The following is a 137,091-nucleotide window of genomic DNA, read 5'->3' as shown; positions in this document are numbered from 1 at the left end:
CTTGTTTTTTACGATTTGTCTACACCCCAGTGACGGGTAGGTTTAGGTGCAGGGTTAGGTCATTCGTACAAACTTATACGAATTGTGAAACTCATAAAATATGTGCAATTTAGCAAAAATCATATGATCTGTATGAGTGAGGTTGTACGAATTTGTATGAATTAGCCACCTCGTAATATGTGTATAAATTATTGTGAGATAGGTCTGGTAAATCACACATTATCTTGTTGTAGCAGCACTGCAAAGAGACTCTTCGACTCTAATGGCCCAGAGTGTTTTTCTCTTCTGTCTCCCGCAGGGCAATGTTCTTCTGATGATATGAAACTGACATTTTCTTATCAAGCAACAGATACAGTTGCTGGAAATGAGACTCCGCCCCTGAGGTCTGAAAGCAGCTTCATGCAGTTCATTAGGATGTTCCGTCATGTTCAGTTCCACCTGTGAGGCCAAGACAGCTCGAAACAGCTGAATGCTTTCCATAGACTGTCACTCCAACAAGAGCAGCACACAGGTCTGAGCTCAAATGAGACCACCAGACATTTTAAGCACAGAAACATTGACAATGATGGATTTTAAGAACATTCACACTGACCGATTACCCCAAATAGTCCAAAAGTATAGTGCAACTGCAGCTGCAGTTTTGAAATTTGACACGCTGTTATTATTATTATTTTCAACAACAAAAACAATAATAGCATTTTATTTATTTAGAGCATTTCTAAAAACTCAAGGTCAGTTTCAATAATGTCAGTTATCATCACGGAGTATTAATAGTAATAATAATAACAATAATAATAATGTTGATGTTTGTATCATATTATTATTACTATACTACTACTATAAAAATTATATATTATTTTAATTAGTATAAATGATCATGATAATGAAAATGAAAACAAACATATTGTTAATTTGTTAGTGTTATTTATATAGGGCCTTTCTAAACATTTATGGTAAATTAACAAACTATTATTATTATTATTATTATTAACAACAATAACATTTTAACATTATTATTATTATGTAATTCATATTAATTATTATTATTATTATTATTATTATTATTATTATTATTATTATTATTATTATTATTAATACTTCTGCTGTTACTATTACTAACAACAATACTACCACTACTACTACTCCTACTAATAATAATAATTAAAGAAATGTATATATTTACATAGGAACTAAAAATGTATTTAATTCAAATCCACAGAATATATACAGAGGTAAAAAAAACTGTAGAATCATACACATAAACGGAAATGTGAGGACCTTTGTTTTCTGACCGAATATATAGTAGAAATTTCACTCCATGGTCATCAGTGTTGGCGTGAAATGAACTGAAAGTGGCAATGCTAATAACAAGATTTTTCAGCGGCATGACAGTATCTCAGTGGTTCTCTTTCCTGTAACAAGCTAATCAGTTAAACAGCATCACAAATGGCTACTTCTCTATTTTTCCCCACACACTGTATTGCAACTGCAGCTTTACAGACTAAAGAAAACTGAGGTAATAGTCAAGTACATTTCTAGAATGTCCTTTCACCTATTTTGAAGTCCAGTATATTTTAGTGAGTTGGTTCATTAAGGCATATTATAAAAATAAATATTTGCAAAAATATTAAAATGTACGATTAACAAAAACAGTTTATTTCTGCACTTTTTTTTTTTTTTGCAGTGATTACATTACAAGGATACATCATAGGACCATGCTTAAAACCCATGAACTCATGACTCTGCCTACAGGGAAGGCGCAGTCAGCTATCATCAGAGATTAATAAAATAATAGTACTAAATATAGTCTGATCTCCCTGGATTTCTTTATTTCAGGTTTTGAGAACTTTGTACTGAAGAAGGGAGGCTTTGTTATATATACATACATACATACAAAGATTCTCAAATTTCATGGGATTGATGTTTGTGAACATAATCTGGCTTCTGGCATGGGTAAACGATAATAATTGATGAAGGTTTACGTTACCAATAGCACTGAATGGTAAGACAATCCACATCTCTATATAATCTATAGAGTGGACACTACTGCAACGTTTGTGAGCCAAGTATATTGAATGACCTTGAGATACTCACCATGCAAAACACACACACACACAATAATACACCTTATACCATTTATCTGTTGTCTTTTGGTCACCTTTGTTGAACTGGAAGATACATTACATTTGCAGCAATATTCTGTAAATCTCTCAATTGCAAGTCACAATAATATGGCCATGTAACTGTGATTACAGAATCTGACACTCATCTTACAGTATATTAAAAGTAAAGCTTGTTGTAATCCATCTGAATGGTTTTGGTAGCGCTGTGTATTATAGGTCACATAATTATATATACTTAAATTAACTGTGTAAGTAGAACAATGCAAACACAAACAGAGCAAAACAAAAAAAAATGTTTAAATTTTAGAAATGTTTTAAGCTTGCCTCACAGTGCTTTGATCAAATGCCTGCTTTCCCCCTTTACCTCACCTACACACACACACACACACACACACACGAGTCCAGTGGGAGAGAAAAAAGTTCTTCAGTCATTGAGGAACTGCAGCAAGTAGGCTGTCAAGGCCATTTCATTCAATTTAAACTTCAGATGAAGTGATTCTTTTCTCTTTATTACAGAGGATGATGAGTCACTAATACAGTAAATTAGTCACGGCCAAAAAAAAAAACCTGAGTATAACCAATGCATTTTTCTCCATGAGTCCACTGTGTAAGTGATTATAGCGTTGCTTTCTATAGCTTGTTTGGTAGCTTGTTTAATACCAAAGCTTGTTGGATAGTAAGTCACCCACTACAACTAACAAAGCATTACCCTAAACCCGTCCAAGGTTTAAATGAGTTTGTTTTATCACCATAACAGATTTGGAGAAATTTAGCATCACATGACTTGCTCACCAGCAGATCCTCTGCAGTAAATGGGTGCCGTCAGAATGAGAGTCCAAACAGCTGATAAAAACATCACAATAATCTACAAGTAACCTGCACAAATCCAGTCAATCAATTAATGTCTTTTGATGTGAAAAGCTGCGTGTTTGTAAGAAACAAACTCATCAAGATTCTTTAACCTTCAACCTTTGCTTCTGGCCAAAATATGAGTCATTAAACCTTTGTAATGCTTCCTCCAGTGTTAAAAGGGTAGTACTTTATTTTACAGTCCTGTTCCTCATGTACATACTATGTACTTATTATAGTAATTCCAATAACTATGTAATAACTAGGTACCAACCCTGAACCTACCCCTAAACCTAACCCCACCCCATGTAGTTACCTTGTGTTACCAGAACTTTCTTAGATAAATAGACTGTAAGTACACTATAAGTACATGGAAGTACACGTACTGTAAAATAAAGTGCACCCGTAAAAAGTTCATCCCGTTGTCCTCTCACATCAAAATCTACCAACATATTGGTTGCACTTTATTTTACAGTACATGTACTAACATGTACTTATAGTGTACTTACAGTGTATTAATCTAAGAAAGTTCTGGTAATACAAGGTAACTACATGTTTTATTTTTTGTTTTTTGTTTTTTACAATAATTATGGCAGCTGAAAGCAATGGCTTGAAGTTAAAATGTCTTAATCACTTCACATCTTGTCACTTAACAATACATTTATTGATGAACTTGATCTGTGTGGATAACGGTGTCCCCCCCCCCCCCCTCTTTCTGACGGCACCCATTCGCTATTCTAAATTTCTCCAAGTCAGTTCTGATGAAGAAACACAATCTTTGATGACCTGAGGGTAAGTAAATTTTTACAAATTGTCATTTTGGTATTAATGTTTTCATGTAATTTTATATTTAAAAAAAAAAATGGAAATCAGTGGCTTTTGTTTCATGTTTGCATTGAGGTAATCTATGTGCCGGCAGAGGCTGACAAAAAATATAGTCTTTTTCCTGAAACAAAGCAGATAATTTAAAATGAAATACATAATTTAGTGTCTGGACTTAAAGGGATAGTTCACCCAAAAATGAAAATTTGATGTTTATCTGCTTACCCCCAGGGCATCCAAGATGTAAGTCACTTTATTTCTTCAGTAGAACACAAACTGAAATTTTTAAATGAAACCGTTGCAGTAAGTCAGTCTTATAATGTAAGTGATTGGGAATCATGGCCAAAACATACAATAAACAAAAAAGAAAACAAAACATACACAAACAAACCCAAATTAAACTCTGCGGCTCGTGACGATACATGGATGTGTAAAGACACAAAGCGATCGGTCTTTACCTCTTTAGCACTAAAATTCCTGAACCGTCTGAACTGTATGAGCGCCTCTTCAAAACACAGCCAGCACATGAGGTGTCTTCTTCTTCTTCTTGCTTTACAGTGGATTGCAGACTTATAAGTGCATTACTGCCACCTACAGTATCTATCAAGGGGACCATTAACACTTTATCTACAATTTCAATTGATACTGTTCAGTTTTGTGTCTTTACACATCAGTTTACACATCGTCACGAGCCGTAGGATTTAATTTGGTTTTGTTTGTGTATTATTATTCATTTTTTAAGCCGTTATTCCCATGCATTTACATTATAAGACTGGGGGTAAGCAGATAAACATTATGATAGTTCACCCAAACAAATTAAAATTTTTGGGTGAACTATCCCTTTTACAATGATTATTTAGCTTTAAATAATCGCTTATAGTTGCTTTGTAACGATTAGTATTGTAAAAAAAAAAAAAAAAAAAAGCGCTATACAAATAAACTTGAATTAAATAGTAGATGTTCATACCATAATAACTGTTATAAAAACAAAATATTTGTTTAGATATTCCATGGCTGTGCTGCAGGAGCTCTAAGTAATTTGAACACAATTATGTTGCAAATGGCCTGTACCTGTGAGCCATTTAAATAACTATCACATTTTCAGTTTAAAAACCCCACAGCTGAGGGATCATTATTCGGGCTGTGAACGTGAAGGACAACTGTGAAAATGAGGCATAAAGTAGTTGGAGATTAACTACAAATGCATAAATTAAGGAGAGAGTATCCAAGTGCTGAGATGTCCCATTGGGCGTGATTTGTTCAATTATCAGGAACTAGAAGTTACATCAAGGTACACAGATAGTGCCTTGGAAAGGCTTTCACTCCAAACTCTCAGTGGGAACATGAGAGAGAAGCCAGTGATCACTTTGAAGGAGTTACAGAGAGGAGTTTTTGAGAATGGTTTTAAAGGCGCACCACTACCATATTGTGACTGAACAACATGCAAAGCTGGGACATAACAATCCTAAAAGACCTAAAGCTGGCATTACAGCATCTTTATTTATCTAAAGTGCAATTCATGTATGCAATGACTTAAATACACCTAATTTCATGTTTCATGATATAAAACTAACATGAATTTGAACTGTAAATTAACAAGATTAAAAAAAATCCTTGTTTCTTTACCATGGACACGTTCATGTCATTGATCTTTTAAACAGAATTACATTCAATTGTTTGTAAAGAATAAAATTAATTAGCAAAATAAAAAAAATATTCGACAAGGGCCTGAAACCTTTGCAGGGACATTTGTGCATGAATGCAAGTAATCTGCAGTATATCCGAAACATCACACACCTAATTCACTGTTAATTTCCTCTCATCCTCTTACAGATCAAATCAAAAGTGAAATCCGGTGAGCCATAGACGTACACAGCATGATGCCGGCCGTGACTGTGGGTGTCAATGGGTGTGTTGTGAAGCACATATTGATCGGAGCGACTCAGATAGCGATTTATCTCGATTAGCGAGACGCCCCAGGAGCAGCACAGCATCAAGCATCAACAATGAGACACGACCCATTTTTAAATGATCGGGCTCCTCATACTCGGGCTGAATATAACAGTCTAACAGGATTGAGCCAAGCAGAATCGCAGCATGTGCTCGTATTCGAGTATTAACCACCAACACTTGGCTTGTGTACGACTTTGCAAGAGATTTCTCAAGGGGCTGTGTTTGGATTGATGCCAGGGTGCTATCAGTTTGATCTAATTAGAGAAGCTTTTAATCATAGAGCCACAGGAGCTGAATGTTTGCTGAGGTACGATTCAGCAAGCTTGAAGACTTTCAGAGAAGCATTCTGTTGCCATCAAAACCACAAAACAGTTGTTCTAAGCAGCGGATTCATTTTTTGGTGAAATCACCATCTCTAACACTAACTATCTTTACTAGCTGTGTCAAAGTCTCAGCAGACGATGTTGTTCCCAATAATGTAAAGTGAGGGGTTCAAAAATAATTTGACATGCAACACAAATATCAGAAGTAAAGGGATTTACAGTGAACTTGAAACTGAAAGTAGTTTCTTATGATTACCAATGGAGCATTTTACTTGATCAGAAATACAGTAAAATAGTAATATTGTGAAATGTTATTACTATATTTAAAATATCTCTTTTCTATTTTAATACTTCTTGTAATGGCAAAGCTGAATTTTCAGCATCATTCCACCAGTCTTCAGTGTCACACGATCCTGATCCTGATATATATATATATATATATATATATATATATATATATATATATATATATATATATATATATATATATATATATATATATTTATTTATTTATTTATTAAGGCTGTGCAAAGAATCGAATGCGATTTTCATGCGCATCTCATCATTAAAGACGCTCCTGTAATTAGAAGTATATCTCCAGCACGTGTGTTCAGATCAGGGTTGCCAGGTTTTCACAACAAATCCTGCCCAGTTGCTTCTCAAAACTAGTCCAATTGTGTTTCCCTGATAAAAATTGCTTCTCGGGGTTAAAATATACGTTTTTTGGCAGGGTTGCCTTGGTAAAATTTGCATTTTAGGGGCTAACAATTTTGTGTTAGTTGTCGGTAGACTACGGCTCTGTGTAGTAACTGCCGCTCAGTGTTGCCAAGTCTGCGGTTGTTTTTCATGTCCGTGGTTTGAAGCAACCCCAATACCAATAACGTGATATTTAGCCCCATAAAATGCTAATTTTACCAAGGCAACCCTGCCAAAAAAAATTCTATTTTATATATATATACTTCCTGCGTTTTTTTTTTTTTTAACAAATTAAGCTATTTGTATAAACACTTAAACACCGTCTTGTTGTATATTTAAATGTAGAGCAGCAATTTTTTATCAAAAAAACAAGTTTGTTGGAACATATTAAGCATACCAAAAAGCAAAATCTACATTTTTTCTTTGCTTGAATATAATATTTCTTAACCACTCGTGTTTTCAACAATAAATTCTCTTTGAAATGTTTAAAGCTCCCTCAGAAGTGGGTCGGTCAGATCGGGGGATTCTTGAAGATGCACTCATTTATCTTTACTAATAAGCTGTTTCAGTGCTGTAACCTCAGTCCCACCAGGGGCCTTGAACCTGCTCCTCCCACACAAGGGCCACAATGGAGCGAAAGCCTTCGGTGTGTGTGTGTGGATGGAGAGAGAAACCTTGATCAACACTTATAATACATACTGCATGTAAACACCCACAGAGGGAGATCAAGGAACCGCTCTCCCTGTGTCTTTTTTTGGAAATGGGGATCCTTCCTCTAAGAGCTGTAACCGGTTGCTAAGCAACTAACAGGATCTGGTACTGTATGTCAGTGGCATTGTAGCTTTGATTTACAGTAGGACTCCAACAACTATACCAGAGAGTTTCTCATTACAGAACAGAGAGGTGTTGAAATGAGCTAGTAATATGGGTATTCTCTAATTTTTCTCAATAATCTGAAACAAACCAAAGGAATGGTGCATTTTTTTTAAGGAATTAAAAAAATAAATAATAATTATAATAATTAAAAGTAAAAATATGACTTTGAAACCATGTGCTCCAATGGGCAGCATGCTTAAAACAGTAGTAAACTGTACCCAAACCCAGCAAATAGTGTTGACCAAAGAAAATGTGAGATAAAACATGTAATTTTAGCTTCTTTGTACAACTGTTTGAGCTTTTTTTAATCACAAAATGTGTTGCACAGAACTCGTGCCAGAGTGATCGGCATCTTAAATGCAATGTGTACCGGGGGAGCTTACGAGCAAGTTTACTATGTCAGAAGTAATGCATTTTCAGCTGTTTGTGTGCTGCAAACATAAAAATGTATTAGTTTACAAATGATGTACTATGGTAAAGGTGTTCTGAGGTCTCAACATAACGATGTGCAAGGAACTGCATGAAAATAAGCCTTTATTGATCAATAATCTGTTACTATAATCATAATTTGTGTAAAAAGGAAAATAAGTTTTTGCTGTTTATGTACCATAGTGCTAATTTCAGCTGAAAACTCCATTATTTTATGTATAAGCATGTTTTTGAAGTTTAGCAAAAAAAATAAAATTAATGTGGCTCAAGTGGTAGAGCATTGCGTTAGCAGCGCAAGGTTGTGGGTTCGATTCCCAGGGAACACATGTTAGGTAAAAACACTTAGTCTGAATTCACTGTAAGTCGCTTTGGATAAAAGCGTCTGCTGAATGCACAAATTTAATTTAAATAAAATAAAAATGAAAATGTCTAACTTTACAAGAATGTTGAATAGTTTCACCTTGTTTTCTAAATATTGTTTCCTGTTACTACTTTTAAAGAAAACAAGAAATTAAAAACTAAAAGATATTAAAAACGAAAGATAATAAATTAAAAGTATATATTTTTAAATGAAATATAAGAGCTCCAAGTAGTGAAGTAGCTTCAAGTCATATCTAAGGACATTCACACTTGAACAGAAGTGCAGGACTGGAGACCTGTGCCGGCACAGCACAGCTTTATATGCTCTGTGGCTGCACAAGGAAGATATGTGTGTCTACTCAGTGTCTCTCAGTGGTCCTGCTTTCTCTCAGGCCAGCTGCTGGGGAGCACTGAAGACGTTATCATGCCTGTCTGCTCCACACACACACACACCAGTTGGGTTTACCCCCGGATCCCACACTTTGGAATCAGTCTCCAGCACGTTCAAGTTGAGGTTATGTCACACCTTTGCTGCATTTCAGTGGATAGAAGCTTTGTATCACTGGATATTAAGCACAGAATCTATCTGTTAATGTGTGACAAAAGAAGGAGTGTAAAAAGTATAGATTATATTTTTTTTTTATTATTATTATTATTAAATTACAGGAAAAACAGCAATGCTGTGAAATATTTTATTTTAAATAAATTAACCATTATTACAATTTAAACTATTTTAATATATTTTAACATTTATTCCTGTGATGTAATGTTGTATTTTCAGCATCATCTCTCCAGTCTTCAGAGCCTTCAGAAATCATTCTGATTCGCTGCTCAACAAACATATCTTTTTATCACTGTTTAAAACAGTTTTTGCTGTTAATTATTTTTTAATGTTATTTGTGACAAATTAACCTTTTTTTTTTATCTTACCCCAAACATCTGAATTTTATCACATTTTCCACAAAATTATTTTGCAGCACAACTGTATTCAACATTGACAATGCTTAAAATTGCTTAATTATTTCTTGAGCAGCAAATCGGCATATTATAATTATTTCTGAAGAATCATGTAACACTGAAGACTGGAGATATGATGCTGAAAATACAGATTTGAGATGACAAAAATACAATTCATGTCAAAACATGTATCTAAATTTATTTTTACATAAGAGAATTAGCTTAATGAATATCTTAATGAACTTTTTGACTGATACAGTAAGTATAAAAGTAGCTTCAGAAATAATCTTCAGATGGAATCAAGAGACATACTTTAGGAGATTTGCACAAACTTTGCCGAGCAGCCCAGATTTCCAAGATTTCCCAATGTCCTAAATTCTCAGTGACTGTGTACTTTGAACACTCAAATAAATGTCTTTTAAAAGTAAAGTAAACTGGCCCTTTTTTACTTTTATCAGGACAAATAGAGGTGGATGGGAGAAATGGAAAATGGGTTTGGGACATGAGGACCCAGTCCAAAGAAAAACCCCAAACCCTGTGAGCCAGTTCTCATCGAGAACAAGTGCAGTTACTTCCACACCACTGCACAGACACTCCAGCCTTCGCCCATCATATAATGCATTGCTTCAGAACAATAGCTCTGTTTCGGCTGCTGATGTTATGACATCTGTTGTGGTGACTTATTGAAACATTTCTTCAAAAGGATGAACGACCAGACAGAGTTGAAGAAATTCAGCATTACATCACTTGCTCACCTATGGATCCTCTGTAGTGAATGGGTGCCGTCAGAATGAGAGTCCAAACAGCTGATAAAAACATCACAATAATCCAGGCCATACACGTAACATCAATTATTAAAAGTGTAATGTTTGTAATAAACAAAACTATTATTAAGATGTTGCTTCCAGCTAAAATACAAGCCCTGTATCTATAATATTGATTCCTCCAGTAAAAAAAAATAAAAAATAATCTTGTCTAAATCAGAGGAGAAATATGCACGTATCCATCACAGTTTACAAAAATAAAAAATAAAAACACAGAAACCAGTTCTAAACAAATATGATATTGGATATTTATATGAGAGGCAGCAGAAGATTTACTTTTTTACATTAGGAGAAGCGTTATTATGCATTATGAACTGGTATTTTAACCATAAACAATGGTTTATGGATTTATAACAAACAGCTTTCTCATTCTCTGGACTCTCATTCTGACGGCACCCATTCACTGCAGAGGATCCATTTTGTAAGTAATTTTGATCATGTAGACTAAATAACATGGGAATTACAGTACTCTGTGAGTTTCTATACTCGCAAATTGTACAATACATGGTTAGATGTCTGAAACAAGCTAGTTTAATTGTGCTAAACAGTTAAACTTTAATTAAAGGTTAAGTTCAAACAAAAGTGAAAATTAGCCCATGTTTTACTCACCCTCAATCAGGGCATCCTATGTGTATATGACTTTCTTCTTTCAGACGAACCCAGTCGGAGTTACATAAAAAATTGTGGTTGCTCTTTCAAGCTTTAATATGCCACCGGGTGGGTGTTTTTAGTGAAGTGACACTCAGAATCTGTGCTCTGTATTCAACCCGTCCAAGCACACACACAAAGAGACTGTGAGTAGTGTTTTGTTTATTTTCAACAGTCCAAAAGAAGTCAAATAAAGCACATCCATCCATAATTAAATATGTTTCACATGACTCCCGGGGAATAAAGGCATCCTATAGCAAATTGATGCATTTTTGTGAGAAAAATATTCATATTTAAAACATCATAAATACTTTTCTCTTATTTCCGCTATGTGCAAGCCATTCCGGGTGGATGAAGTTAGTCTAGCGAGTTTGTTTACAGGAGCAAAGGAAGCAAAATTTATGTAATATTTATTGCACGTAAATAAATATGTAATATTTATTGCACCTCAACAGACAAGAGTTTTATCCTGCACTTCAAGTATTATCTTTGTAAGAAAAGTGTTTTTGGCCACTAGCTTTGTAGATGCGTGTGTACATTACATTTACACATTAAATGCACGTTCTTGCCTTTGACCACAATGAATTTGAAGTAGTGCTTATATCTCCACCTTGAAAATGCCAACTTTTCATCGGATTGCTCCTGACTCGCCATCTCTGCTGCGAATCTCTGTGTAGCTGTTGTGTGTGTGTGTGTTTTTGGCGCCGCTGGCGCTGCCGCATGTGCCGGCATGTGTGTAAAAACACTGGCTTTGATTGGCTACCATGAAACACATGACTCTGCATTAGTCAATCATAATCGCTTATCTCGTTATTAACCCACCTGCTCACTCGCTGTGTGAGCCAGGGGTGCGTTCGGATTGCATAGTTTATTAAATCAATGCATAGTAATGCACTGCACTTAACGTTCAGTAACGTTAACGGGATTGTAACTACGGGAAAAGTAATTAGTTAGATTACCGCGTTACTGAAAAAATGACATCGTTACCTAATGCCGTTCTTTTAAAAGCCGTTATTCCAAACACTGGTCATCATGAAATGACGTATGACGTCATTACCAATCAAAACGCACGTTTATTTAAATGCAGTGTGTGGACTTTTTACACCAATCTCACAGTAATTCGTACATATTTTACAAGGTGGCTTATTCGTTCGAATGACCACATCTAACCCCACCCCTAAACCTAACCCTCACAGAAATCATGCTAAAATATGATTTATTGAGCATATACATTTTACGTGCACGTCCGTTCCCTGGGATCAAACCCATGATGACACATATCAAGGTGTAATGCAATAATCTACAAACTGTGCTACACGGAACGCAAATCACAAAAATAAAAGAGTACAAGACCTTAATATGAAAACAACCTTTTGTCAATAGGGGCGCAATTGTAGTATACGCTCTGATGGGTCGTATTTCAGGGATTTGGACAAACAACCTATACGAGCCTATTGGTTGGAGGACAGGTTGGCATATACAGTATAAAGTAGACAGTATTATTGCTATAGTTTGCAAGCTTAAGAATCCACCTTGAAACCTTAATTCGTTTTACTATATGATCTAACAAAGATAGAGTTTGACAGTACATATGGACTCTGTTTGTAGTAGGTGTTGTCATTTCAAATGGCTGTATGTATAATGTGCAAAAATTGGCTCCTTTACAATATAGCCAATATTCCCCATGAGCTAGTGTATTTCTACTAGGCAATGAATTGTAGTCCCTCAATAGCCAGAAAACCCCCCGAAACAAGGACTCCTGGGATTCCACCCATGCGAGCGAGGTAATGAAGTTGTCACATTAAGATCGAGAGACTTTGCAGCTCACACTTGAGCGAAACATTGAGCCCTCTAGCAAAGCCCAGTGCTACACGAATTACAGCTTTAGTTATTTTATAAATGTGAAAAATCTTTGTGTTTTTCATCCCTAGAGCCTATAATGTTGCAATAACAGCAGGATTGGTCACTCCAGAAATGTTGGCGAAAGGTCTCTAGTCTCGCAAAATCTCAAGATGACAATATCTGTACTGTCTGAATGAACACAGATAAATATCCTCGAAGAAGCAAAAGGAGTCGAATAAGTGTCTGGCACTGAAGACATTTCTAACTGCTCTTTTGAGGTCAGTGTTATAGGATTCTGGGTACATTCATCTGATAACAGCCAGTTTCAAAACAACTCTTCGTATATCACACAAATCTCACTATTATTATTCTATAGCTTCAGCATCATTAAGCAGAATAATCCTAAACCCAAAGAAAACATCCAAAACATTGTATCCTGTCTTTTATCCCAATCCTTGAACAAGTACTTCAAACTCCATTTCAAATTTACTAAACATGTACAAACAGTATAACAATGATGATATTTAAAAACAAAAGACATGCATATAAATTGTTTGTGTTGAAAGTTAGCACTTTAACTATGTTTTCCAGGTGTGACAGACTCATTTTTAAACAGTGTGGCTTTTCCAGTAACAAACTGTTTTTTTTTCCCCAACAATGAGCAGCTTAGTGTGACATACAGCTATTGCTATTTTTAATGTTACACGGTATTGCACGCACAGCTTTAAACCAAGCAAACAGAAGCAATAATCAAACACGCTCTCTTAGCACACTCTCTGTCAAGCAGCACTGAAAATCTCATTCGGTTTGTTTGGACAGTTCATTTCAAAAGAAAGAAATAAAGAGATAACCTACAATCATCCTAGAATTCATACATTTAGCAGATGCTTTTATCCAAAGCGACTTACAGTGCATTCAGGCTATCAATTTTTACCTATCATGTGTTCCCGGGGAATCGAACCCACAACCTTGCGCTTGATAGAGCAATGCTCTACCAATTGAGCTAGAGGAACATTAGAAATGGCTAATTTATTGATAGTCCTTGTGCAGTGCTGAAAGCCCTTAACCTGATTTGATATTCCTGGTGAAAAATTTCAGTCTTTAAAAAAAATGTGTGTGTGTGTATATATATATATATATATATATATATATATATATATATATATATATATATATATATATATATATATATATATATATATATATATATAAATGAATGACATATTTTTTGGCTAGGTGAAGAAACTATTTTCTGCTCTCGTGAAACTTTTCTGAACCACATTTTTCAGGGGAAAAAGAAAATTCTGGAAAATAAATAAATAAATACAATATGAGACTGATCTTTTCGACGACATGTTTAAAGACTCCAGAGAATCGATAAAATCAATAGTTAAGAGAACGCTGAAAATGTCTCAAGAAAGAGTGAACAAGCTCTACCATCTGCTGCCTGCTTGACATTTGACTGCTCCCAGCCCTGTCCCTCTAACAGTCCTCGCTCGTATGGCTGCTTCCTGGCCGAATCTTGTCTTCCCTCGTGAACGTGACACGCAGCCTATTGAAAGCTGGCAGGACACTTGGCAGAAGAGCGGGAAATGGAGGGGACTCTTCAGTCTGTGGCCAAAGGACAGACAAGCACAGGCCTGTTTTAACCCACATGAAACTGTTTTTCCACTCCACCAATAAAAATTCAAAGCGATTCGAAGATCCAAAAATGGGAGATGAAAAAAAATCTGTCATCATTTTTGCACCATTATTTAAGTCCAAGACTATGTGACTTTCCTTCTTCTGTGAATACAAAGTGAGCCTTTCTTTTCATACAAAAAAATTAAAAAAAACACCATGCAACCATCCTCTAAAGCCATGTTATTTAAATAAAACGTATTTCTGTTCCACAGAAGAAAATGTTTAGGATGAAATGAGGGTGAGTAAATGAAGACAGAATTGACCATTTTTGACTCCATAAAAGCTGCACAACATGTTTCAATATGAAATCAACAAGTCAAACCAATGAAGAGTTTATACATTAAAATACTAACTCCTATATCTGCTCAAACTGCATGTTTGTGTTTAGTTACAGTGTAATAACATTGTTACATGGAAAAAGTGCACAATACACTACTTTTGAATGCATTATTAATTTTGTGCATAACAATGTGATTAATTGCGATTAATCGCAGACAATAATGCAATTAATCGCAATTAAAAAAAAATATTGACTTGCACTAATACACACACACACATACATATACATATACATATACATATATATATATATATATATATATATATATATATTTTTTTTTTTTTTTTTTTTTTTTTTACTTAATAGATTAGTTCACCTTAAAATGAAAATTCAACTGAACTACGTTAATGCAGCAGTGAGCTGGATATTTGTGAGCTAGCAATTAAATGTTTATTTTAAGGGGAATATTATAGGACATTTTCTGATGAGTAAGGGATGTACTGCCATGCACTCATAGTCTTTGCTAAACCCTATTTAGATAGGATTCTGCCTCGACTTTGATCTCAGCCCCCCTAAAAATCAGCAATTAACTCAGTTGTAAGCTAAATCTGTGATTATGTAATCTCTATTCACGTCTGCTGAAAACAGCAGCTGCAGTAACTAACCTCACATCTGAGGTCACTTTATTCTGAAACCTCCCATTAGAAGTTGTGAACAGGTATTTAAGTTCATTGCATGGAGTGTTATCCTTCTCTAAATGGTGGACACAGTCATAGATGACAGGCTGGCAATGATCAGCATGGAGTGCTGCCCTGCTCTATCTCATCTAAACACTTTATTTTCAAGTAAAATAACAATAAAATGCTACCAAATATGTCCCTTTATTAAAACACATGTACTGAGAGAGAGCCAGATTATTTTATTATTATTATTTTTATTATTTCAATTCCAAAGCAAGATTCAGAATTGCACATATAGGGACATTTCACCGAAAAATGAGCTTTGAGTTTTCATGTTTTCCATATTTTTTATAATCATAAATGTTTATATGTGACTAAATACCTTAATTAAATTGTTAATCTTATATATATATATATATATATATATATATAAAGTAAGTAAATGATGACAGAATTTTAATGCGAGCTAATCTATTAAGCAAAAAAAATATTACTTTGAAATACAAAAAAATTCAAAAATAAAAAAAAATAAAAAGGCAAGACACTACAGGCAAAACATTGTTTTTTCATGGACTGTTCAATTTTGAGATTTTGGCATATTCATAGTGTGTTTTTTCAGAGCAGTGGAAGGTAAACATCCAAAATACTCAAAGTATTATTTTTTTGCACTTGTTCTATTTGCATTTGCAGTTTTTATGCATTTCATATCTTTAAAGGGCTAAAAAAAAAAAAAAAACTTCTGTAGCCAGAAATCCCTACAGTACTTCAGTAGCACAAATTGTTTCTATATTCTACGTATAATCTATATTCTGATATTTTTACAGAGGATTTGCATATCTGATTTTATGCATATACATTTATTCATTTAGCAAATGCTTTTTCCCAAAGCGACCCACAATAGAGAAACCAATTTAACAAAAAAAAAAAATGTGACTGAAAATTTATGCCAATATCTAAATATTGATGAATTTATAATAATCAGTAGTCCATTATTTCACTAATTAAACAAAAACATCTCTGTGGAGAGTTCTCATGTCTTATTTTTTTATTAGTTTGTAATTTACAGGAAGCTAGATCAAAGTTTTGTAATGTATTACTGTAGCTCATTATTGCATTATTGTAACTCATTGCATTATTGTAGGTCATTATTGCATTATTGTAACTCATTGCATTATTGTAGGTCATTATTGCATTATTGTAACTCATTGCATTATTGTAGGTCATTATTGCATTATTGTAACTCATTGCATTATTGTAGATCATTATTGCATTATTGTAACTCATTGCATTATTGTAGGTCATTATTGCATTATTGTAACTCATTGCATTATTGTAGGTCATTATTGCATTATTGTAACTCATTGCATTATTGTAGGTCATTATTGCATTATTGTAACTCATTGCATTATTGTAGATCATTATTGCATTATTGTAACTCATTGCATTATTGTAGATCATTATTGCATTATTGTAACTCATTGGGTCGATTCCCTGACAATTATCTGACTAATAATGCATTTAGCAAATACTTTTATCCAAAGCAAGATTGAAGATTTGTATTATTGTAGCTCAAATAGTAGACTGTGACTAGCAATGCTAAGGTCATGGGTTCGATTCCCAGGCAATGACTACATTTATATTTATTCAGAGCAACTTACAATAGAAAACTTACTAAAATGTCTAAAAATACCACAAATGTTTACATGATGCATTTCTTTATTGTTTGATTCACAAAACAATTGTCCATTATAAAGCTTTCTGCTTATTATACAAAAATCATCTCTATGGAGAGCTCTAATGACTCGAATTAGTAATCAGATTTTTATGATTTAGACATTGTAATTTACAGGAAGTTAGATCGAAGTTTTGTATGGCATCATTAAAGCTCAAATTCTAGTGTGTGACACTAGCAATGCTAAGATCATTGGTTCAATTCTCAGGGAATGAACTGACTAATAATGCATTTAGCAAATGCTTTTATGCAAAGCAACTTACAATAGACGATTAAAAGCCATCAAACACAGAAAAATGTGTCTATACCAATATCTAAATATTTACTTGAAGCTTCTTTCTTTTTTAATACAATAATCAATAGTCCATTTATACAACTTTTGACTTACAAAAACAGCTCTCATGTCTTGAATTTGTGATCAGATTTGTGAATGAGACATTGTAGCTTGAAGTTTTGCATTGTTGTGGGTCAAATAGTAGACCGTGACACAAGCGATGCTAAGGCCCTGGGTGCGATTCCCAGGGAATGAACTGACTATATCCATTTAGCAAACGCTTTTGCCCATAGCAACTCACAACAGAGGAACAAAAACAATTCAATACAGAAAAAAGTGACTATACCAATATCTAAATGTTTACAGAAGCATTTCGTTCAATATACAGCTTTCCTCTTATTATACAAAAAACATTTCTTTAGAGAGTTCTCATGTCTACAATTTGTGATCAGATTCATTTAATTAAGTCATTTAGACCTTGCAGCATGAAGCATTTTTATACTTTTGCATTTCAACGTTAAGTTCATGGGTATGATTTCCAAGGAATGGACTCACAATAGAGGAACAAATGCAATTTGTCACTGACTAAAATGTATACCAATATCTAAATGTTGACTTGATGCATTGCTTTCTTCTTAGATATAATAAACAGTAGTCCATTTTATGAATGCCGAAGTTCAGAATATCGAAATATTTCAGATAGATGTGTTATACCACTAAACTGACAATGCCTGCTGGCGGTTGAGGAATCTTTATACTTCTTTTTCAGCTTGATCTGACACGATCGAAGCAGCTACACTGACCCTTCTCGGTAATTCTGTGCTGAGTCATTAAGAAGAGCCGGGGTAAGGGCAGATGTCACGATCTACGGCCCGATGTGTCATCAGGCTTTTGTTAATCTAAATATAAATGCACAGAGTGGAGATTCACAGTATTACAGAGGATTCGAGTGGAGAGGAGCTGGTCACCACCCACTCCTGTTAGCTGCCACCCACCCATCTACACACACACACACACACACACACACACACAATCATAGGCTTAATCATTGGCAGTTGAATGGCAAATGGCAAACAGGCTGCTGAAGAGACTACACACTGCACAAACCTCCACACACACACACACACTCATAGTCCACGATCTTTCCTGAATCCCAGAAACGCCAGAACCATTCCGAGGAATGTGTTGAACGAAACGGGAAACACATGCGCTCACGCACCCTCGCACACGCGCGCACGGTTTCCAAGGAAACAAGCGGGAGAGCGGCCCGTCCCACTCCGTTCTGTGGACCGATAGAGGAGGATGAGAACGAGAGAGGAAGAATGAAAGAGATGCAAAATACAGAGCCAGAACAACGGAGACAGAAATAAAGCAGAGAAACCCAGAAAGAGCTGCAATGCATGAATAAGGCATGAACTCAAGCTCAGTTTCTGTTACTGACAGTATCAGCGGGTGTAGGACTGGTATCCCCGATCAGAACTCAAAGCCAAACCCTGCCTTGACACCCAACAGCTGAAACGCTGGGAAACACTGCACTGCAGCACAGCACTAATGTATACAGCATCCAGGAAACCCCCTCTTGTGTGCACTGAATACTAATAAGCATGATATGATTGGCTAGCACTGATGTACGACCCGTGTTCTCAAGCTAAGCCAGGCCGTATACATAAATATATGGCTTGAATGCTCTTATGAAGTTTCCTAGAAAGGAAAATCCAGCAGCCTCTTGTACAGTGAAAGAGTAGAGAGGAGGTACCACGGTACAGAAGGTATTACCATGATATTGTAATATTTTATATGGTACTGTATGATCACTTTATTAATATAAAATAGTATTTGCAAAGCACACCAATCTATGTCAAAGAATACCATGGAATTAGTTTAAAAAAAAAAGCATTGTACTCATTACTTTTGCATTATGAATATGTAAAGTGAAATATATGCAAAATATCCAAAGCGACTTACATTGCTCTATGGTTCTCGTAATTAAAAACACAAAGTATTGTTGAGTTACTTTTAAAACAAAACAGAAAAGTTTACATGACGATCTACTAACCAAAATTAGTTAATATAAATCAACTATATAATATATGATTTGATAAACACTTTTATAGAAATTGAATATAAAACTTAAATATATAATAATAATATATCATTCTAAATGTTTATATAATAATGGTATAATTAATAAATATTATTGAATAAATATATCATTAATAAATTATTTAAAATGAATCATAAATAAAGTGTACACACAAACACACACATACATACATATATATATATATATATATATATATTATAGTTGAATCAATCAATCAAATTAATAAATTATTAAATCAATCAATTAATTTTAAACCATATTAATTACACATACCAAACGGACAAACTTATTTTCACATGCAATTGACACACATTACGTGATAATCAAAGAGTGATGTAGGTTGTAAATCATTTGGTCACACTACTCACTGGAAAATGTAGTTGTTTCTGAAAACTGGGGATGTACTAAAATAATACTAAAATTATAGCAGCTTTTGCTGACCTGTTTTTTTGCACATGCTCTGTGGAAAGCTTTCAAATCTCAAATCTTAATTGTAGATAAAAAAAAAAGGTTGGTGAATTATACCTTGCAATTTACAATGAAGCTAAATCAAAGTTTAGCATTTCCCCAGTATTGCAGCACCAATAAAGCCTGACACTATCAACACTAAGGTCATGGGTTCGATTCCCAGGGAATGTACCGACAACTTTTATGCTTAAGCATCTAGCAGACACTTTTATCCAAAATGAGTCACAATAGAAGAACTAAAGCAATTTGTAACAGAATGTGACTGAAATTATATATTTAAAGAGTTACTTGAGTATTTTTGTCCATGCAATGAAAGTCAATAAGCTCTAGTGCTATCTGGACCCATCAGGTTTTAAAGAACATGAGGGTCAGTCATTGATGAAGAATTGTTATTTTAGGAGAACTACACCTTTAAGTAGCAGTTGCTAATTTTAGTTAGTGAAGCCCAACACAGCAATAGTATGCAGTACATTTACTACATATACTACGGTAAATGTAAAAAAAACCTGACTGTACCATGGTATATGTTAAAAAAATAAATAAATGCAAGTATATTGCACTACCATGGTGCATGTCCAATACAAACATGGTATTATATTGTACATTCCAAAAGGAGAGAAAAAAATACATTATTACTGTATATAAAAAATTAAATAAAAACCTTGGTAATATGCATTACTTTTTGTTCTTGGCAGCCTACTTAATTTTTGTGCAGTTTTTCAAGTTTCATTGTGTGCGTAACATGCACATATTTTTGTATATATTGCGTGTATGACTTTTCATTTTTGGTTTAATTTTCATTTCCTGCATCACACACTATGATCCATGCAGGTGAGAACATTGTGTTTCCGGCTGGTCTGAGTCGTGATGGAGTGTGTGCTTGAGATTCTGAGCACTATCTGTTAGAAAAGCACAACACACACACAGAGTCTTCAATCTACAAAGGCTTCTCCTGCGAGTCACACAATAACAGAGGTAGAGCGGCAATATTTACACAGTCTTGCTCACTTGGACACATAATCTCATTCACACTATCACACACAGTCTAACACACACACACACACATGCAAGTGTGTGAGAGGTGCTGACGGCTGTCAAGATGCTCGGCCCCTGCAGTGTGGAGAGTTTCGAGTGAGCTGCAGACGCGGCAGACGTTTAGCTCAGTGTATAACAGAGCGGTCAAGGGAGAATGACAGAGCGAGAAACCGTGAATCTTCATCTGTGAACCCCAGCGACAGCGTCCCACACTGATCCACATACTGGTGGCAAGCCGGGACCGTAGACAACCTCAATTCTGCCTCCTACCGTGCCACATGCAAACACACGGGTACTCAATGTGCTCCGTGTGGCTTCTGGCATGTCCTCGCGTGAAGGATGCCCCACCGTCAGGCAGCAGAGCATGAAACCACATCTCTCCACATGGAGAAGGTTACAATATTGCTAGGCAACGTTCCTGGCCCCTCCGGTTTGAAAACAGAGGTACAACCTGTGCCCGCCACACTTGAGCAGATGTTAATGTCTCCATTGATTTAGAAGATCATATCACGGACACCTGTACCTAAATCCTGCATGCACAGAAACGCACACACGAGATACATACCCACAGCAGTTTACACGTCAAACTGAAAAACAACATTCTAGATGAGTCCCACGCACACAACACCAACTCCTCAGGACATGTTCGTTCATTTCTCAGAGCAACTGGTTCTTCACGGATCCCGACTTGTTTGGATTGGACTTACCTCTGTGCAGGAAGCATCACATACAAGGCTTCTTCAAACCATCCCAGAAAACAGTTTTGAGAGAGAGAGAGTCAGGAAAATTCACACTGGGATGATAGTCCAAGCAGCCTGGTAAAAAACAAAAAAAAAAAAAAAAACAGCTACTCTCTGTCTTTTCCCGTTTTTCCGTTGTTCCCCCCTCTCTCTCTCTCTCTCTCTGTCTCTCTTTCCCGTCGCCTCCCCAAGAGCAGAGGAGTGGAGAGGAGAGGAGCCGATCTCCCCAGCGCTGGTGTTAAGCTGTGCGTTTAGAGCTCCTCTGCAGCGATCTCGGCATCTTCCACCGACTCCTCTGGCACACGGCAAAACATGGAGCCAGATACCGGATTCGGGATTCTTGATTGCCACTGGCCCCTGCTCACTCTTGAATACTAATCTGTAGTCCTCTTATCTCATCTTTCATCCTATTCTGCTCTCACTGTAAATGTCAAAACCATGCCTCATATCCAATCGAGAGGAGAAACCGATCCTGGTAAAAAAGGAATCCTCTTTCTCGTATGATCAGTGATGATGATGGTGATGATGTCACGGTTTCAGGGGTTTTTTTTATTTCTGCATCACTGTCACCACAGATGGAAGAGGACGCAACCTGAGATGGCCAAATTAGGAAGCCCATAATTTCCCTTTGGGAAACACATTAGTGCGCAGGAGAGATGCTAATCACTAGGTTGTTAACAATTACAATGTGCGCTAGAGAGAAAAAAAAAAGAATAGATTGTCTTGACAAGCTTATTGTAGGATCTAATTTTAAAACAGAATTCAGCTGATTACGGCGTCTGCTGCTAATATGAGCGCAGCTTCGCAGCTAACTGTTAGCTTAGCATTGAACTTCTGTACTCTCTTCAGTTGTATGTACTTCCGTTAAAGTACATGTGCTGCTATTTTTGCTTCACAAACTATTTTGGTAGTGCTGGGAAGTATATCTGTAAAAACATGCCTATACAGTTTGTACAAACCTTTTAAATGTTAGTGTTACGTATAGCACTTCATGTATGGACTTTCTAACGCAGTAGGTTTTCTCAGAAGGCCACCGATAAAGCATTGCACTTGCGAGGTGAAGCACTTAAGTACGAATCCTGTGAAACTACGTTTTGACCTGTGTATAAAAAAGTAAAAATAGTACAGTTGCATCAATGATTGTGTTTTCATATCACTTTTGCTTTTTTAAACACTCTCTGGTAGATTTAGGGTTTGGTTTGGTGTAACAGGTTTGCTTTTTTCCAAGACGATAGAGCATTAGCCTTTTAGAGACACTCTGCATACATGTGAATGCCTGTACCAATGGAATAAAAATGTGGCCACATGTTTTAGCGCCACTTACTGAACACTTCATCTTTGGAAAAAGTGCATTGAACAGTATGTGTAAGAGTTTTGCAAAAAATGTAGAAGCACATTTTTCAAGAATATGTTTAGTTTATATAGCATAAAATATGTCCAAAACATTAATTTGCTATTGATTTGTCTATATTTCCATTCATTCCAATGTATGTCTACTATCTTAGCATTGAACTTCTGTACTAACTGTAATTATTCAAATTTGGGCGACCAGAAGTGCAAACACTTGTAGAGAAGCCCTGCGTTGCATAATAATTATTATTTTTTTATTAAGTTTAATAAAACTCTGATACATTATTTGTTTGGTGAGGCATAAACTTGTAGTGTTACAAGAAAGTGAAGTCGTTGGTAAATTTTCACATTTTGGATTCATTATACTAGGTATTTATGATGAAAACATTCAAACCTTATCAAAGACTAAAGTGACAATAGTGAGTAGAGTGAATGGATGAATTCTTTAACACAATTTATGCTTGGATGTGTAAAGTACGATACTGCCTGTGACTCTTTTATTGCCTGATGTACCTCATAAGTTCAGTTCCAAGACAGAATGTCATAAACACTTTTCCTTTCTCCTTTTCCAAACTGACAGCTGCTGAACACCAGTCTCTTGGCATTGTTCTCGGCTTTTGCCATTACGATGACAACCGATGTAGATAAACTAGACGTTGACTGCATTGTCTGAACAAATGGACTTGATTCATCACTTCCGAAATGACAGCGTGGGCAATCAGTCCTGCCAATCAGATTTAAAAAACAAATTGGAATCGGATGCAGTGTAAACAAAGCACTTGGTTTCCTCTTCAAAAGCAAAGCAAAGAAACGTTGATTCTTAGAAGGCAATGACAGACAGAAGGAGACACTTCAAGATTACAAAACATTACAGTGAGCTTCACCAAGACCATTTGGACTTTGGTGGGTGTGAATGCTTAGATGAGTCCTTGACCATTTCACAAGAGTCTGTTGGGATACATCCTTGAACCGAGAGAAATACATAAGAATGAGAAGCAAGTTGTTCATCTCAAAGAAACCTTAAATTAGACAACTGGAACAGTTTTTGATTGACAGTGTAAGGCAAGCTCCTTTCTAAATCACATGAGCATACTACATAAATAAATGTATATCAATAAATCAAACGTTTAGTATGTCCAAATACACAATGCCCAACCGCTGAACTATTTCTGAAGAGATTCCAACGTATGCATCCATTTGACACTTTACCATCCAATGAGGCCATGAGAGAGAGAAATGGTCATATTTGGAAATGGCAGGAAGCATCAACTCTGTGGATGTCTGTTACAGCCCGAGGTGTTTTGTATTTATCCACTAGGTGAAGTTGTTCTATGATCTGGCCTCCTCCACAGCTTGAGTAGAACAGGTGTGGCGTTTTACCTGTAATTGTGTTTGGAATAAAATATGGACATGGACTGTGGGCGTTGATCCTTTCCTCTTCAGGATTGTTTTTTCTTTATAACTTTACTCATATTTTTGTATTATTACTTGATTAATTTCTGATTAAAAGTTTACGTAAACTTTATTCATATTCTTGGCCTCCCTAGTGGTTGTAACAATGTCATACGTCAAATGATATTCCTAAATGTTGATGATGTATCAGAGTTGGTCTTAACATTACAAGATACCAACTTTGTAGGCTCTACCATTTGAGAAATCGCAACAGTCAACTTGGATTGAGTGCCTTGATAACAATTCACATTAGAGCCTTCACGACACTGAATTTCTGTCAGAGCTGGCGACAGTCAATCACTGTTTGTAGAAATTACAGGAATGAATGAGAAGTGCAAAATTGACTTTCACTTATTTTTCGCAAGTTTTTCAGTGTAAAAAATAGGTCAATCCAAAACAAATGTTTAATTTGTTTAATAGCAAACATGTTGAAGATTAGCCAAAAGACCGTCAATTCATTAAACGATAAGCTTGTTTTCCCACAAAAGCAGTTTAGGAAGCACACTAAAGGCTTCTGATTTCGTTCCCTGCATGCCGCAGTGTCAGGGGCCATTCACACAGAAAGACTTTCACATAATTTTCTATTTAAACAAGCACTAGAAGGATTTGTTTTGACCATAGTGCTCACATCTCGCGCATCTTGCAACATCTTGCGAATGAAAGTGATATTAAAAAACAGCGTTTAACACATTTAAAGAAAGTTCAGCTTTAAAAAAAAAACACTTGGTCTTGAGGTCTTATGTTTTTTCCCCATTCCCCTGCCCACGTCTCAGATTTTTCAAAACACCCTTCGGCTATGTTTTTTGTTATTCTTTGTTAACACTGAAGGCTTACCATAAAGCAGCTCTATATTTACGCATTGCATTCATCCAACACGCACCACAGAGAAATACTTCAGTTCACGAACCGAATTTATTTTGGTGACGACAAAATTTACAATTACACTGAGTTCAGCGGCAAGTCAGTTTCATAGCTTTGTCACACACTGTTGAGAGGTGTTTTTGGTTCACTGGATGCTAGGCTACCTCACTGTCATATAAGACAGCATTGGCCTTTTGAATGCCCACTGCAGCCAAACCTTCCTCAACAAAATCGACTGCCTGTCAGTTATCTGTTGCTTGACTAACACTTATAGCATAAACTGACTGTTACAACAACTAGAGTGCTTCACATGTACAAAGTCTGTAGTTTGGTTAAATATAACCTTAGTTCAAGGCTCTGCTGTTTGTTTTCAAGGAACAAAAGCGTGAGTTTAAACCGAGAGACTGTTGCTGAGTACTGTCTCAACACCTAAGGTTCAGACTCATTAGCTCCATTAGCATCAGGGTGTGTTTACACTCCCACCTTGCCAAATATATCATTAACACTCCTTATGAAGATCACATTCACTTTCACAGGCAGCAAAAAGGTGCATTAGAAATGTTAAAATGCCCTTAAGGTGTCACATTTTCTTTAGTTTATGATTTAAAATGAATAAACCGTTTTGACTGGTAGGGTGTGTGTGAGTGTTTGAGACATCTCCTGACAGCCTCCTCTTCAATGTGATTCGCTTCATTTATTCAGAGGGCAGATCTATCGGGTTGCTCATTATTTTGGGCTGCATCCCATTTGAATAAGGTGAATCTTAATCACAGCAGAGGGCAAAAAGAGGGCCTTTCGGGTAACTACTTGCTGTTACCATACACAGCTCAAGGACAAAGCATTATTGGACTGATCATCTAGCTTTAGTGGAATTCCAATGGACTAATTAAAATGATTATTTTGTTTCTCTTTGGAACACTTGACTCTGATTGGTCAGTTACAACATTCAAATATATTAGGGCTGCATGTTTGATCGAAATCAAACCGAATTAGCGATATGGCTTGAGTATCAAATCACTGGACTGAGAACTGTATTTTTCAGACATGTCTGAAATGTGAACTGCCGATGGCTTGAACCAAGCAGTTGAGATAAATGAGAAAAATTTCACGTGATTTATGTAAAGAGTGAGTTAAGTCTAGTTTAATCACTTTATATGCTGTAAACGTAAAACATCCCCATTTAATAACAACATCACGTGACGTCATTGCGTGATTTTTGGTTCTTTGAAACAAACTGTCTGAAATTACCAGTTCATGGAAAAAAAATAAAAATAAACTAAAATCTTTATGGTTTAATTTTTTGAAAATGAAGAAAAAAAAGCTTGCAAAAAATACAGATTTTTGAGAATCACGCTTCAATCTTTTGGTTTACTTTGCTATATATATATATATATATATATATATATATATATTTTTTTTTTTTTTTTTTTTTTTTTTCTAGCAAAGTAAACCAAAAGATTGAAGCGTGATTCTCAAAAATCTGTATTTTTTGCAAGCTTTTTTTTCAAGATATATTCAGATGTCTTTCCAAAAAAGGACACTTCAAACTCCAAAAGGACACCAAAGGAGCCCACATAAGCACTTATGAAAGAAAAAAAATCTGAATTTTATAGGATGTGTACTGTACAGTGCAACAGCATAGAGCTTTTTTACATTTCAGAGAAGTCAAGTTGCCATACCAAACAGGACCACATGGATAAAGCAAAAAAAATAAATAAAAAAATAAACCCCCTGCTGACTGCATATATCTACTACAGTACATGGATCCACTCAGTATAACTAAACACAGCAACATACACATGACACATCAAAACATTATTGTATATGTGTGGTTGGAACAACGTGAATGTATGGAAATGTATGTGCTTGTGCATAAATACAATGTGCAATCAGTGCATCAAGAGCACTCAGAAACACAATATTATAATGGACACACGAGTGCTTACTGTACAACTTCTGTACGCCACTGCAATCATCTTTTACCTTGATAATATTGTGTTGATTTTGATTGCTTACATTGTCCTCATTTGTAAGTCGCTTTGGATAAAAGTGTCTGCTAAGTGATATATATCAATAAATTAAATTATAAATTTATGCATTTAGCAGACACTTTTATCCAAAGCGACTTACAGTGCATTCAGGCTATTTTTACCTTATATGTGTTCCTGGGGAATCGAAACCCCAACCTTGCGCTTGATAATGCAATGATCTACCAATTGAATTAAAATAAATCAAAACGAATATAGCTAAACTATAAAGACATACTTAAAAACAACAAAAACTAGTACAAATTACACAAATATAGCAAAATTGCTAAAACTTAACATTCAAATTAACATGAAATCAAGAAATCTAAAAACAAAATCAAAATCAGAATGTTAACAAAACGTACCAGGTGCTACTGAAATAACACAGGCACAACAAACCTCAAGATTTTTAAAAACGTATTTTAAATCATAACAGCAATATATAAAGTACACACCTTGTGGTTTAATTTCTACAGAAACCAACAGAATTCAACTGGAACTCTACTGAAACCATCATTTTGCTATCTGACATCAAAAAATAAAATGTTGTTTTACACTTTAAATACCTTGTTAAAAAAATATGGAAATCCTAAACATAGAATGGTGTTCTTTATTAAATATTGGTTGAAGCCTGTGATTGGCTGATCTGTGTGATTAAGGCACTTATGTAGAGTGTGTCCAATGAAAGGTACTGCGCATGAAAATGACTTATAAAAGGACTGTGAATTAACATAATGCAAAATGTACGATTTGCCACCCACGGTTTGTTGCAAGCTGGTTCGATGTCGTCCTGAGACTTTTTTGCTGTTTACAAAGACTAGGGAATTTACAGAGACAGATGTGATTTCTCAAGACGCCTATTTCAGTGATAAATGACAGGTAATAGGGACACAAGGCTGATTTCACTCTGGTGCCTTTTAATTAATAGAAACTGAAATAAGAAAAAATTTAAAAAACAATGGAGAGAAGTGTATGTGGAGGGGGGCGGGAAATGTCACAAGCCGAAGGAAATGTCAAAAGACAGGTCATCCACACAAAAATACCTCCACACATGCTGTACCCTGCAAATCAGTTCTGTGACAGGAATCTTGCTCATTTTTCTTGATTTATCTGCTTCCATCAAGTAGATAACGGTGCAAATCATGCAATTGTCCAAATATTTTGGACTACTGTAGGCGATATACAGAAAATAAAAAAAATAAAAAAATATTCTCCATATTTTGTTTCAATATCAAAAATGGCATTAAAGTTGGTAATTTGATTCATTTACATTTTAATGAATCATAATGAATCTGTTTAATTAATTATTTATGTTATCTCAAAATGGTCACAGTCTCCATGTGACATTTTGATATTAAAATGTTTAGAAAAATTAAATATAATATTTAATTGTGTTTACTTAATGAAAAACAAAGAGGGAAAACATGCCGCCTTCATTCTTAACTAGATTTTTTGGACCCACTTTATATTACGTGGCCTTAACTACTATGTACTTACATTTTAATTAATAATTTAGTACAATGTACTTATTGTGTACATACATGTTTTTACATTGTACTTATATAAAAAAAAAACTAAATGTAATTACATCTGTATTTAATTTCTGAAATTACATTTATAATTACACTGTTGACCCATACTTTACACCTTAACCCACCCTTAAACTTACCCATACCACCAACCCTCTCCCTAACCTTACCCCATCCCACCTCAATAGCAGCAAAAGTGTTTTACAATACAATATGAACACAATAAGTACATTGTACTTATTTTATTATGTAAGTACATAGTAGTTAAGGCCACTTAATATAAAGTGGGACCGATTAATATGTTTTAGTTTATGTAATTAAACATTTACTTGGCAACAATGGCTGTTTAATCGAAATGACAGTTCATCTTATTGAAAAAAATTAATCTTAACAAATACACTGAAACACTACTTTCAAAGAGTTTTCACTCTGAAATTGCAAGTAAATTTGGCAAATGATTATAAAGAATTGACAAGCAACACCTTGAATTAAGTAGAAAGACAAAATGATATTTTCGTGTGAACCATACTCCATTAATCTTTTATTTTCAATCTGATGTTTGTTTTATTGAAGAAATTAAAAAAAAGGTTCAATAAATGAAGAGATGCATGGGAAATAGTCAAAAAGCTGGGAAATGGTGTGATTTGGATTTGCTATATTGCCCAGCGTTAGTATGGACAGTATGGAGAGATGCCAAATATCAGCGTGCAGCACCATATGACCATTAGTTAGCCATTAATAGCACCTGACCGACCTCTGGAAGAAAGCCGAGAAATAACATAAGGAGGGACACCAAAACGTGACCACTTTATTTTTATCCCAAAGGAAGAAACACATTCTGCTGTTCATTATTAGCTAGATTCAATTTACTGAAAAAGAAAAAAAAACCTGTTGCAGTTCATATGTCAAATGTTGTGAATTTTACTATTTTCCTGACCCAATGCTGGCTGGAAGTGTCAGATTCTGATTGGTTATGTAGCTCCGCCCCCTTTCAGTACCACCTCAGGAAACTAATTATGAATATACTTTAACATTCATACTGACATTCATGACATCAGCTTCACCCATTACAATGCACACACTAATTTCCGTTAACTCTACAATAAGTAAATTCATTTATCCACAAAACCTTCATCTAATTCATCTTCAACTGAACACTAATGGCTTCACCCAATTCCAGTTTCAAAGACCACGGCATATTTGTCCTCCAAAGGCCACTGACCCGCGGCTCACAGGTATCCCCAGAGGAAGATGACAGCTGCAGGGGTTCAGGAACCCCCTCAAACCAGTCGCCTCACTGTCCCCATGGGAACAGCTGAGAGATCCACTACAGGGGGCTCTTCGTCCCTCAACACATTCAGTCCAGCCAGTTGAAACTCTTGAATTGCCTGACATGAGCCTTTTTAGGCCTGGCATTCACACTGAGCCATTTTATTTGCTCCAGGGGAAGCCCAATGCTTTTCTCTCTGTCTCCCTCTGTATAAGGATATTGTACAAAAAAAATACATAAATAAAAAACAAAAAAAAAGTATTAGTTTTCCTCACATTGTTTAGTTGAAACCTTTTAATATGAATCAAAAAATATTTATTTTCCCCAAAGATTCATATTTATAGTAAAGACCACACACCAGCAATTAATGACTAGCTATTATTGAGTGAAAACTGTTCCATCATCAAATGTTTTCCCTCCATTTGCTTTTAAACAAACATGAAAAAAAACACATAAGCCACAATTTTCTATTAGACCAATAAAAGAAATGCACTTTAAATAAATAACCCCAGTTCGCTTTTTTTCAGCGCAGGATCTGAACCTAAATGTAACGATCTATCTTTTCAAATAAGTGTAATTTCTAGGTTTCTACTTTTCTGTCCGCAAAAGACAAAAAAAAAAAAAAAATACTTTATTCAACAATTTGTCTCTTCCGGTCACTCTCATGCATTTTTGGAGAGTATCCACTGAACGCAAACAGCGTATGTTGTTCTGCGTCAGCTGCGCCACACGGATACATTTTCTACATTGTTTGTGCTTTGATTTGAACGAAAACAATGTTTCCGTGTAACAAAAAAGTATTCTCGTAGCTTCGTAAAATAACAGTTGGACCGAATTAATGACAGAATTTTAATTTTTGGGTGAACTATCCCTTTAACACAATGCCTAAATTTACATATCACATACAGCATTTGCAAATATGGTGTGTAATGACATCCGTTTAAGTTCAGTTATCCAATCACATGGTCTCTTGAGACAAAGTCACGTGACTTTTTGACGCACATCAAGACATTAATTAAATGGGTTTACAGCGTAGTTTATGCACAAGTTTTCTCACTGGACAAAAAAAATCCTCAGAGAGCATGTGCTTTTTATGCATATCTTTTGAATTAATGCACATTTAAGCATTTCCATTAAGCATTTTTTTATGCAATATCCCAAAACTTGATATGCTATATCCCAAAACAACAACAGCAGTTCTACAGAATAGACGAATTGCAGCATATACTGCTGTATGTCTCCCTCTGGTGGCACGATGAAACCTTATTCAGAACAATGCGTCACGTGACATTCACACAAATTCATCCATGTACAAAGTTCAAATGTATTTTGAGAAAGCACTGGGTAGTATTGCCTATTTTGCCTCATGAGCATAATTCACCTGAGTTACTGGAATTTGGGACTCGTTCTGGGAAATTTGACGCAAGTCTGCTCTCCACTGCCCATCATAATTAATTGTGTCCTGGCTAAACGTCCTCCCTGTCCTGTAGTCCCCTCACTGCTGTCCCATCCTGCTTATCTTTCTCTCTGATAAAAGTTTCTTCATCTACAAGAATCCTGTGCTAACTGAGCAACTTCCGTTGAGCTGAATGAGACGACGCTCAACCGAAAACATCTAAAAATGGCGCCATCTAGCGACAATAACAAACTCACAAACTTACCTGATGAAGACTTGCCAGAGAAATGTGAAGAAAATACAAGAATGAAACCAAAACCAGATGAGTTAGCAAAATTATGACAACTCTCTGTACTTTTCTGTATTGCACTGAATTAAAAAATTTTAATAACATGGGTTAATGAGTCAGATGTTGATTTGAAATGTCTTTAGAGATCAACAGCATTAACATGCGCCGTCGGCCCTGACCTCGGGAAAACGCTGAGCCATGATGAATGACTCATTCTGAGATACATTCTCCTCTTCACGAATGAACTAAATATTGAATGCTTTCACAAAGGATTGTTGCTGGATCTGGTTGTTGAATACTGATGGTTTGTATACCGCTGAATACACAATCAGCATCAGATACTGGTTCCAACAAACAGATCGGAGCATGTTCAGGATCACCTCCAATGACATCAGCCTCCCTCGTCTCCATAGAAACAGCAGCAGGGCCCTCTCAATATTCACTGGTACACGGAGGTAAACTATAGCCATGCAGGACATTGTGGGCTGATGCAGTCGGCTGGACAGCTTGCCATCAATCATGTGGGCTCAAGAATTTAGAAAACTGCATACAGTGGTTCATCAGCAACCTTGAGGGTCTTTGAACCCTCACAGAGAGGGGCAAATTAACACAGGACACTAGAGCTGATAGAAGTGCCTTGATTTTCAAAAGAGCTAAATTTCTCTTTCAGATCCAAAAAGCATATACATCCAATAGGCCAGCACTGTTCGAATGCATTAGAAAGTCCAGTCTGAGGTTTCTGATGTAACACAAATCATGCATAAGTTCATAATGGACAAAAGACATTCACTTCACCACACAAGACAATCATCACAGTTGAACTTTAGAATGGAGAATTAGGTAAATGGTACATGGCAAGAACAGGAACACTACAGGAAAAACAAAACGACTTCTCTCGGAGTGATTCCTTGGTGGTTTGGGCTTTTCAAAGTAAGTTTAAACTAACTCAACACAGAATAAATTTAAAGGAAGAGTTCCAATTCTGCAGTCATTCCTTCACCTTCTTGATTTAATAAAGTCTGCAGAAGTTGGTCATGTGACTTTTTCTGTGGAACACAGAAAGCTGTTCAAAAGTTTGATATCTGTACGTTATGTTTTATTATTATTTTTAAACACAAAAAGTGGATTATGCTCAACCAGGATGGATTTATTTGATCAAAAATACAGAAAAATAAACAGTAATATCAGGAAAATATAATTATAATTAGTCCCCCCCCCCCCATTTGAATGATTTGATTTTAATTTAGTGATGCAAAGCTGAATTTTCAGCATCATTACTCCAGTCCTAAATGTCACATGATCCTTCAGAAATCATTCTAATATGCTGATCTGGTACAAAAACAAACAAACCAACAAACAAAAACATAGCCTATTATTACCGATGCTGAAAATGTTGTGCTGTTTAGTGAAAGTTGTAATATTTTTACTGAAACCTTGATACATCTGTTCCAGGATTCCTTGATGAATACAAAATTTAAAGGAACAGCATTTATTTGAAAAATAAATCTTTTGTAAATTTATGACTTCCACTTTTTCTGACTTTTGGATAACAGCTGTGATTTTACTTTACTTTTTTAAAGAAAACCTGTATATACTTTCATGTAACTGTTGAACACTGTATTAACCAGAGATTGTTTAAGCTACTGTTTTTTGTACCAGTTGTATGGAGTGCTTTTGTTTTCATTCTGGAGCTTCACTTTGAGTGTACGAAAAAAAATCATACTTCTTCAGAACCCTTGCTTTTGTGTTCCACATAAGAAAGTATTTCATATAGGTTTAGACCAACGGGTGAGTAAATTCTGAAATAATTTTTGTTGTGAACTGTCCCTTTAAATCCTCAAATCACTGCACATCTCTCTTTTAGTCAGGAGTTAAGACGGAGAAAGGCCCTAAATATCCCACCCGCTCTCTTACCTGGACTCTTGTCAAGGAAAAGGCAGCAATGTGTCTGCAGGATCCATGGTAGCACCTGAGGCAGATGGAGAAATGAAGATGGAAATAGTACAATGGAGTAAAATTCACACAGAGAGACGATCGGTGAAGGAAGAGGATGAAGAGATGAGATAAACCATTTCACAGAGACAGGGGCCATGCTAACTCAAGTTATTGAAGAAAAATATATAAAAATCAAATGCATCTCCAAAACCCACAACTTACTCCTTAATTAACCCTCTGCATACAAATAAATACTATTCCGCACTTATTCTGGTAAAATCACATAAAGCATTGACTTACAATAAGTGAGACGCACATGACGTCATCGCTGTTTAACACTGGCAACAGCAGGTGGGTTTTAAAACGTTCATTAAGACTATTCATGCCATCAGCAGAAACATCTGCAGTCTTTGGAATGACACGTGATTAATTTCCCTGATCTAATGAGTTAAACGGTGTCAGTCGACCGGAGCACTAATACTGATGATTAGAAGACTATTACAACACTGTTTCATTTCCATCAATCATCGCCAGCTGCAATACCTTTTTCAGAGCTGACATTCTCCAGAGGCTCGTGGCATCGCTTCAGTCCTGGATGTGAATGCGGACGGTGTTTGTGAGCACGCAGGACCGTGCAGGTGTGTGTCAGCAGCCCATGGTTTAGTATACAGTACACACGTGTGTGTTGAGCTGCAGTGCGCTCGCATCAGCAGAAACCCCACAGACCCTCCGACAACACACTGCTGCTGCTATTACTGCATAGACTGCCTCATCACAAGCGGGTTCTGCCTCTGATTATAGAAACACAAGTAAGCTTATAAAGACAGAAAGTGGCCATGGTGGAGAGCCATTCAAATAAAGCGTCATTGCGATATATAACTTTTGAGGCGCTGCGTCCACGAGGGGGAGCCATAGATAAATAGACAAAAAGTATTAGGATGAAGTAAAGATCATGCTCTTTGAAGACATTTTGTAAATTTCCTACCGTAAATATATCAATACTTAATTTTTGATTCGTAATGTGCATTATTAAGGACTTAATTTGCATATATTTAGGCGATTTTCTCTATATTTAGATTTCATTGCACCCTCAGATTCCAGATTTTCACATAGTTGCAAAGTCTGATGATGCAAATTATGATTTATTTCCCTTCAAATTTTAAATGTGGCCATGAATTAGACCATGCATTAATTAAGTTTTGGTGGACTTAGACAAAGAAAACTAAAATACAGAGAAAGACTTTTTATTAAAAGCAGTCATTTCGTGATAACAAACACCTTTCCACCAAGGGAAAAAAAAATTACTTTATTGGTTAACAACTGTTTCACTGGTTTTCAAACTGTAATGTTCACAAGAACAATGTCACAGGCTTTCATTTATGATCATATTGACCAAATTAGACTTTAATCAATACAAAATGTATACAAAGCTTTAAAAGCAAACAGAAGGCATCAACAAATTAGTGTTACGCTTGATAAATATGCACATTCAATATGGCAAAATGAATTAGAATACAAAATATAAATTTGTAGCAAGACCATGGTTTGAATCCTAACTTTGCTGACAAAATAAATAGGATTAAGTTCACCAATAACTTGTTTTCTTTTTATTCAGTATCTTTCTGTGGTGCAATTTGTACTTCATCCCAGTTTAAATCACCCTTGAAAGAAAAGTTCAAACTGACTCAAATGGAAAATCCTGAATGTGTTTGCACTAGACAATTTTTACCGGTTTAACCGGTTTTGAACTTTATGAACTGGGAGTTTGTGTGGTTCTATGAGGTCGGGACGCCACCGCCGATAGGAGGAGTGGAGAGCGGCGGCAGGAGGAGACTCTTGAGTTTCACTGACATGGCTGCGATCTCTGGGTCCTGAGTTTCATACATCTTCACCAGCCGGGCGAATCTGAGAACGCCTGAAAGGACAAAGGCAGCAGTTGAAATGACAGCATTTGGTTTGCGTTTACATGTTTGCACATTTGATCTCACCTTCTCCTTCATTGTTGAAGCCGTATGCTTTGATGACTTCCTGTTGGATCTGAGTGGCCACAGGAAGCACAAGCTGCAGCATCTTGCCCATGTCGTTGCAGGCGCTCTCTCTGGCTTCCTCCATGCGGGCTGCGTTCTCAGGCACGGAGAAGGCCTGGATCACCTCAGTAAGAACACCTGTAATGATCGGGAAACAGTCTGGGTGAGTCTAAGTCATGCCATGACCCCTGAGCATATGATTTAAGGACTGACCTCTCACCTCTGGCCTGCTCTACAGTGAGTGTGGGCTGCTGTGCTGGGGCAGAGGCCATGCTGGCTCACTCCACAGGGGAGAGTCACTACCAATTTCTGCAAAAGCATGATTGAGTTCAACTATTTTATTGTATTTTTTTTGTCTGTCCTGTCTCTAGAAATGTCTCTATTTTACAGCATGTTTAAAGCAGCCTGCAAATGCATGCCAAAACAAATTTGACCAACAAAGAGACCCTGTTATTGGTTTCAAAGGTAGTCACGTACTAACTACTGTATGCATGTTAAATTAACGTAATACTATTTGTATGAACTATATAATATTGCACAGGATTTTAAATATTCCCCCAAAAGTTGCGCAAACATCACAAACCACTTATTTTCACACGTTAACTATACCACATGCTGGAAGTACACAGAGATATGAATACAAATATAAATGAAACAATTAGACAATTACATTTGCTGAAAAATCACACACTTTTTGCTGAACAACTGCTTAAAATACGAAATAACAAACCTAATTTAAGAGCGTAATCAATTTCAAAAGCACAATTTTTAAAAAAAGCTGTCAAATCTATATACATATGTTTATGAAAACATAATTTTTTTTTTCTTATTTGTCATATGTTCTCACATTTGTTTTACTTTTGTAATGTGTTTTTGTAAAATCAAGGCATTGTAATAATATGTTAATGTTAATAATATGACAAGATTTCAGTTATGTTATGATATTTAATAAAATTTTCCCGGTTTACATTTAAGAAATCTGATTTAAAAAAACAGCTCATCAACGGTTTGGTTCAGATTATGGGCAAAAAACGCAATACTCAATAAATAATACATAGATATTATGCATTAATACCTGCATAGATTTCTTGCATATATTATTATACATGTAATATTGATATGATATGCTATTGCTGTTGTTGTTATGAGGAATTAAAGCTATGCTGGGTTCAACTGTCATCTATCAATACAACGCTTACCGCAAAATCACTGACTGTTCGTTCTCTCTGAGTCTCAGATGTACATATATTATTATTTTTATACCTAAGTAATATTTTACACATTTTTTTGCACTTACATCGATTATGCCAGGACCTAACCAAAACCTCTCCTGTGACGGGGACGCACGCGCACTTCCGGTGCGTACAGCCATAAAAGTGTCCGTGTGCAACAACAACTAACGTTACCATAGAGATAAAACAGAACTACATTCAAGAATTGGCGAGGCTTTGAGACCGGAAATGTCTAATTTGTGAATCACGATTGGTCTAAACAGTTAACTTATTTAATCTCTTTACTGTGTATTTTTAGTCAAAGTACTGTTAGCTCCTTTGCTGAAATGTGTCACGTGATAACTGTTACTTTTCACAGTGCTTGTCATTCTGGACCAATAACAGTGATGTGCTATTGCAAGAGATCAAGTGCTTATTGATTTTACAGCGATTGTTGTGCTCTTACCGTTTCGTTTATGTTTTGTGTTATCATTTGGAATTAATAAACTTACATTAATATACGTTTTAAATATGATGATGTTTTCACTGAGACAAAAAACGACCGGAAATTGGTTTTTGAGCCACCAAGCGCCCCTTGGAGGAACAAACCTTTTGAACAAACCAAGTGTAAGAGCAAACAAACAGCCAGCAGCATCGAGACATCTGCTGACAAGGGACACTGAAGTCTGGTAAATATTGACACGTGAACGTAATAGCGATTTCAACGCAGATCCATTCATATTTTCCCCTATGTTTTCAGGTATGAGATATGGAGTGTAAGCTGGCTGAGTTCAGAGAACGAAAGAAAGCACAGACTGCAGCCGAGAAACCTGCTGATCGTTTGATCCAGAGAGAAACGAGAGCAAGAAGCGATGGTTCTCCAGATCAGAAGCCAGATACCTGTCCACACATTGAGGTGCGACAACACTGGGCTTACTACTTCAAAAAGACACGGACAGTGACAAAATTACACACAAAACTAACAATTAGCCATGTCATTTTTGTCTAATAAGCCTAATCCATTATTTTCCTGTCATTGTAGGATCCCAGTCATTATTTGTTGAACACTACATGTGTTCGTTGGCTTCAGCGAGTGGCCCTCACCCGTCTGACCCTGCTCAAAGTGCTGCTGTGGCTCGTGCTGCTGGGACTGTTTTCAGAACTTGAGTTCGGCCTGCCCTTTTTTGTTATATCGTTATTCTACTGGCTCTATGAGGGCCTTCGAAGCCCAAAAGCCCGACAACCTGGAGAAATGAGTGCGTACTCCGTGTTTAATCCAGATTGTCAGCCCATCCTGGGAACTTTAACAGCCGAACAGCTGGAAGGAGAGATGGGATACAGGCCAGCGGCCAATGGATGAACATGTGTGACATGAAGCAAACTTTGCAACAAGGAAAACAGTCTAAATCTAGATCTGTAAAGTGCACTTGGAAAACTTGTTTGCATTATATTAATGTATCTTAGTAATGATCAGTTAACCTGTATTCAGATGTAATAAAATTATGTTGTTGATATATGTGTATATATATTGATATACACCTCTTTCTGAGTTTGATTAAATCATTACCAGTTTAATCCCATCCAACAAATGAAGATATATCACATATTGTTAGTCAACACTTTTATCCAAATTAATTAATGGAGCTGAAATGTTTTACTGAGAGACTGGACTTCCTCGAGGAAGGATTCTCGGATTCACTTAGAAAAAGATATACTGTACTAATTTAAGGTCAGAAATAAGACAAAGGTCCTCAGTTAGCTGGACTATCACCCAAAAACTTTGTCAAGGATGACTATAAAATGAACAGGCCTATACTGTAACTATCAACTGAATCTCTCTGTCTGGAAACACTGCATTGAAATGGTTTTCTACTAAAGGATTGATGTTGCACGGGACTACATGATTTCAGATTTTTTTTTTTATTCTCTTTGTTTTAAATCAGTTTAGTATTTTATCAGAAATCACAAATTGGCCTACAATGATAGTCTACATCACTAAAATAACAATAAGGGCCTAATTGTACACACTCTCGGGGACACTAATGGTTTTACTGAAATCTCTATTTAAATAAAATAAAGCACAAAGTCAGATTTTTGTCATACATTACCTTATAATAATACAATGATTATGGTGTTTATATTTGAAATTTAAAGAAAAACCAGTGAAGCTTGTGTAAGAAAATAGTGATTTGTTACCTCACATTTCAAAACTTGTTTTTTTTCTAGCAATTGTGAAGGGAACAAAAAGTCGGAAGAGGGATGAAGTTAAAATTTCCTTTTTGTTGGCAGAAACGCCAATAAATAACTAAAGCTAACTGCTTTTAACTCAGAATTCAGAGATATCGTCAGGACTGCGAGACGAAATGTCAGAGCTCTGAAGTCAGAATAATTCTGATGATTTTATCAGAATTGCAAGAAAACAGTCAGAACTGACAGAAAATCCTGTCATAATTTACATGTAGGCTATCTTTACATAATTTTGGGTGAACACAAACAACGGGCGTTAAGACCCTGCAGGAGCAGAAGCACGACGCGGCGCTACATGACATGCGTCCTGCGACGCGCTGCTGATGTCCGAGAGCAATGCGTGCAGACAACCGCTGGACACACTGCGTTTGAAGTAAGACATCAGCTACAGATCAAACCGATACTCAGTTACTTCTAAATATCCGTCTGCACCTTGACATTGCACGCGATTGCATGATAAATAAACGCTAACGACCATAACATGGTTAAGGTGTTAAAAAGTATTTGTTTTATAAATGTGTCTCTACTGTGGTAATTAGAAGGAGTATGAGAGTTTAGTAGAGCAATGATAATTATGATTATATTATGGGAAATAGTGCCTTGGTTCCGTGCTAAATTTTCTTCAGCAGGTCTCTTTAAACAGTATGACTCCTCTGCCATTTTTCATAATTACTAATAAGCACACAGTTAATGAGTATTGTCATTGAAAACGACCAAACAAAAAAGAACTGTGATTATTGATTATTTTACATTTTTATGCAAAGCGACTTACAAATTAATTGAATTTTTAATAAATTTATATAAATATAAAATTATACATATAATAATAAAAAAAATTAATATAAAAATATATAACAATTAGTGGTGTCAAACGAGTAATTGCATCCAAAATAAAAAATTTTGCTCACATAATGTGTGTGTACTGTGTATATGTATTATGTATATATGAAAGCACACACATACAGTATATATTTAAAAAAAAAAAAAAAAAAAATTATATATATATATATTTGTATTTACATGCATATTTATATTCATATAAATATATATAACAGATAAAATATTCCAAGGTAAATATTCAGGATGATTTGAAAAACAAACAAATAAATAAAATTCCATAAACATCTGTTTTAATCTCTGATCTATATATTCTTTATTATAGATCAGTGGTTTTAATATACATATCCACATGATGTCACATGGTGCATGATAATGTCAGTGTCATTATGCTGATCAAATAACTAAAAAAATCACTGATACCAAGAAGACAGATCAATAGGAACTCATTATTTCAATATTCAATATTCTTTTTGACAAGAATATCATTCCTTGTAATGATCAGATAAGTGACTTGTATAACCGTTGTCTTCTGACTTTTCCCCTGGTTCTTTGCAGAAGGAGTGTTTTTCTGAACTGCAGCGAAGTGCTTTGCTTCAGCCGGTGTGATGGCGAGTGACCTTGCAGTGTTGATGCGGCTGGTGGCTTCAGCCTACACCGTGGCCGAAAAGGCTGGAACTATTGTCCGAAAAGTGGTTCAAAGCGGAGAACTGGGTATCGTTGAAAAGGTACAGCGAGTAGAGACATGTTACCAACAAGGATGATGATCTCACCACACTTGAGAAATCCTAAGCTTTTAACTTCTTGTTTGAACAAATATGTTGAGCTACTGACATGTCCCACATCCTTATGAGAAGATAACATTACTGTCAATGTAGTAATTAATTTAGGTGCTAAAATTAATATTTGTGACCTGTGCTTCTTTTGAGCACAGACAGGAGCCAATGATCTACAGACTCTGGCTGACAGGCTTGTTCAGAAGAGTATATGTGCATACCTGTCGAAGAGCTTTCCTAAAGTCACCATCATCGGGGAGGAGGTGTACATTTTGTAATATGAGGATTAGAGGTCTTCACGGGTCCAAAAATTCGTGCCCGAACCCGACAGAGACCCGTAATGTACTACACCGAACCGACCCCGACCCGTCTATTATTTCAAAAGCTGGACCCGGACCCGTGTAGATCCGAGAAATGCCTACCCGGACCCGACCTGGACCCGTATATTATTTGAAATCTGGACCCGAACCCGCAGGGAAGACACAGACCCGACTGGACCCGACGTTCACATATTCCACCTTAAATTGCTATTACAAGTCAGTAAACATGTTGCGAAGAATACAGCTTTTTGTCTTACCTAATTTAAAGAGCCGTAGTCTCTCTTCCTTGTACCTGACTGCCTGTGATGCATTACAATCCTCCGACAAGAAAGTTATTCATGTTATTCCTCTCGTTATTCCAAGTCCAAACTGAATCCACTCATTATTTCAGCTTCAAAAGTCCACTTGATGTCACGGTGACGGATGACAAATGCTACTGTGCACATGTACAATCTGACTCAAGTTAATTCGCATAATAACTTACACTGTTTGCCTTTTGAACTATAATAACGATCGCTCGTGCAATGCCATGGCCGCTGACGTTATTTATTTACTATTATCATCTGATTTCTGTGCTCTCTGCTCAGCATCGAGTCTGAATCTGAACCACTAAAACTTTAAGATTAAACGATTCATTTATAATATTATAAAAATGGGAGAAAATGTAAACCGCGGTTTGGCGGTCGAAGTGTCCCTCAGTGCTTGCCATAGAAACATGAAATGCACTCGAGACTGCACATGCGTGCTAGCTGTATCAACCTAAAATGCTTTAATGCAATTTGAGCGTCATAGAAAACATTCATGTGACAGTTCACCTCAGATTGTGTTGCTGATTTGAAATATATTAAACATGAGTGTGTCAAGTCTGCAAGCATTAATACGTGCACTTGTATTAACTCTGAGTCTGCGAGCGAGAGAGAGAGAGATCACTTTTTTTGGCTCACTCAGTTACAAAAAACACAAGCAGTCTTTGATCACGACCGGATGTTCTCCGAGTCCGATGACTCCGATCACACGGGTATTACACACAATGTTAAACAGACCCGGGACCCGAGGTAATCGATTCGGACCCGACCCGGACCCGGCTGATGATTTAAAATATAGACCCGAACCCGTACGGGTCCCGGGTCGGGTCCGGGGTCGACGGGTCTCGGGTGCACTGTGAAGACCTCTAATGAGGATGCTAAGCCTTTTTGGGATCCAACCAGTGGAACATTATATTCTGATTGAGGATTTATTCTATTTGTGCAGGAATTACCAGACGAGGATGTTGAAGAGGAGCTTTTAGAGAATGGGTACAACAGCCTGATTCTACAAGAGTCTTGTCCGGATCAATATGCCAGCCTGAAGGAGGAAGAGGTAACAGAATATGGGCATAATACTTGAAAAATGATAACTTTTTAATAAATATAATAAATGTTTTTAAACGAACTTATTCTAAACCAATTTTGAAAGAGTGTCTAATAGAACATAAAAGTAACTGTGTTTTTGTATTTGACTAAAGTTTAATCTTTATTTTTAGCTGGTTGTGTGGGTTGACCCTCTTGATGGCACTAAAGAATATACAGAAGGTGAGCAGATAAATATATTTCAACATTTTGTCAGCACATAAAAAAAAAAAAAAAACATCTCTTCCACTTCCATTCTTTAAAGGGGTCATATGATGCAATTTCAAGATTTTCTTTCTCTTCTGAGTTTTACAAGCTGTTCGTGAATGGATAAGATCCCTAAAGTTGCAAAGACCAACCTTGGTGCACAACAAACAAGCAGATCAAGACCCCTTCAAAAGGTGGGTCTTGGTCCACTTGTTTGGTGTGTGCCAGTACAGGGGTGTCCAAACTTGGTACTATAAAGCCACTGTCTTGCAGAGTTTAGCTCTAAATTGCCTCAAACACATTATACTTTGTATAATGATGATTGTGCCGTTTTATTGCAGGGCTTTTGGATCATGCGACAGTGTTAATAGGCATTGCTTATGGAGGGACAGCCATTGCTGGAGTCATCAATCAACCCTTCTACAACTACCAGGTCAGACCTGTTGGTTGATCACACGTGCTACACTACATTTGGTAGAGGCCGGGATTGGATGAACTGTTTTATTCTCTCTATTCATTCAGATGGGGACAGTTGCTTCTTTGGGCAGAACAATATGGGGAGTATTGGGTTTGGGCGCATTTGGGTTTCAGCTTCAGGAAGTCCCAGATGGTAAAAGAATTATCACTACTACACGGTCCCATAGCAGTAAACTTGTATTTGACGCAGTGCAAGCCATGGAGCCTCATGATGTCATCCGAGTGGGAGGAGCTGGGAATAAGGTGAGTGACTAACCTTTGATTTGAGTCAGAATTGGAGTAGAACTAATTAAATCTCCATTCTTGGCTTGGTAGATCATCCAGCTGGTGGAGGGAAAGGCCTCTGCTTATGTTTTTGCCAGTCCAGGATGTAAAAAGTGGGACACGTGTGCACCTGAAGCCATTTTGCATGCAGTTGGAGGTGAAATTAATTTTTTGCTTGTCCATTCTTGAAAAAGTGCTTGATTTTTTGGCTAAATTTATGTTCTTTTTCATATACAGGCAAACTGACAGACATGCATGGTAATGCATACAGATATGATGCAAATGTGAAGCACATGAACTCTGCTGGAGTGTTGGCAACTCTGAGGAATCATGAGTACTATTCAAGCAGAGTGCCACAGGCTGTCCTACAGGCACTTCCTTCTGACTGAACCATAGCAGGATATGTCATACTACAAGTCATACTTGAAACTGTTGTGCATAAAGCACAAAGCTGTCCTTCTCATACATTTTTGATTCATTCATGGTTTAGTACGGTTTTTATTTTAACTTTATTTCTTAATTTACCGCAACTAAAATTATTAAGATTTCATTATTTACTGAGTACATTCAGAACATGTTTTGATCCATTTCCAGTAGAGGATCAATTAAACCGTTTAGTGTCAGGGTGCGTCTCAATCAGATCCCTTGTTCAGTTGTTAGGGCACTGATCAGACACATCCCACAATGCATTGCAAAAACTATGGAGCATCGGAGTTCTTTGTCCTCCATTACCATAAATAACGTCACATTTCTGAAGTGTAAAACATAAATCACACAAGCCAACTCAATATTATAATGACACGTTATGGAAGATTTAAAAAGACAACCCGTTGTTGTTGTTTTTTCAATATAAATTGTACATTTCAACAAACGCACATTGCTAGATCGGTAATGAAGATCTGTGTACACGATCTACTGATTTGGGGAGCTGATTGAGATGCAATGTAAATGTTTTTCTGCGGTTTTTATTATTCATATTAATAAAACATGGAGGTAATTTAAATCCAAATAATCGTCAACATGTTATACATTTAGATGTCTGTTTAAATGTTTGAAAAAAAATGTCAAATATCTGTGAAATAATGTTCAGTCATCATTCAACATAACAGATACATTTATGTAAAAAATAATCAACATATTATAATTTGTACTGTAAAATATGTAAAAGGAAAATGTTGTCATACTAAATTTAAATTTATTTTAAATTATTGAAAACTTGCTGACAAATGGGTGAAAGAAAGATAGTGGTAAAGATTTAAAATGATAATGAATTGAGTTTTTGGTGGCTGCACTGTGATCCTTAAAGGGTTAGTTCACCCAATAATCAAAATTATGTCATTAATAACTTACCCTCATGTCGATCCAAACCCGTGAGATCTCCGTTTATATTCAGAACAGAGTTTGAGATATTTTAGGTTTAGTCCGAGAGCTCTCAGGGTGTACTCACACTGCCAGTTTGAACCGTGCCCGAGTGCGTTTGACCACCAATGCGCGGTTCGTTTGACTAGTGTGAGTGCTCCGAATCGTGCCCAGGCGCGGCTCGATTAGCCGGCCCTGGCCCGCTTGGAAGAGGTGGGCCAGGGCACGGTTCAGTTGGACTCGGGCGCGGTTCGCATGCAGTGTGAGCGCTAACCGTGCAGGAGCACGGAAAAGGACGCGTTGCGTCACGGTTTTGCGACGCTCCAAAACCAACATGGCAGGGAAAGGGTCGCTTTGGTCTACGGCAGAGGTGCAAAACGCATAAAACTAAAACTAAAAACTGCAAAGTCCTTGCTGCACTTCAGCTGGTATCTTGCAAACATCCTCATATGAGCAGCACGATTACGTGAAAATGTTCGCGCCACTAAGGCGACACATCTGTTTAACAACAGGCTGTGGACCAAACAACACAAAATTATCCACAAAGAAAACAGAGCGATGCACTCCATTGTGTTCATAGAGCGCCGCTCTTCCTGTTTATCCCGAAACCGTCGCACCATAATGACGTAAGCGTGCTCCGGCACGAATGCTGAAACCCTATATGTGAGTGCAGGCCAGAGGGAGATTGGGGAGGGGGGACAATCGTACTCGGGTCCGGTTCATGGCAACCGTGCCTAGTGCGAGTACACCCTCAGTCTCTCCATTGAAGCTGTGTGTACGGTATATTGTCCATGTCCAGAAAGGTAAGAAAAACATCATCAAAGTAGTCCATGTGACATCAGAGGGTCAGTTAGAATTTGTTGAAGCATCGAAAATACATTTTGGTCCAAAAATAGCAAAAACTACGACTTTATTCAACATTGTCTTCTCTTCCGGTTTGTTGTGAGATTTCAAAACACTGATATCTGGTTCGCAAATGAATCATTTGATGTAACCAGATCTTCTTCAAACAGTTCACCGAATCGAACTGAATCGTTTGAAACAGCTTGCATAAGTATTAATCCACAAATGACTTAAACTGTTAAAGGGGGAGTGAAATGCTATTTCATGCATACTGAGTTTTTTACACTGTTAAAGAGTTGGATTCCCATGCTAAACATGGACAAAGTTTCAAAAATTAAGTTGTACGTTTGAAGGAGTATTTTTGTTCCAAAAATACTCCTTCCGGTTTGTCACAAGTTTGGGTCTGTGTGACGTTAGATGGAGCGGAATTTCCTTATATGGGTCCTAAGGGCACTTCTCCTGGAAGAGCGTGTGCTCCCGTAGAGCAGAGCAGAGACATTCACTGATAAGAGCGAGAGACCGAAGTCACAAAAGAAGTTTGTGTTTTTGGTTGCCAGGGCAAGACATCCCTGCACAGATTACCAAAAAAAAAAAAAAAAAACAGCATTAAGGGACCAGTGGATGAAGTTTATTTTTACAGAGCATCAACGGAGTTGTACAAGTGTTTTTGTTTGTTCCCTGCATTTCGAAGATGCTTGTTTTACAAACAAGGCCCAGTTTGACGACAGATTTGCACATCGTTTATTTCTTAAGGATAATGCAGTCCCAACTAAAAGGGTCAAGATCGTTTGTTGGAACTGCATGCAGTGAGTAAAACTGCTTCAAATATCTCTGTGTTGTTAACTTAGCTATCGGCGCGTAAGCACATCAGGTAAACAACATGCGATGTTGTCATCAAACTGCACTTTCCACATGTACAGCTTAAAAAAAAAAAAAAAAAAAAAAACGACAAAGTGGAACTTAGTCATTTTCCAAAACTGCTAAGCAAATATATACAGTTTCAATACATACCACATAGAGAAGTCATTGCTGCTGCTGGTCTTTTTAAATTTCAGCCTCTGGATCTGATTCTGGATCATAAATGTACGCTGGATCTGACTGTTAGCCATGGTTTGTCTTGGATGATGCAACGCAAAAGCCTACTCACGCTCATGATTCTTTAGCTCCGCCCACACGTCACGCCTCCAGGCTGCTCGTGTTTTTCCGGGAAAAAAAACGGTACAGACTAAATAAAACTAAAGACTTTTTGGAGTCTATGAAGGCTGCAATACTACTCTATAGGTACTCAAGATTAACAGGATATTGAGTGAAAACGAGCATTTCACCCCCCCCCCCCCCCCTTTAACTTTTTTAACCCTTATGCGTTGTTGGGGATGTTTTCGTCCACTAGGGGGTAAAGTTGAGTCTTTTTTTGAAAATAAAAATAAAAATGTTTACCTCTTCCCAAAAGGGAAAACCACAAACAATCAAGAATGCATGATTATATGGTGTCATGACTTTGCAATCAAAAAATGCCGTTAAAATGGAAGTCAATGGGGCAAAAACAGCCACCAACAACAAATTAGGGTGGAAAAAAATTAAATCTAATGCTGCACAAAAACTAAAAAATGCATCGAAGCCAATGTTGCTACTAATCTTTGACATGCCCAAGACTGTTATAAAAAGTAAAAAAAAAAAAAAAACAATCCAGCCACAATTACTTTTATATTGAAAATAAGTCATTTTGTGTGTTTTTTCCCCCATATCAGTGACATCATTTAGGAACTTGGTAATTAAAGAGTTAAAATCTTGGATTTTAAAAACATTTGGTAGTTTTGATCAGGACTGAAGTTGATTAACAGATTTATGCAAAAAAAAAAATAATGAATCTGACACATTTTTACAGCAGTTTAATTGAGTGGATGTTTTCATCCCGAACATAACGAAAGGGTAGTGAATTTGAACAATGCACAAGGGCTAATGTGGCTGACATTCCGAGTTCAAACAAACCAATATCCCGGAGTAATTAATGTACACAAACAGTACACTTACTGAACTGCTGTGAAGACCGAACTGAAGATGAACACTGAGCCGAGCCAGATAACAAACAAAAGATTGACTCGTTCACGAGTCAAGAACCGTTTCTGTCAGACACGTCCGATTCGAGAACTGAGGAGCTGATGATACTGCGCATGTGTGATTCAGTGTGAAGCAGACCGACACACAGAGTGTCTGAACCGAACTGTTTTTTTTTGTTTTTTGGTGATTGATTCTGAACTGATTATAAACTCAAGAGGGAGTGTCAGCTACATTAAAAAAGTTAACAGCTTAAGTCATTTGTGGAGTAATGCCTATGCGAACCGTTTCAAATGATTCAGTTCGATTCGGTGGACTGGTTGGGAAAGATCTGGTTACATCAAATGATTCATTTGCGAACCAGATATCACTGCAGTGTTTTTAAAATCTCACAACAGACACGGAAGAGAAGACAATGCTGAATAAAGTCGTAGTTTTTGCTATTTTTGGAACAAAATGTATTTTCGATGCTTCAAAAAATTCTAACTGACCCTCTGATGTCACATGGACTACTTTGATGATGTTTTTCTTACCTTTCTGGACATGGACAGTAGACCGTACACACAGCTTCAATGGAGGGACTGAGAGCTCTCGGACTAAATCTAAAATATCTTAAACTGTGTTCTGAAGATGAACAGAGGTCTCACGGGGTTTGGAACGACACGAGGGTAAGTTATTAATAACATAATTTTGATTATTGGGTGAACTAACCCTTTAAACAGAGTCTTTTAATGTCATCTGATGATTCTAATATGCCTGACAAGATTTTTTTTTTTTTGGTATATGAACTACTGTTACACTGAATGACATTTTAGTGGGTGTCTTCTGTGTGATTACATTTAAAATTATTCTTGTAATCAATGGACATTTTAGAAAGACTGAACTACCGTCACCTGATCACCAACCATAACCAAAACATTACAACTGACACAACAAAGTGTGCTAATAAAACGACACTGTTAAACCAGTTTGATGGAAAACAAGACCACACATTGAATGGGAAATAATCTTTATTTTAAATAATAGATATTTTATTGAAATGTCCAGAAACACTTTAAAATGTGCCATGAAAACAAATGTACTAATCATATTATTAATGCATGGTATGAAAAAGGCTTACCTGAGGTGTTATGCTGTCAGAAGCGTATTCCCATATTTGCTAAGCAGACCCAATGGCAGCTTGCAGGCCATCTGTTCAGCAGTACCAAGACATGGAGACTTAAAAACATAGTTCACTCGAAAAATAATTCTTATTTTCACTGACACCTCATGATTTTCCAAATCCACATGAAACAAAGAATGTTAACATTAAAGAATGTTAACAAATGTACTGGCCAGTGTACTCCACATGAAGAAAATAAATGGAGATCCAGCCAGTCAAGCTCCAAAACGAAGAAAAGATAAGTAAATTAATAATATAAATAATTATATTAAAAACAACTTACCGTAATATGATTTACAATAGCCATGTGTCCAAATTTAAGTCACTATTTAAATAGAATTGAAAGAATATTGTCTAAATATGCCATATTTTAATTTGAATTGATTGTGGAGAGTCAATTAATAAATATAACTCTTCCTCATATGAGTCCAAATGTGCAGCATGAGTCATTTTATGGCAGCATTTTTTTTTAATAATTGACTTTTGTATCAGCCCAGATCCCCATTCACTTTCAATATGTGGAAACGAGAAGCCAGTACATTATTCCAAATTCCTTTTTTAGTGTTGCACATTAAGAAATCAGTCACAAAGGCTAGGAATGATATGAAAAAAAAAAGTAAATCATGTAAATTGTCATATTTAGGTGAACTATCCATTTAAGTTATGCATTAGTCAGGACACTGAGCAACTCATTTGAAAAACTGGGTTCCAATCATGTTATTCATCATCCTTAGAAGAACCAAACAAACAAAAGTATTACTGTATTTATGTACTGCATAACTCTGCATAAATGTTTCCTGTGCATAGAAATCTCTCCTAGGTAATATATTTATGCATGAGGAATGAAGTGGAGTTCCTTTAGTTTGCCTTCATGTCAGAGCTGTTGCCCATGAATTAAATGTTAATTTCTCTACTAGAAGCCATCTATCTCCAAAGGCGTTTCAGATAATTTGGCAGTACATCCAACCGGCCTCACAACCGCAGACCACACCAGCCCAGGACCTCCACATCCAGCATCTTCACCTTCAAGATCATCTGAGAAAGCCAAGCTGCTGAATTTCTGCACAAACTGTCAGAAACCATCTCAGGGAAGCTCATCTGCATGCTCGTCATCCTCATTTGTGGTCTCAACCTGACTGCAGTTCGTCATCGTAACTGACTTGAGTGGGCTAATGCTCACATTTAATGGCGTCTGGCACTTCGGAGATATTCTCTTCACGGATGGATCCCGGTTTTCACTGTGCTGGCCAGATGGCAGACAGCATGTATCGCATCATGTGGGTGAGCGGTTTGCTGATGTCAACGTTGTGGATCGAGTGACCCATGGTGGCGGTGGGGTTAAGGTATGGGCAGGTGTATGTTATGGAAAATTAACAGGTGCATTTTATTGATGGCATTTTGAATGCACAGAGATACCGTGATGAGATCCTAAGGCCCAGTGCCATTCATCCATGAACATCACCTCATGTTGCAAGGATCTGTATACAATTCCTGGAAGCTGAAAACATCCCAGTTCTTGCATGGCTAGCATATACACCAGACATGTCACCCACTGAGCATGTTTGGGATGCTCTTAAGACGGCGTGTTCCAGTTCCTGCCAATATCCAGAAACTTCACACAGCCATTGAAGAGGAGTGGACCAACATTCTACAGGACACAATCAACAACCTGATCAACTGTGCAAAGGAAGGAGATGTGCTGAACTGCGTCAGGGAAATTGTGGTCACACCAGATAATGACTGGTTTTCAGACCCCCCAATACAGTAAAACTGCACATTTTAGAGTAGCCTTTTTTTTTTTTTGCCAGCCTAAGACACACCTATGCAATAATCATGCTGTCTAATCAGCATCTTGATATGCCACACCTGTGAGGTGGACTGATTATCTCAGCAAAGGAGAAGTGCTCACTACATCAGATTTAGACAGATTTGTGAACAATATTTGAGATAAATAGGCCTTTTGTGTACATAGAAAAAGTCTTAGATCTTTGAGTTCAGCTCATTAAAAATGGGGGCAAAAACAAGTGTTGCATTTATAATTTTGTTCAGTGTAGTTAAGAATTTACTTTTTCCTCCCACAAATTTTGTAACATTTATGGCGTAAGAATGCAGCAACATACATTCATTTCAGTGCAGAGTCAAAATTATTTCTCTGAACGTAAATAAAAATAAAGCCACACATTTGCGTTTTGTTTAATAGGACAAAAAGGAACTAATATTCTACTAAGATAAACTACTAAGAAATTGTAGCTTGCCAAGTATTTCAATTTGACACATGCAAACTTCAGTCAAACTAGTTTTTTTTTTTTTTTTTTTTTTTTTTAAATGTACCTTCCTGCAAAGTTAAGCTCCAGCCTTAATCAAATACCCCTGAACCAGCTAATTTTGATTTTAGGAAGCACTTTTACAGGGCTGGAACTGAACTCTGCAGGCAGGCAGATCTCCAGGAACATTAATGATTCAGATTCATGTTACCGAAAACAGCAACGTAACATGCTGTAGCTGGATTTTGTTACAAAACCTATAGTTGAGCTACTGAATACTGAAATCTTTTTTAGTATTGTAGCTAAATTCAATTATTTACTCCCCAACACTGCTGGTATACGCAGAACATATTCACATATACATGGAACAAAATTAGCACAGAAATAACAGCCTTACATGGCTTGATGTTTGGACGTCCAGGACCAATGAAAAGCTGCAGTCCAATAGTCCTTGGTTGTCTTCCATCCGTGAAGACTTTTTGCCCAGTTAGTTGTGGAAATGGGAATGTGGGAGACTGCTTAAACTGAGATGTGAAATACCTGGAGATTCATCCGTTAGCATTTCCACTTCTCTCAAAAAGATGATGCTCAACTGGAGTAGGACCCCTGCAAAGATTGTGATGCGAAAAAAATCTTCATGGTCTTCCCCAAGGTGTAAACTGCCACGTAACTAATAGCTTTGGAGCTGCATGGAAATTACATCATGACGACGCTGATTGGCTGACGAACATCTACAACCCCAGACCTTCACTAGGACCTATTAGAGTCATAATCTGGTGAGGCAGTTGTGTGGGGGGTGGTTGGGGTGGTGGTTATGCTTTAATATTAGCGATTTACCTGTTTGAGAAAGGTGTCAGAATACTTCTAAACAACTGACAATTCAGAATAAATGCAATTGTTCAGCTATGAGCTTCATTTACACTGGATCTGGAGCTGGTAACTGTAACTACGGTGACAACATTAAACGGAAAAAAAATAACAGTTATAAAACCAAGTGATGACTTTGTCAAAGAGCTTTATTATCTGGAAAATAGGACTTAATTTTCTATTTAAGGAAAATCGGGCACTCCAATTTTTGCTGTTAATTGTAATAGACGCTTTCCCCCTAAAAATCATGAATATTCCTGTAGACGAGTTTGACACCAATATTCCAAAATGTGAAAGTTTTTTTTTATAAAATTGGGTTGGCCTGCCTCTTAAATACGGCTTCTGTTGTGGCCATTTCTCTCACCAACGACTCAAATCCCTGTGGAGTTAATAGCTCTGCCATTAGGGCGACAGATTCTTGTGGCAATGGTAGTGACCAATTTGCTTCTTTGATTTCCTGTAGCTCAATTGGTAGAGCATTGCCTTATCAAGCACAAGGTTGGGGGTTCGATTCCCCGGGAACACATGATATGTAAAAACTGATACACTGTAAGTTGCTTTGGATAAAAGCGTCTGCTAAATGCATAAATGTATTTTAAATTTAAATTTATTTAAATTCTGAAAAGCCACTGCCCTGCTCAGATCAGATGCAAAATTGTCCTCACTGATTGTTATCCATGGTGATTGGGCAAACTAATAACTTTAAGAAAGAGACAGCCGTCAACCATTTATGACAGGCCTTCCAATGATGACAGGGAGATTTCAGCGAAAACAGTGACTAGGCTTGAGACTTCCAACCAAAACGAAGTTGACTGGGTTACTAGGAAGACATTAGCCGTGTTTCCACTATCGAGCTAAGACCGGGCGTGCTAGTGCGTGCCAGGGCCATTCGCGTTTCCACTGTCACTTCCAGGGCTTGATCGTGCCTCGCCGGGGCTTCCTCGGGGCCAACGGCCAGGGTTTTTTGGCCCGACGAAAACCTTGGGCCAAAGCGGGTCAGCTGGGGCTAGAGGAGGGGTTACGAACAAAGGCAGAGTTTCTCTGTGTCTAGAGAGCGTCAGCGCGGATAATTTCAGAAAGATAACCGCTTTAACACCAGCATTAAAGACGTTTTAAAATAAGTTGAGCTCAAAACTCACTCTTAGTTAGCAGCAAGTGTTTGAAATAACTTGATCCAATGTGGATTTTAATCACTAAACAAGGCTGAAATATTTATAAGCGATGAAAAAGATATGCAAGCTAAACAATGTCATAGTAAACATGGTAAAATATGACTGCTTGAAGAAATCAGACGTCAACTCCTTATTCTCTATCACAATCGTATATTTATTAAGTAACTTATATTATCTGTCAGAGAGTTTTTCTCACGTTGCCTATCATAAAAGAATATAGCCTAATAATGTTTTTTGTTCGGGAGTTTTTATAAAAATAGAGATATTATGATTCATTCTAAATATGACGGCTACTGTGGCTAATAAACAGAAACAGACTCGACTAATAAGCAGGCTATTTTCATGAGCATTAAAAATAAATAAAATAGAAATAAGTATTTATGTGTGATTAATTTGAGTCCTGATAAATTAAATCAATATGATCAATGTATCACTTATTCTATAGTTAAAACATCGATGCTTTTGAATTTGAATATATAACAAAGCATGCAAACAAACGGCCGCTTTTATCATGTTTGTTTTGTGATCGCACATGTTCCAGTGACTTATTTCTTAGTTTTCTGATAACTTCTCTTTAATGGTGAAATTTTGAGGTTGCATGACATTGTTCTGAGAGGCGTGTAAAGGGCGTGTTTTAGTGACGTGCAGCGGTGCTTCAAGCTCCACTGTGGAAACCCTGCGCTATTTTGGCCTCGGTGCTACTGACCCGGGGCTATGAGCCCCACCCGGCCCGCTTTAAGCCCTGGCTCGCACTGGCCCGACAGTGGAAATGCAGCTATTGTAATGTACTAGATTTGAATAACAGAGGGAATGACTTCCAATAATTTCTATATCTTTCAATAATTTCTCACAATATGTATTGCTTGGCCTTGAAAAGCCTGTATACTTTCCGCATGAGCAATCCAGATGCATACACTGAGAGCGCGGACTACTTATATTTATACTACCAAAAGTGTATACTGATGGTCCACTCTGCAACAAACATGCAAACAAACATTTGCCTAGAATAATTACACATCTGGACGATAATATATAACCAATATATAAAATATATAAACAATATAAAGCATGTCTTTATATTGTTTTATTGACAGATTGTACAGATTCGAGTAGCAATGGTGTTCTTCACAAAGCCTGCACATGTGCAATGGTCTTCCTGGGAAGTTTGTATGCACGAGGTGGAAAGTTGTGCTTACAACGGCATGTGCGTTCAAGTCATTTTCGTTAGAGCAAGATGGCGGAGTACTTTCTTTTAATTAAAAACACAAAAATACACCAATGTTCTTAAACTCTAATGTTCTAAACTCTAAAGTATACTTTGTTTTTTAATTATTTAAATTATTTTATGAAGCCGCTGCCAATTTTGTTACAAGTTGCATAAGTTGTTATATTATAATGCCATCATATTATTCGTCGATTAACTTACTGTGCTGTAAATAGAAAAGCATGACAATATCACAGCTAAATACCTTTAAGTATTGTATATTCCGCCATGTTAATCACTGACACGCCCCCAACTCGAACAGATCAGGGCTTAAAGAAAATCCCGAGCTCCCCACTGGTATTTACGATATTGTGGTGGTGTTCATGTGCATTCAACTCGTAAATACGATCTATACGAGATGACTTCAATGCACCATAAAACCCAAAGAGATATTCAAGCTAAAACTCGTACACGCCCTCCTGAAATGCCTCATTTAAACACGCTTCCATGTCTATGTCACTGTATGGGAAGATTTGCATAACACCGTCCAAATGTTCACACAAAGAAAGAAGGCAGTAACTTATTCTTGCTGTAGTATTGTTACTGCCGCCATGTAGTGGAGATACGGTTTTGTTGTGAAAGTGAACCTACTTTGTACTTCCAAAGGGGGACAAACTAGAACAGTGGTTAAATTGTATTTACAACACTGTTCCGGAACAGTTCAACCCAAATATTCAGATGTGTGTAGCGCATTTTACAGAGGACTGTTTCCTTAACCTGAGAAGGCTGTGCTCAAAGGCTGTTTCTATTAAGGGGCAGTTCCAACTTTGCAAAGACAGTCTGGTTCTTCTGACTCACAGCCTGTAAGTACATTTTCATATTTAAAGAATTTGCCACTGATGATCCAAACGTGAGTTTTGAGCAGTGTAGAGTTGTGCTTGTTTGTAATTTCTCTGATCTCAAATACAGACATGGTTTTATGTGTGCGATACGCAATGCATAACAAGACAGTATAAGTCATTATAATCAGTTATTCTGTCCCCACTGGATGCAACAAATGCCTAATTTGTAATGAGATTTATTGGTTTTGTCTTGTCGCAACGGGACACGACATCGCAATATGTTAAAGGGCGTGACATTTCCTTCACACGCTTGAGGCATTCGGTCAATCACAACACACTGGACAGCTGGCCAATCAGCATACACCTCGCTTTTAAGAAAGATGAGCTTTGTCAAAATGTGTTTTAACCTTAAGCTGCAAACACATTGCATTACACCAAATACATTTTTAGGTATTTAAAAGCACTAAATACAACATGTTAATGGGGGTCTTCAGGTGACGGCAATCAAGCTGTTAACTATATTGTACAGTTTGCACAGCATACCACCTTATGGGATAATACGGCAATGTAATATCTTGAATTAACACCAGTTTAAAATGACCAATTTTTGGTTATGACAGACTACGTGTGTTGCACCTTTTGTCAACATCTGCCTCTGAGAATATGGTTTAATATGCCACAAAACAAGTAAATGCAATGGTGCAATCGGGTTTTTCTTTTGAAATTAATCAAGTTCTCATGTGTATACATTTGTTTTGATGCATTTTATGCAAGTTTTAAAATATGTAAAATCTATTTTGTACATTTTTTATAATAATTATATATTTGTTTCAAGTTTATAGATGCATGTAATCAACAACCACAAGTTTCAAGGACAAATAATGTTAGTAGCAATACACAATTGATGTTAGTGTTCTCTCTCTCTCTCTCTCTCTCTCCATTGCAAAGGTGTTCATTAAGTTGCCAACCAACAAGTCATTTGTTTTGTCTGACTTTCTTTTTCTTTCTCCATATAGTTAATGACTTCAAAACAACTACATTATCAATATTGAACAAGAGAAATATTAGAAGTATATTTATACTCCAGAGGGAGCAGTTGAACTGTGAAATTGTGCATTCAAAGTATAGTTCACCCAAAAATCAGTCACCCACACTTAGCTCCTAAACCATATGGCATTCTGTCTTCTAAAAGCACTATTTTCTTTGAAGTAACAGACAGCAGCCATTAATTATCAAGCTCCAAAGACAACAAAAGTACCACAGAGCCATAGTCCTACAACCCCTGAATTACATTTCAGGTCTAGAAGAAAATTAATACTGTATAACCTTTATTTTAGGTATAGACTTCAGTTAATTTTTCACTAAAACGGTGTTGCAAAGAAGATAGTGTTAAGTCCAACAGAAACAACTAGTGTTTTTTGTTTGTTTGTTTTTTGAGTGAACTATATACTACAATTCATAAGTCCTCAAATTGACAAAATGTCTGTAATAAATCCATTAACTACCAAAAAAAAAAGTAACTGAAATTAAAGCACCCAATTAAATACGGATGAAACACTGATTTAAAATAGATAAATGATAAATTCATAGTTTAAATTTATCATGGATTGCAGATTGCAAGTGTTCACACTTACCTTTAATGGCATCTCATTCATAATTGTGTCTGAATATATAGAATGTTGTTTAATGAGCATTTAATGCACATCACTGTCAGGTGGACAACTTGATAATGCAAGTGCACTGATACCCAGTGTCTATTCATTAAAGAACCCAAATATCACTGCAAAAGCTAAAGCCTTAACAAATGCTTTACATATTCCAACCAATGAGGTTTGTGTCAAAATACATGCAACTGCATATTGAACTCTGCTGTTATTAAAGCTTATTTCTGTCTTAGTATAACAAACATATTGCTTAAAAATAAAAATAAAAAATTCAGACAGGAAGCTAATGTTTAAACTTGAGTATTACATATAAAAAGGTTTTCAGGGTGACTTGTAATTTTACAAAAAATATATAGAAATACAAATGTGAATTGGGAGGTTCATGACACAAAGGATTGGAAAAGCCAAACTCTGTATACGACAAATATATTTTATGCAAAATTCATGGCCATGTTTCCTGGCAACTTATGTGGCAAACTAAATAAGCAGGCCAATAAACTATCCAGTGGAACAGACCTGTCATTCAATACATTGCCTCATGAGAAACCAGTAAACTATTTTGTAAGCAAGCCATGCATCTAGCATCAATCTGAAGAGTTTCTTTCGAATCTTTAATTACAGTTTATCCACCAAACCAAAGTTTCACAATTCAGCTTAACGGCCAGATTTTTAATAGCAACAAAGTGAAAAAAGGATTGCTTTACGAGACTTCTTTTGTAAGCTTTATTGAGTGTGTACATGTGTGTGAACTACAAGAATATTTCAGGCCCAAACGCATTAGATCTATGGAATAAAACTAAAGAAAGTAAGGATATCACCTACAATCATATGGACCACTGACACAAAACCACACACAATGCTTAACCTATTAAAATAAAATTGGGATTAAATTAGACCAGATATTATATGAAGGCCACTGCGTGTACTACAAGATCGACCAACAACTAATCGCCAGTTTCTGAAGAGACGATGCTCTTTCTTCATCAGGCAGTACACTGAAGAAGTTCATGAACTGGTGACCTAGAAAAAGAAGATGACTAGTTAAAAAGAAATGAAGAGAATATAATGTATAATGATAGTGGATCACATTTACTTCTATACAGTTATTGAATAAGGCCCAGTCAATCTAAAAAATGTTAAATGTTTTCCTTCAGAAATAACAGCAAAAGGAATTTGATTTGGAATCTATACCTAAAACATTCTTAAAAGGTTTAAGATGTAAATAAGTAAGCTGATGTTCTAAAACTTAGCAAAACAGGAAATACAATTTGTCCCTCTAGCTTTCTATCTTATCAGTCTTGGCTAATCAAAAGAGCTGAATTATTAGAAACTTACCATAAATGCTGTACAAATGTCATTACAAAATCTCCTAAAAATACTTGGTGCGGTTAAGAGCTCTCTGAGCAAGCTGGCCGCTCTCATCCGTGATTTTCTCCCAGTCTGTCTGACCGACTACAAAACCAATAGCGCGCTTTCTGTCGGCATCCTTCTTCTCTTCAAGATCAGCCCAGCGCACCTGGAAAATCAGCAAGTTTAATGAGCACAAAATGTTTGTTTAAATCATGACCCTCCCCAAACAGAACAAGAAAAGCTATTAAAATTTCTGATTAATTCAGGTCTTGTTCAGACCAACAACAACACCAAAAATACAGACCAACTATTCAAGCCTTTTCAAAAGAGGGGTCTCAATCTGCAATTCTCAAGAACATTCAAAATGAAAACTGAACAACACGTGACTATAAACAGTAATTCAAAGCTAAATTATGAAATATGTGCAGCACATTACCCTCTTTTTGCCAGGTTCAGACATGCGACTGGCATAGTCATCGGGCAGCTGAAGGAAGTCCTCCATGCCAGACACATCAGTTTCTCGTTTTCTCTTGCCTCCACCCGCCAGACCATCCAGTTTGTCTGGAAGGACAAAGCAGCATCTAAAGTCATCATCAACTCTACATCTGATGAACACTTATTTACTAAAACCTGGCAAATGACATACTGATATGATAAAAGCTATTACTGTGATAAGAGCGACAGCTGTCTAGAGACGTACATCATGTGCACAGTTTCAAGAGCTTTTCACACTGCTGGGTTAGTGGGGTTTTTTAATGTTTTTTTTTTTTTTTTTTTTTTTTTAAACCAGTCACACTTCGGACATTTATACTAACTTTCATGAGCTCACAACTTTACTTGCTCACCAATGGATCCTTTGCGATGAATGGGTGCCGTCAGAATCAGAGCCCAAACAGCGGATTAAACCATCATAATAATAAAAGGGCGTCTTCAAGACACTGTTTTTTTAGTAAAAAATGGAAACAGTTGATAATGAAATTGTTAGTGCATGTGTAAACAAAAATAATTAGTGAAAACAGTGACTTGTGGACAGGGATCATTTCGAAAACATTGTTGACTGTACACAAAAAAAAAAAAAAAACTGTTTGTTGTACATTGTTGTCATGTAAAAACAAAAAATGTCCTGGTGAAATGTAATATGCATAGAAGACTCCTATTTTTGCTGAAAGTTAAAACCCAACACACACATCGTTTTGCTTCACAAGACATTAACTGATGGACTGGAGTGATGTGAATTACTTGTAGATTATTGTGATGTTTTTATCAGCTGTTTGGACTCTCATTCGGACGGCACCCATTCACCGCAGTGGATTCATTGGTGAGCAAGTGATGTGAAGCTAAATCTGTTCCAATGAAGAAATGAACTCATCTATATCTTACAAGGCCTGAGGGTGAGAACATTTTCATTCTTTGGGTGAACTATTTCCTTTTACTGCCTGAGAACAAAATGATAATGTGATGGAAAAGCAGTTATTGAAATATCAAAGACCCGGAAACTGAGAAAAAAATAAGACGACACCAAATATTAAAAACAATTATATTAAAGACAACAACAACCATATATAATATCTTAAAGATATAAAACGACATACAGTAGATACATATATTGCTATGAATATTGTTGTGTAAACTACAAATAAATACCCACCAAGCTTTGCTTCTGATGTGTCCATCTCCCATTTGCTTTTCGGAAGGTATCCCTATATTACAGAGAGACACTCCAACGGTTAATCCTCAGGTGATGAGAGACAGAGGGGACAGACAGCGTGACAGAGGGGGGACAGGGAAAGAATAGGGCTGGGAAGCAATGAGGATGCTTTGGATGATGAGAGAATAAGTTTGAAAAAGAGATAATTAATAAGTCACAGAGTCAACAACAACAACTGATAAACAGTCCTTATTCAGGATATGAAAACGTTTACTGAATACAAAAGAACATGCATTTTTTAATGCATTATGATGTGTATATGAACCAGATTCCTACTAAATTGACTGCTTCATACATAAATTTTATAGTAAATCACAAAGCCAAGAAATTGTCAACTATGAGATAAGACAAAAAGCCTACAGCACAATGCACCGGAAATATTCAAGACTGAAATGAAGTCCATTTTTAAATGTTAAATTCTTCTTCTCTGCCAACCTTTCTCAATCCTGCCTTCAGGAAATAATGTTAACACTGGATCTTTGGATAGAGAAACAACTACCTTTTATATAGGGCTGCACGCTTTATCAAATGGACTGTCTTGCACATCTTCATTTTTTTGTTAATAAATAAAAATAAAAAAAATCAGACAAACTGCAGTATTTAAAGTTTTTCAGGGTCAAATGTATTTTTACAAAAATATATACAAATAGAAATGTAAATTGGGAGGTTTGCGAAACATTGACCTTTCATATAGGCCTTGCCGATTAATCAAATGTGATTTTGTAATGCATATCTTATCAGTAAAGCCGGTTCTGTGACTAGTAGTAAATCTATATAACCTGCTTTTTCAGATGGAGCAGCATTTACGACAAACAGCCGTAGTTCTCTGACAAGCTTTGCAATAAAATAAATAAATAAAAAAGCAAAACGATATAATCGTACAATTATGAAATCAAAGAAATAATTTGCGATAATGACAGCTGTTTGCGTAGCTTCTCAAGTGAACTACGGCTCTGTGTAGTAAATGCAGCTTCATCGGAAAGTATGTGAAAATACACAATTTAATAACATGCTTTTACTCCAAACTCACTTCATAACGTCAGTCGAGAGTTTGAAATAAATCCTTCTGTGAGATGATGTGGCTTCTTATACAGAATAAGACACGCAACAATTTTTGAACTGGGAATTTACATTCAACTACAGAGACATGATAGATAAAGTACAAATTCGTAAAACTCACTAAAACTAAATTCAAATTTGTAAATGGAAAACTAAAATCTAACTAAATTAAAATTTAAGGGATTAGTATTACAGTTCACACAAAAACAAAGACAATTATACAAAATTGGGTATAAAGTCATCTACACTGAAGCCACATTAAATGTTTGTTATAGTACAGAAAAAAAGAGATTTTAATGTTACTAATGCACAGATATTAATGAGTTTTGCCAATGCATTCTATATCCTATTGTATATAGAATTATATACAATGTTTACAATATTTCTAAGTAGAATTAAAGATGTCATGAACTGAGAAACCAAAATTTCTGTATTCTTGGTATTTTGACATGTAAGAGGCCACTGCGCTATAAAAAAAACAAGTTTCAGAAAAGTTAGTCCAAAAAATGCTTATGTTAAAACAGCTCGTGCAATGTTCTACTTGATGTAATAGTGTGGATAAGCATCAGCCCCGCAGAAGATGATTAATGCCTGCTTCGATATCACTGCCTGTTTAACCCCACCCAACAATTCACGCATGCAGTGTTTACGAGAGAGACAAACATGGGTCTAAGCAGAAATTAAATGATGAAGATGCTCCGAAGACAAGATGCCCAGTTGTGGAAAAACAGTATTTGCATTGGCTTCCTTCTGATTCCAATGTTAGGAAAAATGGATTAACTATTTTAAATGAAGATCCAGACAGCATCAATAAAAACTAGGTCTTTTGTTCACCTTATTTTACCACGTATTTGTTTTCAAACAAGGCACAATTCTAAGTGGGATATTCAGAAAGACTGAACCTAATAGACGATGCTGTACAATTATATCAGAACGACAGTGATCACAAAACAAGTGTGAGTAACTTTTGATTACGTGATCAATATATAAACAGATTGCATTTAGGCCTTTTTTATTTTTTGAAATCTTGATAACATTAGCAGTGGACCTCAGAGAACAGTACAAAAAAAAAACCAGAGGCAGTTCATGACCCCTTTAAATATTATAAAGCTAATATAATATAAATATAATATAAAGCTTCAACCACAAGTTTTTGAACTATATAAATATTAAAATACACAAAGTTGCAGTCAATTATGACAAAGTTTGAAGCCGTGTATATGCTCTCTTTGATAAGAGTGGTAACACTCAAAACACACTTGGAAATGTCCCAAGTGATGTTTGTGTTATCATAAAAGGTTGTATCAAGTTATAAAAGGGCATAACTGACCAAGTACCATAAACAATTTAAATCACTGAATAAAAAAATATATAGTTAGCATGAATGCTGCATATTTTGTAAGCACATATATCTGTAGACACATACACTGATCACTGATATTGCCAATATTTTGAAAGATCTGAATAAGAGAAGGTTTCAAACTGAACAGCCAGGTTGTTAAGAGATCAAGTGTTTTACCAAGATCTCAACAATTGTCTCTAAGATCCCAGGTGTTTTAAGTTTCAAATACAATCAGTGTTATCAGTGAAAAGTAAGGAGTCCTGACAATAGCACAGAAATAAAAACCTTTTTGAAGGTTTCCATGACTGATACAGACACCTTTAAAGAGGAATGATATGACCATAGGGCCTTTTGCACCACAGGAACCTTTTAATAGTACCAGAACTAATTGTGGAACTACCCACCTTTTGGCGTTTTCGCCAAAGAACTGGGTGCGATTTTAGTACCGGACTCCTTCGAGAAATAAATTATCTCCTACTCCGGAGCAGGGTCTAACAAGCACAACTGGTAAGTAGACATTCATTGGCCAGACACGTTCGAAAACACCCTCACCCGCCACGATTTAAAACGCTGTGTAAACACACTATAACATTGTGTCAACTTGTTTCACAAGTATGGTGAACAGCGATAGTTGGACAAACACTGAAGTGCAGACACTTGTAACAAATGTAGCACTGCCAGTTGTCGTTGGAGATTCTTATTGGAGATTATGAAACCCGCGAGATGCAACAAAAACACAGCTCGGATAACAGCATCCTCCATCCTCTTGTTGTTAACATTATTCTTTTTTTGTGTTGTTGAATGCCATGCACAAATGATGTCGCTGTCAACAGGTTTAAATTACTTCCTAGAACACAGTGTTGGTGCGAATGCAACTTTTTAAATAGTACTGCGAAATAGTTCGTGCAAAACCGTCCCAGTAATTGAGTACTGTACATTTAGTTCTGGAACTATAAGCGGTGCGAAAGGCCCTCATATTGAGACTAAAACAATGATATTTTTATTAAAATAAATTATGAAAACAGTAATGGTAAAATAATTTCTTGTGTTTGGCAGCTGCAATGATAAACACTGTATGCTTTGGGCTTTAATTTCAAAGCCAGGCTTCATTCAGATGCCAAACCAAGCCATATGCTGAAATTCTAGGACTTTCATCTTAGTTTACAAAGTCTGCCAGTTTAATTTTAGCAAGACATCAAAAAACAAAAATAGATGGTAACAAATCTGGATGTTACATTATAATGTTATGTCGGATATTATGGATAAAGAAACTGTTAATTATTTGTCTTCAATGTATAAAAGGATAAACTTTCTAAAAATACTTTGCATGAACTTTTTCAAAACTTAATGTAAATTAAGTAAAAAAAAACATTAATCATACTGTCTAAAACAGACTAAAATAATGTTGTTGTTTTTCATTATTTAGAAGTGCTAAGTGTTTTTCCAATTTGGCCACCATTCAGTTCAGCTATTCTTTAACCCCAGTCTTTATTGCCAAGATAGACCAACATCTGTTAAAGTTCATCTTAATGCCTTATGTAAGCGCTTCCTTGCATTCTTACAATATTCTATGAGTATCCACTGCATTACACAGTCACTACATTTCTACTGTAATTCCAACTCATTAACCCTAGGGAAAACTAGCAATGATCAAAGAATAAACAGAAACAGGCTATGGCAAGACATTTTGCAGCCTTTATAATTTATATTATTCTGATATTTAATGAACAATAGTGGAGTTTATATTTGGTTAAGGTCTTCACTCATTTTGTTTTATTATAAGCCACAAAGATAAGACTCATGTAGAGCTTCCTACAAGACAAAACTGAGAAGCTTTCACGAAGTCTTGCATTCAAATTCAAGTCCCATGATAAAAGTTCCATAATAGGAACTCAACTATAACATCAGCAAGACATATCATTTCGGTGTCCTTCTCGGCTAAATCAAGGGACATTCTTGCATACTGTTAATCTAGAATACAGCAAACTAAAGATGACTTAAATATAATTAAAGCTACATCCCAGTGAAGCCAAACCACTTTTCGAGTCACTAACCTCTGAGTTCCATATGGCTTCTCAAAAGCAAAATTAACAAATATTCAGGAAGACTTTATAATACAGTCTATTTTATAGTTGTTCCTAATCCATAAATTTGACTCTAATGGTTAAACAGTTAGTAAAGACATTAAGTCTCAAATGTACAGCAAGTAAAATATTTTAATTAACTAAACTTTTTAGATCCTTTAATATGAATATTTAGGACAAATGTACAAATATCCTCCATTATATATACAATTACAAAGTATTTAAAGACTTCAGCACTTTCATGCACTTCAATCAAGTCACTGCCTTTAGTGACATTTGCTGTTGCCGATTTATTTGTTGTGAAAGCATTTAATAATCTTTGCATTGCAATTATCCAAATAACCCCGTCACAGATAGTGACTGTGAAAGTCTGTGACATTGATGCATGCTTCGAATACATACCTTGTTTTGTTGAAAAACTGGGTTTCACGTTTAAAGTAACTAAATAATCACAGTTCCAATTGTTAGATGAAAGGAGCATGCATGAAAACAGAAGTCCTACCAGATCAGTCTCGTCATCGTCTTCCTGTTTCACTTCAGATTTTGGTTCTTCTTCAGATGGGTTGAAGTCTTCCATCTCCACCTATCACAAAAGCATTTTTGTGTTAATATGAGAAGGGAACCAGCAAAAAGAAAATCATTTACAATTCCTTTAATTAACATAATGAAGTGTCATCAAACACTTACATCTTCAATCGCAGCATCCTGCAGTAGAGACCTGATGTCTAGTCGTACCATATGTGGTGGTGCAGATTCCCAGCCACTGGCCAGCTGTGTGCAACAAGCATGTTATTAGCCAGGCTTCTGTACAGTTAAATCATATAACTCTGCAGATCAACGGAAAAAAAACAGCAGGCTCAAACTCCAAACACAATCAAATTAAAGAAACTACCTTTGTAATATCCTTTAGTATTCGTCCATGTATGTTTCTCTTTGCACACGTTTGGTGATCAGTGGTGATTTCAGCCAAGTACACCTGAGAATTAAAAAAAAAAAAGTTATAGTACAGTTAGGTATATAAAAAGTTGCTCTACAGATATCTACAGACTAGCCATGTCATCCATTCCAAGCAAACAACTTAGATTTACTTGAAATGCCAAGGAAGCTCACCTCAAAACCCTTTGTTTTAGCAGCACTCCAGAACTGGTCAAAGTACTTCACTTTATCATTGATGGCATCCAGTATTATGAAGGGGAAAAATCCATCATCCAGTGTTTTCTTGAATGTCTTCAGCATGCTGCTTCGATAAGTATCTTCCATTTCTGGTTCATATTCATATTCAAGAACCTGATGAAGATGGTCAGAAAGCTTAGCATGACCAGCTGAGGGAAGTGAGTGGATTTCTCATTTGAAATTAATGACGAGCAGATCAAACCTTGGTTTTGACGCGCTTCCCAGAATCAGGGTCCTTCTCAACTTTTTCTACTTCAGTCATGAAATAGTCATCTAGACCAAGAACTCTGGGTGGCGCACCACCGCATTCGACCTCTTTATCCTTCATCAACAAAAGCAAATTTACTTGGATTCATTTAAATGACAAAGTAAATTGATCAAAAATCTAGTTTTTGGTTATATCCAGTCACTTAAGCTCAGAGCATCTCATCTCAAGCATTTCAAGCTATGCAAGCTATAAAGACAATAAACCAACTCCCTTATCCACCCTCAAGGCTGAGGTTTGTTTCTACAAAAGTAGATGCCAAGTTTACCATCAGGAAAAGCTGAGGCCAACATGTTTGAGGAAAAAACAACATGAACGTTATGCTCAGCAGCAAATATGGAGACAAAACAAAGCATATTACCCTAATAAGCTTTGCAACATGACTTTTGCCACTTCCAGGTAACCCACGCATGATAACCACAATCTGAAAAGAAGAAAACTGTGAGTATGGTATTCAGAAGATGATTATTCAAAAGGAGATCCAGAAGATAATTGTAGCATACCCTGTCAGGCCGAGCTGATCGACCTGGTGGTTTGAGGATGTCTTCAGCATTCTTTGTCTCTGGTTTCTTCTCTACACGAGGAGGCGCAACAGGAGCAGAAGGGGGCAGGGATGTGGGTGGTGGAGGGCGCTCATCTGGATAGCTCCTCCGATCACCTGAGCAAGAAATACAGGCATCTTACACGGTCCTCAACTTTTCAAGCTTAGTAACTCCGTTATTTATGGAAAACTCAATTCACAAATAAATACATTTATGGCAAACACTGCCTTTGGTTGGACATAAAAATATGCAAATATCAAGTCACAACATTAGCTGAGCCAATGTTGCTGTGTTAAGTTGGTCAGGTTGTTCATACAAACAAAGATTGCTGGATTAAGCCATAGTGTAATCAACAGTAGAATTCTTACAGAAGAGTTACATCAAAGATTAAACTATAAAATAGTGGTCAAATGATTACTCGTGAATCCAAAATGTGTGTATTTATATACAGTATACACATAATAAATATACACAGTACACACATATATATATTATGTAAACCAAAACTTTTATTTTGGAGCAGATTTTGGAAGCGATTAATCGCCATTATTCATTTGACATCACTACTTTAAAAATAAAGAGATTGATTCTTTTATTATTCACTTACTACCATAGCTTGAAGATCCATGGTCATAATGCTCAAGACTCCTTTCATAGGAAGACCTGTCATAGCTTGTTCGGTTATAAACCTCACGATCCCTGCTTGAGCGGCTTGGGTGATCTCTTTCTCTGTCCCTGTGTCCGGGACGAGGCCCAAGTGGAGGTCTGAAACAAGACATACAAAAAAAACAACGTATTTAAAGAACATTTCAAATATATGCCACCACACTTTTATCTAGTCCAAATTGTTTTACAGACATTTTAATATAAAGAAATGTTTACCAGTAAATTAAGTAATATGGGCATATGCAACTGTGAAAAAGGAGGCAGCAGTATGGTCTGGAAGTACTTACCGTTCTTCTCGCAAGAAACGGTCCCTTTCATATCTTTCTCTCTCATAATCCAGATGGGGCTTCTCCCTGTATGGATCTCTCTCCCAATCCCGGTCATAATCTCTGGGACCACCATATGGGTCACTTCTTCTGTCATAGTATGGGTCTCTGAGGCCAAGCAATTCTAATTAAGAAAAGAGATTGATAACAGATGTGAATTAAAATAAACCAACACAGTTTTCCTTCGTATACACCAAACAGAACCAACCTTTCTCATAAGATCGCTCCGATGGCGGTGGAGCAGGCCTCAACACAATCCTCTCTCCATAAGAAATCCTTTCCACTGTTGCACCAGGATCTGCTTAATAAAAAACCCAAATGTAGTGTCTAAATACAGTTAAAGTCAAAAAAGTTGAGAGGTAGAACATGTACTGACCACGGCCATGCCCATAGTCCACTGTTTTAGCAATAAATGAGGCTGTGGGGGCAGGAGATGAAGAATGAAGGAAGCCTGTAGATTGATTTGAAGAGGGCAAACCAGCTTCCAAAGACTGATTAGTCTGTCCCGTTTCTGACAATAAATTGGTAGCCTATGAGAAAAAGAAATGGTCAAGTAATCAGTAGTTTTCCACAACATGTTCTTGCAATATTGTTGATTAGTTTCTGAATCAAGGAGTGAAATTTGAAACTCAAGGTTGGAATACCTGCAGAGCACTTTTAACTTCAGGTGGAATTTCTAATCCAAGAATTCCAGCGGGAAGTTCTGAAGGCAACCCGGCTGACTCCGTGTTTGAAGCTTCTCCCAAAACCTTATTGCTTTCCTGGAGTTCTCTATAAGCAATCATGTCACCCAAGTTAATATTTTAACCTCACCCAGTTGGACTACATGAATCAGTGATGTTTAATTAATGGTGCCCTGATGAGAACTCCTTTTACCTTATCAATTTCAACTCCTGGGCAGCTTTGAGAATGATCTCATGCTGCCTTTGAGAAAGAGCAAGTACAGTTTTAGTTGCACTAGGTGAAGATTGCTCAAGTGGAGTATCCTGAGCTTGAGGTGCAGGCAGGCCAGCTAGCAACTCTGTGTTATGTTCATAACGGGGCTCCGTTTCTCCAACTGGATGAGAGTAATCTCTCGCTGGTGGGGGTGGACTTCTATCCCATTCAGAACGAGAGTGATAAGGAGGATCCCTGTCACGTTCCTGATAAGGTGGTCCTCTCCGCTCCTCTCTATACCGATTCTCATCATCATATGGAAATGACCTTTCTCTTCCATCTAGCCAATGCTCCTCTCTAATGTGCTCTGGGGGGCGACGTGGTGGAAAGTCTTGGTCAGGTTGTTCCCTGTCCCATTCCTCACGAGAACTGTAACACTCATCATCTTGTTCGTAATCTTGATACTCACGAGTTGGCCTTCTGTACGTATCATCCTCAGCACCATATGGGTATTCTTCTTCGTAATTTTCTTCTTCATGTGGTGGAGGGACATGCCACCTCTCCCTTGGGATTGGGGGTCTCATGGGAGGTCGTCTTATCTCCATTTCATGGGGAGGCATAGGAGGACGTCTCAGCCCTCTCCCTCGGGGATGAGCCCATCCAGGTTCTCTGTCCATTTCTTCTTCTTTATATCCAAGAGGACCAGCTGGTTCCCTTGCTAAGATTTCATGAGGTGCTGGTGGTCTCATGTCTCGCTCCACCATGTCATGGCGGGGTGGTGGTGGTCCCCATGGGCCTAGACCACGTCTGAAACGTGGTCCCATCATCCCACGTGGGCCCATGTGAGGAGGTCCATGTGGGGGACCAGGAGGAGGGGGGCGCCTTGGTCCATGAAGCATAAATCGAGGATGAAAAGGGGGTCTTCTGGGGCCACCTGGTGGAAAAGGAGGTCTACCATACATAGGAGGTCTTCTCTCTGTCCAGTATGGTTCTTCTTCCTCCCAGTATTCTTGTGGTTCTTCTTCCCAGTTTTCATCTGGATGTGTGGTCTCTGGGTGCTCCCTGTGACCCACTGAAGGTCCTCTCTCTTTAGGCAATTCATAGTACTCTTCAGGAAAGTGTTCCTCCTCTGGATGCCACATCTCATGGGGAGCTTCCTGGTCATCCATCTCTCCAGGACCTTCCAAAGAGGGGTCTTTCCAAGCTGAATCCTGGTCCTCTCCATGCGTTACGTCTTCTGGTTGCTGATGGTCATAGGGATCTTCTGACATAATTTCTCTCTGACAGTTGGGATCAACCATTTGTCCTCCGTATTGTCCTCGGCCACGTGCACGGCCCCTGCCTCTGAGAGGTACTGGCCCTTGGCCCCTTCCCCTTCCTCGGGTTACCTGAGGTGGACCTGTTTGATTCATCACATGTGGCCCCCTAGGAGCCTCCATAGGTGTATCAGTTTTAAACTTATCATGAGGAGGCTTTGCCTGTTGTAGTGGCCTGTTAGTAACATTGTTGGTTTTAGACAATGTTGGTTGTGAGCTTGGCTTCTGAGAGTTTGTGTTGGTGGTGTTTGGACTTTTTGTAGGTAGGGAAGGTTTAGTAGTATCTTCTTTTACCTTATCCTGCTTTGCAGTATCAGCAGTGATACTGTCCGATGTAGTATCCTTAGTTTGAGGAATGGGTCCACTCTGAATAAAAAATCCATCCACTGAGTCCAATATGTCATCTGTCAGTGATGGACCAGTGGAAGCCCCACCTTTTTTGATATTTTGATCTTGACCACTTTTGTTTTTTTCTGGACCTGTTTGAGATTGGGCAACTGGTGGTGCATCAGGTTTTTCTGATGTTTGTTTTGTTTGAACCCCAGGGACAGGACTGGATTGCGCTCCATACCCTGGTTGTTGAGGAGGTACAGGGGGTCTTTCAAATCGTGTAGGTGCATTCGGCCTAGGGGGGTTCTCAGGTCTTGCTGGAGGACCAGGGTGAGGAGGATTACCTCTGGGAGGTCGGTTAAATCGCTGACCACCGTCAAATCTAGGTGGTGCACTAAACCGTTGCTGGAATGGCTGTTCAAACCGTGGGCCTCTAGGACCATCAAACCTGAAAAGGAAAATATATGAAAAATCAGTAATGTAGCTCCAGAAATGTGTTAATAAAGTGTGCAATCGTGATTCTTCTTAAATGCATTACCTTGGGCCATCAAATCTTCCTTGAGGCCCATGAGGCCCAGGAGGCCCATGAGACCCAGGGGGCCCATGAGACCCAGGGGGCCCATGAGACCCAGGGGGGCCATGAGACCCAGGGGGCCCAGGAGGTCGAACTCCTAATCCAGGTGGTCCAGCAGTTTTACTTGTTTCAGAGACAGAATTTGACCCAGGAGATGGGAAAGGTTCTGCAGGTGATGGCCCATGTGGAATAACTGGTCCAGTTGGTGGTGGGACCTGTGGTGAAGACCCCGGCATGGCATCCATTTTAACTGGTGGAGGCATAGATGGAAGCCCTGGGTTAGCTAAATGCATATTTCCATCTGGTCCAGGGAGTCGATGCTGCCCATATGGTCCCATTAAGCCCCCATATGAAGGAGCTGTACCATACTGATGCTGCATAGCTCTTAAAGATGTGACTCGCTCTTGCAGATGAGCTGAAGTTGAATTCATTTGCTCTTGCCATTGTCTCCATTGGGCTTCGTAATCATGTAGCTGGTCTTTGTGTGGGTATGTCTGAAACTGTTCCAACCACAAATTAAAATGCCTGTCCCACTCTTGGTATAAGGGAGCAAATCGCTGTTGCTGCATTTCATAGTGTTGCAATTGCATCTCAAAGGGCATTGTCTGGTGGATAGAATTAAACAACCATATTAAAATGACAGTTATTTTGGTGCATTTTCTCATGTTTTTGCTCTATACCAAAATATTTTCTAAGCTCACCACGCAAATTAAGAGCCACTAATAGAGTAAATAAAACACAAAAATTGCACCTGTAGATGTGCTGGCTGCTGAATAACCTGCTGGTACTGTTGCAGGACATGCTGTAGTTGAGCATGCTCTTGCATCAGTGCCTGGTACTGAATGCTGGCCCTTTGATGCTGTACATGCTGCCAATGGGCAGCTGCCGCCTGCAGCTGCTGAAGACGTGCTGCTTCAGCTGGGTCTCCTGTATCAGTGATCCCACTGGGCTGTAATAAATATCAGTAATCAATTAAATATGAAAAAGGTAAACAAATACATACACACTAGTAAACATTTGAAGTGGATTAAAACCTTTCATCAAAGTTGTCCTAAAACGCATTCTTGTCTTAGGGCAACTTTGTAAATTTTTGATGCACTTCAAATGTTGACTACTGTACATACATGAACAAAACACTACTGTATATATTACTTGGAATAAAAAAAATTACCTTCGATTCCTCTGGTGGTGGGGGAGGAGGAGGTTCCTCTTTGGGAGGTGGGGGTGGTGGGGTGCTCTTTGGGGGTTCAACTGGAGGCGGTGGAGCAGGAGCATTGCTTCCATTAGATGAATTTTGATTCTGCTTAGCCTTCTCGTTTTTCAGCTTCTGCAAATTTTGACGGTGCTGCTGATACCAATATTCCTGCTGCTCCTGTACACAAATACAAATGCTACAAATATTTCTATAATGTTTGAGTAACCATATTGCTTCAAATTAATTAAGATTCACATGATATCTTACAATACGACAGTGATACTTTTGCAGTGTGACTTTTTTAATAATGAACTTGTTACAATAAAATAAAAATTTCAATTTAAAATAATAGTTTATTTGTGAAACACTATTACCTATCCTACAGCTCCGACTTCAAGAGAGAAAATAATTATTTTATGAACCTATCAACATGCTACTGATTTTGTTAGGTATAACTGTAGCATAAAGTAAATTTACTGAAAAGGGTTAGTGTGTATATGAGGACGTTAACTATGGTATGATAACTGGGAGGACAATTTATGGTGAAAGGATTCACATAATTATGCAAAAGTGCAGTTCAAAAGACAATTATGACACAGTAGCGTGTCCCAACACTTGCCTACTCTTCTGCTACAAACTCCAAAGTACTTTTTTTTTTTTTACTTTACACAAGATTGCATACTTTTAAGGAATAGTGAAAGTAAGCAGACTGTGCAGTAAGGGGGCTGCTTGGAAAATATTATCTGCTAGATGATTAGTCTACAATAAGTAAATTTTGTGGCTGTTTAAAATGCAGATAAAAAAAAGTTGTTTCCTTTGAAAACAAACACCTCATGTTACTTCAAAGTATCATGACAAGATAAAAAACAGAGAGGTTTGTATCTTCATCTGAAAAGATTTGCAGAAAGGCAGTATTATATCACTTGCTCACAACTAGCATCTGAGAGGAAGTCACTTTAGATAAAAGCATCTGCCAAATGACTAAATGTAAATGTAGTGAAAGGTTGCCATCAAAGTTTCCAAATAGTTGTTAAAAAATAAAAATAAAAACACACAACTGTCCATCAATTAACATTTTCAAGTGAAAAGCTGCATGTTTTTATTATAGGTGTTTTTACTTAAAAGCATTAATCACATTTTTGCTGAAAACAATGTATTTAATTGATGTGTTTATTTCAGAACAAAAACAGTTTTCACTTCACAAGAAACTAACTGATGGACAGGAGTTGTGTGGATTATTGTGATGTTTTTATCAGCTGTTTGGACATTCTGGCGGCACCCATTCACTGAACATCCATCCGTCAGCAAGTGTATATCCCCCCCAAATCTGTTCAGATTAACAAACTCCTGCATGTTCATTTTGACAAATCAAAGAACAATTGTAGTCAAGATAATATAAAGCCATATAAAAAATTATGCTAGTTAGTGTGATGTTTTAGATGGTGTATGATATATCACAACAGGCACATGACATTCAGTAAATTTAGGAAGTGTCAATTGACGTATTAACATAAATGTTGATAAGAACTAATGTAAACTATGTTGTATAATAGTGATCTATACAAGACGGAGATATAATGTGCTGCATAAGGAGTTACTGTATTAATACAACAACATCAGATTAACAATAAATCATGCCACAAAAGCTTGCCTGCAAAGACATCGACGAAAAGTCGGGCTTTTCATCCGCCACCGATGCACTGGCTTCGCTAACCTGAGGTGCTGGAGCTGGGGTCTTCACTGCAGGTGATAAAGATGAAGGAGGCTCGGGAGCTGGAGGCTGGGGGTCTGGCGGCGGAGGCTGAGGCTGGAGCTGGGGCTGAGGTGGACCGGCTGGACCTCTCAGAGCGGACGGATCTTGAAAGCTGTTGGGGCCTGTCTGCCAGTACGGAGGCCCGCTGCCGCTGCTGGTGTTGCCGGAGTGATGCAGCACCGACTGCAGCTGCTTTTGATGGAGCTGCTGCAGCTGCTGCATTTGTTGTAAATGCTGTTCGTGTAAACTAGAGAAATTTGACGACGCTGGAAGAGATGGAGCCCCATATCCTCCTCCTCCTCCTCCTGCTGCTGCTGCTACTGCTACTGGAGGCTGTGCTCCTCTAAACTGATGAGGCCGCGGGCCGAAGTGTGGAGGAGGCTGGGGTCCACCTCCGTAAGCGCCCCAGGAGGGATGCATGCTTGAACCGAGACACAACGGGCCAGATGAGGCCTAACCGCCTGATCGCATAAAGCCGGTTACTTTGTAATTTTCGCTACTACTGTTTGCAAATATGATCGCACTTATTAGCACCGGCTCCAACTATCGAAAGCTTAAAAATTTGTCTATCTTTACATATGTGCAAAAAACAAGACGTTTGAATTCATAATTATTGTTTGAATGCTGTTTCCTCGACGGGCCCGTCTGCCTGCGCGCGTGCCCAACTGCGCCTACGTCTGATCGTCACAGTGACGCTCACTTTGCGTAATACGTCACCGCATTTCTTCTCATCCGCACGAACGGCAGGCGCATTAGCGCCATCTGTCGATTCAAGTAGGCTTGCCGTACTCTTTTCTCAAGCACAATTTTCTTCCTTAAATTTTAATTAATACATTTTAAAACGTTGTCCTGCAGCATTATCTAACTGTAACCAAACTACAATATTTTAAATACCACACCCAAAATGTAAATGATAATGTAAAACATTTCTGAAATCTTGAAATCTTCTGTACTGATTCCATTAGTGTGTGTGTGTGTCTCTGTGTGTGTGTGTGTCTGTGTGTGTATGTGTGTGTGTGTGTCTGTGTGTGTGTGTGTCCATACATTCACATTTATATGGGGACATATATGTGCAATATATATAATCAAAAAGGATCAACATTTATGAATAGATGATTTTAGAAGTATTTTGTCTTTATTTTTAAATACAGTATATTTGTATGCATTAATATATAGCCATATTGTCAACGCATATATTGCTGTATATTGAGAAATATAAGCCATATAGTTTCACATACAGTGCCCTCCATTAGTATTGGAACAGTAAAGACTATATACAGTAGACAGTAAATATGATTAAAAGATGAATATGAGACAAAACTACAGAATGTCACATTTTATTGTTGAGTTATTCAACACAAAGATGTTTTACCAGCTAAGAAGATCAGCACTTTTAGAGTTTCATCTCCCAATCTGATGTGAGCAGAATTATTGTCAACAGTTGCTCACAGGTTTCTAAGTGTTCAGCTGTGTCCTGTTGCATTAATTCTTCAGATAATAAAAGCAGTGAATGTGTATTATCAAATATATCCATTGCTTCTGCATTCTAAGTCTTGCATTTGATGATGACACACACAAACCAGGAGGAAGACGAGGAAGATGACTCTGAAAGAAAAGCAAGTAATCTGGATGCTAAAAGAAACGAGGAAGACAAAACTATAGGAAAAACAAAGGGCATGGAGAAATCAAGAGTTTGGAAACTACCAGCAACATCAGCAACCAATGATGACTTGATTGGCTGAGAAAAACAACAGTAGTTGATGACATATCAGTTTCTGTGAGGATATATATGCATTCCTACCAGGACTCAACTAAATTACAACAATGACAAACCGTGGTTCACTGCAAAACTCAGACAGCTCCGTCAGGCCAAAGAAGATGCTTACATGAAGCGGGACAATGTCCTGTATAAACAGGCTAAATACACACTGGAAAAAGAGATCAAAGTGGCAAAGAGAAATTCTCCAAAAATAAGGACTCAGTTCCCTTCGAACGACTCTGCGTCAGTGTGGAAAAGTCTAAAGGAAATCACCAATTACAAGACACCACCCCCCAGCACTGTGGAGAATCAACGACTGGCAGACGATCTGAACGAGTTTTACTGCAGGTTTGAAAGAACACCCATCACCTGTCCTGAACGCCTCCCCACACAACCATTCACACCATTCACAACTCCTGCAACCCACCCTGAACACCTCTCCAAACAACCAGCCTCACCATTTACACCTCCTGCATTCCCCCTCTCCCCCACACCTGCAATAGGGCTTGGGCGCCGCATTGCATTCTGGGATGTGGTGGCCATGTTGATGGCCTCGCAAATGTAAACATACAGCAAGACCAACAAGAAGAAGCAGTTGGGAGAAAGAGAAAATATGTTAAAATCGTGAAAAGGTTATTGGATTTAAACGGATACACTAAATAAGGATGCCAGGTACGGGTATGTGGACAAAATCGGCACTATTAATGGTTTGGATCCATATGAAATTCCCATCAAAGAGTGGAGCACAGATGAGGACTTGCTGCCGCACTTTTGCATTACAGATATCCTCGGCTACCTTGTTTGTTTTATGAGCGCCTACACTTCAGAACAGTTCCGAAGCTACAAGTCATTGGAGTCTCATGTGCAGTTCACAAATGGATAGGTTCAGGAGTTGCAGATCATAAAGCCGGCAAACAGTATACAGTATACAGTAATCCAGACAAAGGTAAGCTGCACTACACCTAGCTGCCCTTCCATCGGACCTCTCAGTATCTGCACTGCTGTCCTGTTGCTACACCCTTGCCCTTCCAGCGAACAGATGTTTTCAAAGCATCGTTTTGCTTACTTGAAAGCAACCTTAGCATGATGTTGGTCTTTTTAAGATATCATGGTTGTTGTGAGAGCACGATTTCATGCCAATCTGTAAGCAAAGTCACTGGTCAGACCTAGCTTTAAACTCGCTGAGTTAATGCAGCAGTTTTGTAGTAACATTATGAATTTTTACTGTCAGCAGAGGGAGAGCGACAGAAAGATGAATGTTGAAATTTTCCCGTATTTTAGATTAGTAAGCCGGGAAATTTCCCTTATGTTCAATGTTCCCTGGTCGTGCCTCCAAGCAGGAAAGCGGTGTAAAATTAATCCATTCTCATTTTTTTTCCTCATGGCGATAAACGTTATGTGTTGCGCTATTACACCCCACAATACAGCAATGGTTTACCATGGTTGAAATAGATTTTTAATTACTCAAATTAAGAAACATGGCTGAGAGGGAGTACTCTAAACACTGCGCAGTAGTCCGAGTAGCAGTAAAGGAGGCCATCAACATGGCGGCCACGCCAAGTAATGATGTCACGACGCCAGATAAGCGAGGATGCGGTGCGCCAGGTCTTCCGGAAGCAGAAAAGGAAAAAAGCACCAGGCCAGGCTGTGTTACACCAGCCTGTCTGAAATCCTGTGCTGACCAGCTGGCCCCCATCTTCACACAGATCTTCAACATTTCTCTGGAGTTGTGCGAAGTCCCTTCATGCTTCAAACGCTCCACCATCATCCCCATCCCAAAGAAATCCAAAATTAAAGGACTAAATGACTACAGGCCTGTGGCTCTAATGCCTGTGGTCATGAAGTCATTTGAAAAACTGGTGCTGGCCCACCTGAAGGACATCACTGGACCCTTGCTAGATCCTCTTCAGTTTGCCTACAGAGCAAACAGGTCTGTGGACGCTGCAGTAAACATCAGACTGCATTATGTTTTAGTTTTTTTACTAGATTTTTTTGTTGCGCTATGTAAGAGACTACAAAAACAAAACCAGTCCAAAGCACTGCAACTTTTATGAAATGGTATTAAAATAACGCAATCTGTACACTGGAATAAAAAAATATCATGACAGTATCAAAATAATACATACAAATATATAATACAAAATAATACATTCCCTAACCAAAATTCCTGTGTACATGTGACGGACCTAAAACAAGTGAGTAGTATTTCCATTAAGGAAGTGACAGAAAGAGTAATTTACTTCATAATGAGAATCAAAACCAGGCTATGATGCAGTGATATAAACCACAATACATTATGTTTCCTTTTCCACCTGTATGTCTGATTGTCCTCTTGTAAAGGACACTCTGTATACCCAAAGTCCTTCTCAGGGTACAATCTGAGGTACACCACAGGAGATAAATCCTGATTGCAAAGTACAGCCATGAAAAGTACTTTGAAATTAGTCCAATGCAAGCTCCTCGTCTCAGAATGGAGGCATAGGTATTAGACAAAAAGTTAAAACTCAAAAGAATGCAAACTTAGAGGCAGGCTCCACTGATAAAAAAGCTGATCAAAAAAGCTGAATCAGTTTTCAGAATGTCTAAGTGGTCTAAGGTGCCAGACTCAAGGAATTTCCAAATTTCCAGTACATCAGGTTTATGGAATTGATGGAGATGTGGGTTCAAATTCCAATCTTGACAGTTAGCTTTTAGACTGACTAGATAAGAATGTACATGTATGCAAATGTAAACTTGCATGCGACAGTACAGGGTAAGCTGATAGGACAGATCATCAAATAACCTGCATCAGGTGTCAGGATGGCCAAGAGGTATACCTCTATATAGAAGGTGCCAGACTCAAGGATTTTCAGGCTTTCAGGGCATGAGGTTCCTGGTTTCTGAATGGAGAACTTAGGTGAAATCCCGCTACTGGCAATTTAGATTGACTAGACAAGAATTGAAATCTCAAAGAATTTAAATGCATTAAGTGCTCTCATTGCCATTCCATACTGAAGGCTTCACTGATTGGACTCATCAACATGTTAGGCACCAGACTCAATGTGTTGCAGCCTTCTCAGGTAATAGGCATTCTGGTCTCCGAATGGAGGCATGAGTCAAATCCCACTTGTGATAAAAAGGTTTTCAAGTAATCAAGCAAAATGCAAAACTTTAAAAAAGTAAATTCATTAAGTGCTATAATTTGCATTCTACTAAAAGCAAGTTCTGTCATATAAACAAAATAAAAAAATAATTAATCAAGTTGCATCATTGCTTTACAAATTGCATAAAATGTTGACTTCATCATTTAATATCCAAACTAAGAAAAAACATTTACTTTTTTTTATTTTTATTTTTTTACTTTTTTTACATTTAAATACTTAGATAATACAATTAAATGTGGCTCATGTTTCAAATAAATCAGGTAAAATTTGCCAATGTACAGTAGTTTGACTTTAATAAAAATAAAAAAATAAAACATAGTACCCATACTTTAACTTCATTTCATTGTATTTTTTACTCTCATTTAAGCAACTGAAGCTGTTTCCAACCAATGCAGACACTTTGCTATTCAATATACAGTAAATTACATGTGACAGTCAAGTGCTTTGCCTGAAGAGGGAAAAAAATCCAGTGACTCAGTTATAAGATCAAGTTAATAAATCACCCTCTCTGAGGACGCAATCAGCCACTTTTAAATTATTAGCCCAAATATTTAACCACTGAGTTAACTCATTAACCATAAAATTGAATCCAAATGTGCAGGGTTTTCTTTATGAGCTAGATCCATACTGATATCATGACTGTGCATTTCTTTTATGTTGCTTAAACAGAAGGACACAGTGCTAGTTTTGTCAAGGTCATGAGTTTGATTCCCAGGAATTGCTTGAATTGCTAAAAGATATACTTTGAATTCAATGCATGTTTCATTGGATAAAGTTTCTGCAAAATGCATAAATATAATTTTCACTCTCATTGTTTATACTGGTTACCTATATTATTCAACTGCAGCAAACGCAGCCAAGCTATATGGACAGAGACTGCAGTTCTTCTATGTCTTCTATGTTGCAAAGCGACAAGTTAATTATTTTATTCATGCTAAGAATCAAATGAGCTAGCATGAAGAAAACATAATTTCCCTTTCCTCTACATCTTGCTTTTCCATTATCTTCAACCTTTCATTTTTATCTTATTCAAGTTTTTTTTATCTACTTGGGCCTGCTCTTATACCCAATCCGGCCCCTTGTGCTCTTTGTGTGTTAATTAGATCTCTTTCACATATAATATGTCCTTCAATAAGACATAAATTAATGCAGAACAGCATATTTGGATGGCAGTATAAACCATTAACACGTTCACAAAAATGTTGCAAGATGTGCATAATTCTCTTTGCTCATAGTTTTATGTTTCACACACCACAACATTTACACAAACTCCCTGTCTTACGTATAATGCATCTCAGTCTGAAGCTAAGGTAGTCTAAATCTCTAACAGGCCGTTGAGCAAGAAAATGTCATCTGAGCTGATAATACTGAGCCTTGGAGAATATCCTTGAGTGACATTGACTCCTACACAACTGCGGTAGTGTGGTTGAGCAGATGCTGTTCCCTGATAAACACACACTTAAAAACATACACACACATACATAAACACACCCAAGTGCTCACAGATGCAGGCAAAAGTCTCTGTGTTTAGTCTAAGAATGCTCTGGGCTTTTGCTCATAAACTCCAGCATGGCTTTAATATGGAACATAAACCCAAGCATGACTACATGCTAATTATGGTTAAATATATATATATATATATATATATATATATATATATATATATATATATATATATATATATATATATATATATATATATATATATATGTATATATGTATTTATATATATATATATATATATATGTCAGGTTCAATTAGTCATTACATTGCAGAACATAAGAATTTCTCTTTTAACCCTGCTGGGGGGAAAAAACAGTAAACGACTTGATGATGGTTTGAGATGTTTTATAAATAATACAATAAAAATGTAAGAAAACCTTTTTTTTTTTTTTTTTTTTTTTTATAAAATAATGCTGGCTAAGTTTAATAACAGTAGGACACTGATACAGCATGTGTATATATTATTGTGTATCTTCACATATATATTATATATTTCACTCTTTATTTCCTGATGGAGCGCGTGCCGCTAGTGCGTGGAAACATGACGTAACGCAGTAAGGTAATTCCACATCCATCAAACGCCTGCGCACTGACGCAAATCCCCTTCTTAGGAGACATTCGTCATTGGAATGATTATAATACTAGGCCAGTGAATGCCTGTTGCTGCACTGATTGAAAAGTGCATGGGTGGAACTGGAATATCAACATCTGAACCAGGATAAATCCTTAATTGGCAAACCATTTCATTTCATGGAGATATTTGGTATGAACACAACTGAACGAAACTGCATCTCTGGAGGCGATATCTCCAGTTCAGTCAGGTGAGTAATTATGATTTAGGTCAAAACAATTATCTTTTTAACCATTTATCTAACCATAGCCTACATAGCAAACTATAATGTTAGTGATATATTGAATTCACACAAAAAATATGCAATATGAATGCAATACATAAGACTATGTTTGTGTTCAACTTGCACTGAGATATAGTGCTTGTGACAACTTCCCAGTGTGACAGTCCTCTCCTCTTTCTCTCTCTCTCTTATTATTTGTGTTTCATTATTAGCTCACTCCAGATGAAGAAGAGAAGATAAGACGGAGGAGAGAGCGGAACAAAATAACTTAGTTCATGCTTACCATTATCATTTATTGACCTTCTTCAGGAGGTGAATAATAGGGCGGCACTGCCAGTTTTAGTTTCATATTGTGTTTAGGGTGGTGCACCTTTCTGATACATCTAGTTTGCCCAGTTTTAACTTGAGACTTCTGTAAGTGTACAAAGAGTCTGTTAAGATTGACATATGATGAATGAAGTACTAACAACACATAAATTAACATTTACATATAGTTTCAATTGGGAAATCGAAACAAAAATTCTACTGGACAGTCACACTCGAAAAAAAAAAAAATGTTTTTTGGCATCAGTGTTTCCATGAGCCTTCAAAGGAATAATTCATCCAAAAATGAAAATGAGCATTTACTCACCAGCAGGTCATCCAAGATGTAGATGAGCTTGTTTCTTCACCAGCACAGATGTTTTGGGAAACATAGCATCACTTGCTCAATGATGTTCCCTGTGTAGTGAATGGGTGCCGTCAGAATGAAAGTTCTTTAATGAACCTAAAATGGATCTTCTATGTTATTGCTATGAAAACCAATTTTAAGAATGCAGGACACTCTGCTTAGGGGAATCTGTTACATAATTACCAGCAGCACATGCTAATGGCATCCAGCTGTGAATTCGTTTTCAGGAGACTGAGCGTCTGAGCGTCATGGAGCGGGTCGCGCTGCAGAGGCAGGTGAGCAGACTGCAACAGGAAAAAGAGCAGCTGAAAATACTTTTGGCATCCCATGCATCCATCTGCACACTGGCACAGGACAAACCTCATTCCTTGGACGCATTTATGTCAGGAAAGGCCCTGCCATCCATAGTTTCCCTCACAATAAAACAGGATCCTCTGGATGACGTAAGTGTGTCTGGACATTTGGTGCTTCAGCAGACAGAGAATAATTCTGAATTACACTAAATTCAATGAAGACGATGAAGCATCCTATGAAAAATATTATTAACAAAATAATGCTTCTGTGGCACTCCTGTGAAAGTGTGTACTCTGCAAGAGCAACTAAGTAAACTTTTGGGGATAAATAATAAATAAAAAAATACAAAGCAATTAATTTATTCATTTAAATAAATATATAATCACACTGAAATATTTTCCCCCCAAAATATCTCCTTTTCTGAAGGTTTGGAAAACATTAGTAAATGATGATGCAATGTCCATTTTAGGGTGGAGTATCCCTTTAAGCAGTAAGCTTATTAAGAGTTACATGCAACAAGATACAACATGCCACATAGCATGCAATAAAAGGAGGATATTTTGATATCTGCAATGCTCAGGAATGCACGAAGAGCCCCCCCTTCCCCATCCCGTTACAAAAGGAGGAGGATTTCCACTCCGCTGTTGGCACGAGTTCCTGTTTGGGATTTGGAAATCCGACTTTCAATTCACAGAGGCCTTTGCATTTGCTATTTAAAGGTCACAGGATATTGTAAAATAGCTTTCTTCAGGTGTGAAATAGGAAAAAATTGTGTTAGGTGTCCGGCGTTCACACAGAAGAAACCTTGACACACGTTTCCTTTAAAAAACAGATATCTTGCTCAATCAGTAAGATGGATATCTAACTCTATATGTCACTATGTAAGAAGGAAGAAGAGAACTTCAGTATGAAATGTGTCTTGTAAAGTTTATTGCATTTGTTTTTTCATTGTTTTATTGATTATCTTAGATTTGTAAGATTATTAAATTGAATTTAGAAGCAATATAACAGAAATTATAAAGAAAAAAGCCCTGACTTAAACTACCACACATCTCTGATCCTTTACCTCAACAAGGGATCAAGACAAAAGTTAAAGAAATGTAAAAAATGTAAACACACCGATTCCAATGAAATTGGAGCTTTGCCAAAGTTAGAAATGCAGGAAAGGGATTTCATTAGATAACAAAACAAAAAGCTACATTCATGCATACACACACACACATAGGTCTGGGGGTGGGACCAGTGCATTAAATAAAATTTTTAAACAATATAAATTATATATATTATATTATTAATCACGATTATATTGAATATATATTGCATATACATATATACATACATATGTATATATGTATATGCAATATATATGCAATATAATCGTGATTAAACGGATACAAGATAAAAGTTTTTGTTTGCATAATATATGTGTGTTCTGTGTATATTTATTATATACACACATATACATCCTATTTGAAAACTATATATATATTAATTAATTAATTTTAGGTGTGTACTCTGCAACTGCACATGTGTGAACTTGTGGGGAACCAACGTAATACTTCATTAAAACACCTTAAAGGTAAACACAAAAATATGACTAAGAAGAGTGGGTATAAGTTATGAGAAAAGATCTCGGTCTCCTAATGTTTATAAAAGTGTGTTGCTTCACTGAGTTGTTCCTTCAAAACTAAAAATGCAATATAAAATCTATTAAACCAAAGAAAAGTTGACAAAAATCGTAGCCTCTAGCAAAACCACGCAGTTTAGATCCAGAACCAGCATTCCTCGCGTTCACACCTACAGCCAGGCGTGGCTCCGGATTCCACTTCCTTCTCACGCGCATCATTGAGTTTAACACATCACCAGAAACTTAGGACACTTTAGCAGTGGTTGTTACTTGGTGTAACTGAACACAGAGAAGGATCTACTTCAGTATTATGGCAGATAAAGGATCTTTTCTGACCTCAATCATCATTTTCTACTTGTCCATCGGAGCCGCGATATTTCAGATTCTCGAGGAGCCGCATTTAAAAGCAGCTCTGGACGATTATAAAAACCACACTGAACATTTATTACAGAAATATCCCTGCTTAAAAAAGGATGATTTGGACCTGATAATTGAGGTAGGCTTCCTAATTTGGTGTTAAGAAAATAAGGTAGAATGTTACAGCAGCTCTTGGAAAAAGTTTTCAAATGTTTTCCAAGTGTTTAAAAGTGTTTAGGCTAACTATCAGTTATTAAATAGCCTACATATAAGTTATCAATGCTAGTGTTTCTCACACACAAGCGACTAATAAGAAGTTTTCTTCTGAATTGAATGTACGTTTAGAACATTTTGAACAATTATACCTAGTTTGTTATAGTTTCATGCACTTGCGCGTGAACCAAACAAAGCGAAACCTTGTCCTAAACGAGTCAGATCTCTTGAGGTGACGGGAGTTGGCCAACCTAAAACAAGACTGAGGCGCGATTGTTCCCAGTTTGTGGACTTTTCCCCCGTTGGCAATAAAAGTTGCAAAGTCATTCTTAGGAATGTGCGTTTGATAGTCATAGACTACATTGTGGACTCGTTCAAACGCGACTGTACCACGAGAAAACCGCTCGCACGTGCTTTATGCGTCGAACATGAAAACAAAGCAAGTGGCTGTTCGGTAGGCTACTGTTTTCAAAGCTAAAAGTTCTAGACCTAATCGTAGCACTTTCCCCCCACAAATCACCCAAAAACATGCATTTAAACTATCTCATTCGGATTCATTCGACCCTATTCAATGCAGATAGTTTTAAAGATGAATCAACAAACCAGTTCTTTAAACATGTAACTGCTTCATGATGTATCATCATCTTAACTGAAATAGGTTTTAAGTTTGAAATATTATCTCGTATTGTAACCAAAGATGTTTACTATATACACACACAAAAAGGTGTGTGAGCATTTGTAATTTGTCACTAGAGAACATGATATTGCAAATACTGTAACTCATCTGTCTGAAAATATCAACTATAGCATTAATTCAGTCATTCTTGAAGAACATTTACAATCAGCACCAGTAATGCAGGATACAGTAAATGGCATTGTACTCATTAGTGTCTTTACTTGTTTTACAACTCTTTCAATGTAATTTCCAGTAGGTTATTGATACTGACAGTAGCTATGGTGTCACAGCCTTTAAACGGTAACACTTGGGTTTCATGTTATTGTGTAAACCAGTTTTTTTTATTATTATTATTCCATGTGTTTTCTTTGACACTGTTTGGTATACTAAGATGACAACTGTACTACTGCAACTTTCAAAATCTCTTATAGGCTGATTTGAAACACATGGTATTGTTTCAAACTAAGTTTTTTTTTACCATATTAAAAATACAATATTTTTTCCTTCTAGTGTTAATTATGCCACATTTAACCTGACTGACATGAATTGTAAAAAAAAAAAAAAAAAAAGAACCTGTAAAAGCCCCCATACTTATGTTTACTAAGCATGATGTAAAATCATGTGGCAAAGAAAACCTGTTTCTCTGGTTTTCAAGCAACAACTTAGTGTTGGTGTACGCTAAATACTGATATTTACAGGTGCATCTCAATACATTAGAATGTTGTGGAAAAGTTCATTTATTTCAGTAGGAATTCAACTCAAACTGTGAAGCTTGTGTATTAAATAAATTCAGTGCACACAGACTGAAGTAGTTTAAGTCTTTGGTTCATTGAACTGTGATGATTTTGGCTCATATTTAACAAAAACCCACAAACTCAATGAATTAGAATATGGTGAAATGCCATTCAGCTAATCAAATAAAAACACCTGCAAAGGTTTCCTGAGCCTTCAAAATGATCTCTCAGTTTGGTTCACTAGGCTACACAATCATGGGGAAGACTGCTGATCTGACAGTTGTCCAGAAGACAATCATTGACACCCTTCACAAGGAGGGTAAGCCACAAAAATTCATTGCCAAAGAAGCTGGCTGTTCACAGAGTGCTGTATCCAAGCATGTTAACAGAAAGTTGAGAGGAAGGAAAAAGCGTGGAAGAAAAAGATGCACAACCAACCGAGAGAACCGCATCCTTATGAGGATTATCAAGCAAAATCAATTCAAGAATTTGAGTGAACTTTACAAGGAATGTACTGAGGCTGGGGTCAAGACATCAAGAGCCACCACACATAGAAATGTCAAGGAATTAATGTCAGAGGCGTCTTACCTGGGCTAAGGTGAAGAAGAAATGGACTGTTGCCATTGTATTTCATTTGGAAATAGCTGAAGGTCACTGTCAAAGAAACCTGGGCTTCCACCTCAGCAGTGCCACAAACTGATCGCCTCCATGCCACGCCGAATTGAGGCAGTAATTACAGCAAAAGGAACCACTACCAAGTATTAAGTACATGTACAATAAATGAACATACTTTCCAGAAGCCCAACTATTCACTAAAAATGATTTTTGTATTGGTCTTATGAACTATTCTAATTTGTTGAGATTGGTGGGTTTTTGATAAATGTGAGCAAAAATCATCACAATTAAAAGGACCAAAGACTTAAACTACTTCAGTCTGTGTGCATTGAATTTATTTAATACACAATTTTCACAATTTGAGTTGAATTACTGAAATAAATGAACTTTTCCAAAACATTGTAATTTATTAAGATGCACCTGTACATGAACAAGCAGAAAGATAGGTGTTATTTAAAGACATGTAAAGTACATTTAAAGTAAGTTGTTTCAGAAGTACAGCTGATTTCTCATCAAACACGAAACACTCTTCCTCTTTTCCTGTTTTATGACTCATGTATGGAAGCGTGTTTCCACCTTGGAGTAAAGAAATAAAATGGCTAATCGTGAGATGAGATGAAATGAAGACACATTTATAATATATTTGCTTATTTTAAAGTCTTTCTCAAAGATGTAATTATTTCATCCTTTGTTTACATGCATTGTTTTGCTTCATGCTGTTTAAATGTGCACATTTGGCATTTGTATATATTGTTAAATAACATTTAATAGTCCATATTTTGTTTTATGTTTCAACATCAGATTGTGGCTGCGGCGGCTGGAAAAGGTGTGACTGTAACAGGAGAAAAAAAAATCAACAATTGGAGTTGGGAGAACGCAGTTATTTTTGCTGCCACAGTCATCACTACTATAGGTAGATGGAATGTATTGCTTAGAAATATTTAAAGTTTCTATGTCTTTAATATAAAAATAACCCAGCTGACACACATATTCATAATGTTTGACCTTCAGTGCTGAAATGTGTGCAAAACCGAAATCAACCTTCCATCACGTTTATTGTTTTGTGACCCATGTTAAGAGTACAATAATTCTCAAAAATAACAACTTTAAAGAACAGATCTGGCAGTGGGTTTATGGCTATATATCACCATTTGGACTTTTCAAAATTGAGACTTTACACATTCTTGTCTACTCGATGGTTCAGGTTATGGCAATGTTGCACCGAAGACATCTGGAGGCCGATTATTCTGTATCCTGTATGGGCTCTGTGGCATTCCTCTTTGCCTCACCTGGATAAGTGAATTGGGTACATTTTTTGGTGGCAGGGCAAAGCGCCTGAGTCAGGTGCTCCTCCACAGAAGGTTCACTGTGGTAAGAACATCATTAACAAAAATACCTTCACTTTTCAAAGAGACAAACAATGTTAATAACACCCATATTCATGTTTTTTATTTCCCTACAGAAAAAAGTACAGTTCACCTGCACAGTTGTGTTCCTTTTATGGGGTTTCCTGGTTCACTTGATCTTCCCGGCTTTTGTATTCAGTCACTTTGAGGACTGGACTTACTTAGAAGGCCTGTACTTCTCTTTTACCACCTTGACGACTGTTGGTTTTGGTGACTATGTAGCAGGTAACTGATAGCAAATCGATTTTAACATTTTTGTGCTGAAGAATATGCGAGTAAGGGAGTGCAGGGTTTATACTAAACTGTGGTCCGGGAACCGCAAAGAGATTGTAAAATAAAAGTGCTTTGTGTTCTGAGGAAAATTGTCAAATAAAAAAATAATTTGCTAAATGTATTTTAATGCATTTAACAGCAAGACATGTTTTCATCAGCACTGCCTAACTAATACGACACTTTTTTTATTTTTTATCTATAAAGCTGCATAGGAACAACATTTTTTAATTATTTGAATTATTATTAATTTGTTTATTCTTTTTATTATCAGTGTTAATTACATCTGTTCTAAATTCTTCAGTTTTAGTTATTTTAGTACATTAAGTTCAATGACAACAACCATGTTTCTTTGGAAATGATCTGAAATCTTTATTTATTTATTTTATTTCAGTTAACAATAATTTCAATTAACATTTTTGTAATGGTTTTAGTTAACTATAATACAGCACTTACTATTTTACATAGTACAACATTCTGTGTACTAGAAAATAGCTGAGTGAGTATTCATCAAATTTGGTGGTCCTTGTTATTATATAGTCAAAAGAAAAGAAAACTTACACCTTGAGCACACTGTAGAGATGGCGTACATTGCAAATAGAGAGTTTATCTTGTTGCTAAATCTAGCTTGGTGCATCTTTCTGTCCTCTGTACAAGTGAACCAACTCATGATGCATCATTTCCTGTGATTGTGATTCTGTATAAACACATAATTCTTAAAAACAGCTTCTGTGCCATGTAAAAGTAGCTGTGCCATGTAAAAATCACTTTGTTTTTTCCATATAGGTGTGAACCCAGATAAAGATTACCCAACTCTCTACAAATTCTTAGTGCAGTTATGGATCTGCCTGGGTCTTGCCTGGTTGTCACTTTTCTTCAGCTGGAATGTGCATATGGTGGTCAAGGCTCATAAAGTCCTGAAGAAAAGAAGGCTGAGACGCCACAGGCTGTCCATCGATGATGTACTGGTAAAAAAAGAAGTAAAGAAAGCCCCAAAGCCAACACCTCTCTCTGGCGTCATTGACATCTTTGAGTTCATGTCTGAGAAGGTCGAAGACTACAGCGACATCATCCAAGCCATCGGCACAGGTAAGAGAAGGAAGAAAAAGCAGCAGGAGGAAGAACTGACACGGTCCAAGAGCTGTAGTGACCTATTGCATGGGCTGGTCATCCCACTCGATCACTCTCCTCGTCTGAAACGCCGCTTCAGCGTCAGCGTGAACATGTGCACGGTCATGTCTGGAGAGTCTACAGATGGCCTCGACAACAACCAAGAGGAACAGGCACTTCTGAAAGAGCACCAAGGAGACAGTAAAAATAAGAGAGAAGAGAAGCCTGGACATTGTGCGGGGGACTCCAGAAGATCATACCCATCATTCTTTCACCCCTCACGCCCTACCCTTACCACCAGCAACGGAGGATCAAGATTCTCAGTGTCCAAAGTATCAGAAGACCATTTGTCAAAGAGGAGAAAAAGCATTAGCTGACAAAGTCTGATCTACTAGATCTAAAACCAAAACTGCTTTAAATCGTGATTTTTCAGGACACTATGGCTGAGGTGACACAAGGAGGACCATGTGAAGAACTCTGAAGACATTTCAAGACCAAAGAATGTTGCTCTGATATGCGGATGGGAGCTTTTTCTACCTAAATCAAGCTGCTAAAGTGTACACTGGTTTCCGCAGTATTGAAAGACATGTAGGTATTACACAGGGTTGTGCAGCCAGTCTGTGACCAAGATAAGGATGTGAGGGTTAGCAGAGGAAATGAAACCGATTTCCTTCACAGACATTGGAAAGTTTGAGTGTGTTACTGTGGTTTCAAACAAGGTTGGATTTTTTTTTTTTTTTATTCTCAAAATGACAGCTAGGAGAAATCTTGAGATGTTTGGAATGGAATACTAGCTATGAATGCTGACTGTGCCGTACAAACTGATTAAAGCACTATTTTTAAAGTCGTCTTCTTGGATACATCTTAAGCTCCAGCAAAGGAGTTGGAATAATAATGACTGTTTTCAAAAAGGTTTCCCAAACATTACCCTGGGGTTGATCAGATAACCAGATTGTCCTTCCCTAAACTCACGCTATTGGTTGAGCCGATATCACTGTCACAATGTTGAGCAATGTTTTAATACCATCAGTGTTTTACACCATGTTCAATTTAATATTCAGTTGATAGTGTGTGTACATGTGTCTATATCCATATATAGCTGGAATGCAAGGTAATTTAACATTTAAAATAACATGCATTACCTTTAAGTTGTACTGAGCCTGGAACATCCCTTTGAAAACAAATTGTGTAACAGTATGAAATTATTGCTGTAATGTTGACACATGACCTATTTTATCTAGAAATCAGTGAGTTTTAACCCAGTTGTTTATGAGAATTTTTTTTTTTTTGCCAATTTGGCACAAAAATCAGCTGATTTTGGCAGCTTGACCAAATGACCATTTAGAAAAGAGTTGATAGTTTTTCCAGTTTGTTTCCAGTCAAACTGGAAATTAATGGTTAAGTTGCGGAAAACATTGCATTGTAGGACTCCATGACCTACACACTGCTTTTTGTTCTGAACATTTTGACAAATGTCGAGGGTGCAACATGCCAAGGAGTAATATTGTAGATTAAATTCTGAGCATATCTTCTGTCTTGAATGCTGTAACAGTTCTGTGACTGTTCTTAGGTTAACTTGCACTTGGGAAGCATTTTAAGCATTGTCCTGCTGAGGAAGCACTTACCCAGGCTTCCAGAAAATTGCCTCCTCTTGAAAGATTTGTGGAAGGATGTGTAATGGGACGTAACTTGGTCTCATCACCTGATTGATAGATTTTGCTGAAGAATTTCTCTTTTTTTATCATTTGTATATATATTTTGTACTACGTTTTGTTTTCAATGCCATTTTTGGTAATACTTTTTGTTTTTCTCAGAATGACTCTATCTGCTGTTGCTAAACCACATCCGGTCTGTTGGCAGAAGTGGTGAAATTAAACACGTCTGAGCAAACGAGTCCTTCTTTAGTTCAAATTGAGATTTTGAGATATTTCTAAAAACACACAAATTCTCCATAGTGTATGAAAGCATACATTTAAATAATTATTATTATTATCAATTTTTCCAAGCAACCATAGTGACATAACATTAGTAATAATTGTATAAATGTTTGTAAATTTAGATTTTATTAACTGTATTATCTCCACAGTGTTGGGGGTAGTAACGCATTACAAGTCATGCAAGTTACTTAATCAGATAACTTTTTTCAAGTAACTAGTCAAGTAATGCACTACTTTTACATTTTCAAAAAAGCAACCCTAGTTACTTTGTTTTCCCATTTATTGACTGACAAGTCTCCTGTCCCCATATTGGGAGAAATCGGAAGTACAGAGGCATTGTGTGCACTGTGTGAACATGATTTTAGACTAAATGTGAATGTGCATTAATTCACCCCACTCACATTTTTTTTTTTGTCATACTCAAAATATGATGCAAACTGTAATAATTAAATATGTTAACACACATGTATCTAATCCCATTTTATTAACTAATGTCCTTGCTGCTGACCATTGATGATCCAGTTCAACCATACTAATAAGCAAAATTACTTTAGATAAAGTTACTTTTTTAGGAAGTAACGTGGTATTGTAATGCATTACTTTTAAAAGTAACTGTCCAAAGATTAAAAATGAATCTGAATCGGCATTAACATATGCATAATGCAGCATTTGCTTACACAAGTTAAATACTGAAATTTACATCGGTTACATTAAGACGTGAGCTGTAATAAGTTTCAGTCATGCTTTGGAACAGACTGGTATAGATGGCAGTGCCAATGGCTGTAGATGCGGCCACATTTAACTTTAAAGGGATAGTTCGCCCAAAACTGAAATAAAAATTATTCATTATTCATTAAATCATTATTTACTCACCCTCATGTTGTTCTAAACCTGTAAGACCTTCATTCATCTCCAGAACACAAATTAAGATTACAAGGCCCAGAAAGGTAGTTAATGACATTGTAAAAATAGTCCATGTGACTTTAGTGGTTCAACCGTTATTTTACGAAGCTACAAGAGTAACTATGTGCACAAAGAAATGAAAAATAGCGACTTTATTAAATAATTTCTTCTTTTCTGTCTCAGACTTCGACAAGCATTCATGGCAGTACCACAACACAGGCGTGATGCTGCTGTAGTTTATAAGTAAAAGTTTTTTATTTATTTATTTTTTAGCACAAAAGGTATTCTCATAGGTGGAACCACTTAAGACACATTTAAACAATGAATAATTTAACAGTGTCCTTACTAGGTTTCTTGGTCTTGAATGTGGTAGCTGCATTTCCATTTATAACGGTCTGAAAGCTCTGGTATTTCATCGAAAATATCTTAATTTTTTATTCTGAAGAAACCTGAAAGGTCTTACAGACCTCTTAGGTTTGGAATGACATGAGGGTGAGTAATTAATGACAGAATTAACATTTTTGGGTGAACTATCCCTTTAAGGAGGAATTCCACGGGGCCAAATGCTGTCATCTTAGTAGTAATCAATACGATCGGGAATTTCTGTTGAAAGACACATGGTGTGAAAATTTCCCCAAATTCTTGAAATTTTAAAAGAAAAATTTGCAGCAATGACCAATATAAATCTCCATGTTTCGGAAGTAACTGTTGAGTAAGCGTTGCTTCATGCATCGCTACACTTTTGATGATTAAAAATAGACCTAATTTGCCCAAAACATTTTGCAGAAGTTTTGCAAACATGCACTCACTGTAGAAATAGTTCACTCGAAAATAACTCTCCTGTCATCATTTATTCACCTCTTGTCATTCTAAACCGCCTATGACTTTTCTTTCTTCAATGGAACACAAAACATGAACACTTTTCAATATAAATACTAAATAATATAGTAATATTACACTCGCTGGGACACTGATGTTACAGTTTTATATACACACTGCTCCCCTGAGATTGAACTGCTCTCCGTTAAAGTGCACCCCTTCTACCTCCCGCGGGAGTTTAATTCAATCATTCTTACAGTGGTCTGCATCCCGCCTCAGGTGGACCAAACTAAAGCATTAGACGAACTGTACAGCACCATAAACGGATTAGAAATTGCTCATCCTGACTTTGCTTTTATCGTTGTTGGGGATTTTAACACGGTGAAAATGAGGAAAGTTCTTCCTATATTCTACCAGCACATAAATTTCCCCACACAAGGTGATCAGACATTAGATCACTGCTATTCAACACTAAAGGACAGTTACAAACCCCTCCCCCGACCAGCATTTGGCAAAGGTGACTGCATTAGCATACTGCTGTTACCAGCCTACAGACAATGCCTCAAACAGGAAAAACCGGTTACTAAAACAGTCTACAGATGGAGCGAAGAGAACATCTCCACACTGCAGGATTGCTTTGAATCTACAGACTGGCAGTTGTTTAAAGATGCAGCAGGATACAACATACAGGAATACACAGACTCTGTGATAGGCTACATTAACAAATGCACAGAGGATGTTGTTCCATCCATTAACGTTAAATAATTTCCAAACCAGAAACCATGGGTCAACGGTGAGGTGCGGGCCAAATTAAGAGCACGGACTTCTGTCTTCAACTCTGGTGATTTAACTGCTTATAAGAAGTCCAAGTATGACTTTCCAAGATCCATCAAATCAGCCAAAAGAGACTTTAGGGACAGAGTGAAGTCAGAATATCATGGCTCTGACCTAGGGTGACCATATGCGCCGTTCATACGGGACACGTCCCAGCCAGGATTTTAATATTGCCTAAAATATCCAGGTTTTGGCTATTTATACTGTGCAGATTGATTGTTGTGAATCACGAGAGCTATAAAGAGCAGAGCAGACGGCTCCTTATGCTTTTGAATCGCTTTTACGTGTATGTTAGTTCGTTTGACTTGAAGGATTGTGGCGCACTTTGTTTTTGTTTTTCTTGGATTTGTGCGCAGAGACGCTTCAAGTCAATCGAACGAACAATCACGTGCGCATATTTGCATAGCTTTGATTGTTCCCTCTAGATCTCACCTTCTCACACGCAGCCCCACGATTGGTCGACTATGTACAATACCTGCATGTTATTGGTCAAGCTGCTCTGGATGTTTAAGGCATTATTAAAATTCTGGCTGGGACGTGTCCCTTATGAACGGCGCATACGGTCACCCTACTCTGGCCCCCAACGCACGTGGCGCAGTCTATGCTACATCACAGACTACAAAGGAAGGAAAAGTGGTGGTGTGTCTTTGTCTGCCTCTTTACCAGATGAGCTCAATACATTCTATGCTCGTTTTGAGGCAGACAATACATTTCCTGCTGTGAAAATACCTGCTGACACTGACACCTGCCCATTGGTTCTAACCACACACGAAGTGAGTAAGGCCTTCAAGAGAGTCATGGCCGGAAAGCTCCAGGTACGTGTCGTGAGGGCCTGTGCTGAACAGTTAGCAGATGTCTTCACCAACATCTTCAACCTCTCCTTAGCCCCTTTCACACTGCACGTTGGACCCGGCATATTGCCGGAACATTGCCGGGTTGCCTTCTGTGTGAAAGCAACCACGTCCCGGGATTGATTCCTGCATTGAACCCGGGTCGGGGACCTAGTAACATTGCCGGGTTCAACCTGGGATGAGCGCTGTGTGAACAAAAGCCAGATCTAATGGCGTGTCGAAGTGATGACGCGCCCGGCTGTTTTGAAGGAAGATCAACGTTCACGACGGAAAAATATGTGCAAACTGTAATGGAGCAGAGATCAGTTTGTTCCTCACTTTCCGCGCTGACGCAGAGATTGTTCGCTTGCTTCAGTGAAAGTATAACGTGCCTAATGTATTCGACTTGTACATTACACGTCACGCCCTGATGTCACGTGTCGTTACGGGATCTTCACGAGTTGTGTGTGAAAGCACGCACATATAGGGAACAACTGCCGGAACACTTTACCCGTGTATTTGCCGGAATGGCAGTGTGAAAGGGGCTCTTGAGACTTACAGTGATCCCCACATGCTTCAAGCAAACCATAATCATCCCTGTTCCCAAAAAAACAACTGTCTCCTGCCTGAACGACTAACGCCCTGTAGCACTGATCAGTCATCATGAAGTGCTTCGAACTGCTAGTCAAATCCCACATCTGCTCCTCTCTGCCTGACACCTTGTACCCATTACAATTTGCTTACCATTCTAACAGATCTACTGATGACGCCATTGCAATGGCCATACACTCTGCACTAGAACACTTGGAGGGAAGAGGCACCTATGTGCGGATGCTGTTTGTTGATTACAGCTCTGCATTTAACACCATCATCCCTAATAGCCTTAACTGAACTTATAGCCTTACTGAAAAATCTGGGTCTTAACAGTCACATATGTAACTGGGTCCTGGACTTCCTGACCAGAAGACCCCAGGTGGTCAGAACTGGCAATTACACATCCTCCTCACTTATAATCAGCACTGGTGCCCCACAGGGATGTGTACTCAGTCCTCTCTTGTACTCCCTGTTCACTTATGACTGTTCTGCTAAGCATAGCACCAACATCATCATCAGGTTTGCTGATGATACTACTATCCTAGGTCTCATCACTAATGGCGAAGAGACATCCTACAGAGATGGTGTATCAGCATGTTGTGCTGATAACAATCTCTCTCTAAACATCAGCAAAACCAAGGAGATGATTGTGGACTACAGGAAGTCACAGAGAGAGGTTCACGTTCCCCTTCATATCAACGGAGAGATAGTAAAGACAGTTAAGAGCTACAAGTTCCTTGGCATTCACATCTCTGAGGATCTTTCCTGGAGCCTTCACTCAGAGACCATAGTGAGAACAGCCCGTCAGCATCTCTACTTCCTGCGGATACTGAAGAGGTTTGGCATCTACTCTAATATCATGTCAAACTTCTACCGCTGCACTACTGAGAGCATTCTGACCAGCTGCATCACTGGATGGTACGGCAACTGCTCTTCTTTGAACCGCAAAGCTCTTCAGCAAGTGGTGAGAACAGCAGAGCTCATCATTGGACATAAACTCCCAGCTTTACAGGACATCTATCAGACTCGCTTTTTGAGAAAGGCTAGCAGCATCATCAAGGACCGCACTCATCCTGCTCATCAACTGTTTGACACACTGCCATCTGATACACGTTTCCGATCCATCTGATCACGGATGGATATCTTCAAGCCATCAGACTACTTAACAATCAGCTGTCCTCCATCTAAAAAAAAAAACCCCGGAATACATGCTGATCTTATGTTTACTTTCATTTATGTTTACTTTCATTGTACTTGCACTGCCACTTTTTTTTATATTCCTTCATGTTACTCTGTGACACTCTATAATGACTTTCGGACATTGCTCTACCCAGGAATACATCTGAATGTGTGCTGCTCTTAAGTGTATTTTTTTGCATCTGCACTGCCACTTTAACTTTCCTCCATGTAGCTCTACATCACTCTACGATGACATTTTAGACACCGTTCTACCCCAGTAATCATAATACTACCTCAGGACTTCTTATGTACACTATAACTCTAAACACTGATTACCTTTATTGTACCTGTTACTTCCACTTATGGGCATATGATGTTCTGTTTATATCTTTCTGTCTATGGGCACTGTCGTCACTCAAGAACCTCAATGCTCTCCATGTACGAATATGTCTAATGTCTTGTTATTGTCACTGTATGTCTGAGCCTCGTCACAAGCATTTCAATGCCCAGTTTTCCCCAGTGTTAACTATGCAAATAACAAATAAATGCCTCTTGACTCTTGACTTAAATGAGAGCTGTCAAACTTCCAAAATGACAAGTTGCCAGTCTTTTGAAGCCATATGATAGATGATGTTTCATGTAAAAAGCAAGTAATATAGGCTCAGAGCAACATGAAGGAATTCATTTTGGACAGAACTTTCAATTTAGTGTGAACAAGTCCCTTAATATGTACTTATATTGTCCCACTAAACTTTCAGATGACAACAAACTGCATTGCATTGTTATCAACTGCCCCCCCTAAGAATTGAGGAGGGCGTGTCACTGTCAGACCTGCTGTCCCTCTCACTCTTTCAACACAAATGTCTCTTTGTAGGTTGGGTTGGCCATGGCATACGAAGGTCTTACATTTGGACATCTCTTTCCCTTTGGAGTCCAGCATTGTAAGCTTCACGTAAGTGTCTGATGGAAAGGGAAGGGAAACAGAGAATTAACAACCCCTGGTGGTGGTGATGGTGAGCTTATGCACCAAGTCAAACACATGGGCTATGTTCAGAATAGTATATTACTACTTACTGAATAACATGCATTATATGCTGGATTCTACTTTTTGACAGTGAAACAGTTATTCTATGAAAACCATTACAGTAGTACGCCATATCATCACAATACCTCACAATGTTTATCATGCGACCTCACATCAATTTTGTAAAATAAAATAGTAAAAGTAGCATGATTGTAGTACTAATAACTCCAAACATAGCCATGGATATAATTGATAATTATTGGATAATTCGGAGCATACTGGCAATCGGCAGCAAAATAACACTGTTTCTGGTGGATCTGCAAAGTACGATTTTATGAATGTATATTGAGCTAACACTGTGTAATGCTATGTGCAACAAAAGTGTCCTCTGAGGTTTGTAATGAGCATTTTCTTTGTTGAAAAATGATCAATGAATTCAAGGCAAAGCTGCTTTTGCAGTGTTTACATGTATGAACATTAAATCACTATTAATTTTTAAGGTTAATACATTTAGCAAGATGCTAATAACCAGAATGGCAGTAAAAAAAAAAGTTTAAGAAGAGAAATCACAAGTTGTGTTCTGCATGCTCTGGCTAATCAGAGAAACCTACAGAACTGTTGGCATTCTCAATCTTCTTGATGGCAGTTTCTTGGGACCCTGAAGAATGTGATAAAAAATCTGCCATCTTTGTTTTTTGCAGCTCATGGGCACTGTGTTCTGCAGCCAAATTGTGCTGGGCCATTCAGAGCCACAGGTAAATATTGTCCAGCAGTGGCTAACTGGACCATAATAACCAGCCAAACCTTAACCTGTTGGTTTACTGACTTTGGGTTTATTGACATGCTTTTAAGGGCTAATGGTATAACCCTTGCAGCAGGACATGGTGTTCATTTACTATTGATCGACTATTGTCAAAACATTTTTAATGTATTCTATAGCATTATATCCACACATCTCAATACAGTTCAAAGATATTTCATTGAACGGACAACATCAATAAAATACAGATGCACTGGAGTGGGTGGGTTTGTACTTTCTACATGGCAGTAAACTTACCTCTCATGATATATAGTTGCCCACAAATGAGGTGTTTTACACAACAAAAAAGGCCAACTACAAGACAGGACACAGAAAAAAAGGAAATGTGATAGTAAGTAGAGTTGACAGATAAAACAAGAGGGACTTGTAAGGTTAGGACTGCCTATGCATAGGGCCCAGGACCTTGTGCAGCACCCCTGCTCACCACTGATCCACAGCCCTGAAGAAGCCCTGACATTATAGGATTATCATTATAAAATGGATAACTCTGACTCTGGTTGGCTATGAACAATGTATACTGCATTCACACAAACCCTGCTAACAGGAACAGATGTGCCAGGCTCTAGTGTAACAGGCAGAGCAAGATTAAATTTGGTTAAGTATGGTTAAGTAAGTGTTCACCTTCTCTCATAGTCCCCCCAAGGCTTCCTTCTCCACACATGAGAAGGAAAATATCTCTGTGAAGATGAGACAGGGTCCCTTCTGTACTCCTCTCTTGCCCTCTGTTTTTTGATGGGTAGTAGAACTAGGTGGACCTGCCAGGAAATGTTCCCTGTGCTCTTAAGGGTTGGAATATCTGTGGCAGTCGTCACTGTCGCTGCAAGCCGTTGTTCACTAGGGTCATGTTCAAAAGCCACATCCAGTGTGCCGTAGTTCCCTAGTCCCTCTGCTTCATATGTTTCTGGAAGGGGTGGGAGTACAATCCTGTCAGAGAAGGGGAAAGAAGGGGCAAGTGTGATAGAGGAAATGGAAGGTTCAGAAATTGTAAATTATGCATTTGCATTTAAAATGAACAGCTCAAAATTCTTGAGGTTGCCTGTATTGGCAACAAGGTGGTACAATAAAGACCATTAACGAGGTCATATTACAGTTTTGTTTTAGATATCTTCTTCTTCTTGATGTCATAATTAACTTTTTATGACTGTTTTCCAATCTGCCCATTTAGTCTTTTGTGACAGCGTATCATAATTCACACCAAAATATAACTATAAAGATTGAAATTTAATGATCAGGAATCTTGTTAAGAATAAAAGTTAGCAAGTCTTTCCTATTGATTGGAAACTTCAGAAAAATATGCAGAGCTGCAGGTGCTACACACATGCAGGAGAAGTGAAAAGTCTGGCTGACATTCCATTTTACAATAGCAAAATGAAATTTCAAAACAATAAATGATAATGATTGGTATGTTGATGGTCATGTTTTTTTAAATGTATTAATTTGACATCAAAAAGTTATTAAAGGTTCGAATGTTCTGTTTTTTGCAGCTTAGTCATAATTGTAGCAGAAATGAGTCAAATCAGACAAATCAAAGAGTCTATCAGAGCTGTGTGCATTGAAACATGAGCTGAATTCCTCAGGAAGTCATAAATCAGTTCTAGTGCCACAGGAACCAAACAAGATAACCAACCAACCAACTTGTTCACACAACAGCTTTCAACATTAACACCAATAGAACAATTATTGACAATTTTAATTCAAAGAAGAGATTGTCAAATTTATTGTTCGTGATTGGAATGCAACGCTGGACATCACATGTAAACCCAGGAGATCAAGTTAAATACTTGCATTGACTTCCCCCCCCCAGCCAGTGAAACCAGACTGAAATTCCTAAGGGGGAAGGGCTTTAAACCTTTGTCTTCACAGAAAAGTCCTTTGCCAGAGAATGGCAAAGAAACCCTTTTTATACATTATATATGGACCAGAATGAACTCAAAAAAGACTTATGAATGAATCATTCTATTGCTTAACTCCATATTCATTTACGTGTAACCCACACATTTGACTATCATGTTATAATCACTTATCGTGTATGTTTTCTTTAAATGACTATGGTATAGCTGAAGGGTACATAGTCGTGTTTGATATGTGTGTGATTGAATTTTCTTGCTTGATATTGCCCTGACAATCATTTATTTGTAAAATATATCATAATCATGTTATAGGAATCATGTCCAAAATTAGACCCTGTGAGGCAAGAACCACATGCTTGGTAAGATAAACAAATGATTTATGATACCCAAGACTCAAGAACATATCTGATTGGTCAAGGCAACATTTGAGGGGTGGCCAACAGGAAGTTTTAAATACTTTGGACACGATGTAATTTTTTGCTTTTAGTCATGCCTTGCTTTTAGTCTGCTTTTAGTTCTAGTCTAGCTGCTGCTATTAGCCATGTCGGCTTTTAGTTCTAGCATTGCTCGTGCTATCAGTCATGCCTGCTCTTAGCTTTTAGCTTGTAGCTTTGCTACCTAGCTTTAGCTTGTAGCATCTAGCCATGCGGTTAGTCATCATTGTTCTTTGAGCGCGGTTCCAGCGTGCCTGCCTGCTGCTACTATGAGAAGGAACACAACCTAGTCTCGCCAAACTTTATTTCTTTTCTTTTCCGTTTGAGAGTTTCGTGTTCTGAGTTAAGTTTTGTAACGTCCATTCAACTTCAACCAGCGAACACGACTCTGCACTTTCAGCCAACGCCCAACAACCACGGGCTTCCCAAGACGTCACTTCAGAGACTGAACTTCCAGCCAATCAACGACCTCGGGATAGCCCTTTCACCGAGGCTCCTTCTTCACAGGAGATGCAAGTAACTTTACCTCCAGACTGTGACCTTTACTGGTGTATCTAATATAATTTTAACCTCATTGAGGAACTCAATGCGAGCGCTAATTACGTGATTGATGGTTGTTCATGTTTATGCAATTTAACGTATTGCTGTTAACTTGGGATTCCATATTTCCATTCTCTTAAACTCATCTTTCCCTAACTTTCGACCTTCCTGCAACTTGTGTGAATGTGTGTGTGCGTGCGTTTAGGTGTTAGATTAGTTTATATGTCTTAGATTTATCTAATAAAGCCTTATTCATATTGAAAAGAGAAGTATCTTGTGTTTTGTGCTTACAAGTTAATGTCTTAAGCTGCCGATCTTGTTACTGTGCTAATTGATAGTGTTTTCACTATAGTTTGGATATTAGTATCCAGCGCAGATTTGATGTTAAACGGCTCGTTCACTGAACCACAGGCGCGTCTCCGTGAACAGCCGTGAAACAGTGATTCTGTTCAAATTCCCTTTAAAATCTTAAATGATTCCCTTTGAGCTAAATTGACCTGTTTCCCTTACATTTATAATGGTGGAGAATGCGGGCAGTTTAACCTAAATTGTGAGCATAAACCAAGTTATTTAATCTTTGATTTTGCTAAAGGAATGACGGATGAAAAGCTTCCGAGACCTGAGTATGTGTGTGTGTTTGCGTGACGTAAGCAGCGCGCGCCCTCCCGCTTGAATGAAAGGAGCTAGAGGAGACTTTAACTCGAGTCCGTCTCCCCTTTGTTAACAGCAGTAAGTGAACTTAAAAGTAAACATCTGAGATCGTACAATAAGGTAGAAATTGAGCGTGTTCCTCATTTGTGTAATGCCTTGTTTTATAGCTGATTTGATTTCACTGCGTGTTCCAGTGTCTCAAACGCTATCTCAGTCACTGTTTGCTGAACGGAGCTAAACTGTTAGTGTTTCAAAAGGGATATAAATCGGTGAATAAAGAATAGTTTTGAGCGGGTTCCTCAATCTATTTATCAAAGTCCTCGTATTCATATTTCATATAGTTTGATTGCCAGTGCGTGTTCCACTGCCGAATCAAATTTGATATTCGACTCCCCTAAGTTAACGTTAAACATTAGAGAACAATGTTTGCCCATTTGTATCCGTTCACAAAGTGAATGCAATCTCGCGTAACACTGCGTGTGTCCGATAGTAATTTGAATGGGAGTGTTTTAAAAGCTTGATCAAGTAAATTTTAACTGTGTACCAACAGCGAAGGAAAACTTTTATGTTTGTGTCCAGAAAAACTGGCACGGAGAATCAAATTGCTGAGATTGATATAATAACTACAGCAGGAAGCTGCTATTTGAATTAAGATAAATTTAACTCTATACAAACTGAGAGTTTAAGTGCCACATCGCAAAACCAACTGAAAGGCGGTGTTGTTATTTGTACAGTGTTGAAATGAGCCGACATTTCATGTAACATGCTTAACTGTATTTGCAAGAACGCAACGATTCATGTGCTAATCCACTAGAATGTGTTTTGGTTGCCATAGTGACGACCGTGACCCGGAAGCCTAACGTACTTCCGGAGCAAGTCTGAACTGTGCACGCGCAGCGCACAAACTCCGCGGTGTCGCTAAGCTAACGAAACCATTGCAGTTACATTGAAGTCTATACTAAAGCCACTAGCCTCAAAGGTTAGCCATTAGCATTACCATCCAGTGGTAGAATAATGTGTGTTTGGGCAACGCTGACGTGATTTAACCATTTTAAACATCTTAACTAACACTTGTTAGTCTCTTTCTTTTTATCGCTCTCTTTTCTCACTAGACCACTTATTTTCATTTTACTAGAAAGGGAAATACTGACTCACAATTATTAATTGTCAAATTGAAATTTAATTGAAACATTAAATTTATTTGGAAGCATTTAAAATTTCCCTATCAGATCATTTCATATGATCTTTTATTTCTAGTATTCTCTTTTGGGTCTAATTAGTTTAGGAATGAATAAGCCTTGAACTTTGGAAGTTAAGTAAACTTATTCTTCCTAATTTATTTATTACCCATCTGAATATATGCTATTCAGACCTTTACTTATTTGAATGCATTTTACCCCTCTTCCTATTTTGGTTATACACTTAACCACTATTGTTTTACTTATTGATTTCCTCTTTTTAATTTCATGTTTGCATATTTTGCCCATTTATTAATTTTTATTTTATTTTCCTATTTCTTACCATTTCTTTTGTGTATCCTAGCCTGGGAACGACAAACCTGAGTCCTAAAAGGAGACATTGTTATCCCTCACTACGAGTTCAAATAAATTAGAAAGACAACTCTCTTTCACTTAAAGTTTATTTTGTTTGATAAGTTGTGCAGCAACTAACACAACGCTCTCCTTGTAGTTCAGATAACCGCTACTGAGACTTACCATCTCCGTCCTCTCTCTCCTTTACTTTCCTCTTCTCTTTTTACATTTGTAGGACATGTAAGAACCATCAATCAATTCTAAGTGAAGTAAATACACAATCGTGCCAAAGACGACGAATCATCCTTATGAATTTGATTGTAATCATCCTCTCATTTGTTCTTCATAACCTCCCTACATTTGGAAACGCAATCCAAGTTTTAGCATCTCATCCAACGTTGAGATCAATTTAATAGAGATACGTGTTGAGCAACTGTCGCCTTCGCTGACTCCCTGGTGAGCGGTCCAACTGAAAGGTGTACGGTGTCAATCCTGTCAGACTAAGAAAAGAGATATCAGAATTATTATTGTATTCTTTTGTCCAAAGCAAGAAATATAATAATATTATTTACGTTTTTGATAACATTTAATTGGAAAAAATAATTTTCCTCATTTGAAAAACAGAAATTTTGCTTGTCATTTGAATTTGTTTTTCACCTCTGTCTCTCTTTTCCTCTTCCTCATTAGAGTGACAAAGTCTTCGCATCTCTAGTCTACTTAGACACCCTGAGACCAACACAGTCATCACCACATTTCACTAGTGGTTCACAATCACTGATACAACACTTAGTTGTCCCACCACACATAGGCTTTTACTCCACACAGATCTGTGTCAGTCTCTCTTCTCCCCAGCGTGCCAACATGCCGCAGACTGCAGACCCCATTGCCCATGGGGAAGATGTGAACATTTGGCTGAGAGGCATAACAGACAGCCTCACTCCAAAGACATTTGAACTGTTATTATTTTTAATAATAATCCTAATCCTGAGAAGATTCCTGACACAAGATTCAAGCCAGAACAACAACCACGAGGAGCTAGTCAAGATCACGAGCTCACTAAGCTATGCCTTCACAACCCAGCTGAAACTGAGCGACAAGCACATCACCCACCTTCAAGAGGAGCTGACACGTGCTGAACGTCGCATAGACAAGCTGGAAGTGAAAGTTCAAGATCAACTCAAAGCACCCAGCGAGAGGGAGCAGGATACAACAGAACAAGTTATGAAGCTCCAAGCAGCCCTGGCAGCAGCTCAGCTCGACCAGCAACATGCAACGGCTGCTCAGAAAGACCTGGTAAACAGACTCCAGTATGCCGAACAGCTACTAGAGAAAGCCAAGCTAGACATCAGAAACAAGAACTCTGAAATCAGTGCTTTGAAAGACCACCTTGAAAGGTACAGAACTGAAATGGACAATCTGACCCAACAACTAGATGATACCAACGATGAGCTCTACATGGTCAGAAAAGAACTCCAAAATGCTTACAAGCACAAACTAGAGCCAAGAAAAGAGAAACATCTCTTAGCCTCATCACTGCTGAGCAGAGCAGAGTCCCACGTCCAAGAACTGGCATGTGACGAAAGGAGCGAAGGGCCACAACCCAAAACCTCACCTGCCTTCGCCACACAACCCTTTCCTGCCAACGAAAGAAAACCTCCCGTCCAAGGCCTTGAAGCTGCACACGGGATGACCATCAAAGACCTCAACAAGCTGTCTAAAAACATCAGCAGGTTCAACCCGAACTCCACAGAGAGCCCCGACATCCAAGCTTATCTGCGAGATATCGAATTTCACCTGGAAGTGAGACCTCATGTGACTGACAGAGACTGGTTATACCTCCTTAGAGCCACGTCCAGTTCCGAGGTACGAAACTTTCTAGATCGACAGCCCAGTCAAACCAAGTCAAACTACCAGCGACTTCGTGAGGTCCTGATTAAAGAGTTTACAGACCCAGAGTCTGAACATGGACTGTTAACTGCCTTGGAAACCAAACAAGGTCGTCAAGAGACTCCACAAGCTTATTACAACCGACTCCGACAAGCCTACTTTGGTGCACACAACAGCCCTGACCTTGAAGAGGATGTGAACTTCAAAACCCTCTTCCTAAAGAATCTGCACCCCGGAGTAAGTCACCATCTAGGTGTCATGGCCTGTCCGAACTCCATGACCATCCAACAGTTGCGTGACCTAACACAGAAGGCCTATAACAAGCAGAAGTTGGCCTCAAAGAAAGGTAACAAAACATCCACACTCTTGAACTCTGTCAACAAAGACTCAAGCCTTGCACTGGACGACACCCAGTGGCATCACAACACCAGAGTCTTCCATCAAGAGCACAGAGAACGTGACGCCCATATCCACGACCGCTTTCAGCCCAACTGCTGGAAAAATCCATGGGACCAGCCACGCTTCTCAAGAAACCAAAAGGATAACATCTGGAAACCTAACCAGATATCCAAAGGTAATCACCTGACTCATCCAAGAGCAACTCGTGTGGGTAAGCGACAACAAAACCCACCTCAGCACCACTCAGACATGCACAGTGCTGAGTACTCACAAGAACATAACCGCTTACCATTAGAAGACACGGAACAAGTCATGGAACAACTAAGAGAGTTCCTTCAAGACAATTTACATGCATATGACCACAAAGTTGAGTCATGCTCGCTGTGACCAGCGACAGAACGGAAGGCCGGTGATCCCCTGGTGCACCACATCAGAGATGACAAGCACCTGTTCAACAACGACCCAGAACGAACAAGTCTTTCACGGCCAACTGTTGATGAAAAATCTGAGGTACTAAAGGACATCACCTCAGTCACTAACAAACTGTCAAATGAACTCCAACTCCAAGTTCCAAATTCCCTGTCTGTGCAACAGCAACCACCAGAGCACAGAAGGTCAGAAAGTCTGCTACAGCCAGAAGGCATCACAAGAAGAATGCAACATAGGAGACAAGTTTTGCAACTCAGCTTCACACAGCCATGCCAAACTGCCTCCGACTGTCTGCCAAAGAACCTCCTGCCTTGCTGGACTGACCCCTCATTAGACCATGGAAACGCCCTCATCCAAGCCAAGGATGCAGAGAGACAGTCTTCAGTGACATGCTAGAAAAAGGGGGAGACAACACAGACTTGAACAGATCTGACCACACATTACCTACACCCAGAGGTAAACACATCTACTGATAACACAGTCAACAAACATATTCTTCCCACAGGTAGAATATCCAACTTTTAGCGTAACAAAGTTACACATACCCACCATGAAGAAACGTGCAGCCATCCTCACAATAGGTAGAACACCTGACACTAAGTTAAGGTTCACGACACTAGCTGCACCTGACATCCTAGCTCAATAGTAGTTGTAACACATGCTAGGAAAACCCACAGCAGCCTTGTTTTGTTTTGTTCTTCTTTTACCTATCCTTCTCCTTCCCCTCTTTCCTGAGTAGGTGAAATGCCTAGACACCCTGCGAGGGTTGAAGGTCTGATATTAGGATTGACTCGCAACACCTAATATCCGCCAGCCACTCTAAACTGAATGGAAGCCAGAGAGCTCCATGCATGATAGGTCAATCCATTGAATTGAAAATGAAATTACTAGAAAACTAATGGTAAACATGTAAAGTAAGACAACCTAGAAGAACCAAACAAAGTTAACCACAAATTTGATTGATGAATCAAAATAAAAACAATTTCCAAGACCATCTAAACTATCCTCAATGTGCTAAACTACATTGACTAATTGAACTTAACCACGTGTACCTAAATAACCTGATGCCTGCACCAGTACAGTAACTGTCATGGAGGTGTTGTCTTGCTGTTTGCTGTGTTTGTCTGCTTCTTCTGCCTTTGTTTCTCCAGCGATCGACGATGTCTTCACCTAAACACCTCGCCGATCGAAAGGGGGATATATGTAGCAGAAATGAGTCAAATCAGACAAATCAAAGAGTCTATCAGAGCTGTGTGCATTGAAACATGAGCTGAATTCCTCAGGAAGTCATAAATCAGTTCTAGTGCCACAGGAACCAAACAAGATAACCAACCAACCAACTTGTTCACACAACAGCTTTCAACATTAACACCAATAGAACAATTATTGACAATTTTAATTCAAAGAAGAGATTGTCAAATTTATTGTTCGTGATTGGAATGCAACGCTGGACATCACATGTAAACCCAGGAGATCAAGTTAAATACTTGCATTGACTTCCCCCCCCCAGCCAGTGAAACCAGACTGAAATTCCTAAGGGGGAAGGGCTTTAAACCTTTGTCTTCACAGAAAAGTCCTTTGCCAGAGAATGGCAAAGAAACCCTTTTTATACATTATATATGGACCAGAATGAACTCAAAAAAGACTTATGAATGAATCATTCTATTGCTTAACTCCATATTCATTTACGTGTAACCCACACATTTGACTATCATGTTATAATCACTTATCGTGTATGTTTTCTTTAAATGACTATGGTATAGCTGAAGGGTACATAGTCGTGTTTGATATGTGTGTGATTGAATTTTCTTGCTTGATATTGCCCTGACAATCATTTATTTGTAAAATATATCATAATCATGTTATAGGAATCATGTCCAAAATTAGACCCTGTGAGGCAAGAACCACATGCTTGGTAAGATAAACAAATGATTTATGATACCCAAGACTCAAGAACATATCTGATTGGTCAAGGCAACATTTGAGGGGTGGCCAACAGGAAGTTTTAAATACTTTGGACACGATGTAATTTTTTGCTTTTAGTCATGCCTTGCTTTTAGTCTGCTTTTAGTTCTAGTCTAGCTGCTGCTATTAGCCATGTCGGCTTTTAGTTCTAGCATTGCTCGTGCTATCAGTCATGCCTGCTCTTAGCTTTTAGCTTGTAGCTTTGCTACCTAGCTTTAGCTTGTAGCATCTAGCCATGCGGTAGTCATCATTGTTCTTTGAGCGCGGTTCCAGCGTGCCTGCCTGCTGCTACTATGAGAAGGAACACAACCTAGTCTCGCCAAACTTTATTTCTTTTCTTTTCCGTTTGAGAGTTTCGTGTTCTGAGTTAAGTTTTGTAACGTCCATTCAACTTCAACCAGCGAACACGACTCTGCACTTTCAGCCAACGCCCAACAACCACGGGCTTCCCAAGACGTCACTTCAGAGACTGAACTTCCAGCCAATCAACGACCTCGGGATAGCCCTTTCACCGAGGCTCCTTCTTCACAGGAGATGCAAGTAACTTTACCTCCAGACTGTGACCTTTACTGGTGTATCTAATATAATTTTAACCTCATTGAGGAACTCAATGCGAGCGCTAATTACGTGATTGATGGTTGTTCATGTTTATGCAATTTAACGTATTGCTGTTAACTTGGGATTCCATATTTCCATTCTCTTAAACTCATCTTTCCCTAACTTTCGACCTTCCTGCAACTTGTGTGAATGTGTGTGTGCGTGCGTTTAGGTGTTAGATTAGTTTATATGTCTTAGATTTATCTAATAAAGCCTTATTCATATTGAAAAGAGAAGTATCTTGTGTTTTGTGCTTACAAGTTAATGTCTTAAGCTGCCGATCTTGTTACTGTGCTAATTGATAGTGTTTTCACTATAGTTTGGATATTAGTATCCAGCGCAGATTTGATGTTAAACGGCTCGTTCACTGAACCACAGGCGCGTCTCCGTGAACAGCCGTGAAACAGTGATTCTGTTCAAATTCCCTTTAAAATCTTAAATGATTCCTTTTGAGCTAAATTGACCTGTTTCCCTTACATAATAAAAGCAATTTTGGACTGGGAAGCTAGTACCCTATCTGTCGGTCACTTCGAGTTATGTCAGTGACAACATTAGTGGTCTTACATGGGAGCCTGAATCCTCTCCGATTAAAAGAAATCGCCAAATGAAATTTTAGCTAGTGAATTTGTATACCTGAGACACTCTCCATGCATACGGCTAGGCCACAGGTGCATCCACTCATCAGATTTTTGCTTCGGAGCCAAGTGAATGAACACAGTTCGAGATTCACCAGGTGAATCCTTTCTGCTGCTGAAAGAAGAGGCTGTTCTGCGTGGCGCTACGGCACAGTCAGAACTGCAATGTTAATTACCTGTTAATTCAGTGATTCCCCTTGGTGCTTCATCTAGAAGAGCAATTTTAAAGAAGTTCCAACTGTGTCCTCCTGGTTGTGGTTGTTTCCTGTCCTCCGTTGATGGCCATGATCGTTGTCTTCAGTGTCTGGGCATCAAGCATGCTGAAGCTGCATTCATGGATGGTACATGCATTTAGTGTGAGAGTGTGACCATTGCAGCAGTGCGAATGTGCCTCTCTCTCCTCACAGGGATATTGTTATCAAAATATTGATCAAATTCCTTCATTTCAGGCACCAGAGTTCATGTAATAAGGCAAATTTGTCATTAAATAAATCATTTAAAAAAAAAGGAAAATTGTGTAATCATTATGCAAAATTAGCTACAGGAACACCCCAACAACCTGGTGAACCTGCAAGCACTGCCCTAGAAGAAGCAAAGGTTGGCCCACTAGATAGTCGATGCCATTGCCTTGGCGTACCAATGCCAAGGCCTCTCTGGCAGACATCTATAGAGATGTGGGCTGGGTGACACTAAAAAACCTTCATGAGATTTTACAGTCTCCGCTTTGAGACAGTTTCTTCTCGTGTGTTGGGTAACAGGTAAGTGGTGGGAAGACCTGGCCAGTGTCAGCTCTTGCTGAGCTATTTATCCTCACCCAGGGATGTGAACGCTTTTTCTTCCTCCAGTAAATTTCCCCAGATGGTATTGGTATTGGTGTTAGATTGTCCGGGTCTCCAGTCAGCCCCTGTACTGGGTTAGGTGTCCATATGTCTTGACTCCCGTTGGGCGTATGTGTATTCTTCAGCTGTGAGGTTTCCTCTTGGTGAACCTGTGTCTTCCCTTTGACAGATCATTCTGTCAGTCTCTGCTGGCAGTCGTTTCTTCCCTACTCTCAGGTATGATCTGCCTTAGAGCCCATTCCATATGTAATACTGCCCCAGGCCTGGGTAAGTCCATATCAGTGTATCCACATGATACCACCCTACGGATAGGATGTAGCCTCCATAGCACCATTCTTTGGAAGCCTCGCTTCCTCATCGATACTGCTAAGCTGTAACAACAAATAGGAAAGACTTAAAGCAATCATTCATTGAAGATCGAAATCCCTTCTGTTAAGAAATTTCTGTGGTCAAAAGAACAGTGGCTTGGCTATCACCCTGTAGATACCCAGGTCAGTGAATTTGCGCTTGGGCAGTGGGAAGGTTACAACCCTTGCGTAGCATTTGTCTGGCATGCGGCTGCTTGTCGACATATGCAATGCTATAGGGTTGTGAAGGGGTTCAGGTTGTGGCGCTTTCCATGGACCCCTAATGTTGTCATTAACATACCTCAAAGTGACCGACCGACAGGGAATGTCTCGGTTACATACTTAACCTTCATTCCTTGATGGATGGAAAAGAGGCGTTATGTCCCCATGCCACAACCTCGAACCATTGCTGGTTGCCAGAGACAAGTTCTCGGCTCCTCAGCATAAAACTTGATGAGTGGATGCACCTGTCGCCTATTTATACCCATATGCATGGGGAGTGGCTCAGGTATGAAACATCCACTAGCCAAATTTGATTGTAAATTTCTGTTAATCAGAGAGGATTTGGTCTCCCAAGTAAGACCCCTAATGTCATCATGGACATAATGAGGGATACGTACGTAACAGAGACATTTTTAGATCTACTATGATATTTTATCTCCTTTAGATATGATTATCTCCGCTTTAACTAAGATCAAGCAATATGGTTCCACAGGATACGACACCCACTGAAGTAGCCTGGCTTCTCACATTGTATGAGAAGTATATGTCAGTATTCAGGCTTTCAGTGTCTTCAATTACAGGCAAACTAAAAGCTAACCTACCAGATGTGGCCAAAATGAGCCACACTCCAGCCTAAGAATCCTTGAACTGTCTTCCTTGCTCCTCATAATTAAAACCATCAGTGATATTACTCATTCATTTGACAATTAAATTAAATTTTAATAATCAACTGAAAATATTACTTCACAATGGTCTAAAAAGCGAATACTAGTGAATCTAAATCTAAATTGACTGGAATGGGTAAAAAAGAGAAATGGATGACATGTCTTGGTTATCAGTTTGGCGTTGCATACTTTGAAAATAAAAAAATAGAATTTGTGAAATATAAGTGATGTAAAAGACATTAACATTAACATTAAACATTAACGTTACCATAGTAAACTTGGTAAATCCAACCAGGATAAATCAGACGTCAGCTTCTTATTCTCTATCAAATTGTGTATTTATTTAGTAGCTAGGCCTAACATATTTTATCTGTCATAAGTCTTGTCTCGAGAGTTTAGCTCCGCGTAGCATATGTCATAAAATATAACAATTTTTTGTTCGGGAGCTTTTATAAAACAAGAGAGCATCTGCACTGCAGATCATTTCAGAAAGCTAACAGTTATAACACCAGCATTAAAAACTTTTTTAAATAAGTTGCACAAAACTCACTTTCAGTCAGCAGCGAGTGTTTGAAATAACGCTATTCGATGTGGATTATTATCACTAAAGAAGGCAGAAATATTTTAAGCGATGTAAAAGACTATGCACGATAAACATGTTACCATAGTAAACATGGTAAAATATGACCGCTTGAAGAAATCAGACGTCAGCTTCTTATTCTCTATCACAATCGTGTATTTATTTAGTAACTTATATTATCTTTCATAAGTCTCGTCTCGAGAGTTTAGCTCCACGTTGCCTATCATAAAATTATATATAATAATGTTTTTTGTTCGGGAGCTTTTATAAAAATAGAGATATTATCATTCATTCTAAATGTGACATATATAGGCTATTGTTACTACAAATAACACAGAAACAGACTCGACTGAATGAGCAGGCTATTTTCATAAGAGTTAAAAATAAATAAAATAGAAATAAGTGTATTTCTGTGTGATTAATTTTGAGTCCTGATAAATTAATTCATTATGATCAGTGTATAACTTATTCTGTAGTACAACATTGATGCTTTTGAATTTGAATATTTAACAAAGCATGCAAACAACCTGCAGCTTTTATCATGTCCGTGTGTGATCCCGCATGTTCCAGTGATTTATTTCTTATTAGATTTCTGAAAACTTTTCTTGGTTGGTGAAATGATGGGGTTGGATGACGCTGTTCCTGAGAGGCGTGAAAAGGGCGTGTTTTAGTGACGCGCAGCGGAGCGGAGCTTCAGGCTCGACTGTGGAAACCCTGGTCTACTAAATATGAAAACATTCATTGGAAAAAGGTATGGTCAATAACAAATAGGTTTTTTATTAATAACAAGATTAGAGAGGTATCCTATAAAATATTACACAAAATTTACCCTGTTAAGGAATTGCTCGAACGTTTCAATTTTAATATTGAAAATACATGTGAATTCTGTAGCAATGCCAAAGAATCTTTGACTCATCTTTTTTTTTATTGTATTTATTCAAAAATGTTTTGGTTGGATGTATCTAATTTCATTTCTAGATTGTTTGGAACCTGTATACAAATTGATTTGTATGATATTGTTTTTTTTTTTTTGTACAGGACAATATTGATTCAAAAAGTACAATGTGCTTTCTTACACAACTTTTAATTTTGCTTGGAAAATATCACATTCATGTGAAAAAATGGTCTAAAGCTAAGCCAAACTTTGAAAATTTTATAAAAGAGATTAAAAAATATGGTACTACATTGGATAAAATTAAGAACAAAAAAGCAAGAAAGACCTATGAAGCTTTTTGTTACTTTAAATTGTTGTAATTTTACCCCTGGCATGAATTGTTTTATTTAACATATTCTTTTTAATGTTTATTTGTTTTTGTACTTGTTGTGAGATGTATATGTTTGTGCATTTTTTTTAAATAATTTTTGCACAATAAAAAAAAAAAAAAAGACTGTGGAAACCCTGCACTTTTCTGGCCTCGGTGCTACTGGCCTGAGGAATTAATTATTGTGTCTGCTCACTAGGATTTGATACACAGCCATTCACATGTACACATTTATTTACCTCGCAAACCTTTGTTAAAACCTCCAAAACCCAGACAGCAAGCAGTTTCGGCCCAGATCCGGCCCACATCTGGCCCGCGTAAAATCCATGTGGGCCAGATGTGGGCCAGATCTGGGCCGAAACTGCTTGCTGTCTGGGAACATGGCAGCTCACTGCTTGGGCTCTCCTCTGAAAGCTTGCTGCTGAAGTAAAGAAAAAACAGAGCGATCACGGCCATGAAGACAGCAATTGAGGACAGGACACCTAGCAGTTCAGGAGATACTAAAAGAAAAAATGAGAAACAAGAGAAAGCATAGAGTTGGAGGACAAAAGCTGAGAAAATGTCTCCGTATGCGCGCGCAGTAAAAAGTCTGAATAATTTAAATCCGGTAAAAGACCTTGTGGTGTGTTCTGCCGAATGTTCAGCAGTTCATCCCTGGTGAAACTGATCGTGTTTGTTAAACAAAAAAAAGGAAAAATGAACAAAAACAGCACAAACACTGGAGAGCCAAGCACTGAAGCAGCCATTCGCTGCGCCATCGAGTACATCGAGTGATTAGTCTCTGCCCTAGTCGTTGTTTCCCCCCTCGTGGGTTTTGTTTTTCCCCGTTTTTGTCTGTAATAAACCCCGTTGTGTTGTGATTCCTGTCTGCGCTTGAGTTCCTCCCTTACTCCCCTCCTGACACAAAGACACTGAAATTAACTTTAGACACGTTCACTAAGTAGTGCTCCCTTGAACCACCAAGTTTAGACTATATAGCACAAAATAGCATTTCTACTATATCTTTTCACTACAGAAAATATCTTTCTACATGTACTTAACAATATACTTTTCAGATCTATGAATTACCCCATAATGTGACAATGCCAGCAAATGATAATGTGCTAATCCAAATGAACTCAAATCCCATAATACAAAGCCGCTACGCTCAATTTCTGACATTTCCCCATAATCTTCCACTGCTGCCTACTGTTATGTAACAAAATCTTCCCCTTTGCTCTTTGGCTGTGATAGCAAAAGACAAAGACATGCTTATTTAAATATCAGCCACTAAGTTGTTGTGTTGTTAGGTCTGCCTGCATGGCTTTGATTAATAATGGCCCTTGATTTTGTTCACCAAACCTGATGGGTCATTCATAATTGATAGAAGTGTGGGACAAGGAAAGTGAGGGGGTACACATTTTTTTTTTTTTTTATTAAAATGTATAAATTAGTAATACAATAAATATTCAGGAGCAATCGGTGCATGTTATCTGTGAGGATGAAGATGGTCTCACCTCTTCTAGCACAGATGAGTTCATGAACATCACAGCTCCGCCCCACCTGAGGACAGAAAACAGCACTTGCAATCAAGAAAGTGCCTACTAACTCTCTTTGACTATTTGTCACTAACTTGACAATTCATGTTCTATGCGCACTGCAGGGACACATTTAAAAATAAGTAGTTGTTAAAATGTTGCCAGTGAAATTCAGATTAATGATGATGCATATCTCTCTTAGACACTTTCAGTCAGAGCTTGGTTTTGTACTGGTTGGCAGAGCACTATATCTTTCTGGCGCAAACTTTTTCATTTTCTTTCCATTAGTATTCTCACATACCATTCTTAAATCAATCGTTTACCCAGAAAATAATGACTGAATAAAAAATTTAAAAAAGATCATGATGATGCAAATTAAATTAAAATTATGCATTTAGCAGAGTATCATGTGTTCCCGGGGAATTGAACCCCCAACCTTGCGCTTGCTACCAATTGAGCCACAGGAACGAAAACACACACACACATACTTTTCATTATTTTAAAAAAAAATTTAAAATGCTAAAACTAAAATAATAAATTACAGCTATATAGAAACATTAAAAATAACTTAAAATAAATATTTAAACAAACAAACAAACAAAAAAAGTACATAATACTAAAACCATTGGTATCAAAAACACTCTTGTGTACTACTTTAATTATATTTTTACAGTAATTACTGAGGCCTGGCATCTTCATTCTATGGTCATTATTTAGATCGAAAAGGTCCATCATGGCTTTCTTCACAATTTCTCATTCACTGGATATGGTCAGACAGGACAACGTGGGAGTTTTCCTTTTGTAAAAACTTCTGTATTTCCACTTCTGGTTTTTATTTTTTATTACAAGTTAGGTGGAAGTGTCTTCAGATAAAAAAAAGAAAAAACTGTTTTCAAAAATGTATCTGATTATTTAAGCTACTGAGCTTCATAAACACACTAAATACAAAAAAATCTTGTAATTATGCTTCAACTTCATAGAACCATCTGGCCGGTCAAAGATATGAAAAACAGATGGAGATCTTGCTCTCATACTGCTATAAAAACACTGACCAAAGCGCGACCACATAAGGACAGCTAAGGACTAACTTAAACCAGTTCAAACCAGCAGCCTAACTTCAAAACATATATAACCAGCATATGCTGTTTTTTTTTTGTTTTTTTTTTTCAAAATGGGCATTGTTAGCACATAACTTTAATTAATTGATTAAATTATTAGTGCATTAAGCAGTCACCTGTCGCCTCCTACTGGTGTAATATGCATATAGGGTCTCTGAGTACTAGCCTGGTCAGTCCCTGAATTGGAGACTTCCTGGGAAAACTAGGTTGATGCTGGAAGAGGTGCTAATGTCCCAGAAAAGTGATGGGGACACTAAACTGTCAATAAGCACCATGCTTCGGATGAGATGTTAAACCAAGGTTCTGACTCTCTGTCGTCATTAAAAACCCATGGCTCTTTTTGTAAAGAGTAGGGGTATGACCCTGGTGTCCTGGTCAAATTCCCTCCACTGGCCCTTGTCAATCTGATAAATCCTTGGCTTCCTAATAATCTCCACCCACTGAATCTCTCTCCTCTCCACCTGTAGCTGGTGTGTGGTGAGTGAACTGGCGCCCTTGTACAGTGTAAATAAAGCACTGTAAAAACTTTATATCACGTGTAACATCAGGTACTGAACGTTTCTGAACAGCCTTGTGGTCTTCAAGCCTTTTTGAACACTTGTGCCAAATGGTAATCCATCATGGCAGTGGCGTAGCGTCTGGGTATACGGGTGCATATGAGCCCAGGCAGATTGGGGGCCCGCTGAGCTGAGGGGAACTTTTAATTGAAAAGAGGAAATGGATTTCCCTTCAATCTCCCTTGTCCAAAAGCTTTACAGCATTCTTAGCCCGAGTCCGACTGGAGCCTGTGTCTTTTTTTTCTCTCTCTTTGCCATTAAGCAGCGTCTATAGAGGCTATTTACACTAAGTGAAAATAACAATGGATTCTATTCTATTGGAAAAGGGAGGATAAATAAATAGAGATAGGGATTGGGTTAAGTCTGTATTTTTGGAAATAATGTTGATCCAGGATCAACAAAAGATGTTGATCCGGGAAGATGTCTTACTGGGAGGCGCCAGCATGATAACTTGCTTTTTTTTTTTATAATAGTGGAAGCTTAAATTTATGCCATCATTTCTGCTCATAAAGGTAAGTGTATATGACATTCGGAGCTTCATAGTCTACTTTTATTTGTTGTGCACTCACAATATCAACAGAACCTTGTTCTTTTGTAAAATAAGAAAACAAACTTCTGATGTCTTTGTTCTCTGTCTTCTTGAGCAGGAGTGCCTCACAATAATGAACCAAATCTCAGCGAATACGACATATATATATATATATATTATGCTTTAAATTACTAAAATTATTAAAAACGGAAGCAAAAATAACTAAATAAATAAGATCACATCATAATATTTTAAGAATAAAGTAAGCCCTTTAGACTACTCTGCCAAAAAATGTAAAAAAAATAAAAATAAGTTGGAGGCGTCCGTCATTCTTTAGTTACAATTTTTTTTTTAATAAAGTGTAGACTTTTTTTTTTTTACTCTGATTGATCTATTTCATGAGACATTAGTTTCTATTAAATTGTTCAGATTTTTTTTTCATGCGTGCATACAAATATTCACGTTTAATTTGTGCTGCAAATATTAGAGGGAAATATCCTTGGTTCACATGCTGCTTGAACTGAGACGAATTATCCTTACATATTTATTGATTGTATTTTATCATGAAACTGACAGAAGGTTGAGACTTTGCAGTAACAAGAACAAAGCTGCGATTATTGGGTGCCTTGCAAGCTACAAATAATGAATTGACTTAAAAACTTTAAATATAATTTCCAAGCATTTAGCCTATACCTTAAAACAGCTAATGAATAGTCACGATTCACATTTACTTAAGAAAAATAAAAAATAGGGGCCAAGTTAAGTTGAAAGAGTTGAAGCCAATAACATTTTGCCATTACAGGACATGCCCTGAGTGTCAAAAGACTAATAGCCTACAGATACATAACACACACACACCCACACACACACATATATACATACATACATATATATATATATATATATATATACATATATATATATATATATATATATATACATATATATATATATATATATATATATATATATATATACATATATATAGATATATATATACATATATATATATATATATATATATATATATATATATATATATATATATATATATATATATATATATATATCCCACACCCACACATACATACATATATATATATATATATATATATATATATATATATATATATATATATATATATATATATATATTAGTGCTGTCAAAATTATCGCGTTAACGCATTCGATTAATTTGAAAAATTTAACGCGTTAAAAAAAAAATAACGCAATTAACGCGGTTGCAGTTTTTTTTATTTCCAGTTGTGGCCTATGTGTGTTCAACGTGCAAAGAAATATGGATAAGACCAAGGAAGGACTTTTAGACGGAAAGTTTTAGTATAAAACTCTGCCGGATTACTCTTCAGTCTGCCACAAGAAACATTACTCTTAGTCTGCCACAAACAGCAACATTAAAATCATGAACTCAAATGTCATTGTTTAAAAAAAAAAAAAAAAAAAATGACTGTTGTAACAGTGCGTAAATCAGACCATTCTGTAACGCTAACTTTAATAAGCTTAAACGAAAATATTATGTAGCGGAGTATTTTTTGTACACAGTGCCGCGAACTGTCAATCACTCCTGAACTGTCAATCACTCCTGTACGCGTGCATCACTTTCCTCCTCGCAGCTGCAGCAACTTGCGCTCTCTCTCTCTTCATCAAGCTTTAAAACAAAAAGGGGACAAAAAGATCATATTGACTTTGTGCATAGGCTATAGATTAATTAGATAAATGAATATCTAAATTTGTGCCTTGCCGTCTACGGTATTTTTTTAGAACTTAGAAAAAAGATGCTGCAGCCAATGAGCAGCCAGCGGGGGCTGCAGGACGACTCAACCTCCGCAGACAGTTTTTAATGTTTATCAGACAATAAATACTCAAGATTTTGCTTTAGTATAACTCACAACGAGTTTCACACACCTTCTCCGGCCACGTTGAGTTGTTGACACTTAACAGTGGGAAAAGCGACACATGCGCTATTCACTTGTATAACTTAAGGGTGAATGGGTAATGTAGTTTCTGCTCTGGGTGGGATGAATTAGGAAGCTTGCATTGTGAAGGGCGCTCTGAAAATCGGCAGTGCAGGTAAAAGATTAAAACCTCTATTAAAACAGATGTCCAAATGAGCGTACCGGTACGCTACAAGCACGTTCTGGGCGCACGGAGAGGTGGCGGTACGCTCAAGAGCTATATTTGGAAGTGGCGGTACTGAGTACTGGTGCGTACCGGCCCACTTAAAGCACTGGCAATGACTATACTTTGGAATTTTTTTGCAGTCCACTTAGAATTCAACATGGAAATCATTTTTGTTTTTTATTGGCATTGATTGTTTTGAAATTCAAATAGTACTTACATGCCTGTGTTTTTATTTCTGTAATAAATATGGCTTTCAAGCCAACAGTTAATTTGGAGGATATTGATGGTTTATTGCAGGTATGTTGTTTACATGAGAAAATCTGTGTTACAAGTTAAACAAAAATTCCAATAAACAATCATATTTTGAATTTAATTAGTTTCTTTGTCTTGAGTTTACATTAATTATTTACATTTTACATTTACATATCCAAAAAGTTTCAGTCTTTTAATTGCGATTAATCGCGATTAATCGCGATTAATTTTAAAAAATTGTGCGATTAATTAGTTAATTTTTTTTAATCGATTGACAGCACTAATATATATATATATATATATATATATATATATATATATATATATATATATATATATATATATATATATATATATATATATATAGTAATTGTAAAAGTAGTTGTAAGTCTCTATTCTATTCTATTACACACACCTAAACATTTGGTCACAGAAAAAACGAAGCTTTAATAACAAGGACATTCAAATAAGTGACACGGTCTTGGAGATAAAACCCTCATGTTTACACTGAACAAAAATGACTAGCTGCAGATCTCAGACTGGTCTCTGTTGCGCCAAGTATAGGTCTCTGCAGGAAAGTAATGGGAGTTACCAGATCAGGGTGTTTAACACCATGATACTTTGAAAACACCCACGTGGTGATAAACGCCCACTTTTGCTGCTCTGTAGAGACCTAAGTCTCCTGTCGCGGGTGAAAGCACAAAAGTCCTGCGTCAAACGGAACGCCTCCTTCACATTTCCGCGATGTCTGACATCCAGCCCTGCCTCAGCATAGGAAGTCGAGCACGCGCACACTAACATTAACAGACCGTTTACAGTTAATAAGATACAATGAGCGAAATAAAACAAACAGAAGTGGCTACAACTGACAAAAAGGAAGCTTTAGCAGAGGAAAAGGACTGGGCAGCTGCTAAGGCGCACTTTGAAAACTTAAAATCAACAAAACCGAGACCAGTAAGTGTTCAGTGAAGTGTTCATACTGTAGGCTATGCGATTAGCTGCAGCCGATTTGACTGTTATGAGGCGCCGTGTAGGATTTAAATCAAACTTAGCTTATCAATACATACATAAAACACGTGCATATACACCTATAAATTACTCGCATATACATGCATACTACTGAATGTTCAAAAATACATATATAAAATACACGTGAACACTAATATGAAATCGATACCAATACATATAATGTTAGCAATGTATGCATACACACTTGTGAATAACTTGCGTATACATATAAACTTGACACGTGCATACACCTACAGACACTCACATATACATATTAACTTAATCCATGCATATACACCTATTAAACACTCGCACATACATATAAACTCGCTGCATACAAACACAACTGCACATACTCGCACATACATATAAACTTGATCAGTGCACATACACCTATTAAACACTCGCACATACATATAAACTCGCTGCATACAAACACAACTGCACATACTCGCACATACATATAAACTTGATCAGTGCATATACACCTATTAAACACTCGCACATACATATAAACTCGCTGCATACAAACACAACTGCACATACTCGCACATACATATAAACTTGATCAGTGCACATACACCTATTAAACACTCGCACATACATATAAACTCGCTGCATACAAACACAACTGCACATACTCGCACATACATATAAACTTGATCAGTGCATATACACCTATTAAACACTCGCACATACATATAAACTCGATGAGCGCATACACATCCATAAAACACTCGTGCATACAAAAACAATAACATTTACTAACGTATACAGTTCAGATGAGAAAAACATGTGTACATGTATATATGCGAGTGATTTCATATGTGGATGTGCGTGAATTTTCAGTATAAACGGAAGGCATTTCAGTGTAAACGGAAGGCGTTTCAGTTTAAAAGGAAGTCGTTTAAGCGTGTACGGAAGTAACCTGTCTAAATACCGCATTTGCAATCATGGACCAGGATTGTGCTACACCTGAAGCATTTTGCGGAATGTTCTTTTTTCGCCCACTATTATAAGATCAATTACCATCAGTTTGTGTTGCCTGCTCACCTGCAGTCTCTGTCTGCAGTCAGAAACACAATCTGAATCGCGCACTTTGTTTCGGCCTTCGAGCCCTGGTGGCATACAAAGCATCAATAACACGCAAACGATGCGATCATCCGCCGGCGAAGTTCACGGACCGTGATATCACACTTGTCAGTGGTGAAGTAACTGGCAGTTTCGATCTAGAAAAAGGTGAGAATTTCACTTCTATGCAATCTTCACGAAATAACTTCCAAACGCTATGCAAGTTAACGTTACACATACACAGAGGGAGAGAGAGAGAGAGACAGTTTTGCCTCTAGTTAAAAAAATATAAAATGTGTTCCCAACTAAGTCCCACTAGTGAACTTAGCCATTTTCAAAATTAAGTGTTTAAGCTATTTGCACAGAATCGGAATATCATAACTTCATAATATAGTGAGTATGTTTGCAAATATTTTGAACAAAACAAAATAAAAGCGATCCATGTGTCATATAGATCTATTGTGGCTGTGTTGTCACATGACAAGCATGACGCGTCGCCATGGAAACATTAAGGCGGTACATTCTAAAATAACGGTCGCCTAAAGAAACTCACGCTGGGGCTCAGCTAGAATATTTTAAACTCATGTGCGAAAGGGTTTTACTTCTAAAAATGGCTAAGCTCAAGAGGGACTGGGACTATTTCGTGAAGATTGCATAGAAGTGAAATTGTGAAATTCTCACCTTTTTCTAGATCGAAACTGCCAATTAACTTACTGCTGACGAGTGTGATATTATGGTCCTTGAACTCGCCGGTGTTATGAAATGTTCAGTGTCTGAGATATTTGGTGTCATTGAGAATAAAGGACTATATATAAAGACTCCTATGCAGTAACAACTATTTAACTTTTTTTTTCTCCTTAAAAAAGGTTTCACATGGAAGTGCATGAGAGCCTACAGTTCATGTGGAGAATGTTTGTTTGTAATTAATGTATATGTTACAAATCTGCAGAGTTTGATACTTGCACTTCTGCCTGTTATTTTGTTTCTAGTTTGCAGAAGCTCTTCTAATGGGGGAGACTCATTCTCAAGTTATATATGAGCCACTACTGCACACATACATGAGGACATGGGTAAACCCAACCTTCTCAGAATTAAGTTTTTTTATTATCTGATGCAGGGGATGGTGGATGTGTACTTTATCAGTGTAATAGTTAAACATCATATGCAAAAAAAAAAAAAAAAAACTTGTTTGATACAAATTTTGTATTATTAACCAGTTTTAAAGTTTTACTACATTCTGTTCCTGAAATCCACAATTTTGAAATCAAGATAATCAAAGGTAATCAAATCAAGCACGTCCTAATAAAACATGTTTCGTGAATAAAGGGTATTGTAAAAAAAAAAAAAAAAAAAAAGAGCATGGTCTGTGGACAATTCATCTCAAAGTGCACCACAATTCAGTATATGATTAAAGACAAAAACAAAGTGTATAAAGACATTTTACAACCTTTTTTTAACTATAGAGTACATTTTATCTACTAAATGTATCAGTTTTGGGAAAAAAAAAATTTGATCAAGAATCTTCCAGTTCATGTGTGTGTATATATACATATAACATTCCGATTTCGTTTTGTTATTAAAAACTTTTTTTTTTTTGAATGACTGAGCAAACGATTAGGAATGACACAGATCCCTGTCCATAATTGCAAATTTGGTTACTTCCGTTCACACTGAAATGCCTTCCGTTTATACTGAAAATTCACGCACATCCACATATGAAATCACTCGCATATATACATGTACACATGTTTTTCTCATCTGAACTGTATACGTTAGTAAATGTTATTGTTTTTGTATGCACGAGTGTTTTATGGATGTGTATGCGCTCATCGAGTTTATATGTATGTGCGAGTGTTTAATAGGTGTATATGCACTGATCAAGTTTATATGTATGTGCGAGTATGTGCAGTTGTGTTTGTATGCAGCGAGTTTATATGTATGTGCGAGTGTTTAATAGGTGTATATGCATGGATCAAGTTAATATGTATATGTGAGTGTCTGTAGGTGTATGCACGTGTCAAGTTTATATGTATACGCAAGTTATTCACAAGTGTGTATGCATACATTGCTAACATTATATGTATTGGTATCGATTTCATATTAGTGTTCACGTGTATTTTATATATGTATTTTTGAACATTCAGTAGTATGCATGTATATGCGAGTAATTTATAGGTGTATATGCACGTGTTTTATGTATGTATTGATAAGCTAAGTTTGATTTAAATCCTACACGGCGCCTCATAGACTGTCGTTGTTTTTGCACGTGTCTTTTAACAGCCCAAGCCGAAATATGCAGTTACTATCGCAGTTTCTTCCCGCACCTTGTTTGATATGGTGGCAGAAAGGAAGATATTTGAGGAAGAAGGACTGGAGAAGTATGTTCAACATCAGCAAGAGCACGAGAATGAGCCTCTGAAACAAGGACCCGCCTTTCCTTTCGTTAAAGTGAGAATAACATGATCCACACATTAGAATAGCATCGTCCACAAATGAACACCGTAGACTTAGTTTAAATGTATTTATTTGGTCATTTTTAAATAAATTTTTACTATAAACGTAAAATATATAATGAAATATTACTATTTAAACTCATGTTTAGCACAGATAAATTCATATTAAGCATTACAATTTTGCTAAAACAAAACAAAAAAAAATGTAAAACTTAAACTCTGAATTTCTTTATAATTTAGAAAACCTGCATTATGACTGCAACATGCAAACTAGGACACAAGAGATCACAATAAACAAACCAGACCATAATATGTGCCAGCTTTATTGGAACTGAGTTGTGATTATGCAAACACCATGACATATCATGGTACTCTGGAACCAACTGTTTCCCACAGAAATGATTCAGAATTCCCATCACTAGAAAACCGCAGTTATAAACAATGAAGCTGTCAATACTATAGACACACAAGTTATAATGGGAGCATTCTATATTTGCAATAGTATTATTCTGTAATACTGGAGGCTGCGTTTCAGGAACACATTTCTATGTCATACATAATTAAATTATCAGTTTTTATTATCTTTCCACCTTAACATAAAATAGTGGGAAAGGTCGCCCTAAACATGAAGGTCCAAGGTTTGTGGTGCCAATTGTTTTCAGTTATTGTAACTCTTCAAATACAGTTCACTATGCTGCTTGATGTTGCTAGACACTATTTGCTCACTTATGAAAACAAGAGTTTCTTCCTTATAATATTCACACAGGCACTGATGACTGTAAATGAACGGCTGAGGAATCTCTATCCAGACAGTGAAGAGCTGTTTGACATTGTTCTCATGACCAATAATCACGCCCAAGTTGGGGTGCGACTCATGAACAGCATAAATCACTATGGTAGGTGTGTGATTTTCACTGCATTCTGGTCGAGACGTTACATCATTATTCTGAGCAACCCCTTGAAGTTTACAACTGAAGTGGAAGGGAAAATTTATTGGCCAATTAAGCTGGCAGGCGTTTGTCTTTGTGAAATACACCCAACATTTACCATAGCACACTGTACATCAAGGAAGTTTTACAAGAGATTCTTCCTTTACAGATTTGACGATAGAGCGATTTTGCATGACTGGAGGTCAGAGCCCAATTGGCTACCTCGAGGCCTACATGACTAACCTATATCTCTCCAAAGACTCCAAGAAAGTCCAGGAGGCCATTGAGGAGGGTAAAGTATTTAACCCTATTTAACCTTGTAAATTCACGGCATGTTTAGATTGCATTGCATTTAGATTGCATTAGTCAAGGAGTCACAGTACATTTAGAGTAATGATATTACTCCTCATACTTAAATCTTTTGGCTTGGCAGTAAAGGGACTACTGTAATGATTAATTCATCATGACAGGAATAGCAGCAGCCATCATGTTTAAGCCTGATGTGGAGTCTCAGCTGTCTGAGACTCAGCTGCGCGTGGCTTTCGATGGGGATGCTGTGCTCTTCTCTGACGAGTCCGAGATCATAGTGAAACAGCACGGCCTGGACACATTCTTTGAGCATGAAAAACAACATGAGAATAAACCACTCGCACAGGTATGTCAGGTATTTCTACTAGATGTGGATCACGCTATAAAGCTCATTTCAAAAAATTTACCATCAATGCAGATGATGCAGCTTTTTCAGTTTTAATTTTTTTGGAGGCGTTTATGGGCATTCAGCTTGCAATTACAATCTTTCCACATGACTTTAATGCATCAATTCGATAGTAACCTATAAAGGTTAATGAATATTTGGAATTATGTAAAAATGAAAATAAAGTGAACCCAGTGTGTTTTGCTTTTCCTAAAGACAGTTAACCATTGAGCCTTTGACAAGTCAGTTACTTCTAGTCAAGTAGTGAAAATTAGCAGTCGTGCAAGCCCTTTATAGAAGATTGTTAATTGATTTTTGTTAATGGATTCAGGGACATGCTATTTATACAACACAACATGGTTCTCCATAGGGTCATTTTTAAGAAACTTGTGAGTCTAGATGCGTCGAAAAATGACTTGTAATACAACTACAGGCAGTGATTTGCAGGCAAAAGTACCTCCTGAAACTAATAGCATAAAGGCAAGTACAATAACTAAAGCAATAATAATAGAGAAAAGATTAAAAAAATCGTTCTAAGTTTAAAAGACTAAAACTATAACGTTATTGGCACAGAGGAAAAAATATAATTGTAATCACTTTGAGATCAAATTTTTCCAGTTGATATACAATAAAAACATTGACAGACAATCAGAATCCATCTTGGTTTGACAAGCTTTTAAAGTGGCAGGCAACAAAACAAAAGCATATTTTATAACTATTATAGTTACTTTTATAGTTATCGTTCTTTGCGTCAACAGACCTTAAATGTCTTATGATCTAAAACAAAACAGATTGAACTTTGGTAATAATAAAGCAAATATATAATTAGTGCAATATTCATTTCTCACTACAAATTAAATAAAAATGGAAAAAGCTGTTCAAAAACAAACACTTACAAACTGACCACCAACCGCAACTTTCCGATGACACATTAAAGGGGTCATATGATGCTTTTTTTAAAGATCATTATTATGCATTTGGTGAAATAAAATATGTTGACAGGCCTTAATGTTCAAAAAACACATTCATTTTCAAATACTGTACATTATTGTAGGTCGTCTATGCCATGCCTCTCTCAAACGCATTGTTTTCTACAAAGTCCCTCCTCCAGACAAGCGCAGTCTGCTCTGATTGGCCAACTGACCCAGTGCATTGTGATTGGCCGAACACCACAAGCACTCGTCGGAAATGTAACGTCCCTTTCCATAATCACAAGCTTTTTTAGCAGTGAACCTCCTCTCCTAGGTTCACGAAACGGTTGTCCATAAAATGCTTTGCTGTTGTGTTGTAAGTAATCTTAAAGATTCCTAAATCTATCTACTTTCTGAAGGCCAAATAAAGTGCTTTTGCTTTCACCTAGATACACACAGCATCTCCCTTACATGGCTGCTTCAACACTAACTGTGTTACTGAAACCAGGTCTTCTTTCTTTGCGTGGACATTTGGGTGGCATTACGCAATATTTCCACATAGTGACATAGACATGTGGGGGCGTGTTTGAACGAGCCGTTTTAGGGGGGCGTGGCAGAGTCTTAACTTTGATAAATAATATCTCGAGATTTGAGACTTTAGTCTTTGCAACTTTACAGATCTTCTTCATGCACCAAGAGTTGTAACACTCAGAAGAGAAAGGAAAACTTGAAAATCACACCATATGACCCCTTTAATTTTTGACCTCAGCTGTATAAATCAAATGCACAAGATAGTGGGAAATCATAAGAAAATATTCTACATTCAAAATCGACTGATTAAAGTATTTTAGTAGACAGGATGTGACACAATCACTGTATTTGGACAAGCCTTGTGAGATTCTTAACTCCACATGCTGTCTGTGGAGGCAGCATTTTTCAACTTTTAAATGCAGACTCTGTCTTAAAATGGGCAGCTGTGGTTGCTCCAGCATAAGCACTTGCTGATAATAGATCATCAGGCTGACACACTCCTCCCTCTTATTCATCTTCAGGGTCCCCTTAAGTGCTTTCTGGAGGCTCTAGGAAAGCTCCAGAAGAAATTCTATGCCAAAAATGAGCGACTGGACTGTCCTATCCGCACCTTTTTGGTGACGGCCAGAAGTGCAGCCAGCTCTGGGGTCCGTGTGCTTAAGACACTCAGAAGCTGGGGCCTGGAGATCGATGAGGCTTTGTTCCTTGCTGGGGCCCCTAAAGGGCCCCTGCTGCAGAAGATTCGCCCGCACATATTCTTTGACGACCAGATGTTCCACATTGAGGGGGCCAAGGAGATGGGCACTATTGCTGCCCATGTACCATATGGGATAGGACAGAAATATAACAAAGGGAAGCTGATTGATCCAAAGCAGCAGAAATAAGAGTAATGATGTTACAGATCAGCCACAAAGGGAGTTCATTGTATAACTTACATTGTTTAGATGAAGACATCTTTCTCTTACTTTATGATGCAAACATGTCATAGGAACTGCTGTGTAGAAGTATGTTTTCTGAACATAATTTTTCTCGCACAAAAACTTGGACATATCCAACATATCCACAGAAACTTATTGGACTTAACATAGGCTTACGGTTAAGTGATTTAATGTATTTTTTACTTTTATCATTCGTAATATACAGTAGATCTATCTATCCATCTATCCATCCATCCATCCATCCATCTATCACAATTTTATAAGTCTTTATATATAGATGCTGTATTTATATGGAATATTTTGAGGAGATTTGTTTTTATGGGGTTCATATAACAAGAAGATTTGCATATATATATATATATATATATATATATATATATATATATATATATATATATATATATATATATATATATATATATATATAGGTTTTCATAATTGATATTATCTGGCTGTTCTAAATGCACTTATTTTTGAGGTGGAAAGTATATCACTTCAGAATTCATTAAAGTGAGGCCTTCAGTATCATTATTAGAGTATTCTGTGCAATTCAGGACTATCATCGGCACATTATGCTGCTTTGTGGTTGCAAACATTTACTGTGGTGCTGTGTTCTCATCGATCTTCTCCAGGGTTAATTTGCTTTCCACACATTTTGCAAATGACAGTTACATAATGTGTTGATGTCTCTACTTGTATTAAAATGATCAGACACACTATTGATTGGTATTAAGGTTATGTTGCATGTAACTGAATTGCATAATCATTTTGTTGTTACATGATGTCAACTTAAGCTCTGCATGTAAATGCGCTGCCATTTGTATGTTTACAAATGTGATCAAGCAGTTTCACTAAATTACATTTTATGCTACATTGGTTTTGTTTTGGGTTGAGATAAAATTTAACTCAACTTTAAAAGTTTTTAGATGACAAAGAATTAGACGTTTCTGCTGCTTTTTCCATACAATGATATAGCATATGGGCGGCCAAAAAGAACTATAAATGTAGTCCATAAAACTTTTGACATTAAGAAGTTTACTGTTGCTCTTAATTTAAAAGAACTGAATTTAATCAACATAAATGCAAATGAATGGTATACTGTTGCTCCCTGATTAACCTCAGAGTTCTTCATTGTCCCTGTCCTGCACCAGCCTCTTGAGCACCCCGGGTTGGAGTAATATCAGGATTATGGACCTGGTTAGTGTGTGTTCCCTCCTCATGTGCCCATTTTTGGTTTTGTTCTCGTTCTGTCTAATTAGTCATTCTGTTCACTGGAGTTCCTCTCAATTATCTTATTATCCCATGTATTTAGTTCCAGTCTGTTGAGTCTGTGTTTTTTTTAAGTCTAAACAAGGAAGTGCTTCGTGTGTGTCCTTCCTGTGTTCCCTGTTTTGGATGATTAAAGACTATTATTTGAGAATTCTCCTGCATCTCCACGTTCCTTGCTTCTAGCTCCAACACTGTAGCAGAATTTTAACAATGTGCTGGTCTGGTTTTTAAAATATTAGACATTGAATTACAGACGATGACATCACCAGCCACTGTCCCATGGCAGTCAGCGTGCGTTGCATGCATCAGTCCAAAAGAAATGAAATAAAAAGCACTCATCCTTAATAAAAGCGTCTTACACAGCTCTAGGGGTTGAACAAAGGCCTCCTGTAGTGAATCGATGCATTTTTGTAAGAATATTTCAAATGTAACAATCACTTTAATGGAGCTTGTGCTCACTGTTGTACGTGGAAACCTTTCTGGACAGATGACGTAGGTTGCTCATATGCCGCTCAGAAGCGACTAATGCAAAAACGCAGGTGTAGAGATCAAAACAAAACAACAGTCACGAATTAGAAGTACAAAACAAGGATTTCGCTATAAACCAAGAGGAGACTGGTTTTCCTTTTGTAAAGCAAGGAAACTTTGCTGCTTTTGATCCAATAAACAAACGTTGGTTTTCACGAGACTCACCGACGCATGCACAATGCTGACCTCACAAGTCATCCTCCCGAAATTGCTTCTGTGTACAACTGTTGGCGCAAGCTACATTAAAGAGATTATTAAGTTTTGAATATGGATAGTTTTCTTACAAAAACACATCGATTCGCTAAAGGAGGCATTTGTTTACCCTCCGGAGCAGTGCGCTTTTTATATAACTTATTTTGGACTGAAGCAATGCAACACTCGCTAACTTCCTTGAGACAGCTTGAAAGATCAAAGACAATTTTTAATGATTCGTCTGAAAGAAGAAAGTCATGTACACCTAGGATGACTTGAGGGTGAGTAATTTATGGACTAATTTTAGTTTTTGGGTGAGCTAACCCTTTAAACTGGCAAACTTGCATAAGCAGGCACTACTGACTTGGCAATTAATCTATAAATATAACTTAATAGCATTGGTATTTTATATGGAATAATAAAGATATTGTATCCTGAGAGAGTTGTATCACTTTTACGAAATTCTGGCTTCTCTCCTGTAAACATTGTTATTATTTTTACAATTTATACAATAAAAAAAATTAAATAAAACAACAATATTTATAGGGTGTATTAATATAGTGTAGCAGGGTGAAAGAGGTGTTCGCGATCTGTGATTAGCGCGGGAGCGGTGTTTCCAGGGCGACGCTGATCTGCCCTCGGGATACTTGCCACAATAGTAATAGATTAATGCAGTAAAAATATATTAGAAATATTTAAAAAAAAAAGTATATGCCTTGTTCAACGTTTTGGTCTACTAAATATGAAAATGCTAACTGGAAAAAAATATGGTCAATAACAAATACGTTTTTTATTATTATTAATAAAAATAGAGAGGTATTCTATAAGAATGTACACAAAATTTACTCTTGAACGTTTCAATTAGAATTTTGAAAACTATGTGAATTTTGCAGCAATGTTAAAGAATCTGCCACTTTTTTAATGTATATATATATATATATATATATATATATATATATATATATATATATATATATATATATATATATTGTTTGGAACATCTATACAAATTGATCTGTATGATTTCGGTTTTTATTCGATTTTTTTTTACAATTTTGTCTTTTTTTTTTTTTTTTTTGTACTGATCAATGTTGATTCCAAAAGTGTGATGTGCTTTCTTACACATTTTTTAATTGCATTTTTTTTTTTACTAAATCTAAGCCAAGCTTTGAACATTTTATAAAAGAAATTAAACAATACGGTAGCCTACTACATTAGACAAAACGAAAGAAAGACCCTGAAGCTTTTTATTACTTTAAATCGTTGTAATTTTACCCCTGGCATGAATTGTTTCACCTTACATGGTTGTATGAATATTTATTTGTTTTTGTACTTGTTGCGAATTGTACAAATATTTGTATAATTTTTGTGTCTGTGCTTCAATTGTTGTTAAAATTATATTATACAAATTATGTTCTTTGTTTGTGCTTCATTTGGGCAGGTTTGTTAGATATAAATATTATTTAGTGATCATTCTGAGGTCACTCAGCCCCCCACATGCTCCAAATTTACCCCAAAGTCTTCTTTCTTCTCATGTGCTGGTTTGTACCAGTATTTTTTTATTTTTTTTAACAATACAGTTGAAGTAATAGGTAGGTAAAATTCAAATGGCAAACCAAATCACATGAAATAGCCACAGTCACTTAATTGCTAGTAGCCATATTCATTCACTTAGGCTAATTAATGTGATGATTGCAAATCATACATTGCCAAATGATTAAGCATTTCATGTAAAATTCATTTAAACTTTCATGTAATTGTAGCACTGGCCCCCAAGGTCTAATTTCCTGCAGATGTCTGCTCTAACTCTAGTCAAACACATCTGAGCAAGCTAATCAAGGCATTAAGGATTGCTAGAAAATTACTGGCAGGTGAAGTTTATCAAGATTGGAGCAAATGCTGCCTCCACATGCTATCAGAATTAACATAAAAACTATTTTATTTTCCTAGTTGTAAATTGAAGCATGAAAGCACTTTAAAGTCGTATTTCCAAATAGGGAACTCTGAGACAATTTTGATACCTGAGTTTCCTAGCTGGGTGGGCCATAAACTTTAAAGGTGCCATCTGTAATGTTTGGCAAAAAAAATCAAGCCATACCAGATGGGGGCAATATGACTCAAGAAAGTGAATTGGTGTACTCTAGAGTAACAAACGAGAAACGGCATAGTCTCTATGCTCCGCCCCTACTTTCACAACAACACTACAGCCATAGCCGAAGCCTAACTGTGCGTTCACACCGCCGGCGTCTAGAGCGTCAAAAATCGCTCTTGCCGTTCTGCTCACGACGCTGCAGAAAGATTTGTGAGCGCTCAGACGCTCTAACGTAGATCGAATGCTTATTTTGTATTTAAAGCGGCTGCAAAGCAAACAAGCTTGTTGATCTCGTGCAGACTAACCACAAGGAGTTATAAGTTAACCTCATTAAATATTGTTGTGGACGAAATATTAGGATCCTTTACTTAAAATTAACAATCTCAGACACCTTGGTCCACGTATCACTTTTAATTAATTTTTTATGTCCTTGTACGCAAACAGGGACACATCATAGATTAATACAAACGCTAAACAGCAATAATCAACCTGTCCTTTATTCTGCTTGAGAACTAATGTGCCAACTCTCAAGCATTCACCGTGAGACACACGCAATTGACTCTTTTCACACGCTTTCACGCCACACATAATTTTTTTCACGCACAGAAAAACCACAAAGCAAAGAGGACACGGAGACCAACAGACTAGACAGAGCAGGTTAGTTATGATATAATAAAATGGGTAACGTTAAGTTATAGCTAGCTAATTATCAAACGCAGCTACGGTTAGCCATCGCTAACATTAACACGTTTATCGAACAGCCTTCGATACATTTCTATGTTATAACTTCCCGAAAACAAATACACAAACATATAAAACAAACTTCTAGCGAAATACTAACAGCATCTAACTTACCAATCGAAAAGAAATGTTGCAAGTTCAGAGTCGAACCTCATTTCTTTCAGGTCCATCATTTGTCTCCAGCGATTAAAAGCAGTGCCGATCTTTACTCTGGTTCGGCTCCTTTTCTTATCGGATTTGATTTGTGATTCCGAGCGCGGTTGTTTCCCTGTAGCGGGTGGTGGTCTCTTGCCAAGGGCTTCAGTCATCCTTCCTCTCTCTTCCCTGAACTGAAATGAAGTACTGTGCTGTACTTTCCACATGATTGACATCAGGTTCAGGCACGCCCACAAGACGTGCGAGTTATTCGTGTATTGCAGGTTGGCTGGTGGTTATGTTGCCCGCACACCGCCTCCCATGGCCAAAACTGGTATTACGACACCTGTCGGGCTGGGGCTAGTAATGCTAATGCTAATTAAGGTTGATATCTCTGCAGCACTATAACTTGACATTTTTTTAATGACATCATCGCCCTTATTTCTTCTCATTCTTTTGATGCGTGTAGGTCATGTTATGGATATTTTTACCTCAATTTTTGCATATGGCACCTTTAAACATGGCTGAGTGACTCATATTTTTTTATTGGTTTTTGTTGTTGTTTCCCACTAAATCTGCATTGTCTTGTTGTTCAAGTCTCGTATAGCATGTGAAGCAAGCATACGCATAAACAAGTTGCACTTGATGGGAGCAAAAGTCACTGAATATTCACCACACAATTCACACAGATTGACAGCAACAACAACAATTCCCAGACAGCAAGCAGTTTCAGCCCAGATCTGGCCCACATTTGGTCCGCATGGATTTCATTCGGGCCAGATGTGGGCCAGTTCTGGGCCGAAACTGCTTGCTGTCTGGGAAAAAGGCGGCTGCGCACAAACAGTGAAAAGTGTGTTAGGACTACATCAGCACTTTTGGAACACCGCTTTGCTTGATTCGGAACTAATGTCCATTTTTAGAATGTTCTTGAACTTCTGTTTTGCTCTAGCTCTGTATTACATTTTTGTCAAAGAGTGATTAGCTGGTGAAATGGATGTACTCCTTGTAGAGTTACCAAAAGTTATCATGAGCACTGTAATGTTTGAAGCGGAAATCAAAACAAATGTCAGCAGACCGGGATTTTAAAGAAGCAGTTCATTCATAAATCTGCTGTGGAAACAGACAGGATATGGTAAAACAGAAGACGAGTGCCGTGCTCAAAAGTGTCTCTAACATTCTTCAGAACATCAATTTTTATGTTCTACTTAAGAAAGAAAGACAAGCAGGTAAGTAAATTCTGACAGGATTCTCATTGTCTGGGTCACTTTAAATAACTAACCTTTTAAATCAGCATTGCTTCAATAAAAATCCCTGTGCTAATCAGAAGAGGGCACTATGAGACTAAAGTATGTTTGTGCCATTAATCCAAAAGCCTTGATATCTCCATAGGCCACACGATTTTTCTTCCAAGAGTACATTTAATGAAAAACCCTTCGCATTTAGTGAAACGTTTCATATCACAGTTGAAAAGGAAATTCTAAACAGTGAATATAGCCGAAACTGAAGCAGAAGGGGCCAGTGTCCCTTCCCAGCCCCTTAAAGCATTTGTCCGTTCTCTTTCTGTTGGGCAACAGACTGCCTCTCTTTATGAGCTCTGCCTGTCCTCCAGTTTCCATGGATACTTCAGCACTGACTCCAGGAGAAGTGAGTGGGCTCAGGATGTTTGAGACATAATTAATGACAATGGATTACAGTCAGTGAGCGCCCTGAGCTCCCGCAAAAGAAGCTTAACCTCACATACACCGTAATTAGTGTTCATGAAAGAGGACTAAACATAAAACATACAGACTCAGAGTTCTGGCTGAATCGCACTGTCCTTTCAGTCAGAGGTGATATTTCTGCGGCTGAGGTGACGTGTGTATGTGCCAGTTTGCACGTTCTGGGTATTGGGAGAAGTGTGGCTGCGACACGCGTGGGTGTAATAGCATTAGAAAGTCATGCTTGAGCGCTTGGATATTTCAGAGTGTAACTGAGACTCTATGTGATACATGAATTTTAGTTAGGTGTTACTTGTGATGTTGATACGGCGGATGGTGTTCAAAACGGTCACGCTTTGTGATCATAAATCATCTTTGGTTTTGCATCAGTTGTATATGATAGTGTTTGGATAAAAAGACTTAAAATGACTTAAGTGATCCAGTTCCCAAACCGGTTTGAATGTGAACGCTAAGTGGATTACACAAAAATTAGTTTCACTTTAGTTCTTCTGTAAATGTTGTGGTGCTATATTGTACTATTTACTTTTATATAGCATAAATATTTTGGACATTTTGAAGATCAGGTCTTTTAATGTTTTAAGATGTTAAATGTATTTTGATTTTGCAAGGATGGGGACATTCTAGAAGCTTCTGGAACATTCTAGAATATTCTGTAGTATTCTAGTGTTTTTCAGGAACATTCCGGAACATCGTGGGACTAGTCATAAAAGGCAAAAATCATCCAGTGTACACTTCTGAAGATTAAGATATTTAGTAACAGTTTATGCCAAACTATTCTAAGCTCAATAATAATCATAATTTTGTATTACTTAATTTATAATTTTATTATGCATGCTATTTTATAATCTTTATGCATGAGTAAAAACAGCTTGTTAAGTTGTCAAAAATGGTTTGTGTGTGAGCACTGTTCATGATACACTAAAAGTCATGTCAAACATCATAAATAAACATTAAAAATAAAAGCAAAACACTTTTATAAAAAGTTGTTTCATGGTGTTATAAGTGCTTCAACAAAAGATGACAAGGAATTATCTTAAAACCAATTTGAAATACTATTTCGGTGAGCCCTTGCATGTTGATTATGTTTACACTGTAAGCCAAACCCACAGATCCAGCACATTTGTGTTTTTCCCTCACACTTTCTGTAATGTAATATAATGAAATGCATTCAGGTCAGACCAACCCTCGTTTCGCCTGTGGGACTCCCAGAGCACAATGGTTTCCAGGTCAACAGGAACAAGAACCAGCAGTCAGTAAAACACCATGACAGCACGACTTTTACAGTGAAGCTTTTAAAAAGATTCATAAAAGCATGATTGACAGCTCGCGTTTCCAGCACTCGCTGGGTTCTTCTGAATTATGTTTAGATCTGTCCCAGTACGACACATTGACTATGCTGCTTCTTGGCATCTACAAAACATCATGCCTTGTCCAATAAGGTCACTGCTCCCCTATGATCAAAAGCACCAAGCCCCACCTCTCTGGGAAACCTTGTCGCCTGTCTGTCATGTTCCCACGTTTTCTATTTAATTTGCTTGTGTAACACATTTCTATGTAAAGGCAATGCTGAAAGGTATAGAGCTCCTGCGGGGGGCAATGATTTACTGTTTTAATTCCCACAACATTAGCTATAATAAATCAGCCTGCGGTGTTTTCAAAAGCAGCCATCTTACGATCGAGTCTTTGGATGATAAAAGAAGGATTAAAGGGAGCACTGAACATATAAGCAGGAACGTTTTCTACAGATCACACAATATGAGGCAAGATAAGCAGTGTGTTAGCAGAATAATCTTCTGGGACTCAGAAAAAAAAATTCAATTTAGGGCTTTGTCATTATAAAGTTTGAAGCATAAGAGAAAATATATATATATATATATATATATATATATATATATATATATATATATATATTTTGGACCTTTGTTTAATGCAAGATAATGAAATATTTTATTTCAGTAAAAAGAATCAAGTGTGCATTTTTGTAATTCTTTAATGTCTTCTAGTTATGTATTCAATAAAGTGTTCAGTCAGAATTCCATCTGTGTTATTCAGCATAGAAATGGCAGCTTCAATTACATGAAACAAATCTTTTAATTTTGCTCATGATTCGTATTACAATTATTTGTATTGTATTAATAATTGTTGTATTATTATTATTATTATTTAATATTGTTGTTTTATAAAAATGATTTATAACACTCTGAGAAATGTACACTCTACATATATATATATATATATGTATATATATATATATATATATATATATATATATATATATATATATATATATATATATATATATATATATATATATATATTATTATTATTATTATTATTTTATTTTTATTTTTTTGAAAAAAACACAAGCCTGAAAAAGTTTAGGTTGGTAAAATGTATTACCTATAATACAAATATAATTTATTTGAATATTACGATCTGAACCTAAATATTTGGGTGCCAGAAAGACGAGATCTCTCAAGACTAAAGGTAAAAGTCTAAAGGGTAGCACCGATTGTCAGATGAGGAAAATATACAGACGGTCAATGCTTAGCTTTGAGTAAATAAAAGTGAGGTTTTCTGGTTACTGCAGTGCACCACAGAGAGCAAGTCGTACATCTTCACAGGGGAGGTTTATTTACTCATGTTTAGCAATTGAGAAGTAAATCCCAGTCCAGGACCCCACACCTGCCTGTTTCAGCGGGTCTCCTATAGGCTACCGGGGATTCCTGATGGTGAACGATTGGACTGTCTATTGGAGAAAACAGAGAGCATGTTTTTTGCCGAGCCATCACCAATTATCCCCACTTGTGCTGATGTAACGGGAATCAATTTCACAGCCACTGGCTCTCAGGGGTCCCAGCACCTCATCGTCTTCCTGTCAGAAGATGTGCGGCTAAATTTGCCTCTGGCACCATTGGAAAATAGAGAGATTATTAAAGACATTCATCTTAGGAGAATCTAAAACTCTCCACTTATTATGAAGTACAGTTCAAATAATAGAGATCTGCAGCCCTTGTGGAATAAAAGTCCCCTTTGTCCGGGCTCTTCCCACATTTGGCAGCGAAAAGGAGCCCGGAAGGAGTTGTTTGCCTGAATGTGTGCAGAAGGCTGGGCTTGTAGCACAGCACCAGTGGGAACTCATGAAAATGCCCTCAAGCCAACACTATATATAGCAACGTCCACAGCAGTAAGTAGCACCATGGACTTGGGTT

General features: G+C 37.4%; 6 protein-coding genes, 1 long non-coding RNA gene and 1 pseudogene across 13 annotated transcripts; 4 read left to right on the top strand and 4 right to left on the bottom strand.

The window, feature by feature from the left end:
* Nucleotides 1-31,958: 31,958 nt before the first annotated feature.
* LOC127983740 (uncharacterized) lies at nucleotides 31,959-34,385 on the bottom strand. The gene is made up of 3 exons (XR_008160493.1): nucleotides 34,108-34,385; nucleotides 33,787-33,841; nucleotides 31,959-32,611 (listed from the first exon to the last, which is right to left on the bottom strand). It is a non-coding gene; the product is annotated as an uncharacterized LOC127983740 (long non-coding RNA).
* Nucleotides 34,386-35,035: 650 nt separating this feature from the next.
* On the bottom strand, nucleotides 35,036-37,248 carry LOC127983739 (protein C10). 2 transcript variants are annotated; one of them, XM_052585996.1, is made up of 4 exons: nucleotides 37,132-37,248; nucleotides 36,055-36,143; nucleotides 35,796-35,972; nucleotides 35,036-35,722 (listed from the first exon to the last, which is right to left on the bottom strand). In XM_052585996.1, exons 2-4 carry the CDS (start codon nucleotides 36,104-36,106, stop codon nucleotides 35,583-35,585), a joined length of 369 nt encoding a protein of 122 aa, XP_052441956.1. In that variant the 5' UTR covers nucleotides 36,107-36,143; nucleotides 37,132-37,248; the 3' UTR covers nucleotides 35,036-35,582. The 2 variants fall into 2 exon arrangements, with proteins under 2 accessions (XP_052441956.1, XP_052441957.1); XM_052585997.1 differs by lacking the exon at nucleotides 37,132-37,248 and adding an exon at nucleotides 37,034-37,057.
* Nucleotides 35,861-38,557, top strand: LOC127983737 (SAYSvFN domain-containing protein 1). Of its 2 annotated transcripts, none has more exons than XM_052585995.1 (3): nucleotides 35,861-35,997; nucleotides 37,806-37,961; nucleotides 38,088-38,557. In XM_052585995.1, exons 2-3 carry the CDS (start codon nucleotides 37,815-37,817, stop codon nucleotides 38,403-38,405), a joined length of 465 nt encoding a protein of 154 aa, XP_052441955.1. In that variant the 5' UTR covers nucleotides 35,861-35,997; nucleotides 37,806-37,814; the 3' UTR covers nucleotides 38,406-38,557. The 2 variants fall into 2 exon arrangements, with proteins under 2 accessions (XP_052441955.1, XP_052441954.1); XM_052585994.1 differs by lacking the exon at nucleotides 35,861-35,997 and adding an exon at nucleotides 37,579-37,734.
* A 996-nt stretch (nucleotides 38,558-39,553) lies between these two features.
* Nucleotides 39,554-44,564, top strand: LOC127983731 (3'(2'),5'-bisphosphate nucleotidase 1). Of its 2 annotated transcripts, XM_052585988.1 has the most exons (9): nucleotides 39,554-39,665; nucleotides 40,688-40,857; nucleotides 41,064-41,168; nucleotides 42,477-42,584; nucleotides 42,748-42,796; nucleotides 43,162-43,253; nucleotides 43,343-43,540; nucleotides 43,613-43,718; nucleotides 43,799-44,564. In XM_052585988.1, the coding sequence occupies exons 2-9, from the start codon at nucleotides 40,738-40,740 to the stop codon at nucleotides 43,948-43,950; spliced, it is 930 nt and encodes a 309-aa protein (XP_052441948.1). In that variant the 5' UTR covers nucleotides 39,554-39,665; nucleotides 40,688-40,737; the 3' UTR covers nucleotides 43,951-44,564. The 2 variants fall into 2 exon arrangements, with proteins under 2 accessions (XP_052441948.1, XP_052441949.1); XM_052585989.1 differs by lacking the exon at nucleotides 41,064-41,168.
* A 13,138-nt stretch (nucleotides 44,565-57,702) lies between these two features.
* ylpm1 (YLP motif containing 1) lies at nucleotides 57,703-74,256 on the bottom strand. 3 transcript variants are annotated; one of them, XM_052585963.1, is made up of 21 exons: nucleotides 73,451-74,256; nucleotides 71,776-71,976; nucleotides 71,356-71,553; nucleotides 70,569-71,209; nucleotides 68,385-70,478; nucleotides 68,153-68,279; nucleotides 67,885-68,038; nucleotides 67,717-67,806; nucleotides 67,470-67,632; nucleotides 67,124-67,281; nucleotides 66,478-66,632; nucleotides 66,336-66,398; nucleotides 65,912-66,031; nucleotides 65,647-65,823; nucleotides 65,429-65,512; nucleotides 65,224-65,307; nucleotides 65,039-65,119; nucleotides 59,992-60,043; nucleotides 58,780-58,904; nucleotides 58,329-58,509; nucleotides 57,703-58,013 (listed from the first exon to the last, which is right to left on the bottom strand). In XM_052585963.1, exons 1-20 carry the CDS (start codon nucleotides 73,970-73,972, stop codon nucleotides 58,363-58,365), a joined length of 5,436 nt encoding a protein of 1,811 aa, XP_052441923.1. In that variant the 5' UTR covers nucleotides 73,973-74,256; the 3' UTR covers nucleotides 57,703-58,013; nucleotides 58,329-58,362. The 3 variants fall into 3 exon arrangements, with proteins under 3 accessions (XP_052441923.1, XP_052441924.1, XP_052441925.1); XM_052585964.1 differs by having other exon boundaries at nucleotides 67,127-67,281; XM_052585965.1 differs by having other exon boundaries at nucleotides 73,514-74,256.
* Nucleotides 74,257-83,570: 9,314 nt separating this feature from the next.
* On the top strand, nucleotides 83,571-89,627 carry LOC127983722 (potassium channel subfamily K member 5-like). The gene is made up of 5 exons (XM_052585976.1): nucleotides 83,571-83,898; nucleotides 86,799-86,910; nucleotides 87,202-87,368; nucleotides 87,460-87,628; nucleotides 88,460-89,627. Exons 1-5 carry the CDS (start codon nucleotides 83,713-83,715, stop codon nucleotides 89,158-89,160), a joined length of 1,335 nt encoding a protein of 444 aa, XP_052441936.1. The 5' UTR covers nucleotides 83,571-83,712; the 3' UTR covers nucleotides 89,161-89,627.
* Nucleotides 89,628-96,722: 7,095 nt separating this feature from the next.
* LOC127983540 (synaptotagmin-14-like) lies at nucleotides 96,723-98,703 on the bottom strand (annotated as a pseudogene).
* Nucleotides 98,704-119,387: 20,684 nt separating this feature from the next.
* LOC127983727 (cytosolic 5'-nucleotidase 1A) lies at nucleotides 119,388-128,627 on the top strand. 2 transcript variants are annotated; one of them, XM_052585984.1, is made up of 6 exons: nucleotides 119,391-119,623; nucleotides 123,029-123,196; nucleotides 123,968-124,097; nucleotides 124,300-124,422; nucleotides 124,601-124,785; nucleotides 126,788-128,627. In XM_052585984.1, the coding sequence occupies exons 1-6, from the start codon at nucleotides 119,501-119,503 to the stop codon at nucleotides 127,148-127,150; spliced, it is 1,092 nt and encodes a 363-aa protein (XP_052441944.1). In that variant the 5' UTR covers nucleotides 119,391-119,500; the 3' UTR covers nucleotides 127,151-128,627. The 2 variants fall into 2 exon arrangements, with proteins under 2 accessions (XP_052441945.1, XP_052441944.1); XM_052585985.1 differs by lacking the exon at nucleotides 123,029-123,196 and having other exon boundaries at nucleotides 119,388-119,623.
* The last annotated feature ends 8,464 nt before the right edge of the window (nucleotides 128,628-137,091 follow it).

This window comes from Carassius gibelio, chromosome B20, assembly GCF_023724105.1.
Source record: "Carassius gibelio isolate Cgi1373 ecotype wild population from Czech Republic chromosome B20, carGib1.2-hapl.c, whole genome shotgun sequence".
Classification (NCBI taxonomy): Eukaryota; Metazoa; Chordata; class Actinopteri; order Cypriniformes; family Cyprinidae; genus Carassius; species Carassius gibelio.
Note: the sequence above shows the minus strand (reverse complement) of the source record. Positions and strands in the feature narration are given on the sequence as shown.

Coding starts and splice junctions, on each gene's coding strand:
- LOC127983731 (XM_052585988.1), top strand. CDS start 40,738: ATGGCGAGTGACCTTGCAGTGTTGATGCGGCTGGTGGCTTCAGCCTAC. Junction 42,797..43,161: donor CACTAAAGAATATACAGAAG/GTGAGCAGATAA, acceptor GTTTTATTGCAG/GGCTTTTGGATCATGCGACA. Junction 43,541..43,612: donor TGGGAGGAGCTGGGAATAAG/GTGAGTGACTAA, acceptor TTGGCTTGGTAG/ATCATCCAGCTGGTGGAGGG.
- LOC127983739 (XM_052585996.1), bottom strand. CDS start 36,106: ATGGCCTCTGCCCCAGCACAGCAGCCCACACTCACTGTAGAGCAGGCC. Junction 35,973..36,054: donor CACTGTAGAGCAGGCCAGAG/GTGAGAGGTCAG, acceptor CGATCATTACAG/GTGTTCTTACTGAGGTGATC. Junction 35,723..35,795: donor CTTCAACAATGAAGGAGAAG/GTGAGATCAAAT, acceptor TTGTCCTTTCAG/GCGTTCTCAGATTCGCCCGG.
- LOC127983727 (XM_052585984.1), top strand. CDS start 119,501: ATGAGCGAAATAAAACAAACAGAAGTGGCTACAACTGACAAAAAGGAA. Junction 123,197..123,967: donor CCGCCTTTCCTTTCGTTAAA/GTGAGAATAACA, acceptor ATATTCACACAG/GCACTGATGACTGTAAATGA. Junction 124,786..126,787: donor AGAATAAACCACTCGCACAG/GTATGTCAGGTA, acceptor ATTCATCTTCAG/GGTCCCCTTAAGTGCTTTCT.
- LOC127983722 (XM_052585976.1), top strand. CDS start 83,713: ATGGCAGATAAAGGATCTTTTCTGACCTCAATCATCATTTTCTACTTG. Junction 83,899..86,798: donor ATTTGGACCTGATAATTGAG/GTAGGCTTCCTA, acceptor TTTCAACATCAG/ATTGTGGCTGCGGCGGCTGG. Junction 87,369..87,459: donor TCCACAGAAGGTTCACTGTG/GTAAGAACATCA, acceptor ATTTCCCTACAG/AAAAAAGTACAGTTCACCTG.
- ylpm1 (XM_052585963.1), bottom strand. CDS start 73,972: ATGCATCCCTCCTGGGGCGCTTACGGAGGTGGACCCCAGCCTCCTCCA. Junction 68,280..68,384: donor CAGGAGTTGAAATTGATAAG/GTAAAAGGAGTT, acceptor GATTGCTTATAG/AGAACTCCAGGAAAGCAATA. Junction 65,824..65,911: donor GGAAGCGCGTCAAAACCAAG/GTTTGATCTGCT, acceptor CATCTTCATCAG/GTTCTTGAATATGAATATGA.
- LOC127983737 (XM_052585995.1), top strand. CDS start 37,815: ATGGAGTGTAAGCTGGCTGAGTTCAGAGAACGAAAGAAAGCACAGACT. Junction 37,962..38,087: donor ATACCTGTCCACACATTGAG/GTGCGACAACAC, acceptor CTGTCATTGTAG/GATCCCAGTCATTATTTGTT.